Below are 144,179 nucleotides of genomic sequence, written 5' to 3'. Positions count from 1 at the left end.
GAGACCTCTACAGATAAACTCTCGAACTCTGGGGTGGCATTGACCAGAGACTTTTGGGTTGTTGGACTTTGGGGTGATTGGGCTTAAAACCCTAAGGGGAAAAAGGACAGTGCCAAACGTACTTGGAGGTGGGTTTTTGTTTATGGTTTGTGTTATAACCCTGTTTGTGGTGTTTCTCCAATGGGATGCCACATTGATTCCTTCCTTTATTAAAAAGATTTTGCCACACTCAGACTCCGTGCTTGCGAGAGGGGAAGCATTGCCTCCTAGAGGCGCCCAGGGGGGTGTGATAAGTGAGTGTCCCAGGTCACTGGGTGGGGGCTCGAGCCGGTTATGCATTGTGTTACTGAAACGGAACCCCTGGATACTGAACCCGGCCCTTGTTGCTGCCAACTCAGAGGGGCCGAAGGGTTACATTTTGGGGGGCTCGTCCGGGATCCCTGGGTCAGTACCCCTCGCAAGCACCTGTTGAGTGTTCCACTGTATTGGGAAATAATTGTGTTTATATTTTGAGGAAACTACTGTTTGTATAATGGCCAATATGTCGGGTTTCTTGGGCCCCAGTCCTGAAGCTTCTAGCTCAGGGGCGGCAGACTCAGCCTATGATTGGGCAAAAGCACTGGGGCATATATTGGAAAAGATTGTGTTGGCCTGTACTACGTCGAGCTCTTGTCGTAAGTTAAGGTTGTTTGACGGGGAAGAGGAGTTTGAACTCTGGTCGGAGCATACTACTGAAATGCTGTGGGAGTGGGCCGTACCCGATGTAGAAAAGCGACGATGTCTAATAGAGAGCCTTAGTGGCCCAGCATTAGATGTAATTCGCACCCTGAAGCTCATTGACCCTGAGGTCAGTGTGAAGGACTGCCTAGAGGCCCTTGATAATACCTTTGGGAGTGTAGAGGGCCCTGAGGAGAGTTACTGTAAATTCATTAATTCCAGACAGCAAAGGGGTGAGAAAATTTCAGCCTATATACAGAGGCTGGAGAGACTGCTTCAGAGAGCTGTTATGAGGGGAGCAGTGACTGCTGAGCAGATGGATCAGACCAGACCGGCTCAGGTTGTAAGAGGGACTCAGTATCAGAACCTGATCCTACTTCATCTCTGCCTAAGAGAACGGCAGAACATCCCCCAAGTTACTCCCAGCTGATAAAGGAGGTCAGGGAAGAAGAAGAAAGGCAGGCGGCCAGTGAGTGTTGGGAAGCCCAAATATTGGAACCAGGCAGGACAACGCCACTGCCAATGGCCAGGGTACTGATGGTGAGCACCACAGAGGAACTTGCCCAACAAATGCAGGTCCTGACAGAACGGATAGCTGAGCTGCAAAGCATCATTGACCGAGCTAAGATTTCCAGGAATAAGGAGCCTCAGACGGTGATGATAGAGAAGTCAGTATCTAGAGTCAACGTCCCACCTCGCCGAAGGGGGAAAGGACAATTCTTTTGCTACCGGTGTGGTCAGGATGGGCATAGTGCTGCTAACTGCCATAAGGAAGAGAACCCCTCCTTAGTGTATGAAAAGCTGAGGAGTAGTTGGAAGAGATCCAGTAGCTGCCAGAAGGTCCAGGGACGGAGACCACCTAGGCCTAGAGGATTTGAAGATTCCCCCAGAAGAGACCATCCAGCTGGGATCCCTGCAGGACTGATAGGGCCTCGAGCAGAGGTCATGGTGAGGATTGAAGGGGCGGAGTGTAAAGCCGTGCTTGACACTGGATCTCAAGTGACTATTATATTTCAGTCATTCTACGAACAGATGCTTAAGCACCTGCCCATACAGCCACTGACTGGCATTGGTCTGTGTGGCCTTAGCATGGATGAATACCCCTATCAAGGGTATGTCATAGTGCATCTGGAATTCCCAGAGGAGGTTGCTGGGGTAAAGCAAGAGGTAGACACCGCTGCCTTAATATGCCCTGACCCTAAAGGGACTTCTGATGTGTCTGTGCTGATAGGGACCAACTCCAGCCTCTTCAAGGTGCTCGCGGATTACTGCAGACAACGGGCTGGGGACCAGTACCTGAGTACTCTGATGATCCATACACTTTGTGCTGAAGCCTATAGGAAAATTGAGAGCGCTAAAAAAGAGACATCTGAGCTGCCGATTGGGGCACTGAAGTACATGGGTACAACCCCCTTAGTAGTGCCTGCAAGGACGGAGCAAGAAGTGCTTGTCATGAGTACCAGGCTGAAAGGCAGTAAAGGGGCATTAGCAATGATAGAGCAGCCGGTTGAAGGAGAGCTCCCGGAAGGAGTGCTGGCCCCAGTGGAGTCATAACCCTACCTGCTGAAGCCCAGGAAAAGGTGACTATACTGATTGCTAATGAAACAAGTAGAGATGTTGTGAGGCAAGGACAAAAGATAGCAGACCTCTTCGAGCCAGAATCAATTGTAAAACCCCTCAATGATCTTACCAGGGGATATCAGTCCAGCAAGGACAAATCTAAGACCAAGAATAAAGGGCCTTTCGTGCACAGACACTATGGCCCCTTCGAACCCTTTGGGCCACAGTGGGATGAGAGATGTGAAAGGGCTTTTCGAGAAATCATTACTTGCCTAACTCATGCCCCAGTCCTAGTATTTGCTGACCCAAGCAAGCCATTTATCCTGCATACTGATGCCAGTTTGGAGGGTCTGGGGGCGGTACTGTACCAGGAGGTGGAAGGCAAGCATAAACCTGTAGCCTTTGCCAGCCGAGGACTGTCTGATAGTGAAACCCGCTATCCCACCCACAAGCTGGAGTTCTTGGCCTTGAAATGGGCCATCACTCAGAAATTTTGAGACTACTTGTATGGGGCTCAGTTCCAGGTGTGGACAGACAACAACCCACTGACTTATGTGTTAACAAGTGCTAAACTGGATGCTACAGGGCAAAGATGGGTGGCCGCTTTGGCTAGCTATGACTTCAGCATTCAATACCGATCAGGGAGAAGCAATGTAGATGCAGATGCATTGTCCAGGTGTCCACAGGCACCAAGACTTGCTGTGATACCCATGGATGGAGTGAGAGCTATTTGCAGTGTGAGCTGCTAAGAGCCAGAGTCCCATGAGAGCGTTCATGGATGTGTTGCTGAAACTTTGGGCCTACCCCCTGAATGCGTGCCTTCTGCTTCAGTGAACTATATCGCTTTGGACCAATCTCCCTTGCCCATGCTCAACGTGGCTGACTGGCAGGAAACCCAGCTGCAAGATATTGACATTCGTGATACACTACTTGCCAAAAGAGAGGGGTGAGGCCCAGCTGAGGTTGTCCCACCTACCCCAGAGGGCAAACTACTATTGAGAGAATGGACCAAACTAAAACTGATTCAGGGAGTGCTACACCGCATGACCACAGACCCTCTACAAAAGCAACGGAATCAACTAGTGCTGCCAAAAGATTACAGAGCCCTGGCCATGAGGGCCCTGCATGATGACTTTGGACATTTAGGGATGGAGAGGACCCTGGAACTTATCCGCAGTAGATTCTATTGGCCACGGATGGCTGAAAATGTTCGCAGGAAATGTGAGACCTGCGCGCGATGTGTTCAAAGGAAAACTCTGCCCACGAGGGCTGCATACCTGAAGAACATCACCAGCAACAAACCTCTGGAGCTGGTTTGCATTGATTTCTTATCTTTAGAAGTGGACAAGAGGAATATTGGGAACATCCTAGTAGTGACCGACCATTACACGCGATATGCACAGGCATATCCCACACATGATCAGAGGGCCACCACTGTCTCTCGAGTACTGTGGGAAAAATATTTCTCAGTTTATGGATTCCCAGCCCAGATACACTCGGATTAGGGACGAGATTTTGAGAGTCACCTTCTGAAGGAGGTGCTGAGGATAGCAGGTATTAAAAAGTCGAGGACAACGCCTTACCACCCGCAAGGTGACCCTCAGCCAGAGAGGTTCAACCAAACCCTATTGGATATGTTAGGGACTTTGCGGCCAGAGCAAAAGGCAACCTGGAGCCAACATGTTGCATTTCTGGTGCACGCCTACAACTCCACAAAGAACGATGCTACGGGGGTCACCCCATATCTCTTGATGTTTGGGCGAGAACCAAGACTACCCATAGATCTGTGCTTTGGTGTATCAGAGGATGGCAATAGCTATGAAACCCATCAGCAATATGTATCCCAACTATGAGAAAAGCTACGGGATGCTTATCACTTAGCTACGTCTGCAGCTCGGAAGAACGCAGACCGCAACAAACAGCAATATGATGCTAGGGTGCGTCTGCAAGAGCTCCAGCCAGGGGACAGAGTCCTGCTGCGAAATTTAGGTATTGCTGGCAAACACAAGATAGCTGACAGGTGGAAGGCAATACCTTACCTAGTGATGGAAAAGCTAGGAGACCTGCCGGTTTATAAGATCAAACCTGAAGAGGGTACAGGGCAGACAAAGACCGTGCACAGAAACCTTTTGCTCCCTGTGGGGGAATTGGTAGGCAGCCCTTATGAGATTGGCCACAACCGGGCAACTGGGCAGAACGAAGATGCTGTGCCAAAGCCGCCTTCCAACGTGGACAGCCGGCTCCCTGCAGCTAACCTACCCCTACTCAGCACATCTGAGAGTGAGTCTGAGGAGGAAGACAACCATGGTGTATCGTGGGATGAAGACAAGATTTCAGTCTCGATCCGCTGAATCAGAAGAGAGCACACCCTCTTCCACCCTAAACCCTATGGCAGAAGTATTTAGGCCCATTCCTGACATCCCTGAGCCACTGGTGGGACCCCCGTGTAATGACTTACACAGGCTATTGGACAGTGGTGACATACAGATGGAGGATGTCCAGAGCACCTGTGACCCTCCACTGTTAGAACTAGAAATGCAGGAGCCTATGCCAGTATCTGAGGGGAACTCACAGGAAACCTCCCCATCCGTCACTCAAGAGGATGTTCCCCCTACCATAGCAACAGAGATTCTCAATAGGCGAGACAGGGTAATAAGACCAGTGAGACGGTTAACTTACGATGCACCTGGGGTGATTAGTGAGGAGCCTATACATTTAGCACACAGGTTTGTGAAAGCTAAAGTGGGCTATCTAATGCCTTTTGGAGGTGACCAATAAGTTGGTATAGTAGGGAATGTGATTTGTCGGGATGACAAATTCTTGGCTGGGAGGAGGATGTAAGCAGAGTCAGGATAAGCTCTACCCTGACATCTGGTGGAAAGAATTTCAGAGAGTGTATTTGCATAGGCACGCCTACCCTATCCCAGACTGCTGAGCTGTGGGACTGCTCGGTGACAAATGACTCACCCTCAGTTGGGTGGTACTTGATAGACAAGGGACATGGGTTCCAAACCCAGTGAATTGAGAGGGGCTGGGGACAGGTATTTGTGCCTGGTGGCCCAGTTGCTTTGTGGAGTCAGAAGCACTAGTTCCACCTCCTTCTCTCTCCACTGTGGAATGTCAGAGTTGATTTTTTTTATTCCCTCAAGAATTTAAATACAGGTTACTGAGCTGAATTCACTTTGGGCTAATGGTGCACTAGCACTGGGGCTCCCCTGCTAAGAGCTGAGATCACTAAGAGTTGAAATCACTAAAGAGCTGAAATTACTGAGCTGAGAGCTGTGCTAACTAGTGGGGGAGCCAGAAGATATGCTGTGGAACAGAGCGGCTGGTGGAGTGGAGCAGTTGTGGGGATGGCTGGAGCGGATCACGGGACAGCTGGTGGCAGCGGAGCGGGTGGCAGAGCGGAGTAGCTGTGGGATGGGTGGAGCGGCCCACAGAGTGAGTGGAGCCGAGCAGTTTGCAGGGAGAACTGGAGCAGCTTATGGAGCAGAGCAGCTGGTGGAGTGGAGCAGTTTCTGAGGACGGCTGGAGGAGCAGAGTGGAGTGGCTGGTGAAACGGAGCAGTTCGTGGAGAAGGCGGAAGCAGAACCCACGGTGAAGCAGGGCAGTTGGCCCTGGACCACGTAAGGTGCCCCTTTCTACCCAGGCTGTGGGGTGGGGGGGACCTCTACAGATAAACTCTCGAACTCTGGGGTGGCATTGACCAGAGACTTTTGGGTTGTTGGACATTTGGGTGATTGGACTTAAAACCCTAAGGGGAAAAAGGACAGTGCCAAACGTACTTGGAGGTGGGTTTTTGTTTATGGTTTGTGTTATAACCCTGTTTGTGGTGTTTCTCCAATGGGATGCCACATTGATTCCTTCCTTTATTAAAAAGATTTTGCCACACTCAGACTCCGTGCTTGCGAGAGGGGAAGCATTGCCTCCTAGAGGCGCCCAGGGGGGTGTGATAAGTGAGTGTCCCAGGTCACTGGGTGGGGGCTCGAGCCGGTTATGCATTGTGTTACTGAAACGGAACCCCTGGATACTGAACCCGGCCCTTGTTGCTGCCAACTCAGAGGGGCAGAAGGGTTACAGTTATATTCACGCAGCTTGTATTGCCTCTGGGTGAGGGGGAAGATAACACTCCTCTCGGTGTGGTGATTCAAGAAGTTGAATCAGGTGATCTCCTAGTGTTCCCAGGGCGGGAAGGAGCTGGGAGGAAGAAGGGAGGGGGAAGGGAATGGTTTATTTCCCTTTGTTGTGAGACTCAAGGAATCTGGGTCTTGGGGTCCCCTGGGAAGGTTTTGGGATGACCAGAGGGTAATAGGCCCTAAAAATTCCTGATTGATGGCAGCGCTACAAAATCTAGGCTGGTAATTAAGCTTAGAGGACTTTATGCTAGTACCCATATCCTGGACGCTAAGGTCCGGATTTGGGAATTATATTTGACAGAGGTAATCAAAATGGCCCATTGCCAGAAATTGACAAGAAGGTGTGAGGAACGATGGAGGTGGGGGTGGGGATAAATATGGGGAAATAGTTTTTACCTTGTGTAATGACCCATCCACTCCCAGTCTTTATTCAAGCCTAATTTAATGGCGTCCAGTTTGCAAATTAATTCCAATTCAGCAGTCTCTCATTGAAGTCTGTTTTTGAAGTTTTTTTGTTGTAATGTGACTTTTAGGTTTGTAACTGAGTGATCAGGGCGGCTGAAGTGTTCTCTGACTGGTTTTTGAATGTTATAATTCTTGACATTTGATTTTATCTATTCAGGGGACACCATCATAGGACCTAATCACATCAGCCATACTATCAGAGGCTTGTTCACCTGCACATCTACCAATGTGATCTATGTCATCATGTGCCAGCAATGCCCCTCTGCCATGTACATTGGCCAAACCGGACAGTGTCTACGCAAAAAGAATAAATGGACACTTCAAAATCAGACTGTGTTTACCAGATGTACCAGGCCTTGGATTAGAGCCTCCTTCATCACACAGAGACCACCTCATCTGGTTTACCCTTCTTACATAGCTCAGTGATGGGGGCAGCCCAGCACCCTCTTCACCTGGGACGTGTTCCTCCCAGGTCTGGCTAAAGACACAGAAGTCATCAATGTATCCCAGGGCCAAATTCTGCACCTCCCTCAGTAAACGATCCACCCAGCGCTGGGAGGTGGCCGATGCCCCTTTGAGGTTGAAAGACATGACCAGGAACTCAAAGAGCCCCAAAGGAGTGGTAAAGGCAGATTTCAACCTGGTATCTGGGTCCAAAAGTAGCTGGCAGTTGCCCTTGGTGAGATCCATAGTAGAGAGGTAATGAGCCCCACAACTTGTCTAGAATCTCACCAGGCCTAGCCATGGGGTAGGCATTGGACACAGTGATGGCATTGTTTCCAATAGTCCACACAGAATTGGATCAACCCATCTTTCCTGGGAACCAGCTATTGAATGGCTGGATCACCTCTAAAGCCAGCATGTCCTTGACCTCTCTCTCCAGGTTCTGCGCTGTTTTCCCAGTGACTCTGAATAGGGGACACCTGATGGGAGGATTGCCTCCCATCTCAGGGAAGAGATCCACCAGGGGGTCTTCCTCCTTCTCCTCCCAATCGTCCCTTATCAGGTCCAGGGGTCCCCTCACTCTCCTCCCATACAGCAGCTGTGGATTCCTGGGGCACTTCCCTGTACTGCAGGTACTTGTCCCAGTCCTGCAGATGCTGATTCATAAAAGTCCTCAGCATCACCCTCAGGGTCCCATAAAATCTCTCCACCAGCCTATTGGACTGAGGGTGATATGTAGAGGCCCACAAGCCTGGAGTAGGGCTGACATGAAATTGGACCCCTTGTCTGTAAGGACCTCACTGGGGACCCCCACTCTCCTGAAGATGGTCAGAAGCACGTCTGCCATGGTGTCTACCTTGGTGGAGGACAGAGTCACTTTCTCTGGGTAGCAGGTGGCAATATCCATCACCACCAGGACGTATTTCTTCCCCGACCAAGCCGCCTTGCTGAGGGGCCCTACTATATCCATAGTTACCTTTTGGAAAGGTTTATCCACAATGGGCAGGGGTCTCAAGGGAGCTTCACATTTATCCTGGGCCTTCCCCACCTTCTGGCAGGGGTCGCAGGACTTGCAGTACTGCTGGACTGTGTCACACACACCAGGCCAGTAAAAGTTTTGCAGTAGTCACTGCCTGGAGCGCTGGATCTCCTGGTATCCTGAGAGGGGGGCATTGTGGGCCAGGTACAGTAGCCTGTGGTGGTACTTCTGGGGCACCACCAGCTGCCTCCTGATTTCCCATAGTTCTACTTCCCCTGGGGGAGCCCATTCCCAGTACAAGAATCCCTTATTTCACAGGAATCTTTCCCTGTAGCCTTCCCCAGGGGGGTTTGCAGCGCTGTGGCCAGCAAGCTCCCTCAGCTTCTCCAAGGAGGGATCCTTCTGCAGCTCGGTCTGGGATTCAGCTGCTGGAGAAAGAAGTGAAACCTGTTTCCTCTCGCTGGCGAGGCCTGGGGTCACAACCCCGCTGGGCCCTGTTCCTGGTAGCTCTCTCCCTGCCATGGAATCACTTCCCAGCAGCATGTCTGGACAAGGCAAACCTGGTTGGCAGCCATCCCATCCCATCCCATCCCGCCCCGCCCCGCCCTGCCCTGCCCTGCCCTGCCTGTGCCCCTACTCCCCCCCAGCTGGAGTCTTAGCTCCCACCATGCTCAGCACTGCCCTTGCTGTCCCAGTGGGGGTAGACAGTGAGCTCGCTGCTTTAATCACAGCATCAGAGTTAGCGTGAGCCCCCTCTCTGGTGTGCATCTCTCTGTCCCACTCAGTACCAGGGGTCTGGTTACAGGCTAGCAGGTATCTGGAGTTTAGCAGTCAGATCATTTGCATTTTCATTGACAATTTCAGGCTCAGCCAATTGGCTCACTGGATTCAAATTCAAATCCTTGGCTGTTACAGAAGCAGGGCCTGGATCCTGTCCCAAAGAGTCATCCCTCAACAGGACACCACAGCTGAGTTTGGAGGAAGCAACAGCTCAGTGGTTTGAGCATTGGCCTGCTAAACCCAGGGTTGTAAGTTCAATCCTTGAAGAGGCCATTTGGGGATTGGTCTTGCTTTGAGCAGAGGGTTGGACTAGATGATCTTCTGAGGTCCCTTCTAACCCTAATTATTCTATGAACTGCAACTACCAGCCAGCCTGACCCCTACTGTGTCTGCAGAGGGATCCAGGCCATAGGCAGGGCGAGGGGCTTCATTCCTAGGACCTTCAACCTGGTCACACAGCCCTGCAGCATCTGATGAGGCTGCACCACCCTGGGGCCTGACAACAGTTCTCTCTGTCCCAGGATCTCGCCACCCCAGGCATGTCTCCCCATTGACCATCACCTTCTGCTCCCACTGAAGGCCCAATGGGTGTGAGCCCAGGAGAGTCCATTCAGACATATAGGCTGGGGCTGGGAGTGGAAGCCTGTCCACCATCCCACCCATCTGGCTGACAGCATCTATGGCCTTTGGACCCAGCATGGAAGCTAGATATCAGGGCTTTTCTGCAGGGTCCCCCTGCTTCAAATCACCAGCCTGGTCAAAGGCAGTGAGGTGGGCACCCTTCCTTAACCAAGGGCAGCAATTTAGTATCAAGGTTCCCTGCGCAACTGGCACCCCGGGGACTATCTCCACTCCCTCTTGGGAAGTCCCTTATGCCTCTCCGCTCCACCATTGCCAGTTCATGCTGCTGCTGCTTCTCCTGCAGCTCTTTCTTGGGCTCTTGCTGTCTCTCACAGTCCTCTCGCTCCTTCTCACTGTCCTCCAGCTAACTCAGACTCAGCTCCAGTCCCATCCTTCTCTGATCCCTTGATGGGGAACCTGATGGTGAAGATCCCCATCTGATTGGGGAGAGGAGTCTTCGGGGATGCCTGGCTACCACTCCAGCTGCACGATTAACTGTGCTTTCCTGAACTTTCCAATGTGTAACCCTCTCTTTTTGTACAGGCTTACAATGTCCTTCTTAAGGAGATGGTGATAGGCCATCACTTCGCTGTTCCCAAGTTGTTGTGGACTTGCAGGCCTGTGTGCTCTCAGCTCCCCACGGTCTGATGATGATGATGTGTGTGACTGCACCAGCCACTCATTCCTGGCAATGTTCTCCCCTCTAGTCTGCAATATTACCTATCATCCCCTTCCCATCGCTGATTGCAGTTCAAAACATATGCACAGCATGGAAACAGCTCACAGTAACTCACAACACAGCCTCCGCTTGTTTGTTCATGACCCTCGAGTGCCATCTTGTGGCCTTTTTGTGTCACTGTTTTGTAAGTGATGAAATCCCTGAATACTATTAAGTATCAGAGGAGTAGCCGTGTTAGTCTGGATCTGTAAAAGCAGCAAAGAATCCTGTGGCACCTTATAGACTAACAGATGTTTTGGAGCATGAGCTTTCGTGGGTGAATATCCACTTCTTCAGATGCATGTGGTGGAAATTTCCAGGGGCAGGTATGTATATGCAAGCAAGCTAGAGATAACGAGGTCAGTTCAATCAGGGAGGATGAGGCCCTGTTCTAGCAGTTGAGGTATGAAAACCAAGAGAGGAGAAACTGGTTCTGTAGTTGACAAGCCATTCACAGTCTTTGTTCAGTCCTGAGCTGATGGTGTCAACTTTGCGGATGAACTGAAGCTCAGCAGTTTCTCTTTGAAGTCTGGTCCTGAAGTTTGCCATCACATACAGCCCCCAGCTAAAACCCCTCCAACGCATCATCAAGGATCTACCTCAACTGCTAGAACAGGGCCTCATCCTCCCTGACTGAACTGACCTCGTTATCTCTAGCTTGCTTGCTAGCATATATATACCTGCCCCTGGAAATTTCCACCACATGCATCTGAAGAAGTGGGTATTCACCCACGAAAGCTCATGCTCCAAAACGTCTGTTAGTCTATAAAGTGCCACAGGATTCTTTGCTGCTTTTACTGAATACTATTGCATCAGTTGGGATTTATTTATTTATTTATTTATTTTGGTTGGGTTTTTTTAATCTACAGCTATTTGCACACTGAACTCTGCTTGCAGAGAATCTCTCTCTCTTGCATTCTAGCTATCTGTAGCTAGCTGTTATGATGCAAACTAGCTTAATTAATTGCTACTGTACTACATTTAAGGTTAGGTCAGGGTTTTTTGTTTTGTTTGTTTTAATAACAGATTTATGGTTGCTCATAACTTTTCTGAGAATTACTCTGTTCAATATAATGGGAGATTATATTACATTTGTCTACTCATTCACTGAGTCATTCACTCTCTCTCTCTCTCTCTCTAATTGCTTCTTTTTTTTCTTTTTCTTATTCCCTTCCTTCTCTTTCCCTCTTTCTTACCTCCTCCATTCTACCCCTTTGCATTGTTGATAACTGGGTGAATATTCCTGGATTTCTTCTCCATTTTCTTCAGAACAAGATGTACCAGGAGGGAGCCGGACAGGGGATTTTCATCCTTAACAGCAAAGACATCTCCTTCTTTCCCTGTCACCTTCTCTAACCTAAGCATATGAATCCATTAGCCATATTAAAAGCAGTGCAATGTGCAAATGCATTCCCAATATTTTTTTCAGAGCACCAATAAAACAGAGTAAAAGTATAGACTGATCTGCACAGAGTGGGGCTGAATGACCTAAAAACCTAATAATAAATACAAATCAAATTAATAACAACATTAATTTGTTAATTTCGCACCACTCAAGATCTCAAACTAGAGTTTATGTGGGACTTAAGTGGTTGCCTAGGCCATGCATTGGCCCTCTCCACTGGGGGCCTATCTCATCCAAACTCAGCATCATGTAGTATTTTCAATATCATCTCTGTTCAGGAAAGCTCTAAAATATGTGCTTGAGAGGCAATAAGAACATAACATAAGAACGGTCACACTGGGTCAGACCAAAGGTCCATCTATCGCAGTATCCTGTCTTCCAAAAGTGGCCAATGACAGGTGCCCCAGAGGGAATGAACAGAACAGCTAATCACGGAGTGATCCTTCCTCTGTCGACCATTCCCAGCTTCTGGCATTGTGATCTAGTGGGCCAAGCACAGGAGTGGGAGTCAGAAATTCTGGATTCTATTCCCAGCTCTGCAACTGAGCTACATGATGACTTTAGGCAAGTCACTTCCCCTTTCTGTGCCTCAGTTTCCCCATCTATACAACAGGGGTAATGATAGTGTTCCATCTTTGTGAAGTGCTTTGAGATCTACAGTTGTTAAGGGCTCTAAAAGAGTTGGGTATTTTTAAGTCTCACTGACTCCAATGATTAGTTGAGCATGTGCTTACTTGCTTTCCTCAGTTTTATTCCTTGCCTTAATCAGCTTTGGAAATTCCAGCCTGTGATTTCTATACATTTGTAGCCAAAAATTCACCTGAGTTAGAACATTCTTCAAAGCGTCTTTGAAAGCAAAGGAAAATAATCTTGTGCCATTTTTATCTGTATTTTTGGTGCTTCTTTACGATGGAAACTTTTTGCCTTTCCCCCAGAAGGTCTGGTTTTAAAAAACAAACAAAAATTAGGATGATCGAAGTGAGAATTTTTTGCTGGCTCCAAGGTGTGAATGGGGAATATTAATTAAAGAAGCAGGGGTGACAAATATTCATCAGTGAAAGCTTTTCTCTCAACTGCTCATCAGGTGTTTGAGTTGAATGGGGTTGCAAAGCAATAAAACAAGGTTAAAAAAAGCACAAATAATTGTAAATGATGTGAGGAGAAATAGCCTCCCCATATGTCACTTGCACAATATTTCTGATAGCAGTTCTCTAGTCACCTATAGGAAAAACAGAGTGGACAAGCCTGAATATTTAAATGTAAAAGACCCTTTCAAACCTTCTTTTCTACTACTAAATAGGGGAACAATAGAACAGTAGGGCCCACTAAGTGGAAAGCACCATCCACACACACACTCAAAGAGCTGCTTTCCCCCCCCTCTTTGAAGGTTGCCCTTAAAACAATGGCACCCAGTAACCACAGTAGGCCATTCCTTACCTCTAATGAACTTTTGATCCCTGGATTTACTGGGCTCAGTTTCCATTTGAAAGTGGATCCTTGTGCTTCCTTTTCTGGTGATTTGTATGTTCCCCTCTCTTCAGCATTTTGATTGATTGCTTCTGATAGGGAGCATCTGGGAGCAGAGAGATAAATAACCCAGGATGTAAAGAAAATTAACTTTATTTAAAATGACATCTCTCAGGCCTCTGTTCTCCACCATAAAGAAGAAAAACAAATGGGCACAACCACACTCTGCCTCCCCTCCACTGTCTCCTTGGCAGCTCACCTTTAACATAAGAGGCTTTCTTAGCTACCTAGGTTTTCATACCAATAGCACCCCACTCGTGTCTAGGGAGGTATTATATGGGATCATCCAGTGACACTCCCAACCTAGCATGAGGCCTTAGATCCAACCACACAGAACTCTATGTGTTGAGCTGAAGGAGTAACTCCATTCACCTGAAGCAGCTGTAGGCTGTTATCCTCTTTTGGGACAATCCATTAGAGAGTATATGGTCAGCATGGTCTAGATAATCCTTAGTCCTGCCATGAGTGCAGGGGACTGGGCTAGATGACCTCTCGAGGTCCCTTCCAGTCCTATGATTCTATGGCTAAATCAGTGATTTAGATAAAGACATGGAGACAGCAGCTTTTTCTTTCCTCATCAATTCTTCATAGATTATAAGGCCAGAAGGGACCATTTTAATCATCTTGTCTGACCCCCTGCATAGCCCAGGCTAGACAATTTCAGCCAGTTATACCCAGTCTCTAGCCCATAACTTATGGCTGAGTTGAAGATCTTTTAGGAAGAGCTATTCAGTCTTGACTGAAAGACTCTCAGTGATGTACAATCTACCACATCCTTAGGTGAATTATTCCAGTGGTTTATTCTCTCACTGTTAAAATATTGTGCCATATAAAAAGCCTGAATGTGTCTTGCTTCAGCTGCCAGCCTTGAATGTCCTCTTCCCATCTCCCCCACAATTATGGTTCCTGATGCTTGTACTTCTTCACCAACGCTGTTATCATTTTGGTCATGGTAGCCTCTTGGTGGCAAAGCTGAGACAAGTTCTCCTTCTCTATCTCCAGTGTTTCTCTCTCCTCTTTCTCCAGCCAGATGAGGAGGAGCACATTTTGGACCAGAAACACACAGCACACATACACAGGTAGGGCCACACCCCACTGCAGACACAGACTGAAGCCAGCTCTGAGTGAGAGGACTCCCCCAGCACTCACGTGCACACTCCTTTTTTTGGAGATAAACCCAAAATAATACTGTCCTGAGCTCAGGACCAGCCTAGAGTTTTTTGGGGCCCTAGGTGCATGGCCATTTCGCCGCCCCGCACGCAGCTTCCGCGGCTCCGGTGGAGCTGCCGCAGCCATTTCTGCGGAGGGTCCGTTGGTCCATGGCTCCGGTGGAGCTGCTGCAGCCGTGCCTGCGGGAGGTCCACTGGAGCTGTGCGGGACCAGCAGACCGTCCGCAGGCACAACTGCGGCAGCTCCACCAGAGCCGCCTGCTGCCCCCTCGCCCCCCGGCAAAATGCCGCTCCCCGAAAATCCTGGCGCCCTAGGCGATTGCCTAGTTTGCCTCAATGGAAGCACTGGCCCTGCCTGCGCTTTATAGAAAAATCTTCACAGCGCAAGCTCATAAAAATCCTCTCTCTTCCTCCATGTGAAAAGAGATGTGCACACTTCTTGCCCCCGCCCCCAGTTAGAAATTGCATAAACTGGGTTTTATTATAAATAAGAAATAAGTTTATTAACTACCAAAGATGGATTTTAAGTTAATATAAGAGATAACAGACAGAACAAAGTAGATTACTAAGCAAATGAAATCAAACACGCAAACTAAGCTAACGAGGAGTCTTCACTAAAGAAATTGGTTACAAATAATCTTTCTCACCCTAGATAGTGTTGCAGACAGATTACAGAAAGTCTTGAAATCCAGCTGCACTGGTTTCCTTCTTGAGACCTCAGGTATTATTACTCACAATCCAGGCACCCTTCCAGCTTGGGTTCAGCCCTTTTCCCCTGAGTTTGATTTTTGCTTCCAGGTGTTTTTTCAGTGTCTCTTTGGGTGGGGAGGCAGAGGAGAACCATGATGTCACTCCCCTGCCTAATATAGCTCTTGCATAAAGGCAGGATCCCTTTGTCTTCTAGTGAAAAACCACTGGCATCAGGGCTGGCTTTAGGCCTATTCCACCAATTCCCCCGAACTGGGCCCCACACCTAAGAGGGCCCCGCACCCAGTGAGAATCCATTCCCTGGCTAGAGGCGCCTTTTTAATTTTTACTCACCTGGCGGCACTCTGGGTCTTCAGTGGCACTCTCGGTGGCGGGTTCTTTGCTCGTTCTGGGTCTTCGGCAGCGGGTCCTTCAGTGCCGTCAAGGACCTGGAGCGAGTGAAGGCCCCGTTGCTGAAGTGCCATCGAAGACTCGGAGCACTGTCCAGTGAGTCCAAGCCCCACATGTTTTTTTACATGTGTTTTTGGTTTTTTTAAGTCATCCTTGCTGGGAGGGCCTTCGAAACTGTTCGAATTGTGCTCCACAATTCCTAAAGCTGGCCCTGGCTGCAGGGAATACATCACATCTCTCTATGTGAGACAGATGCATGTATATCTATCATTCTCCATAGAGATAGAAAGACAGTCATGTACCTTTATTTGTTATTTTTTCTCACTGTCTCTGATACTATGGGATAGTATTAAAATGGAAAAAAGTCAATGATGGTTATGAAGGAGATTAGAGAGATACAATGTCAGATAGTAAACAGTCAGTAGGAAAGTTTTAGAGTTGACTTAAATAGCTGAAAGCTAAGAAATAAAAATGATAACACAAGATAACAAAGTGCCAGGTTTAATTTTTAAAGCAAATTTTACTTAACATTTTCTACTGATGCCCAGGCAAATTTCCGTCCATGCAGAACCCTTCCCTTCTATGGTGACAGTGAATACATGATGTCAAGTAACACAGAGACTGAACCAACTTTAATGTCAGCTTTTGCTTTTTGGCCCTACTTCCCTGGCCAGAGCCCCGCAACCCCGCAGTCCTGCTCCCCCGGCTGGAGCCCCACATCTCCGCTGCCCCAGTTCCCTGGCCCAAGAGTGGCAAGTGCGGCTGCCCTACTCCCACGGCTGGAGCCCCGCAACCCGGCGGCCCTGCTTCCACAGCTGGAGCGGGGAAATCCGAAGTGCCGTAGGGAGAGAACATGCCCCACAAATTGGGTCCGCACTGGCTAAAGCCGGCCCTGAGTGGCATTCCAAAAGGGGAAGAAGGGTATCCAATACCAGGTGACTCAGGCCCACATCTCTACATGGCTGTGTCAGACGCTGCTCATAGGCTGCCTCCAGCATCCACATGAAGAATAAGCTCTTTAACAGTCCATTGTCTCTGCTAACGGCCCATCAGCCCCATCTGGCTTTTTCATTGTTACCTGAAGGGTTGGTTGGGACTGACACCCAAAGTAATACATTTGAAATACAGATACATAGTTAATATTCCTAACTTCAGATACAGAAATGATACAGGCATACAAATTGGACACTAACATTCAGTAAATCATAACCTTTCCAAATATATCTCACATTAGCCATCTTGCATAAAGTATATCATAAAGTAACCTGGAATGGGTTATCTAGGGAGGTAGTGGAATCTCCTTCCTTAAAGGTTTTTTAGGTCAGGCTTGACAAAGCCCTGGCTGGGATGATTTAGTTGGGAATTGGTCCTGCTTTGAGCAAGGAGTTGGACTAGATGACCTCCTGAAGTCCCTTCCAACTCTGATAGTCTATGATTCTCAGTTATGTCATATTCATATCATAAGCACATTTTCATAAAGAATATGGAGTGAAACATCACAACTTGCACTCACTTAAAATCTCTCTCTTTGTACTTAAATAAACTCATTTTATTCTTCAATCAAAATGAATCCTGGGTTGTGAATTGTTTGGGTAACTCCATTTCAGGTAGCCAACTGCTGTATGTCGATCCCCTTACAGAGGCAACGGACCGAATACACCTCGACTATCCAGGAGAGGGCTGGACACAGGGGCAGCTCCAGGCCCCAGCACGCCAAGTGCCTGCTTGCGTCGGCAAGCCTAGGGGGGTGCTCTGCCTGTGCCGTGAGGGTGGCAGGTAGGCTGCCCTCGGCGGCTTGCCTGCGGAGGGTCTGCTGGTCCCACGGCTTTGGAGGAACTTCGGAGGCATGCCTGCGGGAGGTCCACTGAAGCCGTGGGACCAGCAGACCCTCTTCAGGCAAGCCACCAAAGGCAGCCTGCCTGCTGTGCTTGGGGCGGCAAAATGCCTAGAGGAAAATCTGGGATGGAGAATGTGTTGGGGTCACTCTGCAAGTGGTAACAAAGGCTGCTGGAAACAAGAATGTGTCTGCTGTGTTGCAGACAGGCTGCTGGGATTAGAGTTGCTGGACCAGGGTTGTGGCTATACACAGACACCCAGGATGTGACAGGCATGCTGGCAGGCTGATTGTGAGTGACCTAAGTTGGCAGCTACAACAGCAAAACATTGTGAGACATCCAAGGGTAGAGGGCAGGGTGACACATCCCCTCCTAATGGGCTTGTGTGAAGCTATAAACTAAGATTGGAACCCAAGCAGTTATAACCTGTCTTCCAGTAGTTCCCAGAGGCCCTAACCAGGATTTTAATACAAATGGCAATTGCTCCAGGAAACTTTAGCTCTGAAGTAATAAACACAACCACAAGGGTAACTGGGTGGAAATTCATGTCCTGTGGTTAAACTAGATCAGTGGTTCTCAACCTATTGACCATTGTGGGCCGCACAGGCAGATCTGTATGTGTTATGTGGGATGCATCCACACACTATATATGCTACTTGTGTCATGGGCAGTGCATGAACCTCCTCCCTTTGGGGAGGCTAGCCTCCTGGCCCTGCCCCTTCCACCAGATGCCCCTCCTCAACCCAACCCCTTTTACCTGCCAGAGCCCTGAGCCCTTCCTCCCCCCATTGTCTGGAGGAGCCCTGGCCGGACCGACCTGAGCACTGGCCCACCCACCACAGCTGCCCCAAGCCCCGGACGACCAGCTGGCCAGCCCCAGCCTTGCTGACCGCACTGAGTCTTGGGACACTGGCCTCACCTGAGCCCTAGGATGCTGAGATGCTGCCCAACCTGACCCCCAAGACAGACCCTCAGATGGCCCAGGCACTGACCCAAGCCCCCCTCGGATGCTTGCCAGCCCAAGCTGAGACTCCGCTGGCTTTGGAGCATAAGGGGAGTGAGGACAGGGCCTCAGGGTGGAGCGTGGGTGGGGCCATGGCCTATTATACCCCTATGACAGGTATGGCCCTGAGGATGTCACATGGGTCGCAGTTGTGTGTTGACTGGGCCACGAGCAGCCCATAGGTTGAGAACCACTGGACCTGATGCCCATTTGAGTCCCCTTAGGCATTAAACTCTATGAATGTATGAACTTGAATAACCTTGAGAGCAAAGAGCCAGATGGACAGGGCAAGGAAAAACTGAACTTGCTCAGTTTTTATTTTACTACTAGTAGTATTATGATCATTATTACAATTTTGAACTGCAGAAAGAAATCAGGTAAAATATGCAGATGTTTTGTTTAATTTTTTTTTTAAAACCAGCCAATTGCAGAACTGGTTGATTCCTTCATGCATGTGTCCCTCTACCTGTCGCCCTTCCCTCCCACCACTATCAAAAAAGAAACCTCCAGAATCTCAATTTTGGAGAACATTTTACAAAACAATATTGTAAATCTCATCCACCCAAACCAGTTCTAGGTGTAACCCACTCCCACATGAACGAGAGGGTAAAACTGACTGCTTTAGGGACTGTTCCCAATGGTAATGTACAAAACCTAGATATGAGGGCAAAAGGTGCTTTAGAGACACTAACAGATGGTGGTTAGCACGTCCTTTCTTTTAATCTGACTTACTCACACGTGCTGCCACAATGAAAGTCAAATGAATTTATTATATAGAGATATCGCCTTAATAATGTTTGACATTCTATGCTGTAATAACAGCTATTATGGGTGTAACATGGCAGGTATCAATGGAATTTTATAAACAGGTCCAGGGGGAAACAACTAGCTGCTACAGGTAGAGGTAAGGTAAGCCATGTTTATGTTCACAGATCTTGGCAGAAGGTATTGGCACCTAGTTTGCTGAAAGTGAGACACATACGCCTATGGATAAACTGCAATCTGGCATTAGAAGGCATAACCCCAGTTATGAATATAATTTATGAATGTAAACCCTTAGGCGCTATGGTAATACAAATTGTTGACCACTGTATCCTGGCTAGCAGTATATATATATATTATATATATATAAAAGCCACCCCATAGATCTGTTAGTATGCATTAAGCACCAATACCATTAAGCACAGACAGTATAGCAGATGGGGAGGGATAGCTCAGTGGTTTGAGCATTGGCCTGCTAAACCCAAGACTGTAAAATCAATCCTTGAGGGTTCTATATAGGGAACTGGGGTAAAATACTGTCTGGGGATTGTTCTGCTTTGAGCAGGGGGTTGGACTAGATGACCTCCTGAGGTCCCTTCAAACTTTAACCTTGTATGATTCTATCTAACCTAAATTGGCCTATACCTTTACTACAATTCTGTTCACTTATGCTAAGTATGCCATAACACCTTCCATTAGCCCAGAAGTGCCCAAACTATGAGGGAGTGCAGAGGAAAGTTCCCTAATGTACCAATAGAACAAAGTAGAAATATGATTGGTTAAATCTAGTTTCAGATTATCTACACAGTACCTTTCACTTGTAGAAAATGAAAGATTTATGGGTGTAATTTTGGGAGCACACCTTCTTTGTAAGATCAGTGTATCAACACTGAATAAGATGGTTTCCCATAGACTGGTATCGTTTTAAACCATTCTCCTGTTCTATATTATTGAATTAAAGCAACAAATCCAACTGCCATTCAGTGTTCCCTCTAATTTTTCCCACCCATGTGCGGAATGAATTTTGTTATGTGCACCAATATGGAGGCGATATATGATGGGTGTGGGGCCAAGGGGCTTGGAACGTGGGAGGGGGCTCAGGGCTGGGACAGAGGGTTTGGGTGCAGAGCGGAGTGAGGGCTCCAGCTGGGGATGTGGGCTCTGGGGTATGGCCAGAGATAAGGGACTCAAGGCTGGGGCAGAAGATTGGGTTGTGGGGAGGTGAGGGCTCCGGGGTGGGTCTGGGAATGATGGGCTTGGGGCTGGGGTAGGGGTTTGAGATGCAGTGAGTAAGGGCTCCAGCTGACGATGTGGGCTCCAGGGTGGGGTTGGGAATGACCAGTTTGGGGTACAGGCTGCCCCGGGGATATGGTGGGGAGAGAGGACTCCGCAAGCGCTCTCTCCCTGCAAGCAGCACCTGGGCTAGGGAGGAGGGATGCCTCTCCCTGCCCTGGCAACTTCAGGGCTGTGGCTGCTGGAGAGGCACATCACTCCCAGCTATGGCAGGTCCAGGCCAGCCTGAGTTGGGGCTGCAGCAGATCAGTGGCTGGGCTAGGTTGGGTCCAGCACTAGGGGAGAGGAATCTTTCCCTACCGCAGCCCTGAGTGCCTGTGTGGCTGCTGCACGACCACACGGCTTAGAGGGAACTTAGCTGCCATTGGTTATTTGGTCTCTTGGATATATTTCATAATGAACTAAAGTGTGGCTGAGCAACTGACTATACATCAAATATCAGAGGGGTAGCTGTGTTAGTCTGGATCTGTAAAAGCAGCAAAGAATCCTGTTGCACCTTATAGACTAACAGACGCTTTGGAGCATGAGCTTTCCTGGGTGAATACCCACTTCATCAGATGCATGCCATGTATCTGACAAAGTGGGTATTCACCCACGAAAGCTCATGCTCCAAAACGTCTGTTAGTCTATAAGATGCCACAGGATTCTTTGCTGCTTTGACTATACATCAATGACCCCATTCGGCAAGGCGTTAGAATCTTTCAGCATAACAGTATAACAATGGAACCTAGATGCCTCCACCAAAATCAGAGTCCCTGTGGGTTACATAGTCACATGCAGTCTGCTCCCCAAAGAGCTGACAACTCCCCTAAGGTGAATTCCTTGTATACATAAGTTTTAAATATTGCAAATGCTGCTCATTGCTCTCTCATTCCGCTTGAAATTTCTCCTGACAAAAGATATCTCAGGGTGTAAAAATGCATGGGTGGCAAGGGAGGCTGAGCATCCCCAAACAGACCATGCTCTGCCTCCAGGCCTCCTCCTGCTTCGTGCTCTTCCTCCATGACCAGGGCTGGGGCTGGGGCTGAGGCTAGGGCAGGCTGGCCTGCAGCCGGGACTCAATATGAGGGAGATGGGGCTGGAGCTGGTGCTCACACAGCCTGGTGCTCCAGGGCTGGGGATACTGAGACTGGGGGCACTGGGGCCACACTTTCCACCTGGTGCTCCAGGACTGGGGGCACTTGGGGGCCTGAGGCTGGAGTGATGGGGGGGTGGCCATAGTGGGGGGGTCTGGGCTCCAGTGGGTGTGTGTGTAAGAGGCAGGGGAGGGACAGGGCCTCTTTCAGAAGGGGTGGGGCTGGGGGTAGCCTCCCTGAACAGACAGTTCATGCACCGCCCATGCAAAAAGGATTTGCACAGTGACAATGGCCAGCTGGCCAAGGCTTTCAAAAGGGACTTATGACTTTAAGTGCCTCAGTTTACCAGTGCCAGATTTGAAAAACTTCTAAAGAAACTTGTGTTTCAGAAGGCAAGTGAGTCAGATCATTCTGAAATCAGGCGTCTAACACATGCATTATGCTGAGCATGCAAAATTGGAAGCATCCAAAACTTGAGGCAATATTTGTAAATGTTGGCCTTAGATGATTGAAAACAAGAAGAGAAACTTTACATGTGTGAACAGACTCACTGAAGTCAGTGGGACTCCTCCCAGTGTGTAAATGCAGCAGCTGTATACGCTTTTGCAGGTTCAGGGCTTTTACACAGCCTCTCCTTCAACACAGGCTGATACTTATAGTACGAGCTGGTTACAAGCTGCAAAATTGTGAAGTGCGTAAAATCAACTGTGTTCCCTCCATCAGGGTGTGATTTCAAGTGTATTAAAAGCTAAAATGTATGATCTGATATTATAAAAAGTAATCTATGTATCTGATATCAGCACTAAAAAGTGCCTCGTATGTAAAAAAAAAATTACTATGACTAATGAAAATTATAATCTATGTAGTTGTTCTATTTTGGGAATCTGCTTTTATTATTTTTATTAATGAATGTTTAAAAAGAAAATGAGTCTGTCAGATTTAATGCGTGATCTGTTATTATTAACGATTAATGTTATTTAAAATAATGACTGAAAATATATATGCACTTGTTTCTCTGCTATCTTGTTGTAAGACATTTTATGTATAGTAATTATGCTTTTAAAAATAAAAAAAAGCAAACAAAGTTTTGAAAAACTGAACACATGTAACCTAAAGACAAAAGAAGACAGTGACTGCTTACCTCCACCCTCCCATTTTGTTCTGCGAGCAATCTAGAAAGGAAAGAATTTTCACCTTTTTTGGAAAAATGCTTCTGTTTGTTTTAAATCAAACTGTGTGTCTTATAGTTCTGTTCTGGTATATTCTTAGTGTTGGAGAAAAACACAGTTCTCACTCTCTGGTTGGGTGCAGCAAAGTCAGATACTTTATTCTCAAGCAATTGCGTAGAGGGAGAGAGTGCGCTAGGACACAAGGTTTCCCCCTCCTAGGCAGGTCTCTCTCCAGGTAAATAATTACAGCAAGCATTTATACCTTTTGTTACATACAATAATAAGCAACAGCTGCCTTTTGTTTATACATAGGTCATCCTGATATCTTATTTTTCTCCCTTCTATTTAGACTACCGTCTACATTCCATATCTAATACAAGGTCGCAACAACTTCTCACACAGTTCTTTCCCATTCGCCTCACACAATCCTCGCTTCTACAAATCTCGCCTTAATAAGGTTACAGCTAGCCTGACTCTTGCTCACAGAAGAGACTATTTGCATTGAAATTCCCTTCAAATCCCTGTCAGTTCTTGCTCTACTTCCACATTAGAATCTTCCTGTCTCCCCATCACTGTGGTATATGGTCATAACAAACACACATTTATGAGCTGAAAATGATTTCAACAAGTACATAAAAAAGCAATCGATGTAAGTCTTCTTTGCCACTTTTACATTTACAGCTGAAAAAGTCAAAATAATTTATAATACTAGGTACATAGAGTGCTCAGTCTAATTAATGTTGCATTCATTTAATATAGGGCAGTAATATTATTCTCGGGGATTCATTTAGTTAAAAAATGTTAAGGCATAAATATTCATGCCTGAAGGCTGAAAAAGCATTTAATAATTTTTTTTAAAAAGAGGTTAAAAAATGCCACTTGGAAAACCCTAATCTGTAAGAACTATAGTCTGTAATCAGTAGCCAAAAATACTGCATGAGACACTTTAAATAAGTCTCTCTAACCTAGGTCTAAAGCTACCCCAGTCAGTTCCTTTCTAAAGAAAAAGGAACAGTAACGGGCCTGCATAAGGGCCTGAACCATAGACTCTTTACTGCCCGTCAGGGTTCCCTCCCCACTCTGAACCCTAGGGTAAAGACATGGGGACCTGTATGAAAGACTCCTTAAGCTTATTTCTACCAGCTTAGGTTAAAAACTCCCCAAGGCACAAATCCTTCCGCCTACCTTGGATTAGGTAACTCTGCCACCACCAAGTGATTTAAACAAACATTTAGGGAGGGCCACTTGGAGCTCTACCTTCCCCAATATCCCCCCAAGCCCCTACACCCTTTTTCCTGGGCAGGCTTGAGAATATATTCTCACCAACTGGTACAGGTGAACACAGACCCAAACCCTTGGATCCTAAAACAATGAAAAATCAATCAAGTTCTTAAAAGAAGAATTTTAATTAAAGAAAAAAAGGGGGAAGGAATACCTCTGTAAGATTAAAATGGAAGATAATCTCACAGGCAATCATATTCAAAACACAGAGGGTTTCCCTCTGGGCAAAACTTTAAAGTTACAAAAAGAAAACCAGGAATACCCTCCCTCTCAGCACAGAGAAAATTCACAAGCCAAAATAAAAGTAAATCTAATGCATTTCCTTGCTAAATATTTACTAACTCTATAGGAGTTAGATTGCTTGCTTCTTTGATCTTGCTCTGGCAAAAGCCTCATGGAACAGACAGAACAAAAGCCTCTCTTCCCCGCCCCTAGATTTTCAAGTATCTTGTCCCCTCATTGGTCCTTTGGATCAGATGCCAGTCAGGTACTTGACCTTCTTAACCCTTTACAGGTAAAAGAGGAATTAACCCTTTACAGCAAAAAGATTTTATGCTACCCTTAGCTGTATGTTTAAGACACCTCTCTCCTCAAATCATAGACAGTGTTGGACAGCCTATTCCACACTGGCTGTGATTTCTTCCTAGAACTTTAGGAGAAAACAGAATTAATAAGACACATGCGCCTTTAGATATACTACTGATTATATAAAAACTAACAATGGTTTCTACATTTCAAGGACGATTTTAACAAGTTGATTGTGGGAAACCCATGGGAGAGTGCATCAGCCACTTTGTTAGAAGCTCCTGAAATGTGTTGTATTTAAAAATCAAAATCTTGGAGAGATAAACTCCACTGAAGAAGTTTTTTGATCTCGTCCTTGAAGATATGAAGCCACTTCAGCGCAGCATGGTCTATTTGCAAGTGGAAATGCCGTCCCCAAACATATGGGCATAGCTTTTCCAGCGCATATACAATGGTGTAGCATTCTTTTTCGCTGATTGACCAGTGGCTTTCCCTCTCAGACAGTTTCTTGCTGAGAAACACGACAGGATGAAATTGTTGATCCGGTCCTTCCTGCATTAAAACTGCTCCCACACCATGCTCAGATGCATCTGTGATTACTAGTAATGGTTTGTCAAAGTCTGGGGCCCTTAGCACATCAGACATGAGTGTTGCTTTAAGCTGGTTAAAGACCTTTTAACTCTCTTCAGTCCACTGAATTGCATTTGGCTGTTTCTTTTTGGTTAGGTCTGTCAGTGCGGCAATTTGGCTGTAGTGTGGTACAAATTGCCTATAATATTTGGCCAAGCCTAGGAAGGATTGGACCTGTTTCTTTGACTTTGGGAGGGGCCACTTTTGGATAGCATCCACTTTGACCTGTAGGGGGTTAAGAGTTCCTTGACTCATCTGGTGTCCAAGGTAAGTCACTCTGTTTAGGCCTATTTGACACTTTTTTTAGCCTTAACAGTTAGTTCTGCCTCCCTTATGCACTCGAAGACTTTTTTCAGATGCTCCAGGTCTTCTGCCCATGAATCAGAAAAAAATGGCCACATCATCAAGGTAGGTGACTGCAGATACTCCCAATCCTACTGGGAGACAATCTACAAGTTTTTGGAAGGTGGCAGGTGCATTTCGCAGCCTGAAGGGGAGCACATTAAATTCATACATCCCTGCATGGGTGATGAAGGCTGACCTTTCCTTGGTGGGTTTATCTAGCGGTACTTGCCAGTACCCCTTGATTAAGTCTAAGGTAGAGATGAACTGGGCACGTCCCAGTTTCTCCAATAGCTCATCTGTGCGTGGCATTGGCTAGTTGTCTGAGTGAGTTACAGCATTTAATTTACGATAGTCTATGTAAAAGCGTATCTCCCCATCTGGTTTGGGAACTAGAACCACTGGAAATGCCCATGCACTGTTAGAGGGGCCGATTACACCCATCTGTAGCATATCCTGGATCTCCCGTTCTATAGCAGGTTTAGCTTGAGGAGACACCAGGTAAGGCTGGGCTCTAATTGGATGAGCATTACCTGTGTCAATGGAGTGGTATGCCCGTTCGGTCCATCCTGGGGTGGCTGAGAACACCGGTGCAAAGCTAGTGCACAGCTCCTTGATCTGCTGTTGCTGCATACATTTGAGGGTCATGGAGAGGTTCACATCTTCCACACCACCATCATTTTTTCCTTCATAGTAGATACCTTCAGGCCACTCAGCATCATCTCCTCCCTGGGCTGTAAACTGACAAATCTTTAACTTTCTGGAGTAAAAAGGCTTTAGAGAATTAACATGGTACACTTTAGGCTTGAGGTTTGAGGTGGGGGGTGCTATGAGATAATTAACAGCTCGCAGGCCATCTTGGACCATGAATGGCCCTTCCCATGATGCTTCCATCTTATGGGCCTGGAGCACCTTCAAGACCATGACCTGGTCCCCTACTTTGAAGGAATGCTCTTTGGCATGTGTATCATACCAGGCTTTTTGATCTTTCTGAGCATCTTTTAGGTTTTTTCTAGTAAGGGCTAAAGAGGTTCAGAGAATGTTTTGTAGATTGTTTACAAAGTCCAGAATGTTTGTTCCTGGAGAAGGTGTCAACTCCTCCCATTGCTGTTTCACCAACTGTAATGACTCCTTAACCTCGTGGCCATACACAAATTCAAATGGTGAAAACCCTAAACTGGGATGTGGAACAGCCCTGTAGGCAAACAGCAACTGCTGCAATACTAGGTCCTAATCATTGGAGTGCTCATTTACAAATTTATGTATCATGGCCCCCAAAGTTCCATTAAACTTCTCCACCAGGCCATTGGTTTGATGGTGGTAAGGGGTGGGGCAACCAAGTGGTTCACCCCATGAGCTTCCCACAGGCTTTTCATGGTTCCTTCCAGGAAACTAGTTCCCAAATCTGTAAGGATGTTGGAGGGCCAACCTACCCTGGGAAAAATGTCTGTTAAGGCCGGGCACACACTTTTAGCCCTGGCATTGCTTAGAGTTACTGCTTCTGGCCATGGGGTGGCAAAATCCATGAAAGTCAGTATGTATGGATTTCCTTGGGGTGTCTTTTTCAGGAAAGGACCCGGAATATCCACAGCTACTCGCTGAAATGGAACATCAATTATGGGGAGTGGCTGGAGAGGGGCTTTGACCTGGTCTTGAGGTTTTCCCATTCTTTGGCACACCTCACAAGGCCAGACATAGGTAGAAACATCCTTGCCCATTCCCTCCCAGTGGAATGACCTCCACAAATGGTCTTTGGTTCTGTTCACCCCAGAATGGACACTAGAATGATCGTGGGCTAAGCTCAAGAGTTTTACCTGGTAATTAGTTGGAACTACCAACTCTCTCTGAGGATGCCAGTCTTCCTGGTGCCTACCAGAAGGAGTTTCCTTGTATAAAAGTCCTCTTTCTACCACAAACCAGGATTGGTCAGAAGAGCTGAGAGGCGGTGGGTTGCTCTGTGCCACTGTCCAAGCTCTCTGGAGGCTCTCATCTGCATCCATCTCTGCCTGGAACTGTTCCCTTGATGCTGGAGACATCAGTTCCTCACTGGATTGTGGACCGGGACTTGGTCCCCCAGGTGATGGGGCCATTTCCGTTGACTGTGAACCGCTCTCTGCTGGTGCACAATGTGATATTTCAGGTTCTGGCTGAGCCTCTTGTATAGGGTTACCTGCTGCTGCTGCTGCTAGTGCAGGCTCGGTGGTGCCCTCTGGTGTTGGAGTTGTAGATGGGGTTGCGAGCCCTGGACTTAGTGCTGGCAATGGTTTTGGTGCTGGTTGCTCCACTAGTTCCGGTTCTGGGACTAGCTTTGGCTGGGGCTCTGAGACTTGATCCGGCTGGGTCTCTGGGACTGGATTCACTATGGCTGTTGCAGTTGTTGGCAAGGAATCCAGTTCCACTGACTCCATCTGGGTCTGCTTGCATGGGGATCAGATAATTATCATAGACTGCAAAAGTCCACATTCCTGACCAACCCTTGTACTGGACGGACAGGCAATGTGGCTATAGGTAAGTTTAAAGAGTTTGACATGAAGGGTGGAATCATTACATGGGCCTTTGGATTAATGAATTTGGGGTCCACTAAGGATTAGTGGATAGCTGAAGCTGTGCTCCAGTGTCCCTCCACACTGTAACCTTCTTCCTGCCCACATTCACAGTTTCCCTTCACTCTGAGGGTACCTGGGAGGCATCTGCGCCTGAGAACCTTGGATATGACTCCAGTGTAATGAACTGCAGTCTGTTGGGATTCTTGGGGCAGTTGGCCTTTACATGCCTGTAAGGTTCTTGGGAGGCTACGGGCCTACCCAGGGTGCTCTGCAAGAACAAGGCCCACACACCGTGAATTATTGGCTTTAATGAAGGCAAAGTGACACACCTGCAACAGGGACTCCTGGCGTTGCTGTCACAGAGGAGGGGAACCCAGCGCACCGAAGCTCGGCGTGGTACAGAATCCAAAGGTGGGGCCAAGAGCATACAGCTATATATACAAAACACAGAAGCAACTCATACGTATGCAAATAGGGCCTTTCCATGGCTCTGTCGGCCCCTTGGCCAAAAGCCAGAGACTTTCCACAGGCGATGTACGCCCTTTGGCCAAGGGCCATACAAACTGGCTCTAACCAGTTAGAAGCGGGCTATAGCTGGCTTGCCGTGTCCTACAGTGCCTGGCAGCTTAGTAAGCAGGGGCTTTCCACAGGCCATCGAGAAAGCAAAAATACCCTAGCTAGGCCATTACACAATCTTCCGCGGTTCCCTACAATGCCCCAGCTCATTACATTTAAAACATCGCCCAGCTGACTGGTCACTGGGGCAAGGTGGGTTGCTGGAGAGGGGTGTGGTGGGACAATATGGTGTTTGGGGTTTTCCTTGGGATTTAGGTGGGGCCTTAGGCTGTCCCCAGTGGTAGGGTGTTGTCTCGGGTTGCCCCTTCTGATATCTGCTGCAACTGCTACTAGTTTTTTCTCTTTTCTACCACCTCCACCCATTTGGATCCAATCTCCCCTGACTCGATTACAGTTTGGGGATTCCCATCTAGGATATACCTTTCTATTTCCTCAGGAATACCCTCTAGGAACTGCTCCATTTTCATTAGGAAAGACAGATCTTCCAGAGATTTAACACTTGCTCCTGATATCCAGTCATCCCAATTTTTTTCAATGTGGTAGGCATGTCAGGAAAATGCCACATCCGGTTTCCACTTTAGGGCTCTGAACCGCCGATGGACATACTCGGGTATTAGGCCCATTCTGATTCTGGCCTTTTTTAAAAAAAATTATAACTGTTCATGTGTTCCTTAGGCATTTCAGCCACCACCTCTTCTAAAGGTCCACTGAGCTGTAGTCTCAGCTCTACCACGTAGTGGTCGGTAGAGATGTTGTACCCAAGGCAGGCCCTTTCGAAATTTTCTAAGAAGGCTTTGGTATCATCACCTGCCTTGTAGGTGGGGAACTTTCTGGGATGGGAAATGGTACCTGGAGAAGGATTTCCAGGGTTGTCTGGTACATTCTGCTTAGCCCTTGCCTCCTCTAACTCCAGTTCATGCTGTCTCTCTTTTTCTTGTAACTCCAGGGCTCTCATGTGGGGAGCTTCCTATGCCTTAATTTCTAGTTGTTTTAATTTGATCTGTAACTTAGTTCATTCTCTTTCTCCTTTGCTTCCAGTCTAGCCAGCTCTAGATTATTAGCTGTTTCACTGGTAGTCATGTTCCTGCTTTTTGTAGTTAACTAGTGTAACCCGAGAGCTATAAAGAAGAAAAATAAACTAGCTTTTGAATTCCCTTGTAGAAAGTTAACTACCCTGCCCTCAGGCAGAGACAAAAATTTCCATCTGCTCACAGCTTAAAAACATACCTTTGTTACAAGGACCTGATACTTTTGCCTTCAGGCAAAGAGAGATAAGATCTCTATCTGCTTCTAAACAGCCAAAAAGGAAAAAAAAAAGATCCTTTTAAAAAATCTTACTGGGGTTTTGGGTCAAAATGATTTCTGGTTCAAAATGATCCCACCTCTACCACCATGTCAAGGTTCCCTCCCTACTCCAAACTCTAGGGTACAGACATGGGGACCCACATGAAAGAGCCCCTAAAGGGTCATGTGGCAGCCAGGTACTTGAGCTTCTTAACCTTTTACAGGTAAAAGAGGAAGTAACCCTTAGCTGTATGTTTATGACAGCCCTGTCCTGACGCAGGGCTAGGACCTGTGTTCAAACTGTTTGCTCAGCTCTTGCATAAGCGCCTGAGTCATAGACTCTCAACTGCCCCGCCCTGATCTAGGGCCTAGGTGTGTGGAATAGAGCTCTTTGTTGGCCTCTACCGTTGCTACGATGTGAAGCCCCACGGCCAGGCTAGTTTCCCAGAAATAACCCGATGGATGTAGCGAGGTGTTATGGTTCCCCGCTGCCCCAGAGAGGGACGAACCCGACCAAACCCTTCTACATACCAATTAAAACCAAGGGTAACACCTCTGCTCTCAATGGAGCTAAATCAGTCTGAAACCAATGTGGGGGAAGAATCAGGCCCAAAGTGGTGTCACACTCTGAAGAGTGCATATTAACAGTGTTCCCTTCTTAGCACTAGGCCTACTTCCTGTGGGAGAAATTCAGCCTTCTGCAGAGCGCCGGTATGAGACCTTTGCACATTTATAGTCCCCTTTTCAGCTCTATTTTGAGTGATGCACATAAAATCTGGTTTGAAACACTATAAAAGTAGAACACATTTGGGACTAGAATAACAAGCGGGGGCTTAACTGTTACAATAATGAGCATTACAAAACCTCACTTGTTGCTGCCCTGCCACCTAACAGAAGTCACAGCTCTGAGCTACATGAGTAAGGCGCCTAAAAAGTGACCCACAGAAGGCAGCACTCTGTGAAGGCAGCTGCCTAAGTGAGCCTTTAAGAAATGTCTCAAAGCCCTGTCTCTCAAAAGGACTTACTTTGTGCAGGAGGGACACACCGTTTCTTTGGGGATTCACAGTCATGAACCTTCTCCTGAAATTAGGTGCCTAGGTCCGACTGAGCCTTTCTCACGATAAACCAAGGAGGAGCAGAGGGGTGATTATCTCAATAGATAAGTGGTTAGAACACTCACCGAGGATCTAGGAGACCCATGCACAAATCCGTATTCTGCTTGATATGGAGCAGGTGCTGGAATCCAGGTCTCCCACATCCCAGATGAATGCCCTAAACAATGAACTGTTGGGTATAAGTGGGGGAACAACCTCCTCCTTGCTGGTTAGGTGTGCTCAAAGAATCCCTACACAACTGTGAATCCCACGGGGGCTTCAGGAAGAGCTAGGTGCTGAACCGCTCTCTGCCACTAGAACAGAGGCGCATGCCCATGTACAGAAACGTAGGTGTTTAGAGGACTATATCAGTAGAAACTCAGGTACGTAGGCCTGGATTTTTTAAGGCATTTCTCCATTGTTGTGCTCAGTGTCTCAATGCCTAACTGATTTATGGGGCCTAAATCCCATCAACTGTCCATGGGATTTTGGCTCCTAAGGGCATATCTCAGCAGTCAATAGGATTTTGGCTCCTAAGGGTCCATGTCCTTAAGAGCCAAAATTCTATTTAGTCAGTAGAATTTAGGCTCCTAAATCAATTTGGCCCAGATTTAAAAAGTCATTCAAGAGTTTCAGCCTGAATCTCATTTTCAAAGTACTCTCCCTTTTGAAAATGGGATTTCAGCTCCTCCATCAGGTAAGAGTTGCAATGCTGAGTGCAGCAATGCCCAAATGCCTTTACAAATCTGGGGCTTAGGGAATTCAGGTGTCTCCAGGGCAAGGCAGCAGCTGAACAGTGGTTTTGTGAATTCAAATGTGCCTAAATGTCGGGCTCAGGCAGCTAACGACCAGTTAGGTGCCCCTTGTGAATCGAACCGCATGTGCAAAAATGCCAAATGTGCTTAGAAACTTAAAAGCCTCAGACACACTGATTTTCAATGGAACTTGGGTGCTTAAGGAATTTTGAAAAATTTGCCCTACAACTAAATCTTTTAGGAAACCCAGTCTGTGGCCAAATAGTATGTTATCAAACCTAGGACACAACAGTCAATGACATTTCATATCAAAGTTTCTGACAGACCCTGCATTTCCCAACCAATTTTCTTAGGGCTCCTAAAACGTCCCTGTTTCTTAGGCTGTAGATGAGGGGATTCAGCACCGGAGTGACAATGGTGTAAAACATAGACACCCTCTTGTCTTGCTGCGATGAGTGGTAGGAAGTGGGTCTCATGTACATGAAGATGGCTGCTCCGTAGAATAGCCCCACCACAGTCAAATGTGAGGAACAAGTGGCTAGTGCCTTCTGCTTTCCTTTGACTGAGCTAATCCTCAGCACTGAAGAGAGGATGCATGTATAAGAAGACAGTATAATCGAGGAAGGGATGAGGAGCAGTACAATGCCGGATACAAAGAGGACCATCTCATAAGTGGAGGTGTCAGAGCAGGACAATTTCAGCAGGGCTGGGATCTCACAGAAGAAGTGGTTGATCTCTTTTGAGCCGCAGTAGGGCAGCTGCAGAATAAAAACTGTGTGAATCAAGGCATCTAGAGATGCTCCAAACCAGACGCCAGCTGCCATGCTTAGACAGGTTCTCTTCCTCATGCGGATATGGTATTGCAAGGGATTGCATATTGCCACATACCTGTCATAAGACATGACTGCCAGAAGGAGGCACACCGCTCCCCCCATGGTCATCGTGAGAAATATCTGGGTCCCACATCCAACTATCGGAATGGTGTTCCCTGGGATCACGGAGTCCATTGCCATTTTGGGGACAACGATCAGGATCTGACAGATATCCATGAAGGCCAAGTGACTGAGGAAAAAATACATGGGGCTGTGAAGACTGGAATCCGTTTGGATTAGAAATATGAGGAGACCATTCCCTGACAAGGCCGTAATGAAGGCAAGTAAAATCATGGCCACAAGGAAGGTGTGCGTCTCTGTTTGGTTAAAGAGCCCTAGCAGGATAAATTCTGTTGGCAATGTTGTGTTAGTCCTCTCCACTTCCTCTTTATTTGATTTGGCCTGATGGTACAAGAAGAGAGATTAGAACAAAAAATGTGTGGAATATGCACACGTATGTAGGGGTAACACTGACAGAGTCTGATTTACTAGTCAGCTTCTCCCTTTGGTGGAAGAAATCCAAATATCTTGGTTAACATGAAAATTCTCTCACTTCCTGGGAAGTTGTATTTTTTTAGGGTATGCCTACCCTACAGGTAGACGTAGCTATGCCAGCATTGTCTCATAGTGTTGACGCAGTCTACACTTACAGAAGGATTACTTCCGATGGTGTAGGTAACCACGTCTCTGATCGACAGTAGCAGGGTTGACAGAAGTATTCTTCCATCAGGCTAGCTGTGTCAGTGCTATGGGTGAGGTTGGCATCGTTATATCGCTCAAGGTTGGGGACTTTTCATACCACTGAGTTCCACAGCTATGTCAACCTAACTTTTAAGTGTAGCCCAGGCCTGAGGCTAAAGTTTGTTTGTTTTTTAAATAACATGTCATTTTGGAAATCTCAACTTTAAGGTATTTAGCTTCAGGTCTTTTCTATAGATAGAGCTGCCATGGTTGAATTAAAAGTGTGATTTTACAATCATCTAGAGAAAGTGATGTACATCTCAGTGTGGACAATTTTAATCTGATTTAAAACAATTTAATGTCAATTTAACTCTAGTCCGCAAGCTATCAACTATAACAAAAGCAATATAAGCTTGGTTTAAATTGAACGAAGAGTCTCCAGACTGTAGGCTGTTGGGAATATATTTTTTTCTGCTATAAAAAATTAACAACAAAGATTGTTTTGCCACGTGAAAATTTTCATTGAAATTTCTCTGAGTACAGCATACTTTATATGAAAATGGGAATTTTCCTTCAGTCAAAAAACCATCTTCCATTGGGAAAAAAAATGTTTCAACAGATCATTTCTGACCAGCTGTAGTTCACACAGCATTTTTGTTCCAGTTCAACTAAATCAGCTTTTAAATCAAATTCAAGTTAAAACAGTGCAATTTATAAATAAGGCCAGAGGCACTTTTGAACTTTACTTTCCCATGTTATAAGCATCCATAAGTCCAACTGAAGTCACTGGGAAATGCCAATGCTCAAAATCTCTGAGAACCTGCCCCAAAGGAAAGATTTTCTAAAGTGACATATGACTGCAGCTCAGCCTGAGTCACATGATATAATAATGAGAAAAATTACAAGTTATTTATTTATTTATTTATTTATTTATAATCGCACCTAGACAACCAACTAAACTCATAGTCTTTTTGTGCTAGGCAATGCACATACAGGATAGGTCTATCCAGCCCGTGGCAGCGAGCCTCCTAGCCCAGGCTGACGGACTTAGGCCTGCAGGGCTTATGTTACCATGCTAAAAATAATTGTGAAGATATTGCAGCTGGGGTTGGGGCTTGAGGTTGGAAGCCTGTAGGGGTGGAGCAGGATTTCCTTGTCTGAGTTCCAGCCTGAGCCACAACTTCAAAGCACTGTCTACATAGCTATTTTTAGAGCACAATCCCCAGTAGCCCTAGTCTGTTGACCCAGGCTGGGAGGCTTCCTGCCACAGACTGCATAGACATGCCCATTGACGATAAGAAACAGTCCCTGCCCCAAACATCTTACAATTCCTTTTATAAATCAATTCTAAAAACAGGAAATCTTGCTCGCACATCATATTCACTGCTGGGAATTTTCCTTGAGAAAATTATATTTATATAAAGATTGAGATATACCTATCTCATAGAGCTGGAAGGGACCCTGAAAGGCCACGGAGTCCAGCCCCCTGCCTTCACTAGCAGGACCAAGTACTGATTTTGCTCCAGATCCCTAAGTGGCCCCCTCAAAGATTAAACACACAATGCTGGGTTTAACAGGCCAACGTGCAAACCACTGAGCTATCCCTCCCCCCGAATACATATATTTAAGATGTGAATACAGTGAAAATATTCTCACAATGGACATTTCCAGTTGATGAGCAAATTGCCAGGTTTTCAAAACTGACAGTGACATTAATAGAATGGATTGAAAAATGCAGGGTTTTTTCATGAAGCAAATTTTGGCCAAAATGGAAAACAAATCATCTACATTTTCCACAAATAATTTTGATTTTTCTTTGAAAATATGAATACAGAAAATGTTCAGTGAAAAAGAGAAATATTTGACTTGAAAACCGGTGTTATCTGAACTATATTGCTTTCTCTTTGAAATATTTTGTTTTGAAGTATTTAGTTTTTTGACACATCAAAACTCTTTTCTCTAAAAATTTGTTTAGTTGAAAACCCACACGTCCATCAAAAACAGTTTTGACAGAAATTTTTCCAAGAGCTCAATTTTTTAGTGTCTCAATTAGAAGGGCTTAAATTGAGACACTTTAAAAGCACCTGAACTTTGGAGAGTTGGGTGCTCAGCAATACGAAAAATCCAGGCTGAACACAATGGACACTCAAAAATTGAGGAACTTATAATCAGAGGTAATATTTGCAAATGTGAGGCTTGGTCCATTAAATAAAAAAAACAAAACAACAAAATATAAGGCTGGATTGGGAAAAAAACATGATCATTTATATGAAAATTCTTTAATTTTACCACTTTTGCAAAGAAAATTTCACTATGTATTGAAAACATTATCAGAAGTGTTGTTAAAAGCTGATGTCATGTAAATAAAATGTTTTGATAACTAGTTGTACAAAGTTTTTGATAAAGACGTCAATAAATATTTCAATTAAAATGCCACTGACTTTTTAGCGAAAAATAAAACATTTTAATTTTTATACGGTCATTTTAACCATCTCCTCTTACTCCAAAAATATTTCTGCTCAGAATAATTCTACTGGCTGTATATAAAACAGAAACTCCTCTTAGCCCCCCCAGGAAAAGTGCTTCCATTACAACAAAGAAAGAAAGTGCAGCCATAAAAATTAAAACATGTGAACTGCCTAAATCACAAAGCATTTTTCTCTTCCTACTGGAGAAATTATGGCTCGCTCACTGGCTTGCATCATACTAGGAAATGTTCCAGCTGGGTTAACTGACAGAGCAGCAAAAACCTTCTGCCAAGCAAACCACTTGTTTAACCTTTTCATTCCTGATAAAACCCTTCAGTAGAGAGAGTTGGGTTATTTTTTTATGAAGTGTCTTCGCTGGAAATTTCCACTACATGCATCCAACGAAGTGGGTATTCACCCACGAAAGCTCATGCTACAATACGTCTGTTAGTCTACAAGGTGCCAAAGGACTCTATGCTGCTTTCACTGAGAAATGCATTTTGGAAGGTCTGATATTTCAGCTGGAAAAAAATGTGAAAGAGTGAAAACATTTTGTTTTAACCATTTCATTCTGAATGGTTCATTCTGAAATTTCTCACTGAAAAAAATTTGAAACATTTTGTTCAGACTTTTTGATTCAAAATGGTGCTCTGATTGAAATTTGGAAAGAATGAAAAGAAATTCCAAAAAGGGGTGAAAACATCCCAAATGCCTGAATGAAAATGAAAAATTTGGGCACAAAATTCTTTTTTCTTAAAGATCTGTGATTAGACTGAAAGCCTATCCATTTTAGGGACAATGACTAGGCTTTGATAGATACCCATGAAGGGCAATTGACTGAGGAAAAAGTTCATGAGGGTGCGAGGCCAGGAGTCCGCTTGGATTAGAAACATGAGGAGAGAGTTTCCAGACAAGACAGTAATGAAGCAATGCTCGACTCATGTAGAATGCCATTCCATCACTTTTCGGGAGCTGGAACAGCATTCTGTGTGCCTCTCCTTCAACATAGGCAGATAATAATAGCACAGACTGGCTATAAGAAGCAGAATTGCAAGGCATATAAATTCCACTGTGTTCCCTTCATCAGGACCAGATTTCAAATGAAAGAGAAATTAAAATGCATGATATGCTATCATAGAAAGTAGTCTATATGTATTGAATATCTTTTAAGGCCCTATATGTAATCAGTTGCTACTACAATTAATGATAATTATAATGATTAACTTATTCTATGTAGCATTTCTAATTTTAAAGACATAATTAAAAGTACTGAATGTTCAAAAACATAATGGGTCTATCTCTGAGGTTATGTGTATGCTACATCATCATCATTATCATGAAAATAATTGCCTGAAAATGTCTTTTGGTAAAAAAAATTTGTATACTTACTCCTCTGCTAGTCAGATGTGAGAAATTTTCTGTACAAGAATGGTGTTGTTCAAAAGAACAAAACAACTGCCAAAGCCTTGAAAGTTTGAACACATATAACCTAGAAACGTAAGAAGACAGTGACTGCTTACCTCCATCTATCCCATCTTGTTGCGTGAGTAATCCAGAAAGGAGAGAATGTTCACCTCTTTTGGAAAAATGCTGCTATTTGTTTTAAAGCAAACTGTTGTTGTATTGTATTGCATTCTATTATATTCTTAGAATGTATTTGCCTCCCCATAATTCTGGCATATGGTCATTCATAACCAACACACATTTATGAACTGAAAATGGTTGCAAAAAGTAAATAAATAAGCAATCCACATAAATCTCTTCTTTGTCACCTTTATATTTACTGTTGGAGAAATGTGAAAATACTGTTTTTTAATAGGCACATGTAATGAGCACTCCAATTAACATGGCATTCCTTTAGCATAGGGCAATAATATTATTCTAAGGGAGAAAATTAGTTAAAAATCTTTAGGATATGTACTCCATTTATACTGAAAAAAATAAATAATACCATAAATATTCATGTCTTCTCTCACCAATACATAAAATAATAATAATAATAATAATAATAATAATGAAAAAAGTAATGATTTTTAAAAAATAGATTAAAAATGTCAAGTTGAAACCCCCAGTCTGTAATAACTGTAGTCTGTAATTGCTAACTAAAAATATTGCATGAGACACTTTAAATAAGTCTCTCTAACCTAGGTCTAAAACTACCCCAGTCAATTCCTTATTGAAGAAAAAGGAACAATAACTGGTGGAAGAAAGTACAATATTTAAATAGTTTGAGTTAAGGTTGGACCATTACATCACTCCAGTAGATCAGAATTAACAATCTAAGGGGAAATATGTATCTAAACTTTACCAGACTTTGGGGAATACTCTACCAAGTCTTTAATTAAGTTGCAGTTACAGAAGGAAATGTAGTCCTGAGTTGTTGCCCGCCCCCCATGCACGTGCTTTGAAACTTGACAAGTTTCTGCTTATGGTCCTTTGCATTTTTCTGCCATGAGATCATGTGGGGTTTAGAGATCCCAAAAGAAGGGAGTGGAGTTGGTCCTCTTTTTCAGAGTCAGTAGAGGGGTCTGCTCTCACCCAACCGCACACAGATCTCTGGAGATTCACATGGATGTTGGGAGATCGGTAGAATTCGAGAGCCTCCAATTAGCTGCTTCTTGCTTGGACATTAGCTCTCTGTAGAGGCCAGAGTCATCCATGCAGATGCCTCCTGACTTCAGAATATTTCTCAGCTTTATCCACTTACCCCCATGATGAAAGCCAGGCTCCACTGGGTCATCAGCAGTTCCCACATTGCCTGTTCCCCCACTAACCTCTCTCCCCCTTCCTCCTTACAGTCTTAGAAAATATCCCAATAGGGTTTTGGAAGGGGATAGTGCTATAGAGCATTTTGTATCCCAGTCTTCAGTCCAACCTATCTGTAGAACCCATTCTCTGCACACTGGAAATTCATCCAAGCACATGGCGGACTGTTATGTAACCCCTTAAGCCCTGTTTTGCAGGACCGAGTGCTACTCCAGCGATGCACAGACCTGTGGCGAGGAGATGTTAATACTTGCTTAACAATACTCATGACTAGTCCCATTGAAGTAAATGTGATGACTCTTCGCATTTACTTCATAAATAGAGCACTTGAAGAGCAAAAACCTCAAGAACTAAATTCAACTCTGACCAAAGCAGGCTCAGCTCCACCGGCTTCAGTTGGTTCCCTGTTCTATTGTCAGTTGTTGCTAAATGGAAGAAAGTTGCACTGGGTTTCATTAGTCATTGGTTTTGAGACCTGTAGTAACTTGTCACTCTGGGAAGTTTCACTGAGTAAAGTTAAAGGGCTGAAGAGACAGTAAAAAAGAAATATAAAAGCTTCCAGGAAAGACTTTTATGGTCAATGTGGCACTTGTGAGTGAAATTTACCAGTCCCCAGGGAGCCAGGGTATTTTGAGTTTGAAGCAGGATTTAAGTGGGTTATAGACCATACTTTTGATGTCCCCAGGGAAAAATCTATCTGTCTAAGATGCAGATAAGTTCCCCATTACTTGAGCAACTCACCATCTTTAATATATTGATCCTCATAGCAGTCCTCAGAGGAAGGGAAATACTATTATTTTCACTTTACAGATGGGGAACTGATGTACTGCAAGCCGAAGTGACTTGTATATGGCCACACAGGAAGGCTAGAGCAGATCAAAGATTTGAATTTAGAGCTCTTACAGTATATGCTGGTGCCCTAAATACCGAACCATATTTCCTCTTGAAAGCCTTTACTAATGTGCAGTTGAGATACTCCAATGCTACCTTGTATTAGTCAACACATGTATGTTAGGCATAGTGTACACCAGGGGTCGGCAATCTTTCAGAAGTGGTGAGCCGAGTCTTCATTTATTCATTCTAATTTAAGGTTTCATGTGTTAGTAATATATTTTAATGTTTTTAGAAGGTCTCTTTCTATAAGTCTGTAATATATAACTAAACTATTGTTTTATGTAAAGTAAATAAGGTTTTTAAAATTTTAAGAATCTTCATTTAAAATTAAATTAAAATGCAGAGCCCCCTGGACCAGTGGCCAGGACCCGGGGAGTGTGAGTGCCACCGAAAATCAGCTTGCATGTCGCCTTTGGTATGTGTGCCATAGGTTGCCTACCCCTGGTGAATACCATGCTAATAGGTATTATGTACATGGTATTAACATTTACATATAAATAAAGTGTTGGGAAGTTATGTTAACTAAATGCATTATGCTCTTCCTACAATTCTGTTCATCAGGTTATGTAATCCCAACAACATTTTGCAAAGCTGAAGTCAGCTTTGACATTAGAAAACATGAAACTTGTCGAAGTAAAGATGCAGGAATCCTTTGTACCAAGAACTGTGAGAGAGTAGTTTTATGTCTCATCAGCACTTGGAATTTAGAAATCAGAATAAGATATGGGGAAATATAGGTAGGTACCTTCCAGTACCTGAAATCCTAGTATCCAAAACTGAGATAAGGAAGATACAGAACAACAAATTTAGGAACTGAGTCAAACTGAAGGGCTAGATTTTGGTGACTCATAGAGAGTTTTGTGACTTGTAAAATTATACTATACAGACTGGTAGCGGAAATGCGTCTCTTTGAAGCATGCCTTCTGTGTAAGAGGAACACCCTGGAAGAATGTAAGCTAGATTCTATTCCCGGCTCTCTCACATCCCATCCTAGGAACTCAGTGTCCCCATCTGTGTCATGTGGTTAATAATATTTACCGACTTTGAGACAGAGGTATGAAAACCACTTAATTAGAGCTAGTTATTAACATTTATTAAGGAATGTAATTAGATTTATAAAATGTGGCTGTCCCACATTCTTTGAGGCTATCTATATTGAACTTTCTTGATTTTTCTCTATACTTACCATATATACAGAGAACCTGGACTGATATTAAATGCCCTAAAACTTTGTTAATGCAAACTAAAGGTTGCTCAGTGATACCTAGTAGCCTTCCAGAATGTGTTAAAACAAAAGCAGATTAAGCTACAGTGAACTAACGCTACTTTAGTTCTGAATGAGCGTGTCCACAATGCTGTTTAATGCATCTTAATGGGCTTTAACATCATACCTGCAGTATCTTTGTTTTAACTTCCCTGAGTATCCCTCTAATTTGGGGTCATTTGACCAAAGGGTTCCCTTGATACAACAGAGTGATGCTCTAATATCACTATTACAGGTATTCTCAGTCAGAAGGATCAGGAAATAAAGTTTTTACCCTTATTTGTCAATCTTCCAGGAGGATGCTTCAGTAACTACAGAAGAGAGAAAGGATTCCCCTAAATTTCCGAGAGACTCTTGCCTCAGTAGCTAGCAGTAGTTTGATGGTCTTATTTAAACATTCCAGGTTTTATTCCTCAGCCCGGGATAAGCAGGGGAGGGCATAGGCACTATTTGGGGTAAACAGAGAAGGGTGCAAGTTTCTTGCTGGGTCACTGAGATGAGAACAGATTCAGATCACAGCTGCAAACTTTCACATGGTAAACAAACACCCTGACTTTCACAATAAACCAAAAATCAACCTAATCCCATTTCAAAACAAGGCCAAAACAAGCCAGTTCCTGAGAACCCCAACACTCTATGTGACTAGATCCCCACGATGTGCATTCTGGGACAGTAGTGGGCCCGCTGTGCATTCTGCTTGCCCCTTACCTCTGCTTGTCCCTTGCCCCTGCTTGCTCCCCTTGCTCCTGCTTGCTGGGAACCAATCAAAAAAAAAAAAAAAAAGAAGCAATAAGTTACAAGCCAAACAAGCAACAAGCTAAAATCCAAAAACTAGCCAACACGCAACTCACAAGTCAATTAAGCCAAAAACAAGCCCAATTTCTGCGTTTTTTCCACAGGTTTGGCATGTCTGATTCAGATTTTAACCTTGCACATTAGAAATGACTATAGTAATTAACAATATATTCCAGGGATAGCTGATATCTCTACACATCACTCCTGATTCCATCCATGTTGATCATGGAATGACCATAATTAGGGTCAAAGATGCTGGACAGACTGCAACGGAAGCACAACCCTGAACAAGGTGGGACACAGAGCGACTTATCCCATCGGAGGAGAAGCCTTCTGTGAAAATTTGCCTCAGGGCATTCTGAGGAAGTGCAGAAGAAGCATTGCTCCCAGACTGGAGATCAAGGAATGTACTGCTGACTGCAGCCTTCCAATTCTGCCTCTCCTCCCATTTTGGGAATGCTGGTGTGGCTGATAGGATCTGCAAGGGCTGGACTTGTTGGCTCTGGAAGCGGGAGACAGAATAGTCATTGTTCGCCTGCCATCTCGGATGAGGCTAGATTGCGAAGCAGATTATTTGCCTCATCAAAGAAGCAAGAACCGCCTTCAAACTCTGACATGGGCTACCTAGACCTTGAGGGTAGGGCGGCTAGGTGTTACTGGGGCTACGCACTCATTCCTTCCCTTCTTAGGAGTAGGCTTGGCTTTACCCTGTGGTGGCTGAGCAGAGTGGCTGAGTGTGAGGGCATGTAGAGTTGTTGTAGCTAGGTTGGCCCCAGCATAACTGGCAGATGAGGTGGGTGAGGTAATATCTTTTATGGGACTCATAGGTGCCGACTCCATGAGTGCTCCTGGGCTGGAGCAATCACAGAAATAAATTAGTGGGTGGTCAGCACTCACTGGCAGCCAGCTCTCCTCATCCCCTGCAACTCCTCCCATCTGCTGGAGGCCTGGCTGATCAGCTCCTCACCCTCCCACACAGTGCCTCCCACCCACCAGGATCAACTGTTCTGCGGTGTGCAGGAGGCACTGGGGGTAAGGGAGAGGAGGAGAGACTGGTCACGCTCAGAGTAGAGGGCAGAACTGGGCGGGGAGAGGCAGGGTGGGGATGAAACTGAGGCAGGAAGAGGTGGGGCAGGAGTGGGGCCTTGGGAGAAGGGGTGAGTTGGGGCTGGGGCCTCGGATGGAGCAGGGATATTGAGCAGTGGTATAGCCAGGTTTTCAGATGGGGGGGCACAAAACATAAAAAAGACCCCCCCCCTTGGCTCCCCTCTCTGGCCACGCCCCCAGACCGGACCCCCCGCTCACCTTCCCTCCTGCGCTTCTGAGCCGGCCTGCCGCCTCGCGGCTCCTCTGTCTGTGCGGCGGGCAGCGCAGCCGGCAGGCACCGCTTCTGCGCCAGACTGCTGCTGCCGCCCCCTGGTTCCTCTGGCCGGGTGCTGGCAGGTGCCGCTTCCGCGCCTGCTGGCCTGAGTGGAAGCAGCTGCTTCCGCTGAATTCCACCAGCTACGCTACTGGTATTGAGCACCTGCAGGGCCCACAGGATGCCAGTGCCTGTGATTGGACCAACTTCTGTGGGTGAGAGAGAACTGAAGAAGAGCTCTGTGTAAGCTTGAAAACTTGTCTCTCTCTCACCCACAGAAGTTGGTCCAATAAAAGATAATTATCTCACCCCCTTCTCTCTCTGAGTGTAAGGGTAGCAGTCTAATGCCAGTGCAGACAGTTTATGCCTTCCCCCACCAGGGCTAAACCTAAAGTAACAATTCTGTAATGCCCACTGATTAGCGGTGCACCCAGTCAGTAGCTGATGCATTTGAGCCTTCCCCAAACATCCTTATTATTATTATATCATCAATTATATTTTATTTTTCCTCAGCTCTTGCTGCTGCTGCCTGGGTGATGCATTGATAATGCCATGGATGTTCCTTGCCTCACAGCGGATTTCATAGCGGTTTTGATCCAGGCATGGGGCTGGGCTGTGAGTTCTTCTGCAAAATGGACCCTCCTTTCATTCTGAAATAAAGCTTTGGAGTAGTCTACAAACTGGTACGGGATGAATGAAACATAGGATCCCATCGTATATTTGCCAGGCTCCATTTCTTGATCACATGCTTATTACAGACACTCTGGATATAATTCTTGGGCACCTGGTGGATTTCTGCCAGGTCCCCCAGCACCACATCAACACACTTTTCATCACTGAGGGGAACGAAGAATTCAGCATCATCGCCCCAGGTGTATGAAGCAAGGTTCACTGGAGAAATTGTGGCTGGGGTAGTAGATGAATCTGGATGGACGATTAGTGATTGACCTCCCACCCTGTATTCTCTCTTTCTCCCAAAACTTTTCAGTAGACCAAAACAATCCTAGTGGCTTCTGAGTAGTGAATGGAGCCTGGGGCATGGGCCTTGTTAGTCAAAAGAAGTGGTGAAAAATGAATAAGTCATGTGGCTTTTGCCATGGGCATGACAAGAACGTAGTCGAACATCACAGTCGAGGTAATCAATGCATCTGGCCTCTGGTAAAACACTCTCACTTGGTCATCCTTGTTTACTATCTTCAATACTGTGGAGTGAAATAGAACGCCCCCATGAATATACTGGTAGAAAGTATTGGGAAGCTGATCGAATCCCCCAGTGAGAAGAAGAGGATGGTAAGGCAACAACATCATTGGGCAACAGTTATCTGAGAGAATGCCGCAAGACCAACAAAGAGAGCTGTAAGGTGCTGCATAACTGAAGATACAATCTAGCCCCTACTGAGTGCCAACTCCAACTTCTTTTATTATAGTACAGCATCAGGTCTGCTGCTGTTAAGGTTAAGATCAGTAATCTTTTTAAAGCTTGACTCTGCTAAATGCTCTAAAATCTGCATGATTGCTCAGATTGCCTTGGAATTAGTTCTGCCTCATGGGGGAACTGGGAAGCATTAATGATACTACCTTAGCGTCATTTGACCTAGGTGGTTCTGAGATTCAACAGAGTGATGCCCCAGTATGCCCATAACACATACACTCTGGAGTTAATTACTGAATTCCATAGGATCTGACCCAGTTAGTGAAAGTGAACCTGGTTTTTATGGCTAGAGATCTATAGCAATGAACACCTATCCTTTATGACAAGTCAGACCATCAGTGCTTACTTCAAAGAAGGCAACCGGCTGCATTGATAAGATGAGGTTGATGGACAGTTAAATGTATTGAAAGATGGATGGATCCTACCAGAAGTACATGTCCCTTCCACATATAAAGCAACTGAATAAAGATTCCTTTTTCCTTACCCCTTCTCAGACAATGTAACATGGTCCATGACAGAGTGAAGAAATGATAGCTGGAATTCACCATCTTCATTCAGCAAGTCACCGATCATGTTAATGGATCCTCTACTTAGATTTCCTTCTTTAATCAAATACTCCTGGACGGGGAAGAGTGGAGAGGGTGGAAGGTGCATGTATATTATATCCCCATAGAGAATGACAGTCAAAGAGATATCTCATTTCAGTTGAACATAGGAATTATTCAGTATCCATAAGGGATGAGCAGGAGTCAAACCCATCCACTATCCTACTCAGTGATTTGTCTGCTTCCTGATAAACAATCACTGAAGTAAGGCTGATGCTCACTTTCAAGACACAATCTCTCACCCAGTTGTGATTCACTGGGTGCAATCCTGACCCCTCCCCCCGCCCAAATTCAATGGGATCTTTGCCATTGATTTCAATGGGGCCAGGATTTCACTCCTAGTGTTCATACCAAGATTTCATTTTCTTTGATTAAAAAACCATGATCCAGTAGGTGGATGTCACACAGAGCGCTGGGGTGGGAAGAAGAGATGCCAGATCAGTCACATCACAGTGGAGGAGGGCACTACGCAAACGTTAGGCATATGGGAGCACAGAGACTGCTCACTTTCTGCAAACTGTTGTTTTGGATAGAGAGAGGCAGAGAAGATCCATGGCTCTGGCCTCCTCCTGCCACTAAGGGGAATCCAAAGGACCACAGAGGGAAGTAGGCTGCGCTCCATGAAGACTCATGAGGCGAATGTGTTTCCGTCACACAAGCAATAGCTTTTGGAAGATTCGGATGCATTATCTCCTACCATGGGCTGTGTGCACATGGCAAGAATATCCCACAAGGAGTTCTATTGGCTAATGCAATGAAAGGTTTAGGAAACTAGAAACATTTAGATTCAAAGATACTGGAATGCCAACTTCAATTACCTTGATGGAAAAGGAGTCATATTTCTCTTTCAGAGCACTGCAGTCTGTGGTTATCTGGGTAGAAACCAAGAAAACAGTCGTTTGTTTCGTGACCACAGTTCTGCCTTTAAAGGTTTGTTATTTTTCCTGTTTGTGATCATGTACTTGTAGATGGCATCCTGTTACGTGTGCACAAGGGGGAGGACATGAAATGACTACTCAGGTGAAAAAGCTGCTAAGAATATCTTTTAAATGGGGATACGAGCTACAGCTTTTGTTTTCCACTCCTGCAGTTCTCCAGATGACTGAACTCCTGTCACTCAGGCTTTCTAAACAATACAAATAGACTAAAGGTAAAATGTTCAAATGTGACAAAGTGAATCTGGGATCTGGCTCCCACTTTCAGAATTTATAGGTACTTTAGGGGGTGCATTTTCAAAGGTATTTAGGCATCTAAATATGCAGATAGCACCTACTGAGATTTTCAAATGCACTTAAGTGCCTAACTCCCATTGAAATCCATGGGAGTATGGCACCTAAGTCTTTGAAAATACCACTAGGGGCTAAATTCACAAAAGAACTTATGCTCAGCACTGCAGTGCCTAACTTTTAGACGCCTAGAAAATCAGTGAGATTCACAAAGGTTGAATTTGGCATTCAGGGTTATATTTATACTGGCAAAAAACCAACAACTCCCAAACCCACAGCTCCAAGTCTCAGAGCCTGGTCATGACTTGGGAATGCAGGTTTCAGGCCACAGGGATAAAAATAGCAGTGTAGATGTTCCCTCTGGAGTCCTAGCTCTGAAACTCAGTGAGGGGAGAGAGTCTCAGAGCATGTGCTCTAGCCCAGGTAGGAATGTGTGCACCCACATTTTTAGGCCCACAATTCAAGCCCCCTGCTCCCCTTTCAACCGACCTGGGCTTTGACACTTGGCACCATGGGGTTTTCTTTGCAGCGCAGACATACCCTCAGGCTCCCTGCACAATGAGTGGAGGTAGACAGGCCTCTAAGAATGAGATCCACAAAAGCCAGCTCGCAGACTAAATTAGTCAGTGGGAGATGCCACAGAGAGGAGTGTATTCTAAGTCCCATCCCTCTTGGGAAGTTCGGCACCTATGTCTGCTTGGGTTTCTCAGCTGTGAGCCCGCTCCTGGAATCGCTCACCTCAGGTGTTTGTTGCAAGCAGTCGCAGTTGCAGCCGCTTTGTAGCTTTTTGCCCCAGTAACTAGAGCGAGTCAAGGGGGGGGTGATAGCACCCCACGGCCCATGTTCCCACCCCCCAGGCTCCCTGGCCAAGGCAGGTGGAGAATCTGCGCCACAGCTCCCACAGCTGCCTGGCCACGTGGCTCTTACCCAGGGCCAGCTCTACAGTTTTCGCCGCCCCAAGCAGTTTACCGAATTGCCTCCACTGCGGAGGCAGTCCGTGTGCCCTTAGGGCAGCAGGCACGTTTCCACGATGGTGGCAATTCGGCTGCAGCTTCTATGTTTAGCTGAAGCCGCCGCACACAGCTAAACATAGAAGCTGCTGCCGAATTGCCGCCGCCGCAGAAATGCGCGTGCCACCCTAAGGGCACATGGACTGCCCCTGCTGTCTGCGACGGCAATTTGGCGCGCTGCTTGGGAGCAAAACAACAAGGACTGACGCCCCTTGCCAATTGCTGCCCCAAGCACCAGCTTGGAATGCTGGTGCCTGGAACCAGCCCTGCCCTTACCACCAGTTCAAGTCCCCCCTCTACCCGATGAAGTGGAGGGATTTGAACAGAAGTCTCTCCACCTCTTACATAAATGCCCTGACTGCTGGGCTAGTGGGTAATCCCATTCTCTCATGCTGAAGCTGTTCCATTTTGGATGAACAGATAGTCATTGGAGCAGAGGGACTGGATCCAGGGTGTCCCAGCTGAGTGCCTTAACCACTGTATTACACAGTCATGCTCACTTGCTCCCTGCTTTGTCTCTTTTTATAATCTGGCCCCAGGGGCCTCCGCATCTATGAGCATAAGGTCTGACTTTTGTTTCTCCCTGGGAATGCTCCACCCTGGCTCTGTCCTGAAGCCTCTTCCCCAAGGCCCTGCCCTGGCTCCGCCTCTTCCTGTCCCCACTCCAACTCCAACCCAGAGTCTCCCGCCTGTCCATTGCTCACTGCTCTCTGCCCTTCCCCAGTTGCTTCCCCAGCACCAAACAGCTGATGGGCAGCACCCACAAAGAGCTGTGGCTGATGGGTGCTGAGCACCCACTATTTTTTATCTATGCGTGCTTGAGCCCCTGATCACGCCGAGTCAGCTCCTATGTCTGTGAGCACCTAAACACCTTTGAAAATCTGTCCTTTAAGAGCCTAAATCTCATGAGTTCAGCTGTAACGGTGTGTGCATGTGTGTGCACACGCGCATCTCCCAGATGTGCTCAGCACCTTGCAGAATCAGCTTCCTAGGATAGGTCCTCACTGGAGAGCTAACTTGGTTGACAGGTGCCTGGGTTAGCCTACCACGGGCGTAAGCAGCCACACTGCTAAGCTAAACCTGAAGTACTGTGTCCTTAATGATGTTACATTCTCCCATGGATGTCTCTAGGACTTCTGGGGCCGGGTTCCATGGTTCTGTGTGAGGCAGTAAACTGAGCTGCTTTATGAGACTTTCCCTTGTTCTTCTTGGCACAAGGTGGTGGTGTGGGGAGGGAATTGTGGGATGGCATTGGAGGAATATCATCACTTGAGTGTTTTTTAGCTTGTATCTTCACAGCCAAGTGGGCAGCTTAATAGCTCAAGTGAAAGCAGAACCTAGGCTACAATGCATACTACCAATCATGCCAGCTAGCCTGGGTTGAAAGGACGACTAAATTTGAAAGCGAAAGCTCTGTGTGTGGATATGAAGGGAGCTTAGGACCAACAAGTAAAAGTCCAGGCTAATGAAAATAAACTCAACGTGCACAAGTCCTTTCCACAACACACACACCTTATCCAGTGTCTGACAATAAAGCTCACTAGCTGATTTTCCTCTCTCTGTAGGATGCAAGGGGTATTTCAAGACATCAGGGTTTCTTTCTACCTCTTCAGCTCTTGCCCTGATTTTGTTAACTAAATACCAAGGTTTGTTATCAGTATTGTAGAATGGGTTCAGTTTCAGTTTAAATTTGTAACAAATTCACATACAACCCTAAAGAGAAAGGAAAGGGGTGGGGGAAACAGAGAAAAATGTCAAAACTGAACAAAAGTTGAATTCACCAAACAATTCACTTTTGGAAAACAGGCAAAAAACCCCCCCAAACTGTTTGCTTGAGAAAGTTTGACCACCTCTCCCAGCAATGTCCTCTCCCTCTCAACACAGGTTTCTGACACCTCTCATCTTTGATCTACAGACACAGCCATGTTGTGGTTGTACATGCAGCTGCCTCTGAAGCTACGGGTTAATTTTCGGTGACTGAGGCTCCAATTGTCTCTGTAGGATGTTCCACTCAGCTGTGTTGATTCCAGCTCAGTTCTTAATGGTATGTTCCTACCATCTGAGGCATTTCCAGGACCTAAACAGCTCATGCCTACTGCTCTATTCCAGGGGAAGCATTTTAAACCATTTCCACCCATGGTTATCACTCAAGAAAATCCATGATCCAAAACCAGAACAGCTTACAAAGAAGGTATGAAAAGAATCATACCTGGAAGATGGCAGGCTAGGGTCTCTATGGGGCCAAAGCAGAGATACTTTAGAAGTTTATATTAGGGGTGGGCAAACTTTTTGGCCCAAGGACCACATCTGAGTGGGGAAATTGCATGCAGGGCCATGAATGTAGGGCTGGGGCAGGGGGTTGGGGTGTGGAAGGAAGTGCAGGGTGTGGGAGGGAGTGCGGTGTGCAGAAAGGTGCTCAGGGCAAGGGGTTGGGGCAGAGGAGGGATGCAAGGTGTATGAGGGGCTCAGGGAAGGGGGTTGGGGTGCAGGAGGGGGTGCAAAGTGTGAGAGGGAGCTTAGGGCAGGGGAGTTGGGTGTGGTGGTGTTTGGGGTGCAGAAGGGGTGTGGCAAGGTCTCAGGGCAGGGAGTTGTGGTGCAGGGTGCAGGAGAGGTTCGGGGTGCAGGAGGAGTTCAGGGTGCAGGTTTCGGCCTGACGCCGCTTACCTGGAGCGGCTCTGGGGTGGCAACAGCATGCACCTGGGCCAGGGCAAGTTCCCTGCCTGCCCTGACGCCACGCCGCGCTGCTCCTAGAAGTGGCCGGCACTACGTCCCTGCAGCCCCTGGGAGATGAGGGGCAGAGGGCTTCACGCACCGCCCATACCTGTGGGTACCTCCCGTGAAGCGCCCATTGTCTGCAGTTCCCCATTCCTGGCCAATGGGAATGGGGGGCGGTGCCTTCAGGCAAGGCCAGTGCACAGAGCCCTCTGCCCCTCCTTCCCCAGGGGCCGCAGGGACGTGGTGCCAGCCACTTCTGAGAGCGGCATGGGGCCTGCGGCGCCATGGGGGTGGCAATTCTGCGAGCTGGATCCAAAGCCCTGACGGGCCGGATCCGGCCCATTGGCCATAGTTTGCCCACCCCTGGTTTATATGGTCCCAAATACTTTGGCTTCTTGTAAGTTCAACCTTAACTATTCATTCCCTGAGTTACTAATTATTTCCACTCCGACTGTAATGGTCTAGCTGGATTTTAACTTTCATTTGTTGATATGCGCACCCTACCTTCAATTTTGCTTTACATCTCAGTTTTGGTGTGGTTGTTGTAATGCAGTGCTTTTCAAACACTTTAGGCTGCCTACCCCTTTCCAAATAATGCAGGCCAGGGGTTCTCAACTGAGGTCGCCAAGACTGGTGTTAGACTTTCTGGGGCCCAGGGCCAAAGCCAAAGCCTGAGCCGCACCACTTGGGGCTGAGGTTGAAGCCTGAGGGCTTCAGCCCTGGGCAGGGGGGCTAAGGTTACATGCCTCCCTCCCAGGGCAGAAGCCCTTGGCCAGCAATGGCCACCCTGCCCAGGGGGGCGTGGGTTAGATGGGCTCGTACTTCAGTTCCCTCCTCCTGAATTCATGCAGTGATTTTTTTTGTCAGAAGGGTGCAACGAAGTTTGAGAACTGCTAATAAGTCTCCTCAGGCCCAACTGCTGGATGAAAAGCTGGATATGAGTCAACAATGTGCCCTTGCTGCCAAGAAGGCTAACGGCATTTGGGGCTGTATAAGTAGGAGCATTAACAGCAGATTGAGGGTTGTGATCATTCCCCTCTATTTGACATTGTTGAGGCCTCATCCAGAGCACTGTGTCCAGTTTTGGGCCCCACGCTGCAAGAAGAGTGTGGACAAATTGGAAAGAGTTCAGCGGAGGGCAACAAAAACGATTAGGGTGCTGAAGCACATGACTTGTGAGGGGAGGCTGAGGGAACTGGGATTATTTAGTCTGCAGAAAAGAAGATTGAGGGGGGATTTGACATCTGCTTTCAACTATCTGAAAAGGGGTTCCAAAGAGGATGGATCTAGACTGTTCTCAGTGGTACCAGATAACAGAACAAAGAACAGTGGTCTCAAGTTGCAGTGGGGGAGGTTTAATTTGGATATTAGGAAAAACTTTCGCACTAGAAGTGTGGTAAAGCACTGGAATGGATTACCCAGGGAGGTGATGGAATCTCCTTCCTTAGAGATTTTTAAGGTCATACCTGACAAAGCCCTTGCTGGGATGATTTAGTTGGGGATTGGTCCTGCTTTGAGCAGGAGGGTTGACTAGATGACCTCCTGAGGTCCCTTCCAACCCTGATATTCTATGATTCCCACACCCATTACTGCAAGCTCCCTTCTGCAGCTTCAAACCCCAGGCCTGCCCCACTCCTCATCTCTTGACCTGTGTTCCCTGTAAGCCACACAGTTGGGTGGCCTCCCAGGAGAGATTCAAATGCCACACAGTTGATTAGCAGAGCCCTGCACATCCAGATGATAGCATGTGTTCAAGTGCCTGCCCTGCCCCCTGCTTTGCAGCCATGTTGCTCCTGCAGCTGCTCCCGGGACCCTTCCGATGGTTGTTCAGAGTCGGGCGTGGGGAAAGGAGGATGCTGTTGTCAGGGTGTCCCCCATCTCCATCCTCTGTACCCCATCTCCACAGAGCAGGGTAGAGGGGACATGACTCAGGACTTGCAGCAGTTCTGAGGTCTGAACAAGCCTTTGAGTGAGTGCCTTAAAGGGATAGCGTATGGTCTCTCAGAGACTTTCCCAGCAGCCAGCACACACAATCTCTGTCTCTGTCAGACCGTCTCTCTCAGGGTATGTCTACACTACGGGATTATTCTGATTTTACATAAACCGGTTTTGTAAACAGATTGTATAAAGTCGAGTGCATGCAGCCACACTAGGCACATTAATTCGGCAGTGTGCTTCCATGGTCCGAGGCTAGCGTCGATTTCTGGAGCGTTGCACTGTGGGTAGTTATCCCGTAGCTATTCCATAGTTCCTGCAGTCTCCCCCGCCCCTTGGAATTCTGGGTTGGGATCCCAGTGCCTGATGGGGCAAAAATCATTGTCGCGGGTGGTTCTGGGTACAGCCTCACCCCTCCCTCTGTGAAAGCAGCAGAAAACCATTTTGTGCCTTTTTTCCTGGGTGAACTGTGCAGACACCATAGCATGGCAAGCATGGACCCTGCTCAGATCAATACCACAATCGTGGACGTTGTAAACACCTCACACATTCTCGTGCAGTCTATGCTGAACTGGGACCTGCAAAGCCAGGCAAGGAGGAGGAGGTGACTACAGCAGCGCGGCGACGAGAGTGATGAGGACATGGACACAGAATTCTCTCAAACCGTGGGCCCCTGCACTTTGGAGCTCCTGCTGGTAATGGGGCAGGTTCTAGCCATTGAACGCTGATTTGGGGCCCAGGAAACCAGCACAGACTGGTGGGACTACATAGTTTTGAAGGTTTGGGACAATTCGCAGTGGCTGCAAAACTTTTGCAAGCATAAGGGCACTTTCATGGAACTTTGTGACTGCCTTCCCCTGCCCTAAAAAGCCAGAATACCAAGATGAGAGCAGCCCTCACAGTGGAGAAGCAAGTGGCAATAGCCCTCTGGAAGCTTGCAATGCCAGACAGCTACCAGTCAGTCGGGAATCAATTTGGAGTGGGAAAATCTACTGTGAGGTTTGCTGTGATGCAAGTAGCCAAAGCAATCATGAAGCTGCTGCTAAGAAAGGTTGTGACTCTGGGAAATGTGCAGGTCATAGTGGATGACTTTGCTGCAATGGGATTCCCTAACTGTGGGCGGGGGGCGATAGATGGAACCCATATCCCTATCTTGGCACCGGAGCACCAGAGCACCCAGTGCGTAAACAGCAAGGAGTACTTTTCAATGGTGATGCAAGCACCGGTGGATCACAAGGGGCATTTCACCAACATCCACGTGGGATGGCCGGGAAGGGTTCATGACGCTCGCACCTTCAGGAACACTACTCTGTTTAAACGGCTGCAGCAAGGGAATTACTTCCCAGACCAGAAAATAACAGTTGGGGATGTTGAAATGCCTATAGTTATCCTGGGTGACCCAGCCTATCCCTTGATGCCATGGCTCATGAAGCCATACACAGGCAGCCTGGACAGTAGTCAGGAGCTGTTCAACTACAGGCTGAGCAAGTGCAGAATGGTGGTAGAATGTGCATTTGGCTATTTAAATGCGCACTGGCGCACATTACTGACTTGCTGAGACCTCAGCCAAACCAATGTCGCCTTTGTTATTGCTGCTTGCTGTGTGCTCCACAATCTCTGTGAGAGTAAGGGGGAGACCTTTATGGTGGGGTGGGAGGCTGAGGCAAAACACCTGGCAGCTGATTACGCACAGCCAGACACCAGGGCGATTAAAAGAGCACACCATGAAGCAATGCGCATCAGAGAAGCTTTGAAAATGAGTTTCATCACAGGCCAGGGTATGGTGTAACTGTTGTGTTTGTTTCCCGTTGATGAACCCCCCTCCCTCCTCGATTGACTCATTCCCTGTAAGCAACCCACCCTCCTCCTTCGATTACAGCTTGCTTAAGGAAATACAGTCACTATTGTTTAAAAACCATGTATTCTTTATTAAAAAGTCATTATAAAAAGAGGGAGAGAACTGACAAGGTATCCTGGGTGTGGTTTGGGAGGAGGATAGGAGGAAAGGAAAAGACCATTAAAAACATTTCAATGTAATGACAGCCTTTTGGTTGGGCTATCCACGGGGGTGGAGTGGGCGGGTGCACGAAGCCTTCCCCCACGCGTTCTTTCACATGTGGGTGAGGAAGACATGGAACATGGTGAGTGGTAAGGGTGGTTACACAGGGGCTGCGGTGGCACTCTGTGATCCCGCTGCTCTTCCTGAAGCTCCACCAGACGTTGGAGGATATCAGTATGATCACACAGAAGCCCCAGCGTTGCATCCCGCCACTGCTGATCTTCCTGCCACCACCTCTCATCTCGAGCATCTCTCCTATCCTCACGTTCGTCCTTCCTATCATCACGTTGGTCCCTCCTGTCCTCACGTTCATTGGCATCTTTCCTGTAATTTGATACCACGTCCTTCCACTCATTCAGATGAGCTCTTTCATTGCGGGTCACTTTCATGATTTCCGAGAACATTTAGTCTCGTGTCTTCTTTTTCCTACGTCTTATCTGAGATAGCCTTCAGGATGGAGTAGGGAGGCTTGAAAAATGTGCAGCTGCATGAGGGAGGGAAAAAAGGGAGAGAAGTATTTAAAAAGATACATTTTACAGAACAATGCTTATACTCTTTCTCAGTGAACAACATTATTCACCCTACATATCACATGTGATTTCACTACAAGGTCGCATTTTGCATCTTAATATTGAGTGCCTGCGGCTCTGCTGTTACAGATCTCACAGATGCAGGCCTGGGCATCAGAATTCAGCTTGCATGCAGCCATGGTAAGCCATTGTCTTTCGGCTTCTGCAGTGTTCAGATACACAGTGCCTTTCTTTCCCAAATACCAAGCAAATCCCGTTCAGTGCTGCTTCTTTCCTGTTAACATGCAGCAGCAGAAGCCACCTCCCCACTCCAATTCTGTGGGATGATTGCTTTACCCCTCCCCTCCACTGCGTGGCTGGTATCATGGAAGATCATTGCTAATCACCACCCTTCCCACCCCCCCACCGTGTGGCTGGTAGCAGGGAAGATCCCTGATAGCCAAACGCGAAAAAGCTCAGCACTATTCTCCTCCTCCCCTCCCCCTGCTTGGCTACGTGCAAGGAAGGATTTCTTTTAAGCAACAGGCAAACAGCCCAGTAGGAATGGCCAACTCTGTCCCCTTACTTAAATTCCTGAATTTCAACCAGGTTACCATGAATGATATTACTCTCCTGAGGATAACACAGAGATATAAAGAACGGATGTTTCTTGAACGCCAGCAATCACCAGGACCATACGCAGCTATGCTTTGTCATGCAAAGATACCAGATTACTTGCTACATTCATGGCGTGGTAAAGTGTCCTACCATGGTGGACGAAACAAGGCTGCCTTGCCCAGAACCTTCTGCAAAGGCTTTTGTAGTACCTTCAGGAGTGCTTCATGGAGATGTCCCTGGAGGATTTCCGCTCCTCCCCAGACATGTTAACAAACTTTTCCAATAACTGTACTGGCCGCAAATGCATCCCAAGTCCTCAGGGTAAATCAATCATTAAAAAACGCTTGCTTTTAAACCATGTTTTATATTTACAAAGGTACACTCGCCAGAGGTCGCTTCCATGGCTTCTCTGTCTGGGCTAGTGGCTTGGGAGGGCTGGGAAGGTAATTCCGTCGGGGTGAGAAAAAGCTCCTGGCTGTTGGGGCTAATGGAGTGTTGTGTGCTCTCTGCAAGCTCGTCCTCTTCTTCCTTCTCGTCATCTTCCCCGTCCACAGAATCCTCAGCCCTGACTGAGATTACCACCCCCACCTCGGAATCCAGGGACAGGGGTGGGGTAGTGGTGGCGAACTCCCCTAGAATTCCATGCAGCTCAGCGTGGAAGCAGCATGTTTTCGGCCCTGCCTCGGACCTTCCGTTTGCTTCTTTGGTTTTCTGGTAGGGCTTGTCTGAGCTCCTTAACTTTCACTCTGCACTGCACCGAGTCCCTGCTGTGGCCTTTCTCCATCATAGCCTTGGAAATTTTTTCAAATATTTTTTCATTTCGTCTTTTGGAACGGAGTTCTGTTAGCACAGAATCCTCTCCCCATATAGCAATCAGATCCAGTACCTGCCGTGCAGTCCATGCTGGAGCTCTTTTTCGATTCTCAGGAGACTGCATTGTTACCTGTGCTGAGGAGCTCTGCATGGTCACCTGTGCTGATCAGAGCTCCACGCTGGCCAAACAGGAAATGAAATTCAAAAGTTCTTGGGGCTTTTCCTGTATACCTGGCCACTGCATCCAAGTTCAGATTGCTGTCCAGAGCGGTCACAGTGGTGAACTGTGGGATACCGCCTGGAGGCCAATACCGTCGATTTGCAGCCACGCTAACCCTAATCCGATATGGTAATACTGATTTTAGCGCTACTCCTCTCGTTGGGGAGCAGTACAGAAACCAATTTAAAGAACCCTTTATATCGATATAAAGGGCCTCGTTGTGTGGACGGGTACAGCATTAAATTGGTTTAACTCTGCTAAAATTGGTTTAAACACGTAGTGTAGACCAGGCCTCACACTCACTGCCCATGTACCCAATCTCTGCAGAGCAGGGGAGAGGGGACATGGTTCAGGAGGAGGAGAGATTTCAGTGAGTGCCTTAAAGAGATGATGGATGGGTGTCTCTCAGAAAATTCCCCAGCAGCCAGCATGCATGCACGCGCACACAAACAGTCACATACTGTGTCACACACACATAGTCTCTGTGTGTCTCACACACAGTCTGTGAGTCACCACACACACACACACAGACACACACACTGTCCATGTCACACACCTCTCAACACTTCTGTTGTTGTTAATTCTTGGTACTTCCTGAAATGCACATATGTTCTCTATAATTTTAGTCTTTCAAAGTGTGTTATTTTAGTGTTTTGACTGGTCTATGTATTTCATAATTTTTATTTTGCTCTTAAGCTGAAAGTTAATTATTTGAGTAGTGAGTTCTAAAATGCCTAACTTGTCCTGGCTCATGTAATTATCCCTATTGGTAACTTTTTATAAGTATATATTATATCTAGGTTATTTATTTCTACTGGTGGCACACATCTGGACATTACCTTAGTGCACATAACAAAATTTATTCTGCATACAGGTAGAAAAATTAAGAGGGATCATTGCTCTTGATCCTGATGCCCTTGGCCATGGTGCTCTGGGTGGTCATACACCCATAAGGCCAGCCCTGCATCTACTTGCCCTGCCTGATTGCCTGCATAGGGGAGTTTGCAGGTGTGCATCTCTCCACTCCCCTCCCAATCCTGGTCTGTCCACCATTAAAGAATTTTTTCTCCCATACCCCATGACAAGAGCTCGGGTAGCCCTAGGGGTATGCATTCCCCTGTTTGAAAGCCACTGTTATAATGGAATGTTAAACTGTATTATAAAGTTTAACCACTAGGTGGTGAGGTGTGTACCATACTTTATGAGAACTGGGAACAGCCATAGTTGGCAGTATATTAAAGATCTCTTAAAGGGCCCACATCTCTTGGAACTCTGAGGTGGAAGCTTTGTAACTAGTCTGTATCTGGTACATGGGGTGTGCTCAAGGGGGGGCAAGCAGGGGCACGGTCCCACCCCAATAATCATTGGGGGCACAGAACTTCTCCAGCCACTGGGCCATGGAGGCAGGACAGATCAAGCTTCTGCCGGGGCTGGGCTGGGACTGGTGCTGGGGCTCGGTGGAGGGAGAGAGAATCGATCTCCTACTAGATTGGGGCTGAAGCAGGGCGGAGGGAGGGAAGATCAAGCCTGGGCTGGAGCTGGGATTGAGGCCAGGGCAGGGCGGAGGGAGGGAAGATCAAGCTCCTCCCAAGGCTGAGTGGGGAAGGGGGGCACCGGGCTCCTCCCGAGGCTGGATGGGGAGGGGGGACAGCAAACGTCTGTGCCTCCCAAAAGGGGCCAAATTTAAATTCCTGTGCTTGCTCCTGGGTACGTAACATTGGTCAGAAGTTAAGGCAGTCGAACTGGTGCCAGATGAAAATGGAAGCAGCAACAAAAGTTGCAAGCAGAAAAAAAGAAAAGAAAAAAAAAAGAAACAGCAGCAAAGGTTGCAGGGTCATTCACATCAACATGTCACTCCTCAATGCCCTGGAGAACTTCAGCTTTGATAAACCTTCAGAATGGACAGATTGGATGCAAGGTTTTGCTTTGCAACCAAACTCCACAAGGAAACTGATGATATTCATGGTTTCTTTTTAATTTATGCTATGAGGAAGCTGGCACAGCATAGCTTTCAAATTTTTTTTCTTTACTGAAGACAGATGCAAAGTTGACTATGAAATGGTTCTGCCTATGATTGATGCATACTTTATACCTCAGAGAAATGGGACTTATGAAAGGTCATATTTTCACCAGAGAATTCAAGAACAAGGGGAAAATGTTGAATCTTTTATCAGAGTTTTCCATATATTGGCAGAAAACTGATCTGGAGACTGTAAAATCTGAAAATATCAGAGATAGATTGACCACAGGGCTTACAGGTGAAGTCCTTCACAGCAGCTACAATTAAAAACAGACTTAACTCTACACATAGCTATTCAAATAGCAAAGCAGTCTGACCTTAAAAAAACGCAAAACAAACATGCCAAATGGGAAACATGAGAAACTAGCATAGAAGTGGAAAGAACGAAAGTACCTGTGGCACCCTAGAGTCTAACAAATTTATTTGAGCATAAGCTTTTGTGGGCTAAAACCCACTTCATAGGCTGCACACAGTGGAAAAACACAGTAGGAAGAGATATATATATACACAGAGAACATGAAAAAATGGGTGTTGCCACTCCCATTATAACAAGAGTGATCAGTTAAGGTGAGCTATTATCAGCAGGAGAATAAAAACCTTTTGTAATGATAATCAGGATGGCCCATTTCCAACAGTTGACAAGAAGGTGTGAGTAACAGTAGGACTTAAAAATAAGCATGAGGAAATAGTTTTACTTTGTGTAATGACACATCCACTCCCAGTCTTTAGTCAAGCCTAATTTAATGGTGTCAAGTTTGCAAATTAATGCCGATTGAGCAGTTTCTCGTTGGAGTCTGTTTCTGAAGTTTTGTTGTTGTAATATTGCGACTTTTAGCTCTGCAATCTAGTGACCAGGAAGATTAAAGTGTTCTCTGATTGGCTTTTTGAATGTTATATTTCTTGATGTCTGATTTGTGTCCATTTCTTCTTTTATGTAGAGACTGTCCGGTTTGGCCAATGTACATGGCAGAGGGGCATTGCTGGCACATGATGGCATATATCACATTGGTAGATGTGCAGGTGAACGAGCCTCTGATAGTGTGGCTGATGTGATTAGGTCCTATGACGGTGTCCCCTGAATAGATATGTGGAGAGAGTTGGCAATGGGCTTTGTTGCAAGGATAGGTTTCTGGGTTAGTGTTTTTCTTGTGTGCTTGCTGGTGAGTATTTGCTTCAGGCTGGGGGGCTGTCTGTAAGCAAGGACTGGCCTGTCTTCCAAGATCTGTGAGAATGAGGGATCATCTTTCAGGATAGGTTGTAGATCCTTGATGATGCTCTGGAGAGGTTTTAGTTGGGGGCTGAAGGCTAGTGGCATTCTGTTACTTTCTTTGTGGGGACTGTCCTGTAGCTTTCATCCAGACCACACCACACAATCCATTGTCTACAGCCAAGCTCTAAGATACAATCGCATTTGCTCCAACTCCTCAGATAGAGACAAACACCTACAAGATCTCTATCAAGCGTTCTTACAACTACAATATGCACCTGCTGAAGTGAAGAAACAGTTTGACAGAGCCAGAAGAGTACCCAGAAGTCACCTACTACAAGACAGGCCCAACAAAGAAAGTAACAGAATGCCACTAGCCATGACCTTCAGCCCCCAACTAAAACCTTACCAGAGCATCATCAAGGATCTACAACCTATCCTGAAGGATGATCCCTCACTCTCACAGATCTTGGGAGACAGGCCAGTCCTCACTGACAGATAGACCCCCAACCTGAAGCAAATACTCACCAGCAACCACACACCACAAACACTAACCCAGGAACCTATTCTTGCAACAAAGCCCATTGCCAATTCTCTCTACATATCTATTCAAGGAACACCATCCTAGGACCTAATCATATCAGCCACACCATCAAAGTCTTGTTCACCTGCACATCTACTAATGTACTATATGCCATCATGTGCCAGCAATGCCGCTCTGCCATGTACATTGGCCAAACCGGACAGTCTCTACGTAAAAGAAGAAATGGGCACAAATCAGACATCAAGAAATATAACATTCAAAAAGCCAATCGGAGAACACTTTAATCTTCCTGGTCACTAGATTGCAGAGCTAAAAGTCGCAATATTACAACAACAAAACTTGAGAAACAGACTCCAATGAGAAACTGCTCAATCGGCATTAATTTGCAAACTTGACATCATTAAATTAGGCTTGACTAAAGACTGGGAGTGGATGTGTCATTACACAAAGTAAAATTATTTCCTCATGCTTAATTTTAAGTCCTACTGTTACTCACACCTTCTTGTCAACTGTTGGAAATGGGCCATCCTGATTATCATTACAAAAGGTTTTTATTCTCCTGCTGATAATAGCTCACCTTAACTGATCACTCTTGTTATAATGGGAGTGGCAACACCCATTTTTTCATGTTCTCTGTGTATATATATATATATCTTCCTACTGTGTTTTTCCACTGTGTGCAGCCTATGAAGTGGGTTTTAGCCCACAAAAGCTTATGCTCAAATAAATTTGTTAGTCTTTTAGGTGCCACAAGTACTCTTTGTTCTTTTTGCTGATAGAGACTAACACGGCTACCACTCTGAAACCTGTCACAATAGCTTAGAAGTGGTAAACAGCATAAGTTCGACAAGTCTTTAACCTAAGGATATGAGGGACAAATTGCAGATAAATGACAAGACTGCATACACAAAATGTGGAAAATTTCATAGCCCAAGAAATGTGTGTCCAGACAAAACAGCAAGATATAATAAATGCACAAAATATGCACATTTTGCTGCTGTCTGCCAAAAGCAGTCAGGGAGTTGACTTGTACTACAAACAATCAAAAGCCAGTGTTTCTGGGGATCTACCATGAGCAATGACACGGAGTGTGCCTTGAGAGTGAAACCAAATATTCATGGCAAGACTATTGACATTAAAATTGACTCAGAAGCGCACATGACAGTCATATCAGAAGGGACATACAGTCACCTTCTACCCCTCAGAGCTGAAATCACCTGATACAGGTCTGACTAGCCATGGAGGTATTCTGAACTGCATGCGCCAGTTCACCACAGAAACGAATTACAAAGACAAAAGCTATGAATCTAGACTGCATGTGATCAAAAGATCAAAGACCAACAACCTTCTTAGCCGCAGTGTGGCAGCCATTAAAATAATAATAATAATAATAATAATAAAATAAATGGAGATATACCTATCTCATAAAATGAGAAGGAACTCCAGAAGGTCATGAGGTCTATCCCTAGCAGGGCCAAGTACTGATTTTGTCCCAGATCCCTAAGTAGCCTCCTCAAGGACTGAACTTACAAGCCGAGGTTTAAAAGGGCAATGTTTAAACTACTGAGCTATCCCTCCCCTGGTGGGCCTAGTGAGAATGGTGGAAGAACTCAATGGAGTATTTGATGATATTGGACTTTTGAAAGGAAATCCAGTACAAATAACCTTAAGAGACAATACTGAATCATATAGAATAACAGCACGTTTACCGAACAAACCTTAGAACAGACTAGCTGTAGATTTATGCAGATTTAGAAGACATCATTATCTAGTTGAGTGAACTAATTTTTCCAGGTACATATAAATAATGTACTTAAAGAAAGACATAACATGTCAGAGTGTTATTGAAAAACTGAAGTGCACTTTTACTTGTTTTGGTATTCCAGTAGTGATGGACAATGGGCTACAATTCACTGCTGTGGAATTTAAAGAAATTCAAACAAAATATGACTTTGATCATATTACTAGCAGCCCACATTGCCCACAAGTGAATGGAGAGACAGAGAGCTGCATGGACAGCGAAGAAAATCTGTAGCGGGAAGATCCATTCTATGCTTTTCTGAGCTAACACTAACAACAGCTACTGGATATAGTCCAGCTCAACTCCTGATGGGAAGACAACTCAAAACTACTGTTTTGACTTTGAAAAAGTACCTGTCTTCAAAATGGCCAGAAAGAAAGTCACCAAGTCAGACAAAAAGGCAAATACTTTTACAATACATGTCACTTAGTTAGAAAACTGCCCATTTAGAACCTGGTGACTATTTTGGCTGAACTTAATAGAGGAAAAAGATGAAGAATTCCAGCTATCAAAATGAAAAAAAGAATTAATTGACCAGATCACATGTGATTGAGGCTGACAGTGGAGAGTTCAACAGAAACCATCAAAATGTACAGTTAATCCCATAGAAAGAATAAACAACAGAGCAAACTCATCAGATTCTGAACAAGAAGAAGCCTCAAAGATACCTAACCAACCACAGCTAGTCATGCAAGTAATGAACAGCCAGATGGTCAAATTGTGATGCTTTTGGATTGTGTAATTAGAAAGCCAGTCTGACTCAGAGATACATCACAGACTGATCCACACCAAACTTTAATGATAGCACAATAGTGTACATTTTGCAATGGTAGGAATGTAAGAGGTAAAAGGGGAGATGTGATGAAATACTGAACTGTACTAAAATATTTAGCCAGTATGTGGTGTGCTGTGTATCACATCTTATCTGAGCTGAGAATAGCCATAGCTGGCAGTGTATTAAAGATGTTTTAAAGCAATGATAGTCAGACTGCAGCTCACAAGTGGCTCTTTGATATGTCTCCTGTAGCTTTTTGCAGCACATGATATGAAAATACTGTGATTTAATTATTAATCAATGTAAGTTATTAACCAATTTTTATGCTGTTAACAAATTAAATGATCAACGTTCAATAAGTTATTAACTTCTTTGCTGAAAGAATTAAGATTATATGTATAATTCTCACAGCAAATTTATATCAAAATACCAAATATTTCCCATCATATTGTTTAAATATGAGTAGTACTATAGTAAATGAAACAATGAAATCACACTACTGTGGCTTTTTTGGGTCATGTTAATAGCTAGTTTGGCTTCTGAACCGCTGAGGTCTGAGTATCACTGTCATAAAGGGTCCACATCTCTTGGATCTCTCTGGGGTGGGACCTCTGTAACCAGTCCATAGCTGGTATATGACAGCTGTGTACTCCAAGAGCATACCAGGAAGCAAATTGTAACTCTAATTTCTGGTTACCCCTTTGCCTAAGGGAGAATTAATCCCTTTGCCTAAGGGGGAATTTATCAGGGCCAATCCCAGGCTCTGCCCTGCTAAGCCAGTTTAGATATACTGGCTAGCAGAGTAGAGAGCCATAGCTCCAGTCCACTCCGTGCTTCTCCTCACCCATTTGCAGCCCACCTGTTCTGGAAGAGTAACAACCGCTCAAAGATATCTCTCTCCCTTGCACACAAACTGACAATGTGAGGCAATGCAGGATCCCAAGCAAGGCAGGAAGGGGGCACCTTAAGTTCATCGGATAAAAGCCCTTCGTTATTTTTTTTCTAGGAATGATCATAAAAATCTTAAAACTGAGGCTTCTCCTTTTATGAATAGTATTGGTGGCTGAGAAGGGGTAAATGTATTACCCCTGGTGTCTGGGCAAACGCATGGGTCCGAGATCCACATACCAGCTTTTGTCCTTATTGTGATAGGTCATGATGCATCCTCCCACGCAATCACTGGCGTCCAGAATCAGAACCTAAAAACAAAACATAGACCATGGTTTTCTTTCACTTGCCGGTTTCTAATGGTGAGATTCACAAAGGGACTTAGGTGCCTAAATCCCAAATGTAGGTGCCACTGGCATTCACAAACACCCCACCCCCGCTCATCTGCCACTGAATCTTTCAAGCATCTAAAGTCACTCAGTGCCTACATTTTCACTGTCAAAGTTCCCTAAGTACCTAAGGTTCTACTCTGGGGATGAGTAGAAATGCAAAATTTAAAGGGAGAGATGCGATGGAATGCTGCTTCCCTCTAGATGTCTGAACACCTATGCCCCAGAGCCATCTATGAACTGGGGGAAGATAGGTGTACTTCTATACAGCTCATCAGCAGGGCCCAACTCGGTGGCCGTGGTCAGAGAAAGGGACACCTACATCAGACTATCCCATTGCCCAGTAGTCAGGGCACTGTTCTGAGAGGTGGCATCAGGGCCAACATTACAGGTGGGTGATGCAAGCAACCTCCCAGGGTGCTGTGGTCAGGGGGGGCGCTGTGGTCAACAGGCAAGTAGCGGGGTGTGCCTGGGATATGAAGCCACAGAAAGGACCTTGGGGCAATGAGAGGGCAGGAGGCGGCGGGACCTGGGGGCAATAGAGGGGGATGGACAGGGAGGCAGCAGGGGCCAGAGGTGATGGTGGAATGGATGGGGTGCCCAGGGAGGCAGTGGAAGCCAGGAGTGCCAAAATACAGGTTAGCCCAGGGTGCCCTTTTCCCTAACGCCAGCCCTGCATGGTAGATCCCTGTTCAAATCTCTTGCCATCCCCCCTGCCTCATGCACAGGGGAGAATTGAATCAGAGTTTCCCACCTCCCAGATGAAAACCCTAATCACTGGGCTGAAAGTGATGAGGGAAGTCCTCCCATCTCTGGCTCTTTTGTGTGAACTCATCCGTGTGGCCTGAGCTCTGAGCATGGATCGAATCCCTTAGGGGGAGGAATAATGACCTTCCCCCGGTTCATGCGTCCCACTGGGACAAGGGGGACGGGCGCGTAGAGGTAGGCTGCAGTGCGCATACTCACAGACAAAAATATATGTGCCCTCAAAGTTAGGCATTAAGTGAGTTTAGGAATCTAGAAGGTTCAGGGACAACTGAGCAGGTGGTTTGCAAATCTCACCGGGGCCTGATTCTGGGAGTTAGGCACCTAAAGTCGCAGTTAGGCTCCCAAGTCTTTTTGTGAACCAGCCCCTTAACTTTAACTCAATGAACTTTGTGTCTTGAAAAGACAGTAATATACTGCTTGTGTGCACACAGCACCCAGCCCATTGAAATTCACCTTATTTTTGTGTTCAGCATTGTTGACTGTGTAAATACAGTCAGATCATTTCAGAGAAGCACTGATTCCCTGGCCTGTCTCTGACTCCTCTCGATCATTAGTATTACCTTGCAGCCAGCATCTTGCAACAGTTTGGCAGCAGTGAGTCCACTTATTCCTGCCCCTACGATCACCACCTTCTTTGAACGACACCCTTTTTCCAATTCATTTTTGGCAATATCCACCAGCTCTTCATAGTCAGGGTCAGTATAGCATTTTTCCCACTCCTTCAGTTTGCTAGGGAGACTCTCTAAGCTTGGTGCTACCACAAGGAGTAAGAACTGAAGTATTAAAGACAGATATACAAAGAAATCAGATGACACAAATGGAGAAAGAAACTCATTTTTTAAGATCGTGGAGCTCAGTAACATCACTGATGTGATACCCCTGAGGTCTAGGAAGAGGTTAATAACCTCAGATTCTGGAGTTTAGCAATATTAACAGAGAGAGAATGTACTACTATGGAAGAAGTCTGTTGTGTGATAGTATTATCTTTATCTTTTTACAATATTTTTTCCCCAATCCAGAAGTAAAATGAACCAGAACTAACAAGGAAGTGATATTTTCCTTGAAAATATTTCAAAGGATGTGTACAATTTTCTTTTAATCTCTCATGGAAATTTTGTGGGGTTTTTTTTTTTTGACAATTTTTTTTCCAAGCTGTTTCCAAAGTGTTTCAGTTTTTGAAGGAAAAACAAACCAACCAACTGATAATATTGAATTTTTCATTACAAATGATTTGTTCAACATACATATTTGTTAATAATCAATTCAATTTTGAGCCCATTTTTTTCAAATTGCACATTTTGAACAGCTCTAACATTAACTTAGCTTGCCAGAAATGCACCCCTCAATGGTGACTCAAAGGACCTTTTTCTAAGAACACTTAGCAGGAGGTTTGCAGGATCAGGACCTTGCTTTTGAGTAAATGTATTTAAAACCTACAGGGCTTTCTTGTTCCTTATCATAGGACTGATTGAATACATTGATGTCTGTTGATATGGCAAAAATACAGTTCATGCTTAATATTTCAACTGAGTCCAAGAGCCATGTTAGAACTTTAGTCAGAGCAGGACTATTATCCCCATGATAAAATTGGTCTTTCTGTGCAGCTTTGAGACACAGTGCAACCAAAAATACACTATTGGTGCTCGTTCCCCCAAATTCACATTGCCACACTTAACAAGGCTTAGGTTTCTGGGACAAAATCAACTGAAAGAGAGAGAGAGAGAGAGAGAGAGCGAAATAGAAATACAATAATGAGAAAAACAGAGAGAGAAAAAAGTTATAAAACAAGAAACTAGTGAAATATTAAGCAATTGACAAAGTAAGACGTGCCCCAAAAGGCAATGTACCCCATTCTTCAACAAAAGTTTCAAAAGAAGAAATTTAACTCACAGAACCTGTCCATGTTCAAACTGGCAGCCCAAGTTATCAAGTGAGCCGTGTTCTTTTGCACACAGAACTAGGCTGGCTGATAAATATCCTAGGGGAACCTGCTGATTCCTTATTGAATGAAACTGGGACAGCTGACTATCACATGGAATCACAGGACCACATCCTAGGAGCTGATCAGCAGTGCCTCTGGCTTACTCTGGGTAAGCCAGTGATTGTCAGGCATGTGGGACTCAGAAACAAAGGAGGGGTGGGTGATGGGAGGCTCAATCTTATGCCAGACACCTCTGAATTAGGTAACTCCCCATTGTCCCCTGGAAAGCACCCATGTTTCCATCCAACTCCTCCTGCCCACTGTAACCTCTCTGTCCTACAAATCCTATCTGCTTAAATAAGTCATGATTTTGGCCATGGGTGGCATGTGAAATGCATGTTTGGGGAGGCTAGCCCCCAGCCCCACCCCTTCTGCCCAAGGCCCATCCACCACCCCTTCCACTCCCCACCGGAGCCCAGAGCCCCCTACTGTGGCCACTAGTCCCCCACCCCAGGCATGGCCCCAGCCAGTGCCCCCAGCCGTGGAGCACTGGGCAGGTGGGCGGCAGGTGGGCAGCATGGCCCAAGGCTTGGAGTTCCAGGTGGACGGGCAGCCTGGCCCCAGCACCTTCAGCCCCCCAAGCTCCAAAGGGCCAGGTGGGTGGATGGCCTGGGCCGTAGCCCCAGCCCCAGCCCAGGCCATACCCCTGTCATGGGGGAGGAAGAGCTGCACAGCAGGAAGCAGGATGGTGCATGGGGGCGGAGTGGGAGCAGGGCCACCCCTGGCTGTCTGGGAGTCTCAGCCTTCCCCAGCCTTTGATACTCACCTCCCATGGTTTTGGTGCTTTACTGCCTTCTTCATAGCCTTTTGCTGTATGCGCTTGTGGCAAAGTTGCTGCCCCAGCACACTCCATCTTGGCTGGCTGTAGCATGGCTGCATCTTTAGCCTCAATTTCCTCCACTTTCTTTTGGCCTGTACCAGCTGTAGAAGGGTCCTGGCCCTCTAGCTAGACAGCTGTATAGAGTCCTTCCCTTTCTGGAGCCACACCATCCTGTCCCCAAGTCCTAAAGTAACAAACCTTCCCCAAGCCTCATCCCAGGCTCCTGTGACTCCCACAGCCCCACTGTCCAGGGGATGGCATGCTCTTCCCTTCACTCAGGGGTTCAGGCAGCACTCGGCAAAGTTCCTGTCTCAGCCCCCTGAGATGATGCTGCCTGCTCATCTCTCCCTACTTTGAGACTGCTCCACAGAGAGAGGGTGCTCCCCCCCTTCTCTCTTGCGGGTCTCATTCCTCCAACTGAGCTCACACAGCTCTTTGTGGCAACAACCTGTTCTCTCCTGCCTGTGCTTTATTTCTAATTAGGCCTGGCCCATCCTCCAGCAGGGTGGTTAATTGGCCTCTCAGGCCCAATTAATCCTTTCATGGAATAGGTGGGGTTAACACCCAGGGTGGGATCTATGAAGGGACCTAGGTATTGCAATGCTGAGTAACAGTGGCTAACTTCCAGGGGCCTAGAAAATCACTGGAAGACCTCTGTCTTCCAGGCCAGTCACAGGTATAAACTAGAGATGGCTCAGAGCTGCTCTACTTTATCCCAGCTGCCAACAGTTGAAGTCAGAGATAACTTGGGATATAGAGGTGACTTTGGTTTTGCCCAGCAATGCTGCCTATGCCGATATGAGGAAGACAGATATTATGGAGGCTGCTGGGATGGTTCTGAACTATCATAAGGTTTTCTTGTTCAGGGGTTGATCCTATGGCCTGATGTTCTGAATTTACAATCATTTTGCACGGCTGGACTGCCAAAAAGAATCTGCTTCACGATCAAAATATTAGCTTAGAATTCAGATTGAACGGGGGAAGGCTATGAAAGTTAGAGATTGTTCAAAAATTGTATTTGTTATAATCACGCACACTGAGTGCAACAGTTAGAGACGGGGCCTTAAAGGCAATGATTCTCCTGACAAATTAGCACATTCCTAATACTCTGCAATTATCTATATTTTCTTACATATTTTTGAATGTTATATGTGAAGACTGGCACAGGGATGGGTGGGTTGAAGTTAGCAGTTGTCGGCCGATAGTTTTACAGTTTTGCTGCAGAACTGAAAATATTCCCTGTAGATTCATCGTCTCGATGGACTGTTGTATTGATTAATTTCTTGGACCACAGTGGTCAGTAAGGGTTAGGTCTACTGAGCATCTACAGCATCATGAAGGTTATTACCAGTATAATCAGAATGAGACACCCAAGAAGCACATGAGAAACAACTGCAATTTATCACAAGTCCCGTGTGATAAGTGGTTAGCAAAACCACTACACAGATAATTCCACAAATACTGAAATACAACAGCAGATAGAGAGATAGGGCTGAATGTTAAGCCCTATGACTGGTGTGACCGGGTTCCTGGGATGGACCACACTGAAAATGCCTCACTCAGGGTAGACTGGAAGAAACAGGGCAGACAACCCCTCAAAACTGGTGCTGTATGCTATAATTAGAGTCACCAAAACAAAAGGGCTCCTGTAACACCACATTGGTTAACCAGAAGCAAAACACAATCCCCTTTAAGCATTCCAGTCCTTGGATGCCATACAGACAAATTGGTCTAATATGGACATAGGTCCGTGAAAAACCATTTCACCATATCTAAGGTTTTACCAATTCCAAAGGATTGGACACTTACTTCCAGGTCTCTCTATATATCAATCACACTGTTACTGTCAGCCAATCCTTAGTAAACTAACTAAAGATTTATTAATAAGAGAAAAGAAAGGAGTTACTGAATGATTAAAGAATCATTTACATACAAGTGACCATCAGTGTTCATAGATCAGGATCATAGCAGTGTTGGAATAGACTGCTGGCTTGCAAAAGTCTCTCTGGTGACAGAAGATTGGAAGGTCCTCAGTTCACAGTTTGTAATACTCCTTTTTGTTGTAAATCCACAGTCCAGAGAACTGGATCAGGAATGAGGCAACATGGAGATGTCTCTGGTGCCTTTTATATCCTCTCCATGTGCATGGAAAGTTATTGTCCCAAATGAAGCCTGTAACCTCTGTGTATGGAAAATTACTCACTCAAGGTAGAGTCCAGGGTCACATGTCCTTACCACATGCCTTACATGCTTTGTTGAGTCACAGGCACAGCCAATGCCCATATTCCTTCTGAGGCATCCAAGGGAAAGGCTTACTCGGCAGGATGAGTTTCTTCAATGGAGCTTTGTGAGAGTGGAGTGTCCGTAATGGGCCATCAATACATATCTGTCTAGCCTGGAAGTAAGTCTGTCTGGAGGTGTCACCCAGGCATAAAACACATTTTGGAGATACAGATACATAGCCAATATTCATAACTTCAGATCTGGAGATACATGGATTTCACCAGGATAATCATACTTGACAGATTGTAACTTTTCCATTGACAACTTACATGATATGCTTAGTATAAGATTTGTTGCTACCATTGTTATAAAATTGCAACAATTATACAGTCATCTTCAATCATACATAGGGCCTTATCAAATTCATGGCCATGAAAAACTTGTGTTAGACCATGACATTTGCACCCCTGTTCCCGCCCGTGAAATCTGGCTTTTGTAAGGGGATTGCGGTATTGCCACCTTTACTTCTGTGTTGCCTTCAGAGCTGGGTGACAAGAGAGTGGTACCTGCTAGCTGGGTTCTCAGCTCTGAAGGCAGCACCACTGCCATCAGCAGAAGAGAAGCGAGGGTAGCAATACCATATCATGTCACTCTTCCTTCTATGCTGTTGCTGGTGGCAGCACAGCCTTCAGATCTGAGCCTCCAGCCAGCAACCATCACTCTCCACTCTGCCTTCACAGTTGGATGGCTAGAAAGTGGCATCTGCTGGTCGGTCACCTGGCTCTGAAGGCCGAGCTGCCACCAGCAGCAGCACAGATGTAAGGGTGGCGTGGTATGGTATTGCCACACTTCCTTCTCCTCTGCTGCTGGCAGGGTGCTGCCTTCTGAGCTGGGCGTCTGGTCAGCAGCCATCATTCTCCAGCCATCCAGCGCTGAAGTCGGTGCAGACCTAAGGGTGGAAATACTGTGACCTCCTTACATTAGCCTTGTGACCCCGCCACACTACCCTCTTTTGGTTTGGGACCCCCTTGGTTTTAACACTGTGAAATTTAAGATTTAAATATCTGAAACTGTGAAATTTCAGATTTTTTGATATGCTATGACTGTGAAATTTACCAAAATGGATCTTGAATTTGATAGGGCCCTAATCATACAGCATCACAACTGGCATCATTCACATCTCATTCTGTGGAACCCCAGAGTGTCAGTCCTTATCTTCTTTGTCATCCTCATCATCTTCATTGTCACCGTCCTCACCAATGGGTGTCCTCCTGATACCTCTGAGGGCATGCAGGCTGGGATATAGATTTTATAATGTGCTTATGTTATTGAAACAATGGTGGAGAAATTCACAATTACTGTGTGTGATGGCCTTCAGGAGTCAATGACCTGTATGAATGCCAGTGGTGAAAGCTGAAAGGAAGCCACTGGCATGAAGACTGAAGTGCTCAACACCAAAACAAAAACAAAACTTGTTTTTTGGAATGTATGGACAATGTACAAAACAGGGAAGCTAGCTCAGATCACAGCAGAGATGAGATGCTAGAGCTTACACATCCTGGGTGTCAGCGAGAGTAGATGGATGGGATCAGGAAGGTTAACAACAGCCTTGGGAGAAACTTTGCCGTTTTCTGGACAGGATGATGGACAACACCATGAGGGTGTTGCCATCCTTTTGAAGAAGGGAGTGGAGCATTCCCTGCTTGAATAGATATCCATCAGCAGCAGACTTATGAGAGCCAGACTGAAAGGGAAACATAATAATATCACCCTAATTTAGTGCTATGCTCCAAAAAATGACAGTGATGAAGAAGTAAAGGACAAATTCTACCTTACACTGCAGGCGAAGTTAGAGAGAGTACCATGCCATGACCTATCTATTGTCATGGGATTCCTGAATGCCAAGGTCAGTAAGGACAACGCAAATAACGACAGACCAATGGGGAGACATGGGTGTGGCACCATGAATGAAAACAGAGAAAGGCTTGTTGATTTCTGTAGTATGAATGACCTAGTCATCAGTAGAACACTATTTGAACATCATGAAATTCACAAGCTGACACAATATTCTCCAAATAGCAGAGATAAGAACCAGATTGACCGTATCATGATCAATGGCAAATGGTGATGCTCAGTGACAGATGTGAAAGGGTGCAGATGCTGGCAGGGACCACCACCCTGTAACAGCCTCCATCAAGCTAAATCTAGGAAGTGTGGGTCCACCAAGCAAGGGACATAGATGTTATGATATTGACAAGCTAAAGACCCTTGAAATACAGAAAACCTTCGTTTTGCAGTTAAAGAACAGGTTTCAAGCACTTGCAGACCTTGATGAAGAGGAGGGGAATGCAGATGAGGAGATCAACAAGAAGTGGGACAAAGTAACAGCAATTTATAAAGTATCACAAGGGTAGCTGTGCTAGTTTGGATCTGTAAAAGCAGCAGAGAGTCCTGTGGCACCCTGTAGACTAACAGACGTATTGGAGCATGAGCTTTCGTGAGTGAATAGCCACTTTGTCGGATGCATGTCAGACATTCATCCGACAAGGTGGGCATTCACTCACAAAAGGTCATGCTCCAATACGTCTTTAGTCTACAAGGTGCCACAGAACTCTCTTCAGCAATTTGTAAACTGAGCAGTGAAGCCTGTTTAGGCTACAGGCAAAAGAGAAGAAAGGAGTGGATTATACCCAGCACATGGAATGCCATAGAAACCAGCCGAACCCTGAAGAAAAAAGTTTTAGACACAAAATCCCAGAAGCTGAAGGACAAATACTATGAGCAGTATAGCAAGGCACACTGGGAGGTCCCTTGTGAGAGTGGACACACTGCATTATATTGGTAATCTGGTAAGGCAAGCAGAGGATGTAGTTGCTTGTGGTGAAAAAGGAACCATCTGCAAAACGAAACGGCTTATCAGTGGTAAACGGTAGACACCAACGAACACTCTCATCAGGAACAAACAAGGACACCTACTAACAAACGAAAAAGAACAAGAAATGCACTGGACAGAGCATTTCAAAGAATTGCTTAACAAGGTGCCACCTAAAGAGGAAGCAAACATCCAGGAGGCAGAAGAAGATCTTGTTATCAACACGGACACCCCAACTAAGGAAGAGATCATTCAAGCCATCAAATCCTTAAAAAAGGGGAAAGCTCCTGGCAAGGATAACTTGAATGCTGAATTGTTCAAGATAAATCCTAAATTAGCAGCATCTATCCTGGCCCCTCTATTTACATCAGTCTGGGAAAGGGAAAAAATGCCAGAAGAGTGGACCAATGGAGCAATGGAGTTATAGTGAAAATACCAAAGAAAGGAACTCTCAATGATTGTAAAAACTGGCATGGTATCACACTTTTATTTGTGCCAAGCAAATTATTGTGTAAGATTATAGTCCAGCATATATCAAAAGCAGTTGATAGAATTCTCAGAAAAGAGCAAGCTGGTTTTCGGAAAGTGCCTGGATGCACAGGCCAGATCTTCACTCTATGAAATATAATAGAACAGTGCTTAGAATGGCAATGGCATACATTTCATAGACTTTGAGAAGGACCAGCCTATGGAACATTCTGCAGGCATATGGAATTTCTTTCTGTATAAGCAATGTCATCAGAAGTTTCTATTTCAACTTTTCATGAAGTGTTGATCACCGTGAGCTCAGTTTTGAAGTCACAACAGGAATATGTCACGAGTGTGTCATATCTGCAATCCTCTTCAACATTGCCATTGACTCGGTAATGCGGCATACAACAGAAGACACTCTTCTCATCCCTTCAAGACCTGGACTTTGCAGATGATGTCGCTCTCCTATCCCATACCCAATACCATAAAGAAGAAAAACAACACCAAAACCAAACTCAAGATTTATCAGAGCTGTGTACTTCCAACACTACTTTATAGTGCAGAATGCTGGGGAAAGAGAAAGTGACATATCAAACTGTCTTCATTCCATACAACCAGCCTCAGAAAAATCCTCCATATCTTTTGGCCCAGAACAATCTGAAACCAAGGTTTATTGACACAGTGCAGCCAAGAGGATCTGAGCACCAACGTTGCCAGGAAGCATTGGAGATGGATTGGTCATGTGCTTTGAATGGAAACTAATTCTATCACCAGAGTATCAATTAGATGGACGCCTGAAGCAAATGAAAACAAGGCCACCTGAAAATATGGTGAAGAGCTGTGAAAGCTGAGCAGAAAAACCTGGGGCACAGCTGGGGAACCATTGAAAAACTTCCCAGAAACAGATAGGAGTGGAGGAGCTTCCTCACTTCCCTAAATGCCAGAGGCATAACAGGAACATGATGATGATGATCCGCTCATGTCCACTGGGTTTCAGACAAATTTATAAAGCAGAGTGTGGAAGTTCAAATAAGTAAAAAGGGTTTTTTTACTTATTTGAACTTCCACACTCTGCTACTTTTGTGGTTCCCCATTTCTCATAGGCTAACTAGTTAGGCCTCCTTATACTGATTAGCATTTATGTTACTGAGCCACCATAAGAACTAGTGAATAGCACACTGTTGACACCCTGGTGTCTGCAAATACTCTAACCAGTTTTAACCTGTATATTGCAATATATATTTCTTAAATATCAGCAGATAACACAACTATTCCTTTGACTGTTTTATCTTGTGACAGTGTTATTCATCAACTAACTATTCATGTCAGTCTATTTTTAGGCCCAAGGCCTTGTTTGGCTAAGCTAAATATCTTACAGGTCTGAGGCCCATAGGCCCCGTGTTACAACATTAATTAATACTTGATATGTCACCTAAGTATTCTAAATATACCTGATCTCTTATTCTTGATTACATCATTTCCTTGGATCTGAACATGAAGCAGAGATTAATTTGCAGGGGTTATGTCCAGCAACAGGGTTTCAAGGGCACCCACTTTCAGAACCCAGCTGGGAACATGGCTACAATTTAGAGCAGAATTCATCCTGGTGCAGAAGAAGGTCCTTCCCACATCCTGGGTTCCATGCTCATGGTTCAGTTGTTTCTCAAGGGCACATTCATTTGAAGAATAGTCTGGATGCTCCTGCACCACAGGGAATGCCTTATGAAATGGACATAAGGACACATGAGTTGGAAATGGTCATTTTATATTTATTTTGCTTTATTGATGGATCTGAAATTAATTTGCAGGCAAGTGAGACTGTGCTTATCGACACAGGAGCATGAGTCTGATTGCTTCCTGAGCACCCAGCAGCGACCCTTGGTCTAATCAAACCTCTAAACAGTGTTTGAAATGGTGTTCAGGCCCAGTCGGTCATGGATCCTGACGTAAGGCTTAATAATTCCCCTGGTTGCTTCCACCAATTTACCAAAATAGTTTCTCTATTTGCTGAAATGAACCTCAAACTCTCCTTTATTGTATATATCCTGACCTGCTGCAAACACTGGACCATTAATACCACTGACCTGTCAATGATCACATGAGTGGGTGACAGAACAAGTTATCATCAGCATGCTGAATTCATTGTAACCCTTACATTCTCACTATGTTCTCCCTCTCCTCCATAATCACTGTTAGTGATGGCAATATAACATTCGGGCCTGTATATTTGTCTGAGATAGAACTTTGGATTTTGTTGGGTCATTTGATATTCTTATATTCTTACTAACATGTGTGAACAAAAAACAAAGATTCTGTGTGTTGCTTCTGCCCAACCAGATGCCACTATAACGGGAAAAGGTGAACCAACCAGTCAAGAGGGGCAAGGAGGGCTGGTGGGGAGGGGAGGCATAAGAAACATTAAGAAGCCAGAGAAAAGGTGACCCTGGCTGGTACATAGCCTTACTCCCTACCTCTCCCATGGGGTATAAAAAATGTGGTACCAAACTCAAGACTCAAAATCCTCCAAAATGAGCATAAATGGTAAGGGGTAGGACCAGGGGCATGCACTACAAGTATAATTATGCCTGCTAAGAAAGTGGAGGGGGACAGGGAAAAGCTCTGTGGCAAGCAGAGCTACGGATGTGCCTGCTTGATTAACCCATATAAACATCACATTGCCTGCACTTCAGATTCTAGTCTTCTGCTTTCTGTCTGTATGACAAGAACCAAGTGAGGGGATGAGGGAAAGCCCTAACATCTGAGTCTCATTCTCCCCTCCAAGTAAATCCATACAGGTAGAGTCTCATTCTGCCAATTAATCTTTGCTTGGGATTCAGATCCATGGAAATGAAACAACATGGAATCATTCCAGTTCTGTAGTGAAAACTTCATACCACTAAGGTCAGGAATCCTGGACGATGGAAGAGTAACAGAAGAAGTCAGTGGAGGGGTGGCATTTTTCTGGTGAAGACTTTTAAAGAGAAAATTTCCTGATGCAGAAATAAAATGAAGTAAAGCTAGTTAGAAAATGGTATTGTTCTCAAAAATTTTCAAAATTGTGTGTGCGTGTGTGTATACGTACTAGGGCTGTCAACTGATTAAAAAAATTAATGGCAATTAACCACGAAGTTAAAAAAAAGTCCTGTCTGCCCTGAATATAGCATTCTGTGGTCACAGCAGTATGCTCAGTATCAGAGATAATAATATATGTAACAAGTAGCAAAGCCAATTTTCTGTGCCGCACAGGTGTTACATGCTACAAAGAAGAGTGGATGTGTGGCTGTAGGCAGTGTAGTTGTAACCATGTCAATCCCAGGGTGTAGGGCTGCCATTTCTATTGGGAAAGAACTCAAGCAGTTTGGGTGCCTTGTTTGAAAAGCACAACTTTAAATCTTTTTTGGTTTCTAAACATTTGATATTTTATTTTTAGCTTTATCATTCTTGAAAGATAATATGCTCTCAGCAACGAATGATGAATTTTAAATAATGTCTCATATTTCCACATTTTGAATTAAAATATCATTTCCATTTGGATTTTGGAAACCAAGACAAAATGTTTTCCTTTTCAGTTTTTTTTTAATTTTATTTTCCTGCTCTTTCTCCCTTTTATAGTCTTTCAAAAGGAGAAAAGGAAAAAAGGATAAGAACGTAGGTAGAGAATTATTCTTTGTATTACATCTTTACTTTTTTCCAAATGATACATGGGTGAAAACATCTTTTAAAAATACTTAGGATTAGGTTTGAGGAAAAATACATATTTTCACACTTAACCAGTATATACATAAGAGCAGCCATACTGGGTCTGATCAAAGGTTCATCTAGCCCACTATCCTGTCTTCTAATAGTGGCCCATGCCAGGTGCTTCAGAGGGAATGAACAGAACAGGTAATCATCAAATGATCCATCCTCTGTCACCCATTCCCAGCTTCCGGCAAACAGAGGCCAGAAGGACACCAGTTGTGTGAGGGCCCTTTTTAACTCTGTGGGAGAAAAACAAGTCCTCATTCTGAGTTTGGAGCAACAAGTCAGAGGCAGGTTTATTTTGAGCAATTGCAATATGCATGGAAGAGCACCCACGGGCATGTCTCTGCTAGGTAAACAATTAGGCAAGCTTTTCCTGATATCTCACTTTTCTCATTAATTTCTGCCACAGTCTACATTCCATTCGTATCTAACACAACGTCAAAAGAGTATCTCTTACAGTCTGCTCCCATTCACTTTCTACTCACCTAGGTCTTCAAGTCTTGCATTATTAGAGTCAGTGTCAGCCTGACTTTGTTAGCCTAAGATCTCTATGTTCAAATTCCCTTTATCCCTTTCTCCACTTCTACAACTCTTTGCAGTCTGCTCTGGATTTAACTATCTTGAGTAGTTTTGTATCATCTGCAAAAGTTGCCACCTCACTGTTTACCCCTTTCCCGAGATGATTTATTACTATGTTGAATAGGACTGGTTCCAGTACAGACCCCTGGGGGACACCACTATTTATCTCTCTCCACTCTGAAAAATGGCCATTTGTTCCTTCCCTTTGTTTCCTATCTTTTAATCAGTTACTGATCTAGGAGAGGACCTTCCCTCTTATCCCTTGACAGATTACTTTGCTTAAGATCCTTTTGTAAAGGACTTTGTCAAAGGCTTTCTGAAGATCGAAATACATTATATTCATTAGATCCCCCTTGTCCACATGCTTGTTGACCCTCTCAAAGAATTCTAGTAGATTGGAGAGGCATGATTTTCCTTTACAAAAAACATGTTGACTCTTCCCCAACAAGTTGTGTTCATGTGTCTGAAAATTCTGTTCTTTACTATAGTTTCAAACAATTTGCCCAGAACTGAAGTTAGGCTTACCAGCGGTAATTGCCAGGATTGCCTCTGGAGTTTTTTTTTTTAAATGATGTCACATTAGCTATCCTCATCATCTGATAGAGAAGTTGTAACAAAAAGTTGAAGAATACTATTTTGCCCATTTCCTCTACTTTCTAGTATATTTCACCCCCAGAATTTGTTTTTTTCTATACTCACTTTTGTACCCTTTCATACAATATTAGGGCTGGAAGGAACCTAAGGAGCTCATCTAGTCCAACTCCCTGCTCAAAACAGGACCAATTCTCAAACAATTTTACCCCAGTTCCCTAAATGGCTTCCTTAAGGACTGAACTCATAACCCTGGGTTTAGTAAGCCAATGCTCAAGCCATTGATCTATCCCTCCCATAGAGCTTTTAATTAGAAAGCAGAGAAGAAAGGATGGGGGCGGCAGAGAAAGGGAGGGGAAGTGCCAAAAATGCATTACAAGGATGATATCAGATACATTTCATTTCACATCTTTTGGTGTTTAGAACAGAATAAAAGAGCCTGTTGGAGGAACAAGGCAGATTAGCCACATGCAGAGCTGGCATATCAGATGCACAAGGAAGACAAGAGTAGAGTTTTGTTTGTTTATTTTGTTTTGTTTTTTTTAATTTGTAGTGAAAAACAGGGGGTATCAGGACATTTGATCTATTCATCTTCTTCCTGCTTCCTGGGGTTAAACAGCAAGTTTCTTCTAGTCAATTCAGATCTACAGTTCCCATTCACATATCTGGGACTTCTTTGATTCAGAGGACTCAATGGGCCAATGTTTAGGAAAACAGAATTTTATGCTTAATTGTCAATCTTCAGGGAGGGTGTTTCAACTAACTACAGGGCAGAAAAAGGAATCTCATCCATATCTAAATTTCTGAGACTCTTCTGTCCCAGTAACTAACAGTAGTTTGACAATATTAATTAAATATCCCAGCTTTTAATCTTTGGGGGTAGAATGGAGATTGATTCAGTACCAATTTAAATTTTTCTGGGATTCCTTAGAGAATATGTTTCATACACTGGGAGGTGAAGCATTGTTCACCTGTTGTTTTAATGTTCTAGCTAGAGTTAGAAGTGGCTAAGCATGATGTTGGGGTAAAATGGGATGGTGCAAATTTTTGCTGTGGAACTGAGAGAAGAACAGATTCATATTTTAACCTTGCAAACCACAAGGGCATGTAGTTATTAACAATATATTCAAGAGATAGTCAACATCTATATACATCACACAGTCTTCCACACAGGTGGATCATGGAAAGACCAGGGTCATAATCACACTACTTTTCACCAATGGACAGATTGGGTCAGTGAGGCAGAGACCTGAATGGAGTGCGATGCAGAGCTGCTTATGCCATCCCAGGAGGGACCCCAAGAAACATTTTTTTCTGCAAGGATCTCCAAGGGAGTGCAGAGACTTTGCCACTGGTTTGGAGACAAGGACATATGATGTTCCGTGCAGCTATTCCTTTGGAGAGTGCTGAGGTGGCTGATGGGATCAGCAAGGGCTGGACTTGTGGCTGGCTCCAGAAAAGGGAGGCAGAACAACCACAGTTTCCATGCTATGTAGGATGTGGTTCAGATTATGTGACTGATCAGGTCAGGGGGAGTCAGAATCCCCTTCACACTCCTGCATGGGACACCCAGACCTAGGACTAAGTGAAGGCTACTTGCTCACTTATCATCTTCCTAGAGCATGTGGGTGCAAGGGGACTGGGCAGGGACTGGGCACAACCTCGGCTTCACCCTCTGGGAGCTGAGCAGAGTGATTGGGGCTGCTCAGCAATGTGAGTAACAATCTAATGTTGGTGCAGGCAATTTATGCACCTCCCCTTCAGGGCTGAACCTCAAGTAACAATCGAGTAGTGCATGGTGATTAGTGGTACAATTTCTAGTTCCCCAAGTGCTAGTTGGTTCATTTGTCCCTTCCCCAAACACCCTCACTATTATGGTTATTGAATTGATTAAAGTTCATTTTCCTTCAGCTCATGTTGCTGCTGCCTTGGTGAGGCGTTAATAACAGCATGGATGTTCCTGGCTGCTCTCAAACCAGATTTCATAGCGGTGTCAATCCAGGCATGAGGTTGGGCCGTGAGTTCTCCTGAAAAATGGATTCTCCCTTCATTCTGAAACAGAGCCTTGGAGTAGTCGACATATTGATACTGCGTGAAGGAAACATATGAGCCCATGGAATATCTGTCCAGGCCCCATTTCTTGATCACATATTTATTGCAGACACGCTGGATATAATCTTTGGGCAGCTGGTGGATTTTTGCCAGGTCTTCCAGCACTACATCAACACATTTTTCATCACTAAGGGGAATAAAGAATTCAGCATCATCCCCCCAAGTGTAGGAAGCCAGGATCACGCCCAGGCCACTGGGGAAATTGTGGCTGGGGTAGTAGATGAATCTGGATGGGCGATCAGTGATTGATCTCCCACCATGGATTCCATCCTTCTCCCAAAACTTTTTCGTACAGGCCAAAGCAATCTTGACATCCTTTGTGTAGTGAATGGAGCGCAGGGCATGGGTCTTGAGAGGAGAAAGAGGTGGAGAAAATTTAATGAGCCGTGCGGCTTTTGCCGTGGTTGTGACAAGGACATAATCGGCTGTCACAGATAGGAGGTCCGATGTGTTTGCCTTACGGTAAGACACTATCACTTGGTCACCCTTGGTTAGTATCTTCACTACTGCAGAGTGAAACTGAATATTCCCATGAACATACTGGTAGAAAGCATTAGGAAGTTGATCAAATCCCCCCGTTATCTCATAGAAACTGAAAGAAAGAGGGAAAAGAGATTATGGTAAAACAATGACATCCTCTGACAAGTTATGGGAATTAATTTCACAAGAAGAAGAATTATGAGGAGAGCTGTAAGGAGCTTCACAGCTGAAGATACAAGCTACTCTCCACTGATTCTCCAACTCCATCTTCTAGCAGAGTGCCAGGTCTGCTGCAGTTACAGTGAAGACCAGTTCTATGATTAAAGATTCACTCTTCCAAATGCTCTAGAACCTCATGGTTACTCACATTGCCTTGGAATTAAGTATGTTTTATAGGATTGTGGGTAGAATTAGTGATCTTAATTTGAGGTCATTTAACAAAAGGGTTTGTGAGATACAACAGAGCTCTGCCCCGATATGCCCATAGCACATACGCTCTTGAGTTAATTATTGAATTCCATAGGAACCCACCCAGCTAGAAGCCATGGACTCTTTCAGTAGTGTCCTGCTCACTCTGTGTGAAGGGACCTTTGCACTTCATGGCTAATGAATTATGCACATACCCTCTGTGACTACTGAGATCAACAGTGCCTTTGTGAAAGAAAGTGCCAGCTTCATTGATAGAAGGGATGATAGATGGATGAAATAGAATGAGGTTGCAGAGATATTTAAAAATGGATGGTTAGATAGACAGATCCTACCACAGGCACATGTTCTTCCAAATATAAAGCAAGTAAATAGATGCATTTCTTCTCACCTGCTGTTGGAGAAGGTAACATGAGCCATGACTGAGTAAAGAAATGACATGTAAAATCTACCATCTTCATTCAGCAAGTCACCAATCATGTCGATGGCTCCTCTACTTAAATGTCCTTCTTTAATTAAATACTCCTGGGTGGGGAAGAGTGGAGAGGGTGGAAGGTGCATGCATATTATATCCTTATTTAGAAATAACAGCTGAAGAGATATTCCATTGCAGATGAGCACAGAAATTATTCAGTATGCATTAGGGATGGGCAGTGGTCGAACCTATTCACTACCCCCCCTGTGTGATTTGTCTGCTTCATCGTAACCAATCATTAAAGTAAGGTTGATGCTCACTTTCAAGACACAATCCCTCACCCCTTTCCATTCACAGGATGAAATCCTGATCTCAGTGAAGTCAATGGGAGCTTTGCCATTAACTTCAATGAGCACAGGATTTCATCCATACTGTCCATACCACAGTTTAATTACCTTGGATTAGAGAACTATGGTCCAGACAACACCTCCCATAGGGTAAAAGTAACAGTGGGAGGGAAACAGAGGAAGGTTGTCTCATTCAAATAACTGTGGATGAGGATACAAAACTGGATGTCAGCTGGGATGGGAAAAAGAGATGCTAAATCTTTTACAGAGGAGTGGAGGAGAGTCCTGTCTTCATGACTCAAACACTGGGTGTATGGGAGCACCAAGACTGCTCACTTTCTGTGGGTTGGTGTTTTGGGTAGAGAGAAGCAGAGATAACATGGATCCATGTCCCTGCCCTCATCTTGCCAGAAAGCAGAGCCAGGAAGACCAAAAGGCGAAGTATGTGGTGCCCCCTAAAGACCCATGAGTAGAATGTACTACCTCTGCCCAGCCAGGATCTTTAGGAGAAGTCCGATGCATTATCTCCTACCATGACTGTGTGCATGTGGCAAGATCTATACCACAAGGAGTTCTATTGGCTAATGCAATGAAAGGTTTAGGAAACTAGAAACATTTAGATTCAAAGATACTGGAATGCCAACTTCAATTACCTTGGTGGAAAAGGAGTCATATTTCTCTTTCAGAGCATCGCAGTCTGTTGTCACCTGGGGAGCAACCAAGAAAACAGTCATTTGTTTCATGATCATGGCTCTGCCTTTAAAGGTTCCCCTTCCCCCTCCACCCTACCCATATGTGATTATGTACTTAAAGACTAGGATTGTACCAAATTCACAGACACAAAAAATGTGTCATGGACAGTGGAATCAGAGGGAGGGACAGGGTTCTTACTGGCCCTTGGCTCCGTTGCTAGTCTCCTCTGCGCTGGGGAGGGACATGAACATCTGCAAACATGAAACTGACTAATTTTCAAATCCTATGGCCATGAAATTGACCAGAATGGATCATGAATTTTGTAGGGCCATATTAAAGACAGTATCCTAGTGCATACGAACAAGGGGGAGGGATATGGAATGACCTCTCAGGTGAAAGAGCTGTTAACAAGATCTTTTTAATAAGGGTAAGGTAGCTTTCTGTTTTCCATTTCTACAGTTCTCTAACTAACTGAACTGCTTTCACTCAGACTTTCTAAAATATAAAAAGAAATAGACCAAAGGGAAACCTTTCATTAGTGCCTACATTAATTTGTAAAAGCAGCAAAGAGTCCTGTGGCACCTTATAGACTAACAGATGTATTGGAGCATGAGCTTTCATTGGTGAATACCCACTTTGTCGGATGCATGTGATGAAGTGGGTATTCACCCACGAAAGCTCATGCTCCAATATGTCTGTTAGTCTATAAGGTGCCACAGGACTCTTTGCTGCTTTTACAGATCCAGATTAACACAGCTACCCCTCTGATACATTAATTTGGGGCCTTAATTCTCATTTTCATAAGTGACTTAGGTACCGGGGGTGGGAAGGAGGGCAGATTTTCATAGGTATTTAGGCATCCAGAGATGCCAATAACCATCTGCTGGGATTTTTGAAAGTATGTTGGGTTGGGATTCGCAAAGCATTTAGGAATCTAATTGTCATTAAAATAAGTGGGAGTTAAGTAAGTCGGTCTTGTGAAAAAACCACTACATACTAGAGCCCACATTTTGAAAAACATTGCTGTGCTCATTGATGCACTGATTTAGGAGAGTAAGTCTCATTTTGAGACAGTGTGATTGACACAGTGATTTAAGTACCTAACTCCTTTTGTAATTTATTGGAGTTAGGAGCCTAAATATCTTTGTGAATCCCACACTTAATCATCTCAATCCCATTGACTGTCTATGGCAGGGGTAGGCAACCTATGGCACATGTGCCGAAGGCGGCACGCAAGCTGATTTCCAGTGGCACTCACACTGCCCGGGTCCTGGCCATTGGACTGGGGGGCTCTGCATTTTAATTTAATTTTAAATGAAGCTTCTTAAACATTTTGAAAACCTTATTTACTTTACATACAACAGTAGTTTAATTACCTATTATAGACTTATAGAAAGAGACCTTCTTAAAACATTAAAATGTATTACTGGCACACGAAACTTTAAATTAGAGTGAATAAATGAAGACTCGGGACACCACTTCTGAAAGGTTGCCAACCCCTGGTCTATGGGAATCCTAAGTGCCTAAATCCCTTTTGAATATGAGATGTAGGCTCCTCAGTCAGTTATCGTTAAACATCTGGGCCTAGATTCCCAGAGGGACTTAGGAATTGCATGCTCAGCATTGCAATACCTAACAAGTAGGTGCCTAGAAATGCACTAGGGTTCACAAAGTCTGAGTTAGAAGCTCAGGTTCCTACCTGATGAATGGAAGGAGGTAACATCCAAGAATGGGAACCACAAAAGCTAGCTTGCCAAGTCACCTAAATGAGCCAATGGAAAATGCCAAGGAGAGGGGTGTGTTCTAACTACTCCTACTCAGCAGGGCTTAATTTTTAATGAAATGTTCAAGCAATTTTTTTTACATTCATAACTGAGGTAGCAAGCCCAGTAATGCCAGAGTTATCACCTTCTTAGCCTAGAGGTGCCAGGGCTCAGTCTTGGCAAGCCCTGGCACAAATTAAGCACTGTCTCTCAGGCATGTCAGCACCTAAAACCCAAGCTCTGCCAGCTAGCCTGGGTTGAAAGGACTCTTCAGCTTGAGCAAGATGGTTTTGTGTGGGTGGATGAGACAGGTTTAGGGCCAAAATAGGATGAACAGCCCATGCTAACTTTGAAGTGAAGACCTACCTACAGTACATGAGTCCATTCCACAACACACATACCTTATCCAGTGTCTGCTCATAAAGCTGAGTGGCAGATTTTCCCTTCTCTGAGGGATGCACGGGGTACTGCAAGATATTAGGGTTTTGTTCCACATCTTTATATCTTGCTCTGACATTGTTAACCAAATACCAGCTATTTGCATCAGTATTATAGAATGTATTCAGTTTAAGTTTAAATTGTTTAATAAATTCAAGCACAATCCTAGAGATAAAGGAAAGAGGAGAAAAAAAGAAAACGTTAAAAATGTGAAAGAATGTTATATGCTCATATATGATCCTCTAACAAAAATCAGATGGCTCCTACCTATGTAACTGAAATTATTTGTGGGTATATGACCCTAAAGATATATTTCACCTGAAGACACTCATGCAACTAGTGCTGTAAACCTTTTTCAATTGTGAAAATTTTTGAAATATTGACTTTATTTCAGTTTTGTAGGGTTCACATCAGGCTCAATTTCACAACTTTTTAATTAAAAAAATGGGGGGGAAATGTACTACAAACCCAAGTTTTCAGTAAATGAGCAACATTGATAAGTATTTAAATAATGATTTATGTTTCCAATAAAAAAATTAGGTAAATGTGTCATGAAAAACTTTGGTAAAAAACGGCAAATGCCATTTTTCACTGAAAAATACTTTTTGCTTGAAAAATGTTGACCATCTCTTCCAATCAGAACGGTCCCATTTACTTCAATGATTACACATGATGATCAAGTATTACACCTATTAATTGTAAAATCAGACTCTTTTTCACTCATTACAAGACACATGACAGCAAAAGCGTCCCATTCCTAAAATTCGTCAGAGCAAAAAAAAAATCAGATATACAGATGTATTTGTAATAACACTACTAGGGGGTGTACCTGCAGGGACTGAACCTGAGACCTAAGGATTGAAAACAAAACCCTGCTGTGGTTGAGTTACAGGGTAAGACAGCAGCAGACTCGTAAGCAGATCTGTTTGTGAAAACTGTTATTCTATCCTGAGAGAAATATTGATCTTTTCATAAAAAGAACAGGAATTCTTGTGACACCTTAGAGACTAACAAATGTATTTGAGCATAAGCTTTCGTGGGCTACAGCCCACTTCATCAGATGCATAGAATGGAACGTACAGCAAGAAGATATTTATACATACAGAGAACATGAAAAGGTGGAAGTACTCATACTAACTGTAAGGGGCTAATTAATTAAGAGAAGCTATTAGTAGGGGAGAAAAACTTTTGAAGTGATAATCAAGATGGCCCATTTTGGACAGTTGACATGAAAGTGTGAGGATACTTTAACAGGGGGAAATAGATTCAATCAGTGTAATGACGAAGTCATTCCCAGTCTCTGTTCAAACCTAAGTTAATAGTATCTAGTTTGCATACAGTTATGCAATAGTTTGTATATAGTTATGAAAACTAGATACTATTAACTTAGGTTTGAACAGTGATTGGGAATGGCTCTATCACTACACTAATTGAATCTATTTCCCCCTGTTAAAGTATCCTCACACCTTCATATCAAAGTCCAAAATGGACCCATCTTGATTATCACTTCAAAAGTTTTTCTCCCCTGCTGATAATAGCTTCTCTTAATTTATTAGCCTCTTACAGTTGGCATGGGTACTTCCACCTTTTCATGTTCTCTGTATGTATAAATATCTTCTTGCCGTATGTTCCATTCTATGCATCCGATGAAGTGGGCGGTAGCCCATGAAAGCTTATGCTCAAATAAATTTGTTAATCTCTAAGGTGCCACAGGTACTCCTGTTCTTTTTGCTCATACAGACCAACACAGCTGCTACTCTGATTATTTTCATGTTGTTTTCATCCCAGAATGCGATGAAAGGTTCTGAACATAAATGTCAAAACATCTAGACATTCCCAAATAAAAATGTTTCAATTTGGTTGGCTGGCTTGAAATGAAATGTCTGTCTGAGACTGCCTGAGCAGCCACAGCCAAATCTTTGGTTCCCCTTTTGCTTCTGCGGGAATTAATTTGGAGCAGTCCTGGGCCCTGGGATCTTTCTGGTCATTTAGCTGCACTGGCTGGTGCAGTAGCGAGCCACTACTAAACCCAATCTCTGCTTCTGCCCATCCACTCCCAGCTCCTTTGTGCAAAGAGTAATAGCTCCAATTTTTCTCCTTCCTGCAGATAGGCTGATGATTCAAAGCAGTGCTTGTAGTCCACACGAGAGAGTACAGGCCCATTTTAACTATTCAAATCTGCACCTCCAAAGATTTTTTCCCCTAGGAATTATCAAAAAAAATCTTTAAAATGGGATTTCCACTATTCTGAACAAGGTTGGTGGCTGAGCAGGGTGAACTGTATATTACCTGTGATGCTTTGGCAAACGCATGGGTCCCAGATCCATGTACCAATCTCGTTCTCGATAGGTCTCGATGCGTCCTCCCAAGCGGCCACTGGCTTCCAGAATTAGAACCTAGGAACATGGAACACAGGCCCTCATTTTCAATCCTTTGTCAGTATATTTCTCTCTTGTATGGTAAAGGGTGATTTGATCATCACAGAAATAAAATTAATATTTTATAAAAGTAATTTTGGACAGTAAGTAAGCACCCGGGCTTTGATTCAGGAAAGCAAGTAAGTATATACTAAACTTGAATTTGAACACCCTAGGATTTAAGCATGTGCTCAAAGTAATTATGTGCTCAAAGTAATCATGTGCTTAAAGTAGATATGTGCTCAAGCAGTTTTTCAAACAGAAATGTATTCCTAAGCTGAGAGCTCAAGGGTCAGATTCTAATATGGTGGTTTTTACACTAATAGTAGCCTTTCCAATATATTGTAAATACCAGATTTTAAATGATAGAGTGTTTAGTATAACAACTAAGCAATTAACGCATAAGTGCACAACGGATCTCTGTTGATTTTTCCAGGCTTGGGTAGGGGGTTGTAGTTGTTGGGTGCTCTCTAGAGGGAGAGTTGTGGATGTGTAGGCAGCGGGTAGGGGGATAGTGGATTTCAGTCTTTCTCAAGGCCTACAGGAAGGCCAAGAGAGTAGCTCCTTGGAAAAACAAAACAAACAAGAAAGGCAAGGTTGCAAAGTGAGGTTGTTATGGGATGGCTAATATCCATTTTCACACATAGAAAATTTTGTTGGAAACATGTGGCCTATAAAGGGGTTAAGGTGAAGTGTTTGAGTCTTTTGGAACATTTCCTTAAGTAATCACCATCTTCATAAAATACAGGGATTGCAGGGCTTATTTGTTACAGCATTATTATTTTTTCTTTTGGTTATGTTGTTATTCCTCTAACAACCTTAAGTTTAAGTCAATTAACTTTTTGTCTGGAAATAAAAAAATAAATATTCTACCATCTTCCTCCTTTCTTTGTTCACTCAGCTTACTTAAGGTCATCTCCTTTGGTTCTTCTACATTGTTAATGCTATGAAAAAGAAATGATAAGACTATTTCAAGGGAGCGCTGATTCCCTGGCCTTTCTCTGGCTCCTCTCAGTTGACAGAATTACCTCACAACCAGCATCTCTCAACAATTTGGCAGCTGTGAGTCCACTGATTCCTGCCCCAACAATCACCACCTTCTTTGAATTACACTTTCTTTCCAATCCGTTTTTGGCAATATCCACCAGTTCACCATAGTCAGGGTCATCGAAGCATTGTTCCCACTTCTTCAGTTTGCCAGGCAGACTCTCCAAGCTCGGGAATGTCACAAGGACTAAGAGCTGAAGAAATACTAGAGACAGATATACAAAAAAAAACAGATGACACAAAAGGTGAAGGCATCTTTTTCTCTTAGAACATGGAGCTCAGTAATATCACTGACATGATGCGCCTTAGCTTAAGGAAGAGGCTGACTCCCTCAAATGTGGAGCTCAGTTGTATTAACAAACTAGGAGAGTTATTATGATAAAATGCAATGAGCATATAAGCGAAGGGAAGGGAAGTTAATACTCAAATCCTCTAACAGTTGATGCGCTCTTCTAAACTAAAATATCACATGGCCCATTCAAACATTTTCTACATTGAGGATCCTGGCCTTCACAGATACATTTAAATTTGTGCCTCCCACAGAGAACTGATGATATGGGGGCTGGCTGTCCTGTGAGGGAATGGTGCAAGACAAATTCATGCGATGCGATTGATAACAAGGTCTTCAAGACTTGGCCTCATGGGTTGAATTGAGGAACCGAACCTGAGTATTCTTCACAACATTTAAAAACTCAGTTCTGCTTTTCCTTTCCATGGTGCAGGACAATTTTTTCTTCTGTTTTTCCAACATATAAATCTCAGATTTCCCCTCTCACAGAGCACAAAGGAGTTCCCACTCCTGCTGAGCACAGCTGTTTAAGTGTCAGACAGCAAACGATGTGGTTCATCACATATCCAATTCCCAATCCAGTTAGAGCTTTAAAAGATCAAATCAACAATCTTTAGATCTTTCTATTGTATTGTTCAGAGCAAGCTTAGCAGCACCCACACCACCCTTTCTTCCCATGCTAGTGTAGGCAGCACTGTTGAACAAAAAAGAGGTGAACTTTATACCCTAGAGCTCTCTGACAGTCTCTGTGGGCCACTGGCCACTGAAATAAATGTATCTTGCAAGTCATGGCATAATATATCTTGAATTTTGTTAGGCTTTTGACACAATCCTACATGACATTCTCATGAAAAAAAACCTAGGGAAATATGGTCTAAGTGAAATGAATATAAGGTCAGTGCAGAACTGGTTGAAAAACTGTACTTAAAGTGTACAAGGAAGGGGTCTGCCTGTGGGAATACACGCTTGCAGTGTTTCAGTATACGTTCAGTGTGTTTCCTGATGCCACTTTTTTTGGATAGAACAAGAAGCAATTGGCTTAAACTGCAGCAAGGAAGGTTTAGGTTGGACATTAGGAAAAAGTTCCTAACTGTCAGGGTGGTTAAACACTGGAATAAATTGCTTAGGGAGGTTGTGGAATCTCCATCACTGGAAATATTTAAGATTAGGTTAGATAAATGTCTATCCGGGATGGTCTAGACAGTGTTTGGTCCTGCCATGAAGGCAGGGAACTGGACTCGATGACCTCTCGAGGTCCCTTCCAGTCCTAGAATCTATGAATCTATGAATCAATGGTTTGCTGTGAGACTGAGAGGATGTATCCAGTGGAGTCCTGTGGCGGTCTTTGTGTGGTACTGTGCTATATAATATTTTCATCAGCGATTTGGATGATGGAGTAGAGATTATGCTTATGAAATTGACAGATGACACCAAACTGGAAGGGGCTGAAAGCACTTTGAAGGATGGGATTGGAAAATTGAAATGATCTTGGTAAATTGGTCTGAAAGAATTCAATAAAGACAAGTGCAAAGTACTATACTTAGAAAGGAAAAATCAAATGTACACATACAAAATGGGGGAAAATTGCCTAGGTAGCAATAATTCAGAACAGGATCTGAGGGGTTATAATGGATCACAAACTGAATATGAGTCAACAATGTAAAAAGGCAAATGTCATTCTGTATTAACAGGCATGTTGGATATATGATACGGGAGCCGATTGTTCTGCTGTGCTTGGCACTTGTGACCAGTTTTGGGCACCACATTTTAAGAAAGATTTGGATGAATGAGAGAGAGTCCAGAGCAGAGCAACGAGAATGATAAGAGGGTAAGAAAACTTGAGCTATGAGGAAAGGTTGAAAGAACAGAGCATGTTTGTTCTAGAGGAGAGAAGGCTGAGGGGAACATTATAATAATCTTCAAACATGTAAAAGATTGTTATGAAGGAGATGATGATCAATTGTTCTCATGTTCACTAAGAAAAGAAAAGGACAAGGAATAATCAGCTTGAATTGTCACAACAGAGATTTAGTTAGATAGTAAGAAAACTTCATGACTGTAAGGACATAGGTTACCTAGGGAGGTTGTGGAATCCTCACCGTTGTAGGTTATTAAAAACAGGTTTCACAAATATCTATCAGGGATAGTTGAAGTGTACTTGGTGCTGCCTCAGCACAGAGATGATGGACTAGAAGAACTCTTGAGGTCCCTTCCAACCCTACAATTCTGTAATTTCTGTGATGAAGTAGATGTCTGAGCCTCCTCTAGTTTTCCTTTGGCAGTTGGCATAAAGTGGAGCAACTCTGAACCTCCTTTAGTTTACACCACTGGCAGACAGAGATCCCCCAAATCAGGAAGGCAAAAAGCTATGTTTGGTCCAAGCTTCAATTCAGACCAAAAACTGAGTCATTGAAGAGATGTAGGGGGGCTGTCTTCCATGTCTGGGGACACAGTTAGTGCCTCCTTTATAGTACCAAATGGACCCAGGTTACAAACAGGTCTAGGAACAAATCTGTTATAACTTAATTTCCAATATGGTTGGAACTGTCCTGTAGACACAGTTTTGACGGTCAGGAGGAGGAATTCAGTTTCCTAGAACCTTTCTTCGGCACTGAAATATAATTTAAAAAATGGAAAGTTTAATTTTTGTTTTGTGGTTTTGAAAGAATAAGGCACTCTTAATTTTTCCTTAAAAGCCAGCATTGTCTGACCATCAAATCCACCACTCTGGGTGAGGATGGAGCCATATATTTCAAAGTGACTGAAAGTAATTGAGCACAAAATGTATCCAACACTTTGACACCAGGAATTATTTAGAGTCTCCACAGGTAGAAACACACTTATTTAATGTATTTCCTGTAGCAGTGTGAGGACTTCAGGAAGATCTGGGTTGAAGGCAATGAACATTACTGCATCTGAAGAAGTGTTTTTTTACCCACAAAAGCTTATGCCCAAATAAATCAGTTAGTCTTTAAGGTGCCACCGGACTCCTTCTTGTTTTTGTGGATACAGACTAACATGGCTACCCCCTGATACTTGAATATTGTGTGTCACAGATCGGGGCAACTGCAACTGTGTTTTCCCCTTCACCACCCTTAGGCTTACAGCTCCCCAGACATCACCTCTCTTTGATGGAGACCCTGCATCTTCCTCCTTCCTGACTGGGGTATTTCCAAGCTACACAGCTGCCTGCCTACACTGAGAATTCCCTAGCAAGTCAGACAGCCCAGCAATCCTACTTTGCTTTCTCTTCAGACATCATAAACAGCATAATTGTCCACTAGTCACCACAAAGCTCTTTCTAAACAAGTACATTAATTCTTAAGTTGAAAGCATTACAGAGGCTATGTCTACACTACACAGCTGTTAGTGACATGGCTGTGTCCCTACAGCCATGCTGCTAAAAGTCGCACAGCATAGCTGCTGTTTGTCGACTCTCCTGCTGACAAAAAACTTCCATCCCATAAGGAGTGGCATTTGTGTTGTCGGCAGGAGAGCACTCCTGCTGACAAAGTACTGTTCACACTTGTCATAAACAAATAGCTAAGGGTTAATGTCTCTTTCACCTGAAGCACCTGACCAGAGGACCAATCAGGAAACCGGATTTTTTCAACTTTGGGTGGAGGGAATTTAGTGTCTGAGTCTTTTGTCTGTCTGCCTGCTTTCTCTGAGCTTTGGAGAAGCAGTTTCTACTTTCTAGTCTTCTGTTTCTAAGTGTAAGGACAAAGAGATCAGCTAGTAAGTTATATGGTTTCTTTTCTTTGATATTTGCATGAATATAAGTGCTGGAGTGCTTTGATTTGTATTCTTTTTGAATAAGGCTGTTTATTCAATATTCTTTTAAGCAATTGACCCTGTATTGTATCATCTTAATACAGAGAGACCATTGGTATGTATTTTTCTTTCTTTTTATATAAAGCTTTCTTTTAAGACCTGTTGGAGTTTTTCTTTACTTCAGGGAAATTGAGTCTGTACTCACCAGGGAATTGGTGGGAGGAAGAAATCGGGGAGATCTGTGTGTTGGATTTGCTAGCCTGATTTTGCATTCCCTCTGGGGGAATAGGAAAGTACTTTTTGTTCCAGGATTGGGAACGGAGAGGGGGAGTCACTCTGTGTAGTTTCACAGAGCTTGTGTCTGTGTATCTCTCCAGGAGCACCTGGAGGGGGGAAGGGAAAAAGGATTATTTCCCTTTGTTGTGAGACTCAAGGGATTTGGGTCTTGGGGTCCCCAGGGAAGGTTTTTCAGGGGGACCAGAGTGCCCCAAAACACTCTAATTTTTTGGGTGGTGGCAGCAAGTACCAGGTCCAAGCTGGTAACTAAGCTTGGAGGTTTTCATGCTAACCCCCATATTTTGGACGCTAAGGTCCAAATCTGGGACTAAGGTTATGATATGAGTGGCAGCAGGTGGGATATAGACAGAATCCAGAAGCCAGTAGGAATATTATATTTTTCTTTTCTCTGCTAAGGGCTTTTTAGCAGAGAGAAACAGTTGGTTTTAAAAGGGAACCAGAGAGATTTTTTTTTTCTGCTCTCTCTGGCAGTTTGTGGCTTGCATGTTAAGCAAGAAGCCATTACCAGACTGTTAAGGGTCTTTTGTCATGCAATAGCCCTCCCATTAGGAGGCAAGTTCCAGCACTATATGCATGCAAATAAAGTGGTTTTTCAGGTTTACTTAATATTGAAGATTAGCTAAAGGCACTGTTGCTAGGCAGACTTCAGGAGGCAACAGAGCCTGCAGTGCAGAAGATAAACACCGGAGGGCACCCCAACCCAAGAAAACAGGAACCATGACTTCTAAGGCAAAAATTGAGGCCGAAGAGCAATTCAAAGAAGCTGAACACAGGCGACAACTGGAAATAAAACAAAAAGAGATGGAGATGAAAGAAAAGGAAGAAAGCATCAAACTGGCAGCCTTCCAAAGAGAACAGGCAGCCCAAGAGGCAGCACACAAAAGAAAACTAGAAGAAGAAGAGGTAGCCTACCGAAGGAAACAAGCAGAAGAAGAGTTGGCCCACAGAAGGAAGCAAGAAGAAGAGGAGGCGGCCCACCACCGAGAAATGGAAAAACACCAAAAAGAGAATGAAGAGAAGGAAAAACAGAGACAACATGAACTGGAGTTGGCAAAAGCTGGGCTGCATGTGCCAGCCAACCCTAACAACCCGGCGCCAATTATTGCTCCACAGCACAGGAAATTTCCCACCTACAAGGCAGGTGATGACACCGAGGCCTTCTTGGAAAATTTTGAAAGAGCCTGTCTTGGGTACAGCATTCCCGAAGACCAGTACATGGTAGAATTGAGGTCACAGCTCAGTGGACCTTTAGCAGAGGTGGCAGCTGAAATGCCTAAGCAGCAAATGCATGACTATAAACTTTTTCAAACCAAGGCCAGATACCGAATGGGGATAACCCCAGATCATGCCCGTCGGCGCTTCAGAACCCAAAAGTGGAAACCAGAGGTGTCATTTCCCAAACACGCCCACTACATTGCAAAAAACTATGAGGCCTGGATAACAGGAAACAACATTCAAACCTTGGAAGAACTGCACCTCCTCATACAAATGGAGCAGTTCTTGGATGGTGTTCCTGAAGACATCACACGGTACATACAAGATGGAAATCCCAAAGATATCGCTGAGGCGGGGGAGATTGGAGCCAAATGGATGGAACTGGCAGAAAGCAAGAAAGCTACTGTCAAGGGGAACGATTACCCCAGGGGGCACACAGACCATAAACCCTACAACCGAGGACAGCCAAAGACCCCACATACCACCCAAGTAAAGCCACAGATACCCTACCCTTCCACCTCACCAGTCTCCAGTAACTCACCTCGGCCCAGTGACCCATCAGAGGGAAGATGCTTTAAGTGTAATGAACTGGGACATATCAAGGCCAACTGTCCAAAGAACACCATGCGAGTGCAATTCATTACACCACCATCACACCAAAGATCCCCAGGCCCGGATGCCTCTCAAATACCCTTGGAGCGAAGGGAAAATTTGAGAGTGGGCGGAAAGAAGGTTACTGCGTGGAGAGACACGGGGGCACAAGTGTCAGCTATCCACCAATCCTTCATTGACCCCAAATTCATCAACCCAAAGGCCAAAGTTACAATTTACCCCTTCATGTCACAAGCTGTAGACTTGCCTACAGCTCAACTGCCTGTCCAGTACAAAGGCTGGTCAGGAATGTGGACTTTTGCAGTCTATGACAATTATCCTATCCCCATGCTACTGGGGGAAGACTTGGCCAACCAGGTGAGGCGGGCCAAGAGAGTGGGAATGGTTACACGTAGCCAAACCAGGCAAGCTTCCAGACCCATTCCTGTTCCTGAACCGTCCACAGATGCCCCGTCTGGGTTACCAGAGACCCAGACAGAGGTAGTGGACCCGGATTCCATGCCAACCACTGAAACAGCCACAGCACCTCCAGTCCGAGGCCCGGAACTGGAACAGCAACCAGCACCAGCAAGTGCAATCCCATCTTCAAACTCAACGCCAGAGGGCGCCAGCGAGCCAGAACTGGCAGAAGCCAAAGACAGCCATACCCAAAAGGCTCAGCCAGAGCCTGAAATACCCACAGGTGCACCAGCGGAGAGCGGTTCACCAGCAACGGAAACAACCCCATCACCTACATCGCTTCCAGAGGGACCAAGCCCAAGTCCACAGTCTGAGGAAGAACTGGTGACCCCAGCCTCAAGGGAACAGTTCCAGGCTGAGCAGGAAGCGGATAACAGCCTTCAGAAAGCTTGGGCGGCGGCACGGAGCACCCCACCGCCTCTCAGCTCTTCTAATCGATCCCGGTTTGTTATAGACCAAGGACTTTTATACAAGGAAATTCTTTCTGGTGGACACCGGGAAGAATGGCAGCCGCAAAAACAGTTGGTGGTTCCAACTAAGTACCGGGGGAAGCTCTTAAGCTTAGCCCATGATCATCCCAGTGGCCATGCTGGGGTGAACAGAACCAAGGACCGGTTGGGGAAGTCCTTCCACTGGGAGGGGATGGGCAAGGACGTTGCCAAGTATGTCCGGTCTTGTGAGGTATGCCAAAGAGTGGGAAAGCCTCAAGACCAGGTCAAGGCCCCTCTCCAGCCACTCCCCATAATTGAGGTCCCATTTCAGCGAGTAGCTGTGGATATTCTGGGCCCTTTCCCAAAAAAGACGCCCAGAGGAAAGCAGTACGTACTGACTTTAGTGGACTTTGCTACCCGATGGCCAGAAGCAGTAGCTCTAGGCAACACCAGGGCTAACACTGTGTGCCTGGCCCTAACAGACATCTTTGCCAGGGTAGGTTGGCCCTCCGACATCCTTACAGATTCAGGGTCTGATTTCCTGGCAGGGACCATGGAAAAACTGTGGGAAACTCATGGGGTGAATCACTTGGTTGCCACCCCGTACCACCATCAAACCAATGGCCTAGTGGAAAGGTTCAATGGAACTTTGGGGGCCATGATACGAAAATTCATCAACGAATTCTCCAATAATTGGGACCTAGTGTTGCAGCAGTTGCTGTTTGCCTACAGGGCTGTACCACATCCCAGTTTAGGGTTTTCACCATTTGAACTTGTGTATGGTCATGAGGTTAAGGGGCCATTACAGTTGGTGAAGCAGCAATGGGAGGGGTTTACGCCTTCTCCAGGAACTAACATTCTGGACTTTGTAAGCAACCTACAAAGCACCCTCCGACACTCTTTAGCCCTTGCTAGAGAGAACCTAAAGGATGCTCAAGAAGAGCAAAAGGCCTGGTATGACAGACATGCCAGAGAACGTTCCTTCAAGGTAGGAGACCAGGTTATGGTCTTGAAGGCGCAACAGGCCCATAAGATGGAAGCATCATGGGAAGGGCCCTTCACGGTCCAAGAGCGCCTGGGAGCTGTAAACTACCTCATAGCATTTCCCAATTCCTCACTAAACCCTAAAGTGTACCATGTTAATTCTCTCAAGCCTTTCTATTCCAGAGACTTACAGGTTTGTCAGTTTACAGTCCAGGGAGATGATGCTGTGTGGCCTGACGGTGTCTACTACGACGGGAAAAAAGACGGTGGCGTGGAAGAGGTGAACCTCTCAACCACCCTGGAACGTCTGCAGCGGCAACAAATCAAGGAACTGTGCACTAGCTTCGCCCCATTGTTCTCAGCCACCCCAGGACGGACTGAACGGGCATACCACTCCATTGATACAGGTAATGCTCACCCAATCAGAACCCCACCCTACCGAGTGTCTCCTCATGCCCAAGCTGCTATAGAACGGGAGATCCAGAACATGCTACAGATGGGTATAATCCGCTCATCTACCAGTGCATGGGCATCTCCAGTGGTTCTGGTACCCAAACCAGATGGGGAAATACGCTTTTGCGTGGACTACCGTAAGCTAAATGCTGTAACTCGTCCGGACAACTATCCAATGCCACGTACCGATGAGCTATTGGAAAAGTTGGGACGTGCCCAGTTCATCTCTACAATAGACTTAACCAAGGGGTACTGGCAAGTACCGCTAGATGAACCTGCCAAGGAGAGGTCAGCATTCGTCACCCATGCGGGGGTGTATGAATTCAATGTCCTTCCTTTCGGCCTTCGAAATGCACCCGCCACCTTCCAGAGGCTGGTAGATGGTCTACTAGCTGGACTGGGAGAATTTGCAGTTGCCTACCTCGATGATGTGGCCATTTTTTCCGACTCCTGGCCCGAACACCTACTACACCTGGAAAAGGTCTTTGAGTGCATCAGGCAGGCAGGACTAACTGTTAAGGCCAAAAAGTGTCAAATAGGCCAAAACAGAGTGACTTACCTGGGGCACCAGGTGGGTCGAGGAACCATAAACCCCCTACAGGCCAAGGTGGATGCTATCCAAAAGTGGCCTGTCCCACGGTCCAAGAAGCAGGTCCAATCCTTCTTAGGCTTGGCCGGATACTACAGGCGATTTGTACCACACTACAGCCAAATCGCTGCCCCACTGACCGACCTGACCAAAAAGACCCAGCCAAATGCAGTTAAGTGGACTGATGAGTGTCAAAAGGCCTTTACCCAGCTTAAGGTGATGCTCATGTCTGACCCTGTGCTCAGGGCCCCGGACTTTGACAAGCCATTCCTAGTAACCACGGATGCATCTGAGCGTGGTATAGGAGCAGTGCTCATGCAGGAAGCAACAGATCACAACTTCCATCCTGTCGTGTTTCTCAGCAAGAAACTGTCTGAGAGGGAAAGTCACTGGTCAGTCAGTGAAAAGGAATGCTATGCCATTGTGTACGCCCTGGAAAAGCTACGCCCATATGTTTGGGGACGGCGGTTCCAACTACAAACTGACCATGCTGCACTAAAGTGACTTCATACTGCCAAGGGGAACAACAAGAAACTTCTTCGTTGGAGTTTAGCTCTCCAAGATTTTGATTTTGAAATTCAGCACATCACAGGAGCTTCTAACAAAGTAGCTGATGCACTCTCCCGTGAGAGTTTCCCAGAATTCAGTAGTTAAAAAGTGTTCTTAAAATGTAGAAGTCTGTTAGTTATATACTTAGGAGTATATGTAAAGGTGTATGTGTTGTATTAATCTGTTTATTTTCAAGTTCTAGAAGGAAATCGCCGCCAGTGAGCTTCCCCACTGTCTGCAATTTGGGGGGCATGTCATAAACAGATAGCTAAGGGTTAATGTCTCTTTCACCTGAAGCACCTGACCAGAGGACCAATCAGGAAACCGGATTTTTTCAACTTTGGGTGGAGGGAATTTAGTGTCTGAGTCTTTTGTCTGTCTGCCTGCTTTCTCTGAGCTTTGGAGAAGCAGTTTCTACTTTCTAGTCTTCTGTTTCTAAGTGTAAGGACAAAGAAATCAGCTAGTAAGTTATATGGTTTCTTTTCTTTGATATTTGCATGAATATAAGTGCTGGAGTGCTTTGATTTATATTCTTTTTGAATAAGGCTGTTTATTCAATATTCTTTTAAGCAATTGACCCTGTATTGTATCATCTTAATACAGAGAGACCATTGGTATGTATTTTTCTTTCTTTTTATATAAAGCTTTCTTTTAAGACCTGTTGGAGTTTTTCTTTACTTCAGGGAAATTGAGTCTGTACTCACCAGGGAATTGGTGGGAGGAAGAAATCGGGGAGATCTGTGTGTTGGATTTGCTAGCCTGATTTTGCATTCCCTCTGGGGGAATAGGAAAGTACTTTTTGTTCCAGGATTGGGAACGGAGAGGGGGAGTCACTCTGTGTAGTTTCACAGAGCTTGTGTCTGTGTATCTCTCCAGGAGCACCTGGAGGGGGGAAGGGAAAAAGGATTATTTCCCTTTGTTGTGAGACTCAAGGGATTTGGGTCTTGGGGTCCCCAGGGAAGGTTTTTCAGGGGGACCAGAGTGCCCCAAAACACTCTAATTTTTTGGGTGGTGGCAGCAAGTACCAGGTCCAAGCTGGTAACTAAGCTTGGAGGTTTTCATGCTAACCCCCATATTTTGGACGCTAAGGTCCAAATCTGGGACTAAGGTTATGATAGGTTATGATAACACTAGTACTTGTCGTTGGATACTTTTGTCTTTCAGCGTTGTTGTTTTTTAACACCTCTGAAAGGCAAAAGTTTTGTCGTGCAATTGCAAGTGTAGACATAACCAGAGAAAACCTACTCAAAACAAGAAAAGAACTTAGACATGCATGCCAGTAAGCTTACCAGAGACTAACTCCAGCAAGGGCAGGTGAACAGCCCTACAAAACCCACCAAGACAGGTTTCTGTGATCACAAGTTCATAACAGTTGTTCCTCAGGACAATCACCCTCATTAAAAGTTTAGTCCAGCCTGTATACAGCCAGGGTCTTTGAGATGGGTATAGTTAATTTGTAGCAACACTTTCCTCCTCAGGGCTTAGCTTCAAAAGGCTGAGAACTTGCCCAACTGGAAGTGTTATATTTGCATACCCTTCCCCTGTGGATTTCCTGGGAAACTCCCTTAACTTTAACATTCACATTGTTTCAAATGGTCCTTTGAAGATCACAACACTTATCAAAGTTTCATTCACCATGTCTCCTCCCTAGAAATGTCCCCTGCAATCCCACAACAATACATAAACATTTGCATTTTTTATACAATGAACTCCTAAAATACTGTTGCTTAATTCCATTAGGTGTGTCCAGGAGATTGCTATATTAGTTACACCTAGGTTCTTCTTACACTGCAATTATCAGCATCCTTTTCCTTATTTTTGTATGCAATAGAACTGACATGGAGATGATTGGGCTGGAGAGAAAAGTTCTGATGCCAGCAATATATTTGCTATTACACTGCAGAACTAGAGATGTCTGCCAGAGCTAAACACCAACCAGAGATTATTTGGCAGAGGTTATATCCACCAACAGGCAAGCAGGAGTGCTTGCCTTCAGAGCTCAGGTGGGAAAATAAAAACAATGTGGATGTAATTCATCCTAGTGGAGAATAAAGTCCTACACACCACATGAGTTCCACGTTCACTTGCTCCTGAAAAGAACGGCCACCTGGGGGATGGTATGGAGCCCTCTACACCATAAAATATTCCTGGAAGAAGGGACATAAGGATGCGTGGGTTGGGAATGGTCACCATAATTTCATTTTTGCTTTATTGATGGATTTGAAAATAGTTTGCAGGCAAGTGAAGCAAGTAGAAGAGGAAAGGAAAACAAATATAATGGCTATGTCAGACCGCTAAGCATCCAGCAGCAATCTTTGACCTAAGCAACCACCTGCAATTTCTTTTATTATTTTTTCCAGTTATGTCCAACTCAATTCCATTGTGGGCAGTGATATACTGCTGAACAATTCCTATGTTTGCTTCCCCCAACCTACCAAAGCTATTTCTCTCTTATCTGAAATGTACCTCAAGCAGATAATTCTCATAAAAGCCTTGATCTCTCGCAAGCATTGGATCATTAGGTTCACTGCATTGTCAAGGGTCAAATGAGAGGATGATTATCATCAACACATTATCATCAGCAAGTCCTTACAAGTGCTGTATGTTCTCCCTCTTCTCTGTAACCGTACACCATGAGTCTCTCATTGTCACAGCCTAATCATCCGCTTTAACTAAGTCTATATAAGTAATCTCACTCAAAGTGTGGATCTGGCATCAACCCTTCCCAAATTTCATGCCACCAAGTCAGGTATCTTGCACTATGGAAGAGTAACAGAAGAAGTCAGTTGACTGATAGAACCTTCCCGCTGACACAAGCGAAGGCTTTTCAAATAAAAATTTCCCATTGCAGAAATAAAGAGAATTAGTACTAGACAGAAAATTGTATCTTGTTTTTTAATTTGTGTTTGTTTGTTTGTTTGTTTGTTTGTTTTTTGTAATAGACTGGTTGCATTTTTTTTCTCAGAAATGCTCGTGGAAATGTTCTGTTTTACTGACCAAAAACCAAGCCAAAACCCCTAAAAATAATCATTTTTCAGTTTTTCCAAAATATTTCAGTTTTTGAAAACAAATAGAAACCCCCCACAACAATTCAGCATTCAGTCTTTATTAAAAAAGACTTTCTAAACAAATAAAAAATCCCATAAACATTTTTTATTTGGAAATCAACTCAATTTTCTGCTGAGTAATTCTACATATGATACATTTTCATCAGCTGTAAAATTAATTTAGATTTCCACATTTGCATTCGCATCTCATTCCCCTTCCTTGGTCAAAATCAAATCTAAGGGCTTGTCTACCCTTACCAGGGGATCGACAAGCAGTGATCAATGCATCAACCACAGATCGCTCTCCTGTCAACTCCTGTACTCCACCAGATTGAGAAGAGTAGGAGGAGTCGATGGGAGCACATCTTACGTTGACATCGTGTAGTGTGGACCCCATGGTAAGTAAATCTAAGTTATGTCGATCTGAGTTACACTATTCAAGTAACTCAAATTGCATAGCTTAGATCAAATTTCCCCTGTAGTGTAGACAAGGCTTAGAACAACTGCCCCCCACCCCATATACTTCCTCCACCGTCTGAAACAAAAAATGGTTCTCAGTTTGGATAGAGCAGAGCTACTACACCAGCATACCACAATACAATTGATTTTGCTGTGTAACTGAGGCCAAGCGTAAGCAAAAATATGCCATTAGTGCTGTTGTCTGCCACACTTAAAGTGAAATAAATGATAATGGGAGAAAAATGACTGAGAGAGAGAAAGAAAGAAAGAAAGAAAGAAAGAAAGAAAGAAAGAAAGAAAGAAAGACACCATAACAAGAGAACAAGAAAGATGTGAAAAGGAAAAGTTGATAGAATATCACTGATAGAGTAAGATGTTCCCAAAACTACAATCTATCCTCATCCCTCTGCAAAAGTTTTAAGAGAAGTTTCACTCACAGAACTTGTCCATGTCTCAAGTGGAAGCTCAAGTCATCAAGGGATCCCTCTAATTTTATACATACAGCTAGCCTGGCTGATAAACAGCCTCTAGGGAACTGCTAGCTCCATGTCCAATAAAGCTTGGAGATCAAAGGGCTTCCTCCTGTGATGCATTCAGCACAGCTTGTGGGTTGAGTCAGCACGTTCCAGATACATGGGACTCAGGATCAAAGAATGTGTGGGTGCTGAGAGGCTCTGCCCTTTCTTCAAGTTCCTCTGAATCCGATAGCCCTCCATTCTTATCTAGACAGCACCTTCTTTTCCCTTCATCTTCTTCTGCCCCCCTCCATAGCATGCCCACTGAACCCAATAGTGTATGTGATACTTTATAGCCTTTTTCATAGTCATATACTTTAATCACCATGCAAATTATGGCTTTGACTAGACCCATAACAAAGACACAAACTCCACAGTCTTTATTTAGGGTCCAGTCCTGCAAATTGCTCAGGACACTCAGAACCGCACTGGATCAGACCTTATGGTTCTGGATAGCACTCACTTCTCTGAATTTCAAATAGCTCAGGTGTTTCCATATTCCAATTTTACTGTGCACCCAGATAATGGAATTGGAGCAAATCCATGTAAATAACTAGGATTAGTGCAAGGAATATACAGTGCATTTGGTATCAGAGACAGTTATACATGACACAAGGAGCAAAGCTAATTGTCTGTGACACATAGTTGTTATATCCTACAGAGAAAGGAAGATGTTTGGCTGGCATTTCTATTCAGGCAAAACTAAAGTCATTTTGGTGCTTTGTTTGAAAAGCACAACTTTAAATCTTTATTTTCTCAGCTTCATAGACTCATAGACTTTAATACCAGAACAGCCCATCGCCATCACCTAGTCTGACCTCCTGCACATCACAGGACATAGAACCTTGTCCACCCACTCCTGTAACTGAAGTCCTCAAATTTTGATTTCAAGACTTCAAATTACAGAGAATCCACCATTGATTCTAATTCAAACCAGGAAGTGAGCCACGCCTCATGTTGAAAAGTGAGGCAAGAAAAAACCAAACACCTCAGGATCTCTGCCCCACTGACCTGGAGGAAAATTCCTTCCTGGTCCCAAGTATGGTGTTCATTTAGATCCTAAGTATGTGGACTAAACTGAGAAAGAATTCTTAATACTAACAGAGAGCCCTCCATCTTCAGCATCCCATCTTCAGCCATTGGAGATATTCACTAATAGAAGTCACAGATGGGCCATATGCCACTGTAGGACACCTTAGCATACTATCCCCTCGATAAATATATCAAGCTCAGTCTTGAAACAAGTTAGTTTCCCCTCCCCCTGATACTTTCTTTGGAAGGCTGTTCGTGAAATTCATTCATATGATAGTTGTCTAATTTCAGGCCTTAACTTGCTGATAGCCAGTTTATATCCATTTGGCCCTTAACTTAAAGAACTTCTCTCCATTCTTGGTGTTTGTCCCTCTGATGTATTTATAGAGAGCAATCCTATCTCCCCCCAACTTTCATTTTGTTAATCAACCCAACCTTCTTAAGTCTTCTCTCATAAGGCAGGTTCTCCATTCTTCTGATCATCCTAGTAGCCTTTCTCTGCACATGTTCTAATCTGAATTCATCTTTCTTCAACATGGGAGATCAGAACGGCTCACAGTATTCCAGATGAGGTCTCACCAGTGTATTGTATAATGGAAATAACACTTCCCTGTCTCTGCTGGAGATACCCTGCTAATGCATCTTAGGACTGCATTAGCCTTTTTACACAACCACATCACACTGATAGCTCATAGTCATTTTATGATCAACCAGCAGACCCAGGTCTTTCTCCTCCTCTGTCACTTCTAACTGGTAAGTCTCCAGCTTACAGAAAAAATTCTTGTTGTTGGTCCAAAAGTGCATGACCTCGCACTTTGAACTACTAAATTTCATTCCATTTCTATTACTCCAGTTTTCAAGGTAACCCAGACCTTGTATGATATTCCTGTCTTCATCTACATTAGCAATACCTCCCAACTTGATGTCATTTGCAAATTTTATTAACACATTTCCACTTTTTATGCTAACGTCATTGAGGTAAGGTTAAATCAGATTGATTCCAAAACTGATCCTTGAGGAACTCCACTTGTAACCTTTCTCCAGCCTGACAGTTCACCTTTCAGTATGACCTGCTGTAGTCTCCCCTTTATCCAGATCCTTACTCACCTTTCAGTTCTTGTATTAATCCCCAGCTTCTTCAAATTAATGAAAATTTTCTCACGTGTAACTGTATCAAATGCTTTACTGAAATCAAGTTAAATTAGCTCTACTGCATTTCCTTTGTTTAGAAAATAATTATCTTCTCAAAGGAAGAATTCAGGTTGGTCTAGCATGATCTGCCTTTTGTAAAACTGCGTAAAACCATGTTGTATTTTATCCCTATTGCCATTTATCTTTTAAACCTTTAATTATTCTCTCTTTCAAAATTTGTTCTAAGATGGTTGTTCCCAAATGTTTTCCCTGCATGACCCCATTTTCGGATATATTACTTTCTGTGACCCCAGATAGCATGGAGGATATCATTCAAAAATAGTGGCCTCCATGCAGCTTGGCTTCTCACGCACTATACGTGCAAGGTCATGCCACATGGAGGACACCATGTTGCTTTAGAAAAATGGCATCCTCCACACTGTGTGAGCTTGCACACGTCTGGTGTGTGCAAGATCACGCTGCATGTTTTACTAAATATCATCTTTCGCATAGCTGGGATTGCTGCAACCCCATCTGCTCATGGAGTGACTTCATGTGAGGTCATGAACCACAGTTTGGGAACCACTATTCTACCACTATGCATACTACTGAGATCAAACTAACGAGTCTGTCATTTGCTGGATCACTTTGTTTTCTTTCTTAAATATAGGTAGTATATTTGCAATTCTCCAGTCATAGGATAAGACCCCCAAATTTACAGATTCATTAATCATCCTTGCTATTGGGCTTTCAATTTTATGTGCCAGTTCCTTTCTTATTCTTCAGTGGAGATTGTCACTCTGTCCGGAGTGTTTCACAGCTGTGCATGCCTATCTCAGAGCAGACTGTGAAAAACAGGTCCCTAATTACATTTTAACAAGCCAGATAACCAATGTGAATTCCTAGATCACTGTAGCAGTTTCACTATGGAGTCACAGACAGTCCCCTGAAACTCTCCAGTCTATCTTGTTACCTAAGCAAACTGGACTTAAGGTTGGCTACACTGGAGAGTTGCAGCGCTGGTGGTGGGTTTACAGCGCTGCAACTTACTCACCCTCCACACTTGCAAGGCACATACAGCACTGCATCTCCCTGGCTGCAGCACTGGCTGTACTCCTGCTCTGCCTGGGGTATAAAGATTGCAGTGCTGGCGATGCAGCGCTGCTCCGCCAGTGTGGCCACCAAGAGCGCTGTAATTGGCCTTCAGAGGTATTCGGAGGTATCCCAGAATGCCTGTTCAGCCACTCTGCTCATCAGTTCGCACTCTACTGCCCTGGCCTCAGGTGACTAGCCCTTTAAATGCCCCAGCAATTTAAAAAATCCCTTTCCTGTTTGCTCAGCCAGGTGTGGAGTGCAATCAGTGAATCTTTCCAGGTGACCATGCCTCCACTCTCCAAACGAGCCCCAGCATGGAGCAATGGTGAGTTGCTGGACCTCATCAGTGTTTGGGGTGAGGAAGCTGTGCAGTCACAGCTGTGCTCCAGCCATAGGAATTATGATACCTATGGGCAGATATCAAGGGCCATGCTGGAAAGGGGCCATGACTGGGACATGGTGCAGTGCAGGGTTAAAGTGAAGGAGCTGCGGAGTGCCTATTGCAAAGCCCGCAAGGGAAACCGCCGCTCCGGTGCTGCCCCCACGACCTGCCGTTTTTACAAGGAGCTGGACGTGATACTTGGGGGTGACCCCACTGCCAATCCGACAACCACGATGGACACTTCACAGCGGGGGGGGGGAGGGTGGCGGAGAGGAGGAGGAGGAGGAGGACAAGGGGGAGGGGAAGGAGGGAGGAAACCGAGACTGAGGGTACTGGGGTGGGAGGAGACACCCCGGAGTCCCAGGAGTCATGCAGCCAGGAGCTCTTCTCAAGCCAGGAGGAAGGTAGCCAGTCGCAGCAGCCGGTACTTGGTGGAGAACAAGCAGAGGAGCGGGTTACCGGTAAGCAGCTTTTATTTTCAGGATGGAAATGTTTCAGGAGAGGAGGGGGGGCGTTAGGGCTGCATGCATGCATGCCTAGTGTGGAATAGCCCATTGATGTGGTATATCACGTCACAGTAATCAGCCTCGGTAACCTCTTCAAAAGTTTCAGCCAGACCGTGGGCAATGCGCTTGCGCAAGTTTATAGGGAGAGCCACTGTGGTCCTTGTCCCAGTCAGGCTAACGCGTCCGCGCCACTGTGCCGCAAGGGGTGGGGGGACCATTGCTGAACACAGGCAAGCTGCATAGGGGCTAGGGCAGAATCCACATTGCTGTAGAAGACCCTCCCGCTCTTCCCAGGTGACCCGCAGCAGCGAGATATCTTCCAGGATTAACTCCTGTGGAAAATGTTGGGAGACTGTTCAGTGTAGATGTCCCCTGCAGCAGTTTGCTTTCCCCAATGCACAGGAACCCCTGCACATGCCTGAAGCAATCGGTCCCTCTTATTCACCATTTCGTGGCTCCTGTGGGTTATGTGCATTCTGTTTGGTATGGGAAAAGTATGCTAAAGTGAAGATTGTAAACTCCTTCACTGTGTGGGAATAACTGTCTGAGTGAGATTATAAACAATGCTGCCTCTGTTAACTGTTGCCATTTCTGCCTTTCAAAAAGTGTACTTGACTACTCGAGTGCCCGTATCATCGACTGCTCAAAGGCTATAAAACCTCAGGAAGAAGCCGCGAAAAAGCAAAGAAGACATGCTGAAAGCAGTTATGGATCACTCTGCCAGAGAGAGTAAAAAACTGCAGGACTGGAGGAAAAAACTGCAGGACTAGAGGGAAAGGGAAAGCAGGATCTGCCAGAGAAACTCAGCGGCTAAGAAGAAAAGCACAAAGCAGCTGATAAGCATCCTGGCTCGCCAAGCGGACTCTATCCAGTCACTCGTAGCCGGGCAGGCAGAGCACTACCGTGCCGGCCTCCCCCGCCATCCCAAAGCTCTTTCCCTTGTGCCCCAATGTCAGCTCCAAACCCCTTTCCCCAGCATCCAGATTCTTACCACCACCAGCTGCCCCCAACACCTGTACGTTCACCAACCAGCCCTGAGAACTACGACCCTTACTCTCTGCACTCAACCCCCAGCACCATGCAGTATTTTCATCCTGAAGTGCAGCAGTCATTGCACAGCACTCCAGACAGGACATATTCAAACCTGTGACTATACAGTTCACCACCCCACCCTGCCCTTTTAGGTTCCCAAAATGTTGTGTATCTGTCCAGAAAGATATTTTCTTTTCAATAAATGAATTCTTGGCTTTGAAAACAGTCTTTATTACTGCAGAAAGTGAAAGATACTGTAGCCCAGGAAAGAAACAGGCACTGCAAATCATTTTAGGAAAAACGGATTCCTACTAACATTGTAACCACTGCACTTCACTCCCGTGCAAGGCACCAAACAATACTGTTGGTTTTCAGCCTCAAATTCCTCCCTCAAGGCATCCCTAATCCTTGTAGCCCTGTGCTGGGCCTCTCTAGCAGCCCTGCTCTCTGGCTGTGCAAATTCAGCCTCCAGGCGTTGAACCTCGGAGGTCCATTCCTGACTGAATGTTTCACCCTTCCCTTCACAAATATTATGGAGGTACAGCACACGGATATAACCACAGGGATGCTGCTTTCCCCCAAGTCTAGCTTCCCATACAGAGATTGCCAGCACCCTTTTAAATGGCCAAAAGCACACTCCACAGTCATTTGGCACTGGCTTAGCCTGTAGCTGAACCAGTCCTTGCTCCTGTCAAGCTTCCCTGTATAGGGTTTCATGAGCCAAGGCATTAACGGGTAAGCGGGGTATCCAAGGATCACAATGGGCATTTCTACATCCCCTACTGTGATCATCCGGTCTGGGAAAAAAGTCCTGGCCTGCATCTTCCTAAACAGGCCACTGTTCCGAAAGATGCGTGCATCGTGCACCTTTCCAGGCCAGCCTGTGTTAATGTCAATGAAACGCCCACTGTGATCGACAAGTGCCTGGAGAACCATAGAGAAATACGCCTTCTGATTAATGTACTCGGATGCTAGGTGGGGTGGTGCTAGAATAGGAATATGTGTCCCATCTATCTCCCCTCCACAGTTAGGGAAACCCATTTGTGCAAAGCCATCCACAATGTCCTGCACGTTCCCCAGAGTCACGGTTCTTCTTAGCAGGATGCGATGAATGGCCCTGCAAACTTGCATCAACACTATTCCAACGGTCGACTTTCCCACTCCAAACTGGTTCGTGACCGATCAGTAGTTGTCTGGAGTTGCCAGCTTCCAGATTGCAATAGCCACCTGCTTCTCCACTGGCAGGGCAGCTCTCAATCTCGCGTCCTTGCGCTGCAGGGTGGGGGTGAGCTCAGCACACAGTCCCATGAAAGTGGCTTTTCTCATCCGAAAGTTCTGCAGCCACTGCTTGTCATCCCAGACTTCCATGACGATGTGATCCCACCACTAAGTGCTTATTTCCCGAGCCCAAAAGCAGCGTTCCACGGTGCTGAGCATTTCCGTGAATGCCACAAGCAATTTAGTGTCATACAAGTCAGGCAACTCGATATCATCGTCGGACTCCTCACTGTCACTTTGGAGCTGAAGGAATAGCTCAACTGCCAAACGTGATGTGCTAGCGAGACTCATCAGCATACTCCTCAGCAGCTCGGGCTCCATTTCCCACAGAAATCACGCTGCACAGAAACCATTGGGAGAGTCACAATGGCGCCAAACGTGGATGGAAAAGCAGTGACTGCTGGGATGTGAAGCGATGCATCACGGGGCATTGGAACAGGAAACGGAATGACCCGCACCTTTCCGTCCCCTTCCCACAACCCACGGCGCCAAAATGAGACGAGGTGCTCTGTGGGATAGCTGCCCATAATGCACCACTCCCAACAGTGCTGCAAATGCTGCAAATGTGGCCACACTGCAGTGCTGGTAGCTGTCAGTGTGGCCACACTGCAGCGCTTTCCTTACACAGCTGTATGAAGACAGCTGTAACTCCCAGCTCTGTACAGCTGCAAGTGTAGCCATACCCTTAGTGATATATGGTCACTTACACCAAAAGTCACACCACGTTCTAGTTGCTTCTGGTCCCAAAAGACTGATCACTTACTCCAGATCAATTGGTACTGTAGATCTGATGCCAAAAACAACACCAGTAGCCAATTCTGTAATAAACTTTCTGAAGGGTTATTAACTAGAAAAAAGAAATAAGAGCATTATCTACAGGTTTAATCAAGCAAACATACACACAAAATGAACTGCAATCTAATCCTAAGAGAGGCAGAGTTGTAATGTTCTGTTAATTCAAAATGTCTTTCAGAGCAGACCCAGGAGGTAGCCTCTGGGGGCTGGTCTACACTGGGGGGGAGGGAATCGATCTAAGATACGCAACTTCAGCTATGTGAATAGCATAGCTGAAGTTGAAGTATCTTAGATAGAGTTACCTACTGTCCTCACGGCATCGGATCGATGTCCGCGGATTCCCATGTCGACTCTGCTACCGCCGTTCGTGTTAGTGGAGTTCCGGAGTCGACAGAAGTGCATTTGGGGATTGATACATCTTGTCTAGATGAGAAGCGATATATCGATCCCCGAGAAATCGATTGCTACCTGCCAATACGATTGGTAATGAAGATGTACCCTGGGTCTGGCTTCAGTTTGGTACCTCTGGCCCTGTGACAGACCAAACAGCAAAGAGATGGAAAATGTTCCTCTGTCTTTGTTTGATTTTCTTCCTTCAGCTTTCAAGTCCACAGAACGAGCTTCCTTGCACATAGCATTTCCAAGGTGTGATAGGGCCATTAATCAATCCTTTGTATTGCTGTGTTCCTAATGGCCCATTTGATTTTGATAGTTCCTCTGGATGGGGGCCAGGGGAACACTCTTTCCATCTAGATTCACAAGTTTAGAGTAAAAATTTTCAAAGTTGTAAAGCAAAACTAACATATTTCATGATACCACGAAATACAGACATTATAAATAAGATTAATGCATGCAGCAACTTACAAACATTCTATAGAGTTTAAACACTGAATACAGTCTTATAAGATTAATACCTATTTTTAGCAACACTAACACGCAAGTGAACTGGTCTGATCTTCAGCTATGAGTCTGTCAATTCTTAGCTAATGCTTGCAGCCTTGGCAAGCACTGGCCTCTGGCGTGCCAGCATCACAGAAATTATCTGGGGCCCCTAGTTTGGTCCCAACAGGCTGTTTGAGTCTGTGTTCCACCTCATATGTGGTAATTTCTACTTCCATATTCTTGTTCCCATGTGTCACTCTGACCCTGCCCCCAAGTTCCTCATTACCCTTATTAAAAACTTAGGCAGAGCATTTAGGTATGGGCCATACCTCAATTATCTTTAATCTCCACGCATCTTCAGTGTTTAGCAGTCCCATTTCTTCTTTCCTGCTTTCTTTTTACTTAGCTAGCTAAATAACCTTTCTTATTTGTTTTAATTTCCTTTGCAAGGTCCAGTTCTGCTTGGCTTTTGGCAGTTGTCATTTTATTCATCTGGGTAGCTTTCTTTGTTGATCCATCCCTTCTTCCATTCCTTGTAAGCTTTCTGATTTCTCTTAATCACCTGTTTGAGATGCCTGGCCAGCCATTTCAAAATATTTGAAATTTTATGTCATTTGGAGCTCTAATGGTCTTGAAAGGTAATATGCACTCAACAATGAATGGTGAATTTTGCCTTATGTCTCACATTTTGAATTAAAAAAATCATTTTGGCTTGGTTTTTTACCCATGAAAGCTTATGCCCAAATAAATCGGTTAGTCTTTAAGGTGCCACCGGACTCCTTCTTTTGGAAACTGAGAAAAAATGTTTTCCTCTTTCAGTTTTCATTATTTTCCCGGTCTAAAGGAGGAAAGATAAAACATATGAGAAAGTAGGTTGAGAATTACTCTTTGTATTATGTCTTTACTGTATTCCAAATATAAGATTTGTTAGTGAAAACATTATTTTATATATTTTGGTTTTTCACCCTTTTCCACTTGGTAATAAATATGTAAAAAATGTTATTTCCCCAATTTTCCATTACTTTCTAAAACTCCTCCCTCACCCCCACCAGATTTGGGTTTTTCCCTACTTTCTTTCACTTTTGTACGTTTCCTACAATTTTTCCATTGGAAAGAGAGAGAAAAGGAAAAAAAGGCAGAGAAAAGTTGGGAAAGTACCAATATTGCAATAAAACAAAGAGAGAATATTGACATCATTCCATTTCCAAAACCAGAAAAAGATCCTGACATTTGGAGTCAAATCCTTGAAATATAAAAAATATTGAAAATCTCTATTTCATATGAAACATTTTCATCATTCAAGTTTGTAAATTTTCCATGATTCAATGGAAATTATTTTGAAAAAAATAAAGAGATTTTCCCATCAAACTTCGTGTAGTCAACACAAGCACTGTTTTCAATGGGAAAAGAATTTGGTTGACACATTTTGACCAGCTTTAGGCAAAGTTTCCTTCCTTGACTAGGTCTGAGCTAATATTTTTGGCCAGGCTGGAGCTATCTTCTGACATTCTGACTCTACAAGGTGGTTGTTCATGTATATATGTATGTAATTTCAGTGGTAGTGTGGGAACTCCTAGCAATACCAGGAAAGGCTGGATTAAAGACTTTGACATTCTTGATAATTACTCTGTTCTTTTTATGCTGCAATTATCTTCATCTCCTTGCAAATGTGTGTAAGTGATGTGCTAAGAGAGACGCAAGGGTGACTGATCTGGAGAGAGGAATTGCCATCACAGATATTTTTGCAATCACACTGCAAATGTGGAAACGTTCCCTGTAGTTTAACTTCCATGGATCTGAACACCAAGCATGGATTCATTTGCAGAAATTATGTCCAGCAACGGACAGGCAGGAGTACTTAACTCCATCTCCCAGCTGGGAGCACAAAAATGATTTAGGGTGAACTTAACAGAAGGTTATGGATAGATTTTTATACTTCCATGAGATTAGCTGGAGGCCCAGGGCACAAACATGTCAGAACCATAGAAGACTGTCACCATGGTGACGTGTGAGGTGCATGTGGAGAAGGCCTTGGAACTCCCCTCAGATGGACATATCCGCAAGATGGCCATTAGGATGAAAGCCTAAGAAACCAAGATCAAGGAGAACTGAATCAGGAGCAGTATCAGCCCCTCAGTGAAGTCTACCACCTCACTAACCCATATGTTTATGCAGGCCAGCTTCAAAATGGCCAGCACCTCACAGAAGAAGTAGTTGATCTTGTTCAGGCTGCAATAGACCAGACTCATGATGTGAAGCTGATGTGCCTTGTGGCAAAGATGGAACCTCATGTGCACGAGCCAGTTGCCATCCTGGTATTGATCAGCCTGCTCGTGATACGGTACAGCACAGAGAGTGGCAATTGGCCGAGTACCAGTTTTAGGCCATCATAGCATAGAGGGCACACTCACTTATCCCCAGGAAGAGGAAGATGTACATCTGGGTGAGACAGCCAGCACAGGAGATACTCTTCCTCCTGGAGAGGAGGTAGAGCAGTATCTGCATCTTAGTGGTGATGGTGTAGCTCATATCCAGGAATGACTGGTTAGCCAGTAAGAAGTATGTGGAGATGGTGTGATGTTACTGACATAACCTGTGACCATCTAGATCATTGTTGCAACCACTGTTATATATTTGCAGCAAATATTGTTCAAAGGTTGTCATGTAAGGTGTCTATGGAAAGGTTATGATTTGCTGATTATGATTATGCTATCTGCATGCGTGTATCATTTTTGTAGCTGAAGTTATGAATATTGGCTAGGTACTTTTATCTCAATAAGTTTTGATTCTAAGTAGCCTCAGCGAAACATTTGGTCAGCTTCTAGAGAAGGGACTATTCTCAGTAAGTGCCCAATCGAGAAACACTTAACAGACAATGGACTTTGGAAGACACCAATCCACATCTGAGCTTTCTGCTTGCTGTAATTTTCCACAGTAAGAACAAAGGTGCCCTACCACCTGGAAGAGACTATAAAAGGCAGCTGACTCATCTTCATCCTGTCTTTAATTCTGCTTCTTACTTCTGGAGGAACATTGCTACAAACTTCAGAGTGGTAGCCATGTTAGTCTGTATCAGCAAAAAGAATGAGGAGTCCTTGTAGCACCTTAGAGACTAACAGCCCCACCAAATTTGGGGTTTTCCCTACTTTCTTTCACTTTTGTACCTTTCCTAAAATTTTTCCATTGGAAAGGAGAGATATATGCATCCAATGAAGTGGTGTTTAGCCCATGACATCTTATGCCCAAATAAATTTGTTAGTCTCTAAGGTGCCACAAGGATTCATTCTTATTGATACAAACTTAAGCTCTTCTCTGTTTGGCTGGTTTGGTTTGCCTTTGTGTGCAAATGAACCCCAGCCTTGGGCTGTAACTGCCCAGCTTTAAGCAATTTGTCTTGAATTGATACTCTCAGTTGGGTCCCACCAAAGCCAGCATTGTTATAGATGGGAGTCCCAAGGAGGTTCTCCAGGATGATGGCCTGGAAGTCCACAAACAGCAGCGGCTCCATCCTCCTATAGATGGAAAGAATCCCAGAAGGCTAAAATCTGACATGGAGCTTTTGCACTTGGAGCTGGCATCCAGGCAGGGTCTACATGGCTGTGCAGAAGGGCACGGAAAGCCCTACTTAGCTGCAGGGACAATATGACCTATCTAATTATCCCATTGAAGGCTAAGTTTCTCTTGTCTGAGAACTCCAGGACATAGGATTAATGTCTCTGGCCAAACTCCTTCCTTTTGTACTCCCCAGAATAGGTGGGGTGAGCATTTGCAAGAACTTATTGACAAGGTCCATGGGTGGTGGGTGATGCTTCCCTTTGGGGAGGCTAACCTCAAGTGGGACCAAGGTGGAGCTCTCTGCCATACCTGAGGCACACCCATTTTGCCCACAGCCTCTGTTAGGATATAAATATTCAGGACTGTCTGCAAAGGCCTATACTTTAAGACTTATTACTTAGCTAGTTATAGAGGTATAAAAGAAAGAATTAAAAATCACTGTCTGTGTAGTGGCCTTCTTTTACTGTGACAGTTTGAGGCCTGGTTCTTTAGCAGCCATAAACTGGGAAATGTATGGTCACGTTCTCACATTCCAAACTAGTTATATTAAAATAAGGCAATTTGAAACTGTTAGGAAGGTGATTCGATCTATCACCTCCAGAGAAAGGGAAAAGCCTAGAAGATGTAAAAGGAAACTTAGTCTGATCGCATCCTGTCTGGCAAGAACTCACTTATCAATAGACACAGCTGAAGAACCCTTATGTCTGTATAGACGTAGTTGTGAAATCCTTACTTCCGTATTGTTTTGTATGTTTATTTGCATGGTCTCTGTCTGGTTCTGTGATTGTTTCTGTCGGCTGTATAATTAATTTTGCTAGGTGTAAACTAATTAAGGTTGCGGGATATAATTGGTTAGCTAATCATGTTACAATGTTACGTTAGAATTGGTTAGGTAAATTTTAGTAGAATAATTGGTTAAGGTATAGCTAAAAATATTACTATATAAATTAGGGGCAAACAGAAAATAAGTTGTGATTCAAAAAATAAGGAAAAGAAACTTAAATTTAAGCTTGCTGGAGGTTCACCCCAATAAACATCAAATTGTTTGCACTTTCGGACTTTGGGTATTGTTGCTCTCTGTTCATGCACAAAGGCCCATGGAAGGGTAAGAGTGAAGGAATAAACTCTCTAACATCTTGGTACTGTGACTCGGATGCATCGCATTGGATAGGTGAGTGGCAGCCTGTGAGCCCCCTTTCCAACAGTCTGCGCAGCTGCTTGGAGTGGGTATGGCGAACTCTCGTGATGGTAGTTGTGGGTTCTGGCAAACTGGGGTAAAGGATATTTTGAACAAATGGATAAGGAAGAACCAGGGCCCATACCAGGTGAAGGGATCCACCTGGGATGAGATTGAGAAGGAGATAGGGGAGGCTTTGGGAGACCCCAAGGGAAAGAAATGTAGGAAAAAGGGAACAGTATTACAAGGTTTGTGTGCTGGGATGGCATACTGGATAAAAAGGGAAGCCAATCTCCTCCAACACATTAAGGATTTGGAGGGGATTGTGGATCAGCAGCGGATTTTAACGGAAAAATCTGTGTTAGCAGTAGAGGTGGCAGATTTGAAGGCACGAAATGCTGCACGAACAGAGGAGTCTTGAGAGGCAGTCCGGAGAGAGAGAGATGAACTGCTGGAGAGAGTAGAAAACTTAAAGAAGAAATTCTATCAATGTAAACATGAGGGCAATGAACTTGGGGACCCCAGACCATCCGCCCCACTAATGAAGCTGAAGAGGACACCTCGACCACCCTATCCTGAAAAAACACTGTACCCACCACTGCCAGTGGACATTGTAAGCCGGAGAGCCACTGTTACAGCCCCTGCAAGAAAGGCTACCAGGAAGGAACTACAGGAGGCAGGAATAGTGGCCCCAGTTGCAGGGTGGGGGGATTATGCCCCACAAGTAGTAGACTAGGCGGAAATCTGCCCTTTGTCCCTGAAGGACCGGGAGGCAGTACTGGGCCATTTGGGAAAGGTACCCTGGGAGGATTGGGATCGGTTTGTGTTGTGGCTAGTGGAGGTGGGAAGGGAGATGGAGGGTTTAACTTGTAAGAACCAGGTGATTATATGGCGTAGTCTTTTGGGACGGAGCACCTTAGGAATTGATGTGGCAGAAGTGGCACACCCATTTCTAATCCCGGGACAGGTGGCAAAACAGTTGTTTGAGGTGTACTCTCGTACTGCGGGGATGAATAAGATGAAGTGAATCCCTGGGGAAACAGGCCGAGATGCACTTAATCGCATACAGGCATGAGCACAGTGCTGGGTGGATTCCCTAGACGGCCAATGGGTGATACTCCAAACAGGGGCACCAGGAACTGGTGGGGGTGTGGAGCATGGTAGGGGTGTGGAATTGCTCAAAAAATGCTTGGAGCTGAGTGATTCTCAGTTTGTGAGACATTTAAGGTTGCAGCATCCTGAACTTGCTCCCAATCAGTTGCCCCAGTTTTTGGAACAGGCAGATGTGTGAAGACAGATTGTCATAAACAGATAGCTAAGGGTTAATGTCTTTTTCACCTATAAAGGGTTAACAAATAGTGACCTACAATAACCTGACCAGAGGACCAATCAGGAGACAAAATACTTTCAAATCTCATGGAGGGAAGCCTTTGTTTGTGGGTTTTGGGTTTGGCTTTGTTCTCTCTGGGTCCTGGACGGGACTAGAGGTGCAACCAGGTTTCTGCAAGTCTCCCTGCTACAGTCTCTTATCTATTCAGAATTGTAAGTAAGAAAAGGTGGTCATAGTCTTTTAATTTGTTTTTTTTTGATTTGCATATGTGTACTTGCTGGAAGTAGCTTAAATTGTGCTTCTGCTGGAGAAAGTTTCTTTCTATTGTTTATAGTTAAAAGACCCTGTAACTTTTTACCATCTAAAGTGCAGAGATAAACCTTTAACTTTTTTCTTTCTTTTTTATTAAAAGTTTTGCTTTTAAGACCTGTTTGATTTTTTTTCTCCTAGTTAAGGTTCAAGGGAATTGGTGGGGAGAAGGAAAGGATAAATTTTCTCTTTGTGTTAGATTCACGCAGCTTGAATCTGTATGGCCTCTGGGTGAGGGGGAAGGTAACACTCCTCTCGGTGTGGTGATTCAAGAAGTTGAATCAGGCGATCTCCTAGTGTTCCCAGGGCGGGAAGGAGCTGGGAGGAAGAAGGGAGGGGGAAGGGAATGGTTTATTTCCCTTTGTTGTGAGACTCAAGGAATTTGGGTCTTGGGACCCCCAGGGAAGGTTTTTGGGGGAGACCAGAGTCTATCAGGCACTCTACTCTCAGTCCTGATAGGTGGCAGCCTATCAGATCTAAGCTGGTAATTAAGCTTAGGGGAATTCATGCTAGTACCCATATTTTGGACGCTAAGGTCCAGAATTGGGAATTATACTTGACACAGATGCATTAGGGGGGAGAGCTGGTCCATGTTATTACTGAAGGGGATCAGTACAAGGTGGAAAGGGGTGGGTCAGCCCGAAGAGGAGGAGGTAGAGGGCGAAGTTGTGGCTTTGGAGGGGGGTAGTCAGGGACAAGCGGGCAGCTATAGAGCAACAGATCCAGAGACTGCAGGCTAGACTGACTACTCAGGATCTTACCAGATCAGGGGAAACGTGGCCCTGGAGGCCAGGGAATTGGGACTGCCTGAAACGCCAGACACACAATTTTGCTTGGAGACAGAAATGTCTTCGGTGCCAGGATCCCCGCCCCCCCTTTGAACCAGTGAGAGGGACAGAGGTAGGTGCTGTGATGTAGGAGTGCCCTGGGCGGCATCCTGTCCATGTTTTTAGTTTAGGACGGGATGCATCTGGTTACCCCACACTCCAGGGAGCAATTGAAGGGAGTCCCATGAGGGATTTTTTAATAGACACTGGAGTAGCCATTAGCTTAACCACATGGGAGCAGGGGAGTCTCGATATCCCTGGGGTAGGACTGTCCAGTAGAATTGTCTGCCCTCCCATGTGAATACAGGTTTATACTGACATGAGGTAGCTAGTGGCAGAGACCCAAACCCATTTGCTATGTACAACATAGCTAAAATTCGGAATTGGGGTCCAATGCGGGCTAGCATTTCAGGGTACGCTGCCACTACTGAGGCTGGTGAATTGGCCAGAGCATTTAGTGCCCTGTAATCCACAGTGAGACGCCAGGTGCTGTTTGGCTTTTTTACTGGCCACACAGCAGCATTACAAGGGGATGCAACTGCTCTAATTAGTCCCCTTTGTTTTAATTTCCCAGTAGTTGCCCCCACCTCTGCCAATGCCTCCCGAGGAATGGGATATTATTTCTGTGGGGGAGGGTCCACTTCCTCTAGCAGTACCTCCATGCTGCTCCTACCACGGTTCAGGTTATTTGTGGCCCACACAGGGATGTGTTCCCATCCAGCCGGGGGTGGTGGGAGGGCATGTGCTGCTTTTGTGGTCATAGTGGCTATCCCCATAGGAATGGTATAGCCCTGACCATCCTGTGTTTGCCCCAGTAAACACACCCAATTGGCTAAGTTCAGTACAAGTCCCAGCTTGTGTAAATCTTCTGCCCCTAACAGATTTAGCACATCATTACAACCCCACATAATCTCCCCTTCCCCCCAGACTCCTTTGATCTGTTCCCGCCTCAGGGTTAACTGTGTCTCCTGTCCTGTTGCCCCTACAATTGTTACAGCTTTTTCTGAGGGTCTTCCCTGCCCCCATGTGGTTAAGCTGATGGCTGCTTCAGTGTCTATTAAAAAATCCCTCAGGGACTCCCTTCGATCGCTCCCTGGAGCGTGGGGCGACCAGATACATCCCATCCTAAACTGAGAACATGGACAGGATGCCTCTCAGGGCACCCCTACATCGCAGCACCTACCTCTGTCCCTCCCACTGGTTCACAGGGGGGGCGGGGGTCCTGGCACCAAAGGCATTTCTGTCTCCAAGCAAAATTGTGTGTCTGGCATTTCAGGCAGTACCAATTCCCTGGCCTCTGGGGCCACCTTTCCCCTGATCTAGTAAGATCCTGGGCAGTCAGTCTAGCCTGCAGTCTCTGGATCTGTTGCTTTATAGCTGACCATTCGTCCCTGACTACCCCCCCAAAGCCACAACCTCACCCTCTACCTCCTCCCCTTCGGGCTGACCCCACCCCTTTCCACCTTGTACTGATCCCCTTCAGTAATAACATGGACCGGCTCTCCCCCTTGATGCATCTGCCTCCACACATCTGCCTGTTCCAAAGACTGGGGCAGCTGATTGGGAGCAAGTTTAGGATGCTGCAACCATAAATGTCCCACGAACTGAGGATCGCTCAGCTCCAACAATTTTTTTAGCAATTCCACACCCCTACCATGCTCCACATCCCCACCAGTTCCTGGTGCCCCTGTCTGGGGTATCACCCATGGGCCGTCTAGGGGATCCACCCAGCACCGTGCTCATGCCTGTATGCAATTAAGTGCATCTCACCCTGTTTCCCCAGGAATTCGCTTCATCTTATTCATCCCTGCAGTACAAGAATACACCCCAAACAATTATTTTGCCAGCTGTCCAGGGATTAGAAATGGGTGTGCCACTTCTGCCACATCAGTTCCTAAGGTGCCCATCCCAAAAGACTACGCCATATAATCACCTGGTTCTTACGAGTTAGACCCTCCATCCCCCTTCCCACCTCCACTAGCCACAGCACAAACTGATCCCAATCCTCCCGGGGTACCTTTCCCAAATGGCCTGGTACTGCCTCCCGGTCCTTCAGGGACAAGGGGCAGATTTATGCCTGTTCTACTACTTGTGGGGCATAATCCCCCTACCCTGCAACTGGGGCCACTATTCCTGCCTCCTGTAGTTCCTTCCTGGTAGCCTTGCTTGCAGGGGCTGTAACAGTGGCTTGCCAGCTTACAACGTCCACTGGCAGTGGTGGTGGGTACAGTGTTTTTTCAGGATAGGTTGGTGGAAGTGTCTTGATTTGTGTAAAACAGTGACTGAGCTTCTTCACTTGCTTTCACCAGTTAGCATGCTTGATTGTGGAGCCATTTGTTGCCCTGAAATGATTATTTGCCCACCATCTTAGCATTAACGTGGCCCCACCAAATACATAATTTGAATTTACCATCACCCAACATTTTGGATCAAATTTGGGATTCACTTTATTTAAAGCTGTTAGCAAGGCTTCCAGTTTTGCCTTCTGAGCTGACCTTGCTTCCAGTGAGAAACCAATGGTGCTGACTGCTTTATTTTTTTTTTGATTTCCACAGCAGCTAAACCTGCAGTTTTCTGTTTCCCCTGATACCTACAACTTTTATTTAAAAACCATAACAGTTTCCCCTTCTTTACCTGATTGGGGTTAACTGCCCGAAACACCTGATGTTGGGTTTTACCTGGGCTGGCTTCACATTGGTGTGGGGTGCCAGCCAGACGTAATCCGGCTACCCAGACTATGGGTTCTTTTAACACTTTTGCTTCAATGTTTTTTGCCTGTAGAGCCAGCAACCATTTGGCAATACGCTGCCCACTTACTTGTCCCTGTAAGATAGTATGCATGTTTAACAGTCGCAGGAGGTTATGATGAGATTGGACTATCAGTTTTTGCATTTCTGTGAGGTATTTGAATTTCCCTACCCCCCAGTAGGTGCACAACAGCACCTTTTCACATCATCCATACTTTAGTTTCACAGCACTTAAAAGTCGAGAGGCAAAGGCCACAGGTCGGTCCTTTGCCTCATACTCCTGTGTTAATGCACAACCAATGGTATTGTCAGATACCAAAGGGTACAAATAAAAGAGTTTTTTCCCATCCGGGAGGCCAGCACTGGAGCACTGGCCAGTTTTTTCTTTAGTACTTTCACTGCCTTAGTACACTTTTTTGACCATTCCCAAGTTGAGGCTCAGGTTAGGTCAAATAGAGGCTGGGCTATTTTTGCATAATTGGCCACAAAATCCCTGCAAAATTCAGTTAGACCCAGAAAACTTTGCAAGCTTTTAACATTCATAGGCAGTGGTAGGGACTGGATTAGTTGCACCCGTCCCTTAGCGATTTCCCTTCCCATTTGGGACACTTTCACTTCTAAGTTGGTTACTTTTGTTTGTCCCATCTGAGCCTTTTTTTTATTGACCTTTAACCCTGCTTTTGCCAAAGCATGCAGGACCTGCTTGGTTAGTTTGCTGTCTTTCTTCTCTGTTTTTCACATTAGCAACAGCTTGTTTACATATTGTATGCACCTTGCTGAATCCATCCCCTTCAGAGCCTGTCTTATGTATTTGTGAAAAATTGCAGGGGAGTCCCGATATCCCTGGGGTAGGACTGTCCAGCAGAATTGTCTGCCCTCCCATGTGAATCTGTCTGGTTCTGTGATTGTTTCTGTCTGTTGTATAATTAATTTTGCTAGGTGTAAACTAATTAAGGTGATGGGATATAATTGGTTAGCTAATCATGTTACAATACATTAGAATTGGTTAGGTAAATTTTAGTAGAATAATTGGTTAAGGTATAGCAAAAAATATTACTATATAAATTAGGGGCAAACAGAAAGTAAGTTGGGATTCAAAATATAAGGAAAAGAAACTTAAATTTAAGCTTGCTGGAGGTTCACCCCAATAAACATCGAATTGTTTGCACCTTCAGACTTCGGGTATTGTTGCTCTCTGTTCATGCATAAAGGACCAGGGGAAGGGTAAGAGTGAAGGAATAAGCTCTCTAACAGTCCCATCCATAGTCCCACCACATTCTGGCCTTTCCCTGGTGGCCTCTTCCCCGTTCTGCCCCCACTTCGCCTGTCCCACCCAAGGCCTCTTCCCTGTGTGCCCCTTACCCCCTCCCCCACTGTGACCCCCAGACCAGAAAAGCTCTGTGCCCCTGAAGTGGCTTCGAAGCCATGGTGGGGAACGAGTTCTCCTCCAGCTCTGGGACTTTGGTGGGGGAGATTTTTCAGGATGCCCCAAATCTGCCACTTCCCCTCTCCTCCCCAGTGTCATGGGGTTTGTGGAGGCTTAGCATCCCCAGGCTCCATTATGTGCTGCCCATGATGAGGACTCGCGGTCTATTTGCCAAGGAGCCTTTTGAAAGAGTATCTACTGGTGTAAGTATAAATGGGGGTCAACTTTTATAAAGTTGCCAGATGCCAGTTCGATTTTAAAGCCCAAATGTAACAAATAAGATTTGCCTCTTTTGGGTAAATAGTATAGCTCATAAGTTTATGAAATTTAATAACCCCCTCCCCCAAATCCAGGGATGGTTACCTTACTAATTTTAATGATAAGATCATCTCAGGTCAACTTTTACCTTGGACAGTTCTTCTCGAATTAGGACATTTTGCTATCTTTTAAGCAAGAAAACAGTTTTATTAATTCATCCTCAAGTCTATGTGTATACAGCCAACAGTTTAAAGAAGGATTGTAGATTAAGTTTGGATGCTAGCAGTTCCAGACACTTACTGAATACAACATACAGTTCTGAAAGCAATTGACATAGGCTAATGCTGGGGCCAAGCACAGAACACTCAAATTGTCTACAGTTCTTTCTTACAACAGTTACTGCATAATAATCAGTTATCAATTCTTTAGAACGTCTAATACAATTAATGTATATAATATAACTCTTAAGGGAATGAAAGTTGCACTTCGTTTCCTGCTTTTGATGAATGTGCTTCATTCCTGCTGATTAGTTTGAGAGGGACTAGTTTAAAACACCAGAAGGAATCATATAAAAGCAGACCTACATGGGAATGGAATTTTCCATTTCGTAATAAATCTTGTAAGAGTTCAGAAATGGTAGGTGGTTTTCCTTGCTGCCCAGGGGGCTCCCAGGCAGTCAGCCATACAGGTTGCTTCAGAACCAGGAGTCCCTGAGACCCTGACGCCTCACCTACCATTTAGCTGGCTGGTGGATGAGCTAGTTTTTGATCTATGTGTCTGCTATCATAGAAAATGGCAATGGAATTAATACATTCCTGCAGAACATAGGTGCTGACTATGTAGGTACTCTGGGGCTGTAGCAGCCATGGAAACAAATAGTGGGTGCTCAGCATCCAACGGCAGCCTGATCGATCATCTCCTCTCCCTCCCCCCAGCTCCTCTTGCCCACTCAAAACCCCACCAATCAGCTCCTCCTCCCTCCCACTGCCTCCCCACTGCCGTGATCAGCTGATCAGTGGCATGTAGAAGGCAGTGGGGGAAAGGGGGAGGAGCAAGGGCAGGGCACGCTCAGGGGAGGGGATGAAATGGGGTGGGAAGAGAGGAGGCAGAGGTGGAGGGTGAGTGGGGTCTGGAAAGCAGGGATCAAGCATTCCCGGGCAAATGAGGAAGCCAGCGCCTATGCTGCAGAACATCTTAATTCCTGTGAACCAACATTTTCTGATAGAAATCTGTGCTGACCTACCCTGCCTAAAAGCTATTCTTTGAGATTTCCCAGTTTGGACATGTAAAGAGTAAACCAGCATGTAGCATTACTCAGTCAAAACCCTAAAATCCAGTTCTTCTAGGCGTAGTTAGAGAGCACAGACTCAGCACAGCTAACTTTGCAAGTACTTATATTTAATAAAGCAAAGAGAAATATAGTCTCTTGCCACTTCCTCTTAGTCCTGGTAACCATGGGAGGAGGAGAGAGGTTGTCCACACTGGTTGGTCTGAAGTATCCAGTCACATTTTTGGGGATGAGCAGCTCTTTGGTGCATTCAGGAACTCAGACATTCCTCTCAATGGTCTCATGTTTCATGCCCTTTCCTGCGGTCTTTGGAGAATGGTGATCAGCTTATTTCTATATTAAACTTACCATTGTTCTCTCACATGAGAACATATCCAGTTCTGGGCACCGCATTTCAAGAAAGATGTGGAGAAACTGGAGAGGGTCCAGAGAAGAGCAACAAGAATGATTAAAGGTCTTGAGAACATGACCTATGAAGGAAGGCTGAAAGAATTGGGTTTATTTAGTTTGGAAAAGAGAAGACAGAGAGGGGACACGATAGCAGTTTTCAGGTATCTAAAAGGGTGTCATCAGGAGGAGGGAGAAAACTTGTTCACCTTAGCCTCTAATGATAGAACAAGAAGCAATGGGCTTAAACTGCAGCAAGGGAGATTTAGGTTGGCCATTAGGAAAAAGTTCCTAACTGTCAGGGTAGTTAAACACTGGAATAAATTGTCTAGGGAGGTTGTGGAATCTCCATCTTTGGAGATATAAGAGTAGGTTAGATAAATGTCTATCCAGGATGGTCTAGACAGTATTTGGTCCTGCCATGAGGGCAGGGGACTGGACTCGATGACCTCTCGAGGTCCCTTCCAGTCCTAGAGTCTATGAATCTGTGAATCTATGAATGATAGCTCCTCCAGTTTCTCTGCTACTTCCTTCAGTAGCTGGAAGAAGGCATTCATGGCACTTATTAGATCTTTTTCTTGTCAGAAATTTTTTTTAGGTTTTATTCATTTCAGAGATTGTATTTCTCTGTTAGCCCCCACTATTATTTAGAATTTCCCCTTTTAAGTAATTCGTCTTAATAGTCAAAAGCCAACCATGTTAAGTATTTACATCTTTCACTGTTTGCTTTTCTTCTTCTTCTTCTTCCGCACAATTCATAGACAAGTTTTTTAAATTCTTTGATTATATTTGATACATTTCCTTTCACCTTCTCTTGGGGTTTACAACAAAATAAAAGATATAGCATTGGAGGAATAAAACAGATTAGTCACGTATATATCAATTTCATAAGGCAGACATGAGTATAAGTTTTCGGGATTTAATTTGTGGTGAAAGGCAGGTGGTTCATATTCTGGGGGTATCAAGACCTTCATCCTTCAGTTTTTTGAGGATGAACAACAAGGGCTTTTGTTTTTTGTTTTGTTTTCCCTAGTTAGTTCAATCATGCAGTTTCCACTCACATATCTGGGACTTGATTCAATCAGTGGATGCAATAGGCCAATCTGTTTAGGAAATAAGCTTCTTACCCTTATTTTTCAATTTTTTAAGGAGGGTGTTTCAGCTAGCAATTTCAAATTGAGGGGGACTCCTTAGACAATGTGATTCATACCTTGGTATGTGGATTGATGTTCTCCTATAGTTTTAATTTTCTAGTTGGAGTTAGAAGTGGCAAGGCATGATTTTGGGGTAAACAGAGCTGGGTGCAAGATTTTCCTGTGGCATTGAGAGGAAAATGAATTTGGATTTTATTCTTGCAAACTACAACGGCATGTATTAACAATCTGTCCAAAGGATAGCCAACATCTATACAAATTGCACCAGCTTCCATCCGAGTAGACCATTGAATGACGACGACTGTAATCAAGGTTTCCTACTAGGCATTGCATATCACCGATAGACAAATTGTGTCTCTGAGGCACAGACCTGAATGGCGTGGGGTGCAGCGCTATCTATCCCATCTCAGGTGGAGCCCTACAAGACAATTTTTCCTCAGGGATCTTCAATGCCATGCAGAGACTTTGCCACCCATTTGGAGATGAAGACTGCTCTTTGCAGCCATTCACTTCTCCACCTTGTCCGCTTTGGGGAGTGCCGGGTAGGCTGATGGGATCTGCAAGGGTGCTGGAATTGTTGCTGGCTCCAGAGGTGGGAGGCAGAACAACCACTTTCCATACAACCTAGACAGGAGGTTAGAATGTGGTTCAGATTATGTGCCTGATCAGGGAAAGCGGAGGGAGTAGAAACACCCTTTATACTCTTACATGGGCTACCCAGACCTTGGAGTAGGATACCTAGGAGTAACTGAGGCTACTTGCTCACAAATCGCGTTCCTGGAGCACGGGGGAGTTAGGGGACTGGGTACAACCTGGGTTTCACCCTTTGGTGGCTGAGCACAGTGACCGAGGCAGTGCAACAGTGTGAGTGTAGGGGTATGTATACACTACACTGGATCAGCAGGTAGTGACTGATCTATCGGGGATGGATGTATCACGTCTTGTCTAGACGCGATACATGCATCCCCAAACGCACTCCCCATCGACTCCGAAACTGCACCAGGGCGAGAGGCGGAAGCGGAGTGAATGAGGGAGCAGCAGCAAGGACGCAAAGTAAGTCAATCCAAGTCGATCTAAGAGACATAAACTTCAGCTATGCTATTCTCATAGCTGAAGTTGCGTATCTTAGATCGACCCCCCCACCCCATAGTGTAGACCATGCCTAGCAGTCTATTCCTGGTGCAGGAATCTTATGCACCCCTACTTCAGGGCTGCATATAAAGTCACAGTCTAGTGATGCCTGGTGATTTGCGGTGCAATTTCTAATTCCCCAGTCAGCAGCTGATGCATCCCCAATCACCCTTATCATAACTATTATTACTATTAATTACAATTCATTTTCTTTCAGTTTCTTCTCCTGTTGCCAGGGCAATGCATTTATAGCACCATGGATGTTCCTGGCCGCTCTCACAGCAGATTTCATAGATGTATCGATCCAGGCGTGAGGCTGGGTGGTGTGTTCTCCTGAAAAATGGACCCTCCCTTCATTCTGAAACAAAGCTTTAGAGTAGTCAACAAATTGATATGGGGTGAATGAAACATATCCTCCCATCGTATATTTGTCCAGGCCCCATTTCTTGATCACATGTTTATTGCAGATCTTCTGGATATAATTCTTGGGCACCCGGTGGATTTCTGCCAGGTCCTCCAGCACCACATCAACACACTTTTCATCATCGAGGGGAATGAAAAATTCAGCATCATCCACCCAGGTGTAGGAAGCCAGGATCACCGCCGCCCCACTGGAGAAATTGTGGCTGGGGTAGTAGATGACTCTAGATGGGTGATCAGTGATTGACCTCCCATTATAGATTCCATCCTTCTGCCAAAATTTTTCAGAACAGATCAAAAATATCTTAGTGGCTCTTGCGTAATGAATGGAGCGCAGGGCATGGGTCTTCTTAGCAGAAAGAGGTGGAGAAAATTTAATGAGCCGTGTGGCTTTTGCCGTGGCTGTGACAAGGACATAGTCGGCCATCACAGATAAGGGGAATGGGGAGTGTGGTCTGCGGTAAAACACTTTCACTTGGTCATTGTCTTGTAGTATCTTCACTACTGGGGAGTTAAATATAACGCTCCTGTGAATATCTTGGTAGAAAGCCTGCGGCAGCTGATCGAATCCCCCCGTGATCTCATCATAACTGAAAGAAAGGTGGGGAAAAGATGATAGTCAAACAGTTACAGCATCTGCCCACAGTTATCTGAGAGAATGCCGCAAGAGTAATAGGCAGAGCTTGCATAATAGGAGAGAGAATCTAGCCTCCATTGACTGTACAACTCTAGCTTGTTTTATTAGAGCGGAATGCTAGGTCTGCGGTAATTAAGTTTAAGGCCAGCTTTCAGTTTAAAGCTTGTTTCTTCTAAATGCTCTAAAATCCCCATGGTTCTCAGATTGCCTTCAAAGTAGGTGTGCCTCATGGAGGCGCTGGATGGAATTAATGAGCCATGATTTGGGATCATTTGACCAAGGGCTACGACACAGCTATGGTCCAATATGCCCCTAGCACATACTCACACTGTTGAGTTAATTATTGAATGCCATCAGAATTCACTCAGTTAGTAGATGTGGACACTCAGTAATGCCAAGCTCATTTCCTGTGAAAGTGTCCCCAGCCTTTCGTGGCTATAAATCTATAGTAATGAGCACCTACCCTCTATGACAATTCAGACCATCAGTGCCTACTTCAGAGAAGGCAGCTAGCTGTACTGCTAGATGAGATGACAAATGGATGAGATAGGAGGAGGTTGACAGACAGATGCATATACTGAATAACGGATGGATACGTAGACAGGTCCTACCATAGACACATTGTGCTTCCACATACAAAGCAAGTAAATAAAGACGGTTTTCTACTCACGTCTTCTCAGAGAAGGTGGTAAAGATCATGACAGAGTAAAGAAATGACATGTGGAATAGACCATCTTCATTCATCACGTCACCAATCATGTCAATGGCTCCTCTACTTAAATTTCCTTCTTTAATCAAATACTCCTGGGTGGGGAAGAGCGGAGACAGTGGAAGGCACGTGCATATTATATCCCCATTGAGAAATGACAGTCAAAGGGATATTTCATTTCAAATGAACACAGGAATTACTCAACATCAGTGAGGCAGGGGAGGTGTCAAACTATTCACTACCCTTCAGTGTGATTTGTCTTCTTCCTCATTACCAATCCCTCATCCCTTTTGACTCACCGGGTTACAGCCTGACCTGAGTGAAGTCAATCAGAGCTTTGCCATTGACTTCAATGGGGCCAGGATTTCACTCAAAGTGTCCCTACCGAGATATCATTGTCTTTGATTAAAGAACCATGGTCCAGCCCAAAATCTCCTGTGGGGTCAAAATAATGATGGGTAGAGCCACAGAGGAAGGTTATCTGATAAAAATAACTGTGGATGAAGATTCATAGCTGGATGTCACACAGCGAGCTGGGGTGGGAAGAAGAGATGCCAAGCTGGTTGCACAGGACTGGAATAGGGTCGTGTCTTCATGACACACACACTGGGAGTATGGTAGCACTGAGACCACTCACTTTCTATGGGTTGGAGTTTTGGGTAGGGAAAAACAGAGATAATGTGGATCCATGTCCCTGCCCTCCCCGTGCCACAAATCAGAGCCAGGAAGACCCAAAGGGGAAGTGTGCGGTGTTCCAGGAAGACCCATGAAGTGAGCATACAAACTCTGCCCAGCCAGGATCTTTAGGAGGGATCTGATGCATTATCTCCTATCATATACTGTGTACACCTGGCAAGATCTATCCCACGAGGAGTTCCATTGGCTAATGTGAGGAAAGATTAGAAAATTGGCACCTTTAGATTTAAAGCTACTGGAATACCAACTTCAATTACCTTGGTGGAAAAGGAGTCATATTTCTTTTTCAGAGCACTGCAGTTTGTTGTCACCTGGGGAGCAAACAAGAAAACAGTCGTTTGTTTCATGCTGATGGCTTTACCTTTAAAGTTTATTATTTTCCCTGTATGTTACAATGTACTTATAGGCCATATCCTAGGGCATAGGCACAAGGGGGCAGGACATACATGACTGCTCAAGTGAAAGAGCTGTTAACAAAATCTTTTTAATAGTGCTCTTGTTTTCTGCTCCTACAATTCTCCAGCTGACTGAACTGTTTTCGCTGAGACAGTCCAAACAACAAAAATAAATAGACTAAATGTAAAATTTTCAAAAGTGAATATAGGGCCTAACTCCCATTTCCAGAAGTGACTTAGGTACTTAAGGGCCAGATTTTCAAAGGTATTTAGACAACTGAAGATGCAGATAGGCAGCTACATGGATTTCCAAAGCATCTAAATACCTAAATCTCAAGGAATATTATGAGCTAGATTCACAATGGGACTTAGGAGTTGCAACACTCAACATCACAATGCCTAACTTTCTTTGCCTGGAAAACTGCTGGGATTCACAAAGCCTGAGTCATGTGCTCAGGCTCTCTACAATCAATAGCGTGCTCTAAGCGCTGAAGAACAGAATCCACAAAAGCCAACACATGGAACCACCTAAACCAGCCAATGGGAAACATCAAGGAAAGTGATGTGTCTTAAGCCCCACCCCCTCCATTTTAGGGAGTTCAGCACCTATCTCCACTTCGGATTCTAAGCCGTAAGCTCATAGCTTTTACCCCAGTGGTTAGGGGATTTCCACAATGTGGGAGACCACCAGTTCATGTTCCCCATCTAGCTTATAAGGAGGAGTCTCCCACCTCACAGGCGAGTGTCTCATGGGGGCCTCCCTTAGTCTCTCCTGTTAAAGCTGTTCCAGTTTGGATAAATAATCAGTGGAGCAGGGGGATTGGATTTGGGGTCTCCCACATGAATGTCCTACCACTAGACCAGTGGCTTTTAACTTTTCCAGACTACCCTAGGTGCTGTGGGTGCTGCTGCACTCTCTGGTTTGAAATGGTTTCTGTTATATAGAGGGTTTACAGTTTGGTTCAAGGGCTCTCAGCACCCCCACTATACAAATTGTCCAAGCAACCCTGACTGTACTCCTTGCAGGAGGCTGATTTGTAGTGCATACCCCCAAGTTTCACCTCACTTGAAAACAACTTGTTTACAAAATCAGACCTAAAAATACAAACGTGTCACAGCCGCTATTACTGAACAAATGCTGACTTTCTCATTTTACCCTACAATTATAAAATAAATCAATTGAAATACAAATATTGCACTTACATTTCAGTGTGCAGTACATAGAGCAATATAAACAAGTCATTGTCTGTATGAAATTTTAGTTTGTTCTGACTTCGCTAGTGCTTTTTATGTAGCCTGTTGTAAAAATAGGCAAATATTTAGATGAGTTGATGTACCCTCTGGAAGACCTCTGCTTTCCCCCAAGAGTACATGTACCTAGGATGACCAGATAGCAAGTGTGAAAAATTGAGACGAGGGTGGGGGCTAATAGGCTCCTGTATAAGACAAAGCCCCAAATATCAGGACTGTCCCTATAAAATTGGGACATTTGGTCACCCTCCACATGCCCCTGGTTGAGAACCACTGCACTAGACTACAGAGTCATTCTCACTCTATCACTCTGGTGCAGGCTGACCAGATAGCAAGTGTGAAAAATCAGGACAGGTGTTGGGGGGTAATAGGAGCCTATAGAAGAAAAAAAAACCAAATATCGGGACTGTCCCTAAAAAATTAGGACATCTGGTCACCCTACTCTGGTGGCATCTATGTCCCTTTGTGAATCTAGCCCCAGGTGCCTCTCTGCATTCTTTAGATGGCAAATACCTTTGAAAATCTGTCCTTTAAGAGTATGTCTACACTGCAATAAAACACCGGCAACTGTCCCGTGTCAGTTGACTTGGGCTCACGGAGTTCAGGCTGCTAGGCTATAAAATTGCAGTGTAGATTTTTGAGTTCGGGCTAGAGCCTGGGCTCTGGGAACACATAAAGCAGGAGGGTTCCCAGTGCCCAGGCTCCAGCCCAAGCCCAAAAATCTACACTGCAATTTTATATCTCCATGAGCCCAAGTCAGCACACACTGGTGTTTTATTTCAGTGTAGACACACCCTGAGAGCCTAAGTCTCATGCATACAACTATAATTTAGCAATGTTGTGCGTGTGTGTAAATCGACAAAGAAAACTAGCAAAACTCCCAGAAGTGAGAAGCCACCACCTATTCAAATTAACAGTTCTCTAACAGTGGTTAACTTCAAATGTTCAACAACCAAAAAATTGGCATCTGGTTAGCCTACCACTGGCATGAGCTGCCACACTTCAAAGACAAGGGACTGTCCCCTCAATGGTGCTACATTCACCCATGTGTGTTGCTAGGACTTCCAGAGGCTCATTCCACGGCTTTCTATGATGCAGTAGGCAAAGCCACTTTATATTTCATCCCTGGAACTTGTTTGTCCTCCTGAGCATGGCCACCCCGGGGGGAATTGTGGGAAGGCACTGGAGGCCTATCAGCACTCAAGGGTTTTATCCTCCATCTTCACTGCACAGTGGGTGGGTTACTAGTGCAAGTGAAAGCAAAGTCCAGGCTCCAATGTGCCAGTGAGTCTGGGCTGAAAAGACAACTAAGTTTGAGGGGTTTAGGGCCAACATCTAAGAGACAATCCAAGTTAACACTTTAATGAGAACATACCCACATTCACGAATCCTTTCCACAACACACATACCTTATCCAGTGTCTGATTATAAAGTTGACTGGCAGATTTTCCTCTTTCTGTGGGAAGCACAGGGTATTGCAAGATATCAGGGTTTCGTTCTACCTCTCCAGCTCTTGCCCTGACATTGTTAACGAAATACCAGCCCTTGTCATTACTATTATAGAACGGGTTCAGTTTCAGTTTCAGTTTTTTAATAAATTCACGCACAAGCCTAAAGAAAAAGGAAAGGGGGGGAAAAGAGAAAATTTTAAAACTGTGAAAGAAAGTTATATGCTTGCATATGATCCTCTAATACAAATCCCACAACTCTACCTATGTAACTGAAATAATTTGTGTGTAATGACTCCAGATCCACACTTTACCAAAAGTCAATCATGCAACTAGTGCTGGTCACTTTTTTTAATTGTGAAAACCTTTTGACATATGGAAGTTATTTCAGTTTGGCATCATTTGCATCAGACCTATTTTCACAAGCTTTTTAATACAAAATATCAAAAAGTTTATTTACTGCAAACCATGTTTTGCAGAAAATGAACCATGTTGGTAACCATTTCAGTAATGACTGTAAAAATGTTTACAATTTTAGTGAATACAAATTTTAGTGAAATAAAAAATTTTGCTCAAAACTGAAAAGAAGTTGAAAATTCGCAAAATGGTTTACATTTTGGAAAAATGTCATTTTTTTCAATGAAAACTACTTTTTGCTTGAGAAATTTAGACCATCTCTCCCAACACTGTCTGCTCCCTGAACAGTCCCATCAACTTCCAGGATAATCCATGATCAAGTATTACTTCTACTAATCGTAAAATCATACTTTTCCTTGATTATTATAAGAGACATGATAGCAAAAGCTGCCCATTCCTAAAATTCTTAACAGGAAACAAACAAACAAACAGGCTGGTGATACAGATGCATCTTCAACAATGCTCCTAGTTAGTATAAATGCACAGACTGAATTTAGGGACCTGTGGATTTAAAACAAACGCCACTAGTACTTGTGCTAAAGAACCAGATGGAGCTCTCTGAAGGTAGCAGTAGACTCATATATAGAGCTGATTGGATAAATGGACATTTTATCCTGTGGGAAATGTCAGAAATAACAGATTTTGACACTATTTCCACCCCAAAGTGAAATGAAAAATGTCAAACAATGTCTATTCAGAAACGTCAAAACATATTTGTCTGAGTGGAGTTGTGACCTGGCTCATGGGATTGCAGGGCCACTCACTCAGATTTAGCCTAACTGGACTCCCATTGTCATGACAGCTGGACCAAACCTGAGTGGCACTGGGACCCCAGAGGTTGCAGTGTCTGGAGCAGGGAGGTGAGCCAAGCCAGCCCCATGGGACAGGAGCTGCTACTTGACTTTTTGAAACATTCAGAAGTGGTCTGGAACTTCAAGGTACATATACACCTCTTTCCTTTGACAATACACATGGGTGAATTCGGAACCAGATCTCCTCATATCACAACCACAGCTCTCTCATGCTCCTGAAACAAATCCCTTGGCCTTCTCAGGTCGCAATCACTACTTTTCCAACCTGCTCCAACATATTCCTCCACCATTGCGATACAGCTACACCTAACACAGTGAATGCAGCTGGCGTGCATGCAGGTACTGCCCAATAAGTATTGCCAGTTCTAGAGTGGCCAAGTTAAGTTTCTGTAGGCATTTACTTTGACTCTGTATTTTCTGGTTTCTAGCTGGTGTGAGTTTTGAGGAACTCAATGTTTTGGGAGGGCATGAGCAATCACAGGGCAACGTCAATGCTGTGTTAACAAAGCTTTTTGCTGTTTAATTATAAAACTTATCATGAGTCCCATTTTTTTCAATAAGCAACATGGGCCCAGAAAATTGGAGGACCTATGTGGTTACCAGCTGGTCAGTCTGAAACCCTGACTAACTCCAACTAATAAATATTCAGAAAGCCCTTTGAAAAAATTCATAGTACAAAACCAGCACATTTTACAAAGAAGGTATGAAAGAAATCGTGGCTGGAAGGTGGCAGGCTGGGGTCTCCATGGGGACAGAGCATTGGTAGCTTGATATTTTATATGATAAGGTCCAAACCTTCCAATATGTGGTGGGGTTTGTAAGCTCAACCTTAACTGTTGATTTCCTGGGTTATAAACAGTTGTTGTTTTGCTGACTGAAGTGTTCTAGGTGGATTTTTCCCCTTCATTTACTGATACGTGCTCCCAGTCGTAACTTCACTTTAACGATCCATTGTGGTGTAGTTGCATCGTCCAAGAACATACCTGGGACCTAATTATGAATCTAATATCCAGTTCCCCATTTGCTGTGAGAGTGGGGTGGGGAATTAATCTGGTCCACACCTAAAGTCTGTGTCTTTTAGGCTGATTTAGCTACTTCTGCCCACCTACTCTCAGCCCACTTATGCAGGAAAAGTGACAACTCCATGGATATTTCTTTCCCCTCTGCACACAGACTGACAACTTGATGTCATGGAGTAAAGAGGCATTTTAGTCTATTCAAACTTGAGCTTTTAATGAGTTCCCCCCCTCCCTGGAATTATCCTAAAAGTTTTCAAAACAGGGCTTCCCCTATTCTGAACAAGATTAGTGGCTGAGCAGAATATTACCTGTGATGTCCTGGTAAACGCATGGCTCCCAATTCCACATACCAATCTTGTTCTCTGTGGGTCAAGATGCGTCCTCCCAAGAGGTTACTGGCTTCCAGAATGAGAACCTGGGAACGAAATACATATTATGATTTTCAATCCCTTGTTGGTATATGGTGACTGTATCAGAGGATCTCAAACTGGGGGTCATACATGGGCAGCAGGTATCATAGGCTGGGGGAGGCTGTGCCTCCCCAAACAGCTTGGTGTGGCCTCACCCACCCTCCACCTCCGGTCTCCCTTCTGCAATTCCCTGTGCTCTGCCCCAGCCCACACTGGCTGGGACTGGGGCTTGCTGGCCTGCCATGGGGACTCGGGGCAGCTGGCGCTGGGGCCGAGCTGGCTGTTTGGTGCTCGGACTGCACTGTCCAGTGCTTCGGGGTTGGGGTTGCTGCTACCACATCACCTGGCCACCCCAGGGCTGTGGTGGGGGTGCTCTGGGCTCCTGCTAGGGAGGTGGGCAAAAAAAGGAGGGGCAGGGCCTTGGACAGAAGGGGAGGAGCCGGGGCTAGCCTCTCTCAATGGCCAGGTCGCCAGCTGCCCATGGGGTCATGACCCTTCAGGGGGCCGCAAGGTGGTTACACGGAGGTTGCAAGCTGTCAGCTCTGTGGGGCTAACAGTCCTGAGCCCCACTAAATTAAATTAACCTCCTGTTTTTAACTTATAAGGGGAGGTCACACTCAGAGTCTTGATGTGCGAAAGGGGTCACAAATACAAAAAGTTTGAAAACCTCTCCTGTATATTGCTCTCTTGAACAATGATGACTGATTTATCCCCTCTCATTTCTATTGCAAATGGTCACCGCACAAAGAAAATGCTTATTTTATAAAAGTAATTTTGGACAATTTATGGACACACTCTATCCTTGATTTGGGAACCCGCATAAGCATGTGCTTAAGATGAATCTGAACTCCATGGGACTGAAGGATGTGCTTAAAGTTAAGAATGTACTCAAGCATTCTTCCTAAATAGAGATATACTCCTGAACTGGGATCTCAAGAAGCAGATTCTAATATGGAGGATATTATCCTTTCCCGTGTATTACAGAAAACAGGTTTTCAATGAGCGAGTCTCTAATGCAACAACTAAACCCTTCTCATATATGTGCCCAAGCAATCTCTGTTGACTTTTGCAGCTCTGGGGGTTGTATTTCTTAGGTGATACTGAGAGGGGAAGTAGCAGATCTATGGGGTATGGGTAGGGATAATGGGTTCCAGGCTTTCTCAAGGCCCACAGGCAAACCAAGAGAGTAGCACCTTTGATGGAAAAACAAAATAAAGAAAAAGAGTAAAGGGCCAAGTTAAGGTTGTTGTGAGATCATGAATATGAATTTTCATGCGTATACAATTTTGTCTGAAATACATGAACCTTTGAGAACATTCCCTTAACTAATCACCATTTCCATGAAATGCAAGGATTGGGATTTTTTTTACCTGTAACATTTTTGGTATTTAAGTTTTCTTATGGTAATATTATTAATATTCTGGCAACCTTAAATTTAAGTTAATTAATTTTTTCCCCTGGAAATGGCAATAATATACTGCACTATGCTTTCTTGATTCCTTCCTTTCACAGTTAACTTAACTTAATTTCACCTTGTTTTATTCTTCAGCATTGTCTACTCTATGAAAAAGAAGTAATAAGACCATTTCAAGGGAGCACTTACTCCTTGGCCTGTCTCTGGCTTCTCTCAGTTAATAGAATTACCAGTGAGCAGTGGGTGAAGCTTCCTCTTGGGGAGGCTAGCCCCCTGCCCCACCTTTTCTGGTTGAGGCCACACCCCCAGTCATTGCCTTTAACCCCGCCCCCCTGGCAGGAGTGGGGAGCAGCTCAGAGCTCAGCCTCAGCGAGAGTCAAGCTCTCAGTCCCAGCCAGGACTTCCCCTTCCCCCGCAGCCCTGCCCCCACTCTGCATCTTCCCCCTGAGGGCCCACACCCACTTGCTCCTTTCCGCATCCCCCAACCCTCCGTGATACTGAGACCAAAAAAGCTCTGTGCTGCAGCGGAGAGCAAGAGCTTCTCCAGACCTGGGGTTGTGGTGGGGGAAATTTTTCCAGTGGACCTAAATTGGTTGGGGGCCCCTGGGCATGGGCCCTGTGTACCCATGTGGCAATCCACCACTGCTCTCCCCCCGAATGATGCGAGGTTTGGGGAGTCTTAGCCTCCTCCAGCCTCCATTACATGCCATCCATGGAATTACCTTACAACCAGCATCTTTCAACAGTTTGGCAGCTGTGAGTCCACTTATTCCTGCCCCAACAATCACCACCTTCTTTGAACGACACCCAGTTTCCAGTCCATTTTTGGCAATAGCCACCAGTTCTTCATAGTCAGGGTCAATGAAGCATTTTTCCCACCTCGTCTCTCTGCCAGGGAGAATCTGTAAACTTGGGACTACCACCAGGAGGAAGATCTGGAGGAAGACTAGAGAGAAAGAGATGAGAGGAAAACAGATGGCACAAATTTTGAAGCAAACTCATTCTCTTAGACCACAGAGCTCAGTAATGTCATTGATACGATCCATCTGAGCTGTAGAGAGAAGCTAAGAGTCTCAGTTGTGAAGTTCAGATATATTAACAAGGAGTTTTATTATGATCAAACGCAGTGAGCATATAAATTGAAAGCAGTGAAGTGAATACTCAGATCCTCACAGTTGTCTTATAAACTGTAAAATATCACATGGACTATTCAAACCACAATCTATCATTAAGGGTCCTGGCTCCACCCTCTCAGATACACTTAGATCTGTGTGTGCCACAGGGATCTAACAGTCTGGGGGCTGGCCATTCTCAGAGGGAATGGTGCAGGAGAAAATCATATATAGTGGACAATGTGACTCTGAATGCGGTCTTCAAGATTTGGCCTCATGAGCTGAATTGAGAGACCTAACCAGAGTCTGCTTTATGCCATTCAAAAACTCAGGAATGTTGCTCCTTTCCATTAGTCAAGATAAATTTTTGTTTTTTCCATGATTCTCCCCTCATTGAGTGTGAAGGCGCTGTCTCTTCTGTTGAGCACAACTATGGAAGTGTCACATGGAGAACCATGTGGGTTCATCACATAACTCAATTTCCACTCCACTTAGGGCTTTAAATGACCAATTAAACCATATAAATTCTATTGTATGGTTCAGAGCAACCTTAGTAGCACCCACACCACCCTTCCTTCCCATGCTGACATGTAGCATTGCCTGGCAAAAAGGGGGTTAACTTTATATCCCAGAGATCTCTGACTGCCTCTGTGGGCCACTGGCTGCTAAATATATCTTGCAAGACATGGCATGAAATAGCTTGATTTTTGTAAGGTTTTTCACACAGTCCTACATGACATTCTCATAAGAAAACCAGGGAAATGTGGTTTAGGAGAAAGGAATATAAGGTGGGTGCACAACTGGTTAAAAAACCCTATTCAAAGATCAGAGGGGTAGCCGTGTTAGTCTGGATCTGTAAAAGCAGCAAAGAGTCTTGTGGCACCTTATAGACTAACACACGTATTGGAGCATGAGCTTTCATGGGTGAATACCTACTTCGTCGGATGCCGCATCCAACGAAGTGAGTGTTCACCCATGAAAACTCATGCTCCAATACGTCCGTTAGTCTATAAGGTACTACAGGACTCTGCTGCTTTTACCTATTCAAAGAGTAGTTTATCAATGGTTTGATGTCATCTGGGAGGATGAATCTAGTGGTATCTGACAGAGTCCTGTTCTGGGTCTGGTACTATGTAATATTTTCATCAAAGGTTTGGATAATGGAGTAGAGCATGTGGTTATGAAATTTGCAGGTGTCACTAAGCTGGGAGGGGTTGCAAGCACTTTGGAGGACAGTATTGGAAACTGAAAATGATTTTGATAAATTGGAGAACTGGTCCAACATGAATAATAACAAGAATTCAGCAAAGACAAATGCAAAGTATTGCACTTAGGAAGGAAAAATCAAATGCACAAACACAAAATTACTGACTAGGAAGCAGTCTTTCTGAAAGGATATGGAGGCTAATAGTGAATCACAAATTGCATGAGTCAACCATACCTGGTCCCAAGCTCGGCTGAAAAAGGAGGACGGTTAGTGTCAGGCTGGCAGCTGGCATTAAAAACATGGCATAAACTGACAATAGGGATAGGACTCGAAGAGTTGACCCTATTTGAAGGGACTGTTGCAAGGAAAAAGAAGAATGTGATGCTGATGTGAAAAGGCAAATGCCAATAACTGGAGTGTTGCATATATGACACGGGAGGCAACTCCTCTGCTCTACTTGGCTCTGTGTCCTCAGCTGGAGTACGGTGTCCAGTCTGAGGTATTACAGTCCATAGGAGAGCAATAAAAATGATAAGAGGTTTAGGAAACATGAGCAAAGAACATAAAAATGGCCAGACTGGGTCATACCAAAATTCCATCTAGCCCCATAGCCTGTTTTCTGACAGTGGCCAATGCCAGGTGCCCTGGAGGGAATGAACAGAACAGGTGTTCATCAAGTAATCCATCCTCTGTCACCCATTCCCAGCTCCTGGCAAATAGAGGCTAGGAACACTATCCCTGCCCATCCTGGCTAAGAGCCATTGATGGGACCTATCCTCCAGGAACTTATCTAGTTCTTTTTTGAACCCTTATAGTCTTGGCCTTCCCAATATCCTCTGACAAGGAGTTCCACTGGCTGACTAGCTAAGAGGAAAGGTTGAAGGAATTGGGTATCTTTAGTCTAGAGAACAGAAGGCAGAAGGGGGACATGATAACGATCTTCAAAAATGTAAAAGATTGTTATGAAGGGGATGATGAGTCATTGTTCTCCATGTCCACCAAGGGAAGAACAAGAAGTAATTAGCTTAATTTGTAGTAAGTGAGATTTAACTTAGATATTTGGAAAAATGTAACTGTAAGGATAGTTAAGGACTGGAACAGGTTAACTATGTGGAATCTTTGTCATTGAAGGTTTTTAAGAACAAGTTAGACAAACACCTGTCAGGGATGGTCTAGGTTTATTTGTTCCTGCCTCAACACAGGAGGATAGACTAGATGACCTCTTGAGATCCTTTTCAGCCCTACTGTTCTATGATTTCTAAGACAAAGTAGAGCATCTCTGAGCCTCCTTTAATTTGCATCAGTGACTGGTCTGGCAGACAGAAAGCCCCCAGATCAGGGAGGCAAAATCTCCTTTTTCTCACACCCCTGGCTAAGCTACACTCAATCCAAGCTTTGATTCAGTCCAAAAACTGAGCCACTAATGATATGGAGGCCTATGTTCCAAGTTAAGGGATATATTTCAGGTCCCATTTCCAGTACAAACAGATCTGGGAACAGATGTATTCTAACTTTGTTCCCAACATGGGAGTAACTGTAGTGTAGTCACAGCCTTGTAGGTTGAGGGAAGAAATCCAAATTCCAAGAACCTTTCTGGAGAAATGAAAAATAATTTAAAAAGTACAAATTGTAATTTTTCCTGCTGTTGGAAGAATAAGACATTATTTTTTCTCTAAAATCCGGTACTGTCTGCCGTTTAAATTCCCAACTCTGAGTCCAAAGCCATATATTTCAGAATCACTGAAAGTAACCTGAGTGCAATACTCATCCCATCTTTTGAAATCAGAAATTGTTCATGATCGCCACAACCAGAAATATGTTTATGTAATGCATTCTCATAGGTGAAACCAGGAAGGTGTAAATTGAAGGCATTGATGCTCTCAATAATTACCATGTTCTTCCTCTGTAATTATCTACATCTTTTGCATGTTCTGTACGTGATATGCTAAGATTTCCAAATGGATGCGTGGGCTGGAGATAGGAGTTGCCACACCTACTGTTTTTGCAATTAAACTACAGAGCAGGAAATACTGTCTGTAGGTTAATTTCCATGGAACTACATGCCAAACAGAGATTAATTTGCAGAGGGTAGATCGAGCAACAGGTTAGCAAGGGTAATCACTTCCAAACCTCATCTGGGGGCCTGAAAACAATTTAGGGTGGAATTCGTCCTGGTCAGAAAAGGTCCTACACACCACATAAGTTCCATGCTCCTGGTTCAGTTCCTGAAAACTACAGCTGTGTTGCGAAGAGTGTGGAACTCTCTGTACTGCATGGAACTTCTGGAGGAATCATAGACATGTAAGGTTGGAAAGTGTCCTCAAGAGGTCTTTTAGTCCAGTCCCCTGCACTCAAGGCAGGACTAAGTATTATCTAGACCATCCCTGACAGGTGTTTGTCTAACCTGCTCTTAAAAATCTCCAATGATGGAGATTCTGCAACCTCCTTAGGCAATTTATTCCAGTGCTTAACCTCCCTGACAGCTAGGAAGTTTTTCCTAATATCCCACCTAAACAGCCCTTGCTGCAATTTAAGACCATTGCTTCTTGTCCTATCCTCAGCAGTTAAAGAGAACAATTTTTCTCCCTCTCCCTTATAACAACCTTTGATGTACTTGGGATGTATGTTATACATTCATTTGGGATTTACTGACGGATTTGAAATTAATTTGCAGGCAAGTGGGAATGCTCACCCAAAGATGGAAAGAAATTTGTATCATGGCGATGGCTTCCTCCTGAGCACCCAGCAGTAGTCTTTGATCAAACCAATCCCCTAAAATTTATTTCAAATCATGCTCAGCCTCACACAATTGTGGGGGCTGATGTATGGCTCAGTAATTCTTCAAATTGCTTTCTCCAATCTACCAACATTATTTTGCTCATCTGAAGTGAATCTCAAGCAGCTAATCCTCATAAATGCCCTGACCTCCAGCAAGCATCAGATGTTCAGTTCTACTACATTACAAGGAGCAAATCAGAATTTTGACAAAGAACAAGATACCAGCACACTAAATACATTGCATTACTTGCAGTCTCCCCATGTTCTTCCTCTCTAGTCTCCTTCATAACCATACACTGCGAGTCTCTCATTAACCAGCCCCATCAGCTAAATCCATGCAGTGTGGGTTTGGCATCAGTCCCATCCAAATTCCATGCCACGAAGTCATGTATTTTGGACTATGGAAGAGTAACAGAAAAAGTCATTTGACTGCTAGAATCTTCCATCTAACATAAGTGAAGGCTTTGCAAGATAAAAATTCTCCAGTGAAGAAATGAAATGAACTAATACTGGACACAAAATGGTATTTGCCTTTGATTTTTTTTAAATGCACAGATTTCATTTTTTCCAAAAATTCTCATTGAAATTTTCTGTTTTATTGACTAAAAAGCAATCAAAAAGTAACAAAAACAAAAACAAAAAGAAGACCCACAAATAATCATTTTTCTGCTGTTTTCAAAATATTTCAGTTTTTGAAAAAAATCAGTACTCATTTTTTCATTAAAAATGATTTTTATAGAAATAAAAATTTTTCCATTAAAATCAATTTTCCCATGAATCATTTTTCATATGATACATTTCCAGCAGCTGTAAAATTAACTTAGATTTCCACCTTCGGATTCTCAAGCAGTTCCTCTCTAGTAGTCTGAAATAAATCTAAAACAGCTGCCCCTCAAGTAACTTCCTCCATCTCCTGAAATCCTAATTGGTACCCAACACATTCTCTGTACTGGAGCATTGGACAATAAAATTGATCTTAATGTGTAGGTGAAGCCAAGTACAAACAAAAATACACCATTGGTGGTGTGCTTGCCAAATTCCACACTTAAAAAGGATTAAGGGATTCTGGGAGAAAATCGATTGTAAAAGGGGGAGAAAAAGAAAAAGACAACAATGCTAATGAGAGGGAGAGAAAGATGTGAAATATTAAAGTTAATTGAATATCTTCAGCTAACTGACAAAGTAAGATGGGCCCAAAAGAGCAAACTGTCCCATCCTTCTGTGCCCAGAATTGTAACCCATCCCATCCCACTGCAAAAGTTCTAAGACAAGACGTTTCACTCACAGAACCTGTCCATGTTACAGCTGGCAGCTCAAGTCATCAGTGAGCCCTGTTACTTTATACACTCCGCTAGTTCCTGGTAGGAACTGTTGGCTCTGAGCAGCGCCGGCTCTAGCAATTTCGCCGCCCCAAGCACGGCGGCACGCCCCGGGGGGTGGCGGGGGGCGGCTCGCCGGTCCCGCGGCTCCGGTGGATCTCCCGCAGGTTTCCCTGCTGGGGGTCCGGTGGTCCCGGCTCCGGTGGACCTCCCGCAGGCTTCCCTGCTGGGGGTCCGGTGGTCCCGCGGCTCCGGGAGACCTTCCGCAGGCGTGCTTGCGGATGCTCCACCGGAGCGCGGAACCAGCGGACCCTCCGCAGGCACGCCTGCGAGAGGTCCACCAGAGCCGCCTGCAGCCCTCCCGGCAAACGGCAGAGCGCCGCCCGCGGCATGCCGCCCCAAGCACGCTGGAGCCGGCCCTGGCTCTGAACCTAATGACACTGAGATGGCTGTCATATGGACTCATAGGGCCTCTTCTTATGAGTTGCTCAGCACAGCTTGTGGGTTGCTCTGGGTTGAATCAGGACATTGGCCTCAAGGGAAAAAAGATATGTTGGTATTGGGAGGCTCTGCCTCTGCAATCTTTTGCTACTGCACTCTGAATCTGATAGCTTCCCCCACATTGGAGGAACTGGAATTATTGGTGCAGGAGATCAGAGTAGGTATTACAGGGATCATAAGAACATAGTGTAATAGCACTCAGGACTGGAATACAATATGAAAGTAAAATAAATTATACTGTAAAAACAAGAATGGATTAAAGAAATGCTGTATGCATTTAAGCAGAAATAATGTTGAAATACAGGTGTCAGGAAAAGAAACATTAAGACAAAAAAATGAATCCATATGGTGAAACATTAGTGGGAGATTGGTAAAAGTTAGCAAGGAAATTAACTATGTATGTCAAGCCCCCGATTACCTTGTCAGTTCTGCTCCCTTTGTTATCTTGTCAAGTTTGCTCCCTTTTTAACTGTATAAATTGAGGTAGTATGGCTCTTGCGTGGTGCTCACATTATCTGGGTGTTATTAGCAGACCGCTGTGCTAATAAAACAGAGTGGTCTGACAAACTATGAGTCCTGAGTCTAACTTTGACAACAGGCATTAAAGGGTCTGTGCTGTTTAGGAGAAATAGCAGCAAAGGCAAAGTTGGTGGGATGACATTGTACATCCATGAAATGGTAAACTGTAAAAAAATACAAAGTGATAGTGTGGACAAAACAGAAACTGTTTGGATCAAAACCTTTTTGCTGAAGGATTGTAAAAGAGGTTCTGTCGGGATAGCATTATGGGTTGGCTATAGAAGCCCAACCTGAAGTTGGTCCGATAAAGGATATTACCTTGCCCACCTTAAATCTCTTAGAACTCATGGGTCAGATTCCAATATGAACAGTGATCTCTTTAATATAATTAGAACAATAAATACTTTTTGGAATTGTGTCATAATGGGAAACTTTAACTTCCTAGATATAGATTGGAAAATACATCCAACTAATAATGGTAAGGCTCAATTATTCCTGGATGTGACAGAGGACAGGTCTCTTCATCAAATTGTCACTGAACCAACAAAACATGATGCAATTTTAGATTTCATTTTGGTAAGTAGTGAGTACATCACAGAAGAGCTGGCCATTGGAAATAACCTTGGATAAAGTACTCACAGGTTGATTCAGTTTAAATTAAATGGAAGGATAATCAAACCCAGGACATCAACTATGGTTTTTTATTTGAAAAGGGCAGATTTCGGGAAATTGAAGGTATTAGTCAAGAAAGCCAGCTGGCCTGAAGAGCTCAAGGACTTAACTGTGGAGAAGGCTTGGAATTTCTTTAAATTAGCTATTGTGCATCCCATACAAGGGGAAAAAAACTTGTATGGAAAGGCCCAAGACCCATACGGATGAATAACCATCTCAAAAAAGTATCAGAGGGGAAGCCGTGTTAGTCTGGATCTGTAGAAGCAGCAAAGAGTCTTGTGGCACCTTCTAGACTAACAGACGTATTGGAGCATGAGCTTTCGTGGGTGAATACCCACTTTGTCAGATGCATATCATGCTTCAATATGTCTGTTAGTCTATAAGGTGCCACAAGACTCTTTGCTGCATCTCAAAAAAATTATTAGGAGTAAGCAGAGAGCCTCAAGGGATTGGAAAAAGGGGTTGACCAGCAAAGAAAGCCACATCATGGATTTTATAAAATGTAGGCACAAAGTGAAAATTGCTAAAAGTCAGGCTGAATTTGTTCTTGCCAAGGAAATTAAGTTAAATAATAATAAGTTATTTAGTTATGTAAATAAAAAAAAGAATAAGGAAGGATGAAGGTCGGGGTGCTATGCAGTATGGATGGGACGGAGATTGAAGATAATCTAGAAATGGTCCAAAAACCGAATGAATACTTTGCCTTGGTTTTCAATAATATGGAAAATGTGCATGAAGGCAGTATGGCTGGTGGAAATGAATGCCTACAACTGGACATGACCACATCTGAGATGCAAGAAAAACTTAAAGACCCTAATGTGCTCAAATTGAGGGCAATGGATAATTTCCATGTTGGAATACTGAAAGAACTGGCACATGAATCTGGCAGCAAGGATATTTAATAAATCTATCTATTCAGGGGTTGTAGCTTATGACTGGACAATAGCTAACACTGTGCCTACATTTAAGAAAAGGGAAAAAAAAGATCTAGACAATTACAGATCTGTTAGTCTGAGCTCAGTAGTATGCAGTTTTGAAGGACCAACTGTGAAGGAAAGAATAATTAAATTCATAGAGGTAAAGGGATGTAATGCAACATGGGTTTACAAAATGTAGACTAACCTAATTTCTTTCTTTGAGAAAATAACTGGTTTTTTAGACAGGTAAGTGCAGTAGATCTAACATACTTGGACATCAGTAAAGCT

At 44.6% G+C, this 144,179-nt stretch overlaps 3 protein-coding genes and 2 pseudogenes across 3 annotated transcripts; all 5 read right to left on the bottom strand.

Annotated features, from left to right (window-relative positions):
• Positions 1–32,098: 32,098 nt before the first annotated feature.
• On the bottom strand, positions 32,099–38,566 carry LOC127033174 (olfactory receptor 2T27-like). The gene is made up of 2 exons (XM_050920971.1): positions 38,519–38,566; positions 32,099–33,064 (listed from the first exon to the last, which is right to left on the bottom strand). The coding sequence occupies exons 1-2, from the start codon at positions 38,564–38,566 to the stop codon at positions 32,099–32,101; spliced, it is 1,014 nt and encodes a 337-aa protein (XP_050776928.1).
• A 4,816-nt stretch (positions 38,567–43,382) lies between these two features.
• LOC127033173 (L-amino-acid oxidase-like) lies at positions 43,383–67,178 on the bottom strand (annotated as a pseudogene).
• Positions 67,179–79,595: 12,417 nt separating this feature from the next.
• On the bottom strand, positions 79,596–100,939 carry LOC127033172 (L-amino-acid oxidase-like). Its single transcript, XM_050920970.1, has 7 exons — positions 100,801–100,939; positions 87,825–88,048; positions 86,669–86,775; positions 84,343–84,544; positions 82,139–82,192; positions 81,115–81,248; positions 79,596–80,409 (listed from the first exon to the last, which is right to left on the bottom strand). Exons 1-7 carry the CDS (start codon positions 100,937–100,939, stop codon positions 79,596–79,598), a joined length of 1,674 nt encoding a protein of 557 aa, XP_050776927.1.
• Positions 100,940–111,595: 10,656 nt separating this feature from the next.
• LOC127033171 (olfactory receptor 2A1/2A42-like) lies at positions 111,596–113,157 on the bottom strand (annotated as a pseudogene).
• Positions 113,158–125,434: 12,277 nt separating this feature from the next.
• On the bottom strand, positions 125,435–141,261 carry LOC127032801 (L-amino-acid oxidase-like). Its single transcript, XM_050920403.1, has 7 exons — positions 141,249–141,261; positions 135,589–135,812; positions 133,351–133,457; positions 130,756–130,957; positions 127,958–128,011; positions 126,966–127,099; positions 125,435–126,248 (listed from the first exon to the last, which is right to left on the bottom strand). The coding sequence occupies exons 1-7, from the start codon at positions 141,259–141,261 to the stop codon at positions 125,435–125,437; spliced, it is 1,548 nt and encodes a 515-aa protein (XP_050776360.1).
• Positions 141,262–144,179: the final 2,918 nt, after the last annotated feature.

This window comes from Gopherus flavomarginatus, chromosome 12 (genome assembly GCF_025201925.1).
Source record: "Gopherus flavomarginatus isolate rGopFla2 chromosome 12, rGopFla2.mat.asm, whole genome shotgun sequence".
Lineage (NCBI taxonomy): Eukaryota > Metazoa > Chordata > Testudines > Testudinidae > Gopherus > Gopherus flavomarginatus.
Note: the sequence above shows the minus strand (reverse complement) of the source record. Positions and strands in the feature narration are given on the sequence as shown.

What these genes read in the sequence shown, in the direction of transcription:
- LOC127032801 (XM_050920403.1), bottom strand. An exon ending in TGAAAGATGCTGGTTGTAAG is followed by an intron (nt 133,458 to 135,588) that starts GTAATTCCATGG and finishes TTTCGTTCCCAG; the next exon opens with GTTCTCATTCTGGAAGCCAG. An exon ending in CGTTTACCAGGACATCACAG is followed by an intron (nt 130,958 to 133,350) that starts GTAATATTCTGC and finishes CTTTTTCTTTAG; the next exon opens with GCTTGTGCGTGAATTTATTA.
- LOC127033174 (XM_050920971.1), bottom strand. Translation starts at nt 38,566, where the DNA reads ATGTGGGAACTGCTGATGACCCAGTGGAGCCTGGCTTTCATCATGGGG. An exon ending in GCCTGGCTTTCATCATGGGG is followed by an intron (nt 33,065 to 38,518) that starts GTAAGTGGATAA and finishes TTGTACCATCAG; the next exon opens with GCCAAATCAAATAAAGAGGA.
- LOC127033172 (XM_050920970.1), bottom strand. Translation starts at nt 100,939, where the DNA reads ATGGGGTCCACACTACACGATGTCAACGTAAGATGTGCTCCCATCGAC. An exon ending in CACTGCTTGTCGATCCCCTG is followed by an intron (nt 88,049 to 100,800) that starts GTAAGGGTAGAC and finishes ATCTGTCTCTAG; the next exon opens with TATTTCTTCAGCTCTTAGTC. An exon ending in CGTTTGCCAAAGCATCACAG is followed by an intron (nt 84,545 to 86,668) that starts GTAATATACAGT and finishes CTTTATCTCTAG; the next exon opens with GATTGTGCTTGAATTTATTA.